This window comes from Camelus dromedarius, chromosome 19, assembly GCF_036321535.1.
Source record: "Camelus dromedarius isolate mCamDro1 chromosome 19, mCamDro1.pat, whole genome shotgun sequence".
Taxonomy (NCBI): Eukaryota; Metazoa; Chordata; class Mammalia; order Artiodactyla; family Camelidae; genus Camelus; species Camelus dromedarius.
The window spans coordinates 19,780,689-19,902,501 of record NC_087454.1 but is presented as its reverse complement, the minus strand read 5'-3'; the positions used below and the strand labels follow the sequence as shown (position 1 = coordinate 19,902,501).

The 121,813-nt window shown below is 48.5% G+C and overlaps 6 protein-coding genes across 15 annotated transcripts; 1 reads left to right on the top strand and 5 right to left on the bottom strand.

Annotated features, from left to right (window-relative positions):
* Nucleotides 1-24,505: 24,505 nt before the first annotated feature.
* On the bottom strand, nt 24,506-32,004 carry MUC21 (mucin 21, cell surface associated). Its single transcript, XM_064476625.1, is given in 3 exon segments — nt 24,506-24,658; nt 25,005-25,714; nt 31,902-32,004. Coding segments are annotated over 3 exon segments (966 nt in total).
* A 7,082-nt stretch (nt 32,005-39,086) lies between these two features.
* LOC135318652 (mucin-like protein 3) lies at nt 39,087-52,316 on the bottom strand. The gene is made up of 4 exons (XM_064476624.1): nt 52,265-52,316; nt 50,093-50,196; nt 39,732-40,880; nt 39,087-39,227 (listed from the first exon to the last, which is right to left on the bottom strand). The coding sequence occupies exons 1-4, from the start codon at nt 52,314-52,316 to the stop codon at nt 39,087-39,089; spliced, it is 1,446 nt and encodes a 481-aa protein (XP_064332694.1).
* A 1,767-nt stretch (nt 52,317-54,083) lies between these two features.
* SFTA2 (surfactant associated 2) lies at nt 54,084-55,400 on the top strand. Its single transcript, XM_010978159.3, has 3 exons — nt 54,084-54,505; nt 54,737-54,819; nt 54,947-55,400. Exons 1-3 carry the CDS (start codon nt 54,445-54,447, stop codon nt 55,031-55,033), a joined length of 231 nt encoding a protein of 76 aa, XP_010976461.3. The 5' UTR covers nt 54,084-54,444; the 3' UTR covers nt 55,034-55,400.
* A 2,418-nt stretch (nt 55,401-57,818) lies between these two features.
* VARS2 (valyl-tRNA synthetase 2, mitochondrial) lies at nt 57,819-69,536 on the bottom strand. 2 transcript variants are annotated; one of them, XM_064476289.1, is made up of 31 exons: nt 69,398-69,536; nt 69,050-69,149; nt 68,690-68,914; nt 68,488-68,569; nt 68,272-68,372; nt 67,832-67,953; nt 67,652-67,718; nt 67,326-67,423; nt 66,650-66,731; nt 66,363-66,482; nt 65,816-65,927; nt 64,912-65,000; nt 64,314-64,404; nt 63,971-64,098; nt 63,750-63,853; nt 63,435-63,516; nt 63,096-63,172; nt 62,937-63,012; nt 62,547-62,652; nt 62,255-62,325; nt 62,000-62,125; nt 61,676-61,780; nt 61,442-61,510; nt 61,239-61,317; nt 60,992-61,119; nt 60,699-60,851; nt 59,690-59,896; nt 58,859-58,970; nt 58,553-58,728; nt 58,270-58,398; nt 57,819-58,177 (listed from the first exon to the last, which is right to left on the bottom strand). In XM_064476289.1, the coding sequence occupies exons 2-31, from the start codon at nt 69,074-69,076 to the stop codon at nt 58,082-58,084; spliced, it is 3,240 nt and encodes a 1,079-aa protein (XP_064332359.1). In that variant the 5' UTR covers nt 69,077-69,149; nt 69,398-69,536; the 3' UTR covers nt 57,819-58,081. The 2 variants fall into 2 exon arrangements, with proteins under 2 accessions (XP_064332359.1, XP_010976463.1); XM_010978161.3 differs by lacking the exon at nt 69,050-69,149.
* A 121-nt stretch (nt 69,537-69,657) lies between these two features.
* On the bottom strand, nt 69,658-75,319 carry GTF2H4 (general transcription factor IIH subunit 4). Of its 3 annotated transcripts, none has more exons than XM_064476290.1 (14): nt 75,097-75,318; nt 74,326-74,468; nt 73,957-74,061; nt 73,480-73,611; nt 73,113-73,209; nt 72,929-73,017; nt 72,604-72,715; nt 72,389-72,457; nt 72,118-72,201; nt 71,731-71,863; nt 71,318-71,520; nt 70,678-70,725; nt 70,449-70,527; nt 69,658-69,981 (listed from the first exon to the last, which is right to left on the bottom strand). In XM_064476290.1, the coding sequence occupies exons 2-14, from the start codon at nt 74,463-74,465 to the stop codon at nt 69,809-69,811; spliced, it is 1,464 nt and encodes a 487-aa protein (XP_064332360.1). In that variant the 5' UTR covers nt 74,466-74,468; nt 75,097-75,318; the 3' UTR covers nt 69,658-69,808. The 3 variants fall into 3 exon arrangements, with proteins under 3 accessions (XP_064332360.1, XP_010976464.1, XP_064332361.1); XM_010978162.3 differs by having other exon boundaries at nt 71,390-71,520; nt 75,097-75,317; XM_064476291.1 differs by lacking the exon at nt 72,118-72,201 and having other exon boundaries at nt 75,097-75,319.
* A 4,258-nt stretch (nt 75,320-79,577) lies between these two features.
* DDR1 (discoidin domain receptor tyrosine kinase 1) lies at nt 79,578-96,683 on the bottom strand. Of its 7 annotated transcripts, none has more exons than XM_031435355.2 (19): nt 96,552-96,633; nt 93,055-93,223; nt 90,179-90,311; nt 89,994-90,096; nt 89,552-89,780; nt 87,986-88,133; nt 87,656-87,764; nt 87,056-87,242; nt 86,729-86,975; nt 86,110-86,205; nt 85,840-85,991; nt 84,856-85,021; nt 84,077-84,187; nt 82,840-83,084; nt 82,547-82,674; nt 82,116-82,331; nt 81,393-81,627; nt 80,670-80,819; nt 79,578-80,555 (listed from the first exon to the last, which is right to left on the bottom strand). In XM_031435355.2, exons 3-19 carry the CDS (start codon nt 90,267-90,269, stop codon nt 80,415-80,417), a joined length of 2,754 nt encoding a protein of 917 aa, XP_031291215.1. In that variant the 5' UTR covers nt 90,270-90,311; nt 93,055-93,223; nt 96,552-96,633; the 3' UTR covers nt 79,578-80,414. The 7 variants fall into 7 exon arrangements, with proteins under 7 accessions (XP_031291215.1, XP_064332356.1, XP_031291214.1 ...); XM_064476286.1 differs by lacking the exon at nt 96,552-96,633 and adding an exon at nt 96,302-96,318; XM_031435354.2 differs by lacking the exon at nt 96,552-96,633 and adding an exon at nt 94,748-94,876.
* Nucleotides 96,684-121,813: the final 25,130 nt, after the last annotated feature.

The window sequence follows — 121,813 nt, the reverse complement described above, 5'->3', positions numbered from 1 at the left end:
TATCCTACGTGTCCTTATGCCTCTATCTTATGTACAACCCCAGGATCTTTGGAGAGCAGCAAAAAGGACTAAGATTGAATTGCCCTCTAGTCCAACAGGAACAGAAATTATTTTAAGTGAAAGAAAATAAAATGCTTCAATAGGTCTTGCATGCTAAGGTTTCCAGGCTGAGTCATGCAAGCTATGCTACTTACAGAGATTTCACCCTCTCTGCAATTGCTCAGTTATCCTTGAGGCGCGGAAACAATACGCAGACTCCCTCAGCTAGAACTTGTGGCTCTAGTGATTCCTATGACATTGCACAAACCAAGACTGCATAGGTGCTGCCCCCTTGAAGGCCAAGGCAGATTCTGGAATTCTTTCCGCTTGCCAGTGCTCTTTAGTGAATGCTCAGCCCCAAATCCCAGCCTGGACTGGGAGAGTTTTATGGTGAAGATCAGACTTTTTTTTTTAAGTGTTTGGTAACTAAGAGACCATGATCTCATGCACCACGAAGAAAAACACAGTTAATTAAATTATGATATGCCATTGACTGTAAGATGTATTCCCATATGAGAGGTGTTGAATGTGAAAATTATTATATATCTTACATTTATGAAATATGATAAATGACTTCTGGTGAGTCACTTAACATTTCTGGGGCTTTGTTTCCTTATGAAATAAACAGATATACCGTTCATTCATTCACCCAATCACTCTTCTTTCCTGGTATAAACTGATACCCTTGCTACAGAGAGTTTCTTGAATCACAAACTTCCTTTTCCATCGCTGCCTCCATGGGAGGTCATTTTATTATTATTCTTCCACTCCCTACTTGTGCATAGGTTACGTGTTCTCAAACTCTTAGCACTAGAAAGGACCTACTGTAGTGTTTCCCTAGATGGAGTCTATGGATGTATTCTTGGACGTCCATCATGTCCATACGACATTTTGAAAGACTGTCATGTAAGTTAGGACCCTGTTTGGCTGGGATTACAGAAGGCTGCCTACCTGAGCTGCAGTACACTACTCGTCTCATATGCAAAAGGTTGGGAGTAGCAGCCAGGGTGTAGAAAAACCATCAGGGACCCAGGTGGTTTCTTTCCCCTGCTCCACTGTTAGCATGATGGTCTTCCCCTTCTGGTTTGTCTCCTCGATTTGCCAGACCTCCAGATCTCATACTTACCTTTCAGGCAGGAAGAAAAGCAGAGGGTGAAGGGGTGAAGGACCTTCTCCTGGTGAGCCTCTACCTTTCCACTTCAAGAGGGACACCATCCCCAGAGACTTCTGCCTCCACCCCACTGGCCAGAACCATGTCTCACCACCACACCTGGCTGCTAGGAAGACTGGGAAATTGGGTATTTCCAGTTAGACGCATTGCCACCCTACACAAAACTTGGGTTCTCCAAGTACTAAAGAAGAGGAGAATGGATTTTGGATAGTGACTCGATGTTTCTGCCACACATATTTTCTTTAGATGATAATCTTTAAAATCTCCATAATAAAATCTTTTCCTGGATTTTGTTGATGACCAATCTAAAACCAATATAAAGCTAACAGAAATGATGAGTCTTTATAATTGTCACAGGTTAGCAAGAGTAGAACAAGGACTGTCTTAGAATTTAAATGATGCCTTTGCCTTAATCTGAAGGCCAGATAATCTCACAGCTCAGTGAGAGAATGAAGTCTTGAGAGCTGGCGCAGGGAAAGCCCATGCAAAGGAGATTTGTTTAACTATGCTGTAGGAATTAATACCATGTCAGTGTTGGGAGCAAATAATTCTTTAGCAAAAAAAATCATGCATCATATTAAATTACCACTGTAATCTGTAATTTTAGTGGAACAGTAGACTACAAGTATCAGGAGTTTGTATGTCATTTTCTGGTTTATACATGCTTAGGTAATATAATAACAATCACACTAATTTAAGCCAACACTGGGAGTTCTCAAAAATATTTTTTCTCCTTAAAAGAGTTACCACTTAATTTTGAGAAATACTGGCATTTCTCAAAAATAGTAAGTAATAAATATTTATTTATTAAATAAGGCTTGCTAGTACTTATTTAATCCCATTCTTTCGTTTTAAGGATGGAAAAGAGGCTCTGAGAAGGAAAGGGGTTTGCTCCAAGTGTGCCAAGCTACCTGATAATGAGCCTCAGTCTTTTAGCTTCCAGCAGCCCCAGTGCACCAATGGGTCAAATGCATCACTGGTTGTATCATAAAAATGATCAGCGCACCTGTCTGTCTTGAGCATTATCTGGTAAGCAATTTGAGTCTCATTCAGTTTGTAGTGCCAGTACTTGGATGATGACAGGTGTTATGTAAATTTTGGAAACACTGACTGAAACTGGATTTTAATATTTCCATTTATTATTCTGTGTCTCTGATTCTCTACCATAACACCATAATTCCATTATCAAACAAATGGTGGAGATGCTGATAGCAGTGGCTGGGAGGGCAACCAGTAATCAGCCATCTTCAAAAGTCTTTGCTTTCTGCTTTTAGTCCTGAACACATGGAGCTGTTACACTTAATATTTTGGCCTTGTCTGTGGTCTTAGCCATCTTAAGCATCCTTTGGAAGCCTTTCTGTGAAAGAAATTCCACCCTCAATGACTCACAGGGACAGAGGTGTTCTCCCAGTCAGAGGTCAGATCAGGACCTTGCTTTCCTCATTTCATACCGTGATTGAGATGGGACTCAGCTATTTGCTACGGTGGCTTGTCCCCACAGTAAGTGACTAGTTGGCTACATCCTGTAGACACGGCTTTTTGGCCTGGGTGTTGGGAGGACTTGGGTGTGGTGCTCTCGAGAGAACAGAAGCTGTTATCCTTCAGCTCGACAGACTGCCATGAACAGACAGAAAGGCATGGAATGTATGGCCCATGCTAGGCAGTTAATAATTATTTCATTAAATGAGTGGATTTAGATATGTGACCTAGACAGAAACAGACAAACATTTGCTTTATTTCTTTGATCAGGCTTAATAAATCTCTTTTTTTCCTTCATTTGACTAATTTTTAAATTGAAGTATAGTCGATTTACAGCATTGTGTTAATTTCTGGTATACAGCACAGTGATTCAGTTTATATATATGTGTGTGTGTGTGTGTGTGTATAGAGAGAGAGAGGGAGAGAGAGAGAGGCCTTTTCATATTTTTTTTCACTGTAGGCCATTAAAGGTATTGAATATATTTCCCTGTGCTATACCGCAGGACCTTGTTGTTAAGAATATCTCTTATATTTGAGTTGTGTGTGTCTTCCCCAGATTGTTTTTAATGACTTAACCTGGTAGATAGGAAAAGGCAATTTTCCTGAGGCTGTAACCATGGCCAGACAGAATTAGGTGATACTAAGAGCAGACAGGCATTCTTCTGAGTGTCCCTAATGTGCTTATCCCCAGGGCCAGCTGCCTTCTTCATCTGGTGGTTCCGGGGCTCCAGATGGGGGGTGTGGAGGCCCGAGGACACACACCCTGCTTCATGGTCCCGTGGAGGCCGACAGAAGTCTGGTTTGCTCTAGAACCAGCTGTAGTCACTGCCGGGATCTTCTTCATGGAGTGCTCTGATCCATGACAGGGGGGTGATAAACAGCTCCGGTGGGTGGATTAAATGGATGCAGGAAACAATTTTTCTAGAGTGAAAGAATGCGGTTTGGTTTTAAGACTTGGTTTGTCCTTTATGCTGTACACCAGAAGTTGACACATTGTAATTGACTATACTTCAATTAAAACAATTACCACCACCGAAAAAAAAAAAAAAAAAAAGACTTGGTTTGTCTTTTAACCCTGGTGGTTGTGATTTATCAAGATCCATCCAGTTCATCTCTCTGACTCCTTCCTATTTACCATTTTCTTTAGATCCTGACACTTCCCACAAAAGAGACACAGCTTCCAAAAATGTTGATGTCATGTGGGAAGAATAAAACTATTTTGATCAGTGGAATTGTGGGGAGGAATGGAAATAAAGATAATTCATATTTTAAAAACTTTTTTTGGTCAAATGTTTGAAAGTTTAAAATTTAGCAAGTTCGGGAACACAGACTTTCCCCTTACTTCCTGTACCCTGAGACTTTTGAACCATCTCTTGTTTTTAGTCTCTACAAGGGGTTAAGAAGGTGCCATCGCTAGTGATCACTCAGTGCCACACTTAGAGGCTGGTTTGGAGGGAGGAAAGGACCCACCAGCCTGGAGCAAGAGAATCTGACTTTTCATCGTGATTCACATGATCAAAAGCTCACTTGTTTGTGATTACAATGAAGTCAAGAAGGTCCTCCCTCTACTGATGAATATTGAATGTGACTCATGCGTGTGCCAAGTAGATACTGAAGCTTTCATTTTGTCAGCCGTCCTTCAGAATGCCCTAGTTTCACAGTGTGATTTTGGTGAAATTAAACCATGAACATCTCAACTGAGCAGAGCATTACTTTTGGCTTAATCACACTTATAAACCGATCCCGAGTTGTGGATCTGCCGCTTGGGCCAGAGGTCAGTGCACAATGGCATCAGTGACCCACAAGAATGACTGAGGGTTTTTTTTTTTTTTTGAATGAGGTTTTAATGACCTGTATGAGCTAGCCAATTGTGTAAGCTGCCCCTTGCTAAGATTCCACTGTAGGATGACACCAAAGGACCAGTCCTTCCCCATTCAGCAGAGGCCAGAAGTTGAAGGCTTGGATTTTAATACTTGTTCTTCTTCTTCTTTTTTAAATGGAGGTACTGGGGACTGAACCCAAGACTTCGTGCATGAGGCATGAGCTCTACCACTGAGCTATAGCTTCCCCCCAAGGCTTGGATTTTAGACCAAAAGTCAGCAAGAGGAAGTCACAGGCTGGCACAGAGTCCTTTTATCTCCTTTTGTAGAAACAATTCCCCTCAGAGACATTAAAAGACCCAGAACTCCCCACTGAGAGCTGTCACGCATTGTCTCTCCAGGAAAGAGTAGCTGTGCTCATTAAAACCTACCCAGTCCTGGTTTTAATGATCTTTTGCAGAATTTCAGAGTGAGTGGTATTAATACAAAACAGCACAATTTCTGTCACAAGTGGCCATCTAAAATGTTTCCATTTTCTCCTGTTACCCCTCAATTTCTCATCTCTGAAAAGTTCCAAACATCTATCTTTAACCTTATAGTTTAATCCTTGCTCAAGCTCTCACCATGTCTCACTATATTTGTGTTTTTGTGGTCCTCTTTCTGTCCATTTTATCTCTCTGCATACTCTCTCCCCTTCCCTCTTCCTCTCCTTTCTCCCTCTGCCTCTTCCACCTTCCTCCCTCCCTCAGTTCTGCCCTCAATTTTTATGCTTCCCTTTCTTTCTCTCCATCTCTGTCTCTCTGTGTCTTTGCAAAGCTCTATGCAGGTGTCCTCATGCCTGATGATTTCACACGCCTCAGTTCCCAATGCCCACCTCATCCTCCTCAGATGCCCTGTTCCCATAATGCCCTTAATATTTCAGGGCCAAATACTCACCACAAGAAAGCCAAATCCAACAAAGAGTGCAACAGTGACAGCAGTGGCAGCCAGGGAAATGAGGATGATTCTGATGGGTGTCTGGAGCCCAGGGGGTTTCACTGCCGTCACTGAATCTGTTTCCTCTGGGTGAGTGTCTGGGTGTTTAGTGGTGTAATTTTCTGTGTCTTCAGTCCCTGGTTCTGAAGTGGTGTAGTCCTCCATGGTCCCCAGGCCTGCTGTGGTGTAATCCTTTGTGGTCCCCGGGTCTGCTGTGGTGTGGTCCTCTGTGGTCCCCGGGTCTGCTGTGGTGTGATCCTCTCTGGTCCCTGGATCTGTGGTGGTGTGGTCCTCTGTGGTCCCCGGGTCTGCTGTGGTGTGGTCCTCTGTGGTCCCCGGGTCTGCTGTGATGTAGTCCTCTGTGGTCCCCGGGTCTGTGGTGGTGTAGTCCTCCATGGTCCATAGGTCTGCTGTGTTGTCCTCCGTGGTCCCCGGGTCTGCTGTGGTGTAGTCCTCTGTGATCCCTGGGTCTTCAGTGGTGTGATCCTCCCTGGTTCCTGAATTCAAGGTGGTGTAGTCTGCACAGGCTCCTGTGTCTGTAGTGAAAGTCTTTTTTAATGTGGATCATTGATGCCCATCATCATCTGTTCTGCTTAATATTTTTCATAACTTTCTTGCCCATTCAAATGCTCTCTCTCCCCATATAATGTGGTTGGACTTATTTGAGTTAAGGATCATCTGATATTTTAGATTTAATTCTGATTAAACATATTCCACAAGATGCCCTACAATATGGAGTATCCAGAACTAATTCATGTCCTTAGACAGTCTTCTCATCCAGCCTTTGATTCTCCCTTTGTGGTTCTGGTCTCTTTGTAGACCTCACTCTCCCCTGCATTGGTATGTCAGCAATCCAGCCATTCTGACTCCACATTTGTATGTGTTGCCTCTCATCCAGGTATGCCTGGGTCTCTGGTAGACAAGTGAGGCAGGAGCTATGACTTTTATTAGAGATTAAATTCAGGTCATGGGTTGGTATGTGGTTTAGAATGAGGCATCTCCTGGGTTGGATCTGGGGCAGAAGTGGCAAGATCGAAGGCAGGCAATAGTCAAGGTGGTCTGAGGGTAGGAGTCATAAGGGGTGGTGAGTGTGGTCTGGCTGGGGTTGACAGCAGCACTGAGTTGGGTATAAGTAGAAGGAAGAAATTAATCTTTTCCCCTCCCACCACCCCCACCTGCAGGGCATCAGGACTGAGAGTATTTACTCTCATGAATAAATGCAGCCTAAATGGCATAAATTTTAGAGTCTTGGGTTCCTTTGCCCCAGAGAGTTCATCCTACCTGCTGCTGATTCCCCCAAATTCCTCAAATAGGGCTCAAATCTTTCATTTCTTAAGGAAAGTTGAAATACAGGAACTTAAAGTCTAAACAATCAAAATCAGAGAATTTCCTTAAGAGAAGATGCTGGAAAGAGATGAACAGGAACCCTAGGAACACTGCTTCCCTGTGATAGGGAGTTTGGGGCAGGTCACTGGGTCCAGAGATCCCCAAGGTCCTCTCACCTATCCTGTTACCTTCACTCAAGACTGATCCTGCCTGAGTCCTAAGAGGACCTTCTCCAAGGATCCCGACCCCCACATCTCCAGACCCTGGGGAACCTTTGTGCCCTACTCTCCAAAAAATAGTTCACTCACCCAGTTCTAAACACCCGAATAGAAGCAGCAGCAGAAGAGATGTGGCAGGGCATTTTCTTGTTTTCATCTCAAGAGAATCTACATGGGCTGGAAGCCAGGATGTCTCTTCCTCCCTCCTCTCTACTTTTTCTGTCTTCCCTTCTCCTTAAGTGCACAGTGGCTGTGACATTTATATGAGCTGCTACTAAAGGAATTCAGGAAGCCTGGGTCTTCTTTCCTTCTTTCAGGGAGGAACAACCACTCCTCTACTCTCTGTCAATCAAGGGAAGAAAAATCTGTTAGAGAGGAGTGACAGGGCGGAAGAGAGATGTCACAGATTCAAGAAGAGGATCTTGGCTCTGGCCCAGGGCCCAGAGTTGAGCAGTAACAGGGGATCAAACTTGTCATCATGGGTGGCATCACTTTCAGATGCAGAGCCCTAGACAAAAGCTGTCCGCCACACCATGTCTCAGTGCTCGGAGAAGGGCTTGAACTTCCTTTTCTGCAGGTGGGCGTGGGAAGGTTGGGGTGACTAAGGAGGGTACATGCCAGGTCTGCCTGGGGGACAGTGTGTGGTAAGAGGAGAACTAGATGTCAGAGGGCATAGAGCATCTTAGTCCTTAACAGGAAGAAGCATTGATGAGGAAGGTGGAAACACTCAATCTCTTTATCTTAAAACCACCCTCTTCTCTCAGTCATCCACCAAAGTCTTTTTCAGTGGCTCATCTCCCACCTGCAGTTTTACCTCCTTGCTCCTATTACTTGATTGCCCTCACCCCACTAAGCTTCCCTCGGTGACTAGATGAAATTAGTTCACCTCCAAGGGCCCCATTGGGCTTGGAATGAGAAAACCCATGCTCCTTCCTTTTCTGACACCCATCCCGGCCTCATTCAACATTGTCCAGAAAATTATAGCAGCTTGTTTTCATTCAGAGGCAGGAAGTTTCCTGCCCTTTGGAGGGCATCTCTTTCCCAGTGTCATCCTAAATGGAATAGGAACTAGGGATTACAGGAAGGCTGGGACAATGTTCCCGTCTCTGATGGCAGCTGATTTTATGAAAGCCAATTTAATGAATGGCCAGTATACCAAACTTAATTGATTACTTCAACTACTAACTTTATTTGAATGGATTAAATATTTTTGAGAAAAATATTATTTAGATAAATTAAGAAGGTATTTGTTGGGGGGGAGGGTATAGCTCAGTGGTAGATTACGTGCTGAGCATGCATGAGGTCCTCGTTCAACCCCCAGTACCTCCATTAAAAAATCATAAATATACTTAATTACCTCCCCCACCAAAAAAAAAAAAGAAAAGAAGATATTTGTATATAGTTAATATAACTGATGAATATATTTTAAAGGATTATCTAAGGAAAAGATACTATTTTTTAAGGCAAGAGCTCAATTTGCATATAGTAAAATTCACTTTTGTTCATGTAGAGATCTATGAAGCATTTTTTGTTTTGCTTTGTTTTAAAATTTTTTATTTTGAGATAATTTTAGATTATAGGAGAGTTGTAGACATAGTACAGAGAAATCACATAATTTATACAATTACAGAAACTAAGAAATTAACATTGGTATAACACTACTCACTAAACTACAGAATTTATTGAGATTTCACATGTTTTTCCACTGATGTCCTTTTTCTACTCCAGGATCCAATCCAGGATTCCATGTGGCATTTACTCATAGGTCTTCTTGGTCTCCTCCAACCTGTGACAGTTCCTCTGTCTTCGTCTTTCCTAATATTGACGCATTTGAAGAGTATCGACATTTTGTAGAATGTCGCAAAACTTTGGTTTGTTTGATTTCTTGTAACTAACTTGATTTATGATTTAATCAAGGTCATGGATTATTGGGAAGGGTACCACAGAGATGATGTGCCTTCTCAGTGTTCTGCATCAGGGAGCTGATGGGATCAATGAGCCTTATTCCTCATGATGTTAATCTTGATCACTCAGTGAAGGTGACATCTGAAAGAATTCTCCACTGTAAACTTACTATTTGTCCCTTTGTAATTACTAAATATTTGGTGGGGGGAAGATATTTTGAGACTCTACAAATATCCTATTTTTGCTTAAACTTTCACTCACTGCCTTTGGGGCATCTTGCCTGCAGCAGTTATTATTGTGGGTTGGTAGTGGTGTCCCTCCTTCCTTCTATATTTGGGAATTGGAATTCTTCTGTAACGAAAGTTGTACCCTCTCCCAATTTTTTTATTTGGTTATTTATATTAGTATGGACTCATAGGCCTTTACTGTGTTCTGTGAGTTGTGATCCAGTACTACCGCTATTTATTTTGTTGCTCAAATCTTGGCTATTGGGAGCTCTTTCAGTTTGGCTCCAGTGCCTTTTTAATGTTCCGCATCCTCTTTTTAAAGTACTTTCTTCCATTTTGACATCAGAAGATGCTCTATGCTCATTTTGAATTTTCTCTGCCCAGGCCTTGGAATCAACCATTTCTTCACACATCTCTGATTTTTTTTTTATCAGAGAATAGTATTTAGAAACAAGATCTGGGCACTAGGTGTGCTCATTGCTGATGACGTGTTGCTGCTTTTTGTCCCCCACAGAAATTAGAGCTAGGAAATATATGTTAAGTATACTAACTCATGCATAAACACATCCCTGTATTTATTTCTGTAATTATCTATCTGTATGTGTGTATTAAACAAATCATGAGTGCATTTTGATACCTTCAACTCCAGTCCAGCAACACGGTTCATTCTAGCTTCTCCCTTTCCCTTATTTGTAACTTCTTCCTCTGACATATCTCCTAATATCTATAATATTTCCACTTATTTGTTCACCCCTAGTAAACCCATAGTGGCTTCAGAATTGCTAATCCATACCTGTGTGAGAAACAAAGTTACCAACTAGACTACAGTGTTTGTGCACATGCTTTCTGTCTTTAGTCTTACAGTCAAAACACTGGTTTTCAAAGCTACTTAGGATGGCATCTTCTTCCCCATCCCCTTCAGGGTGATTATGTGATTCATTGTCAGCTCTGCATTCCACCTCTGCCCCTACATCTCTGTTGATTTGCTAAATTTCCATACAGTAAAATTCACTCTCTGTAGTTTACAGTTCTCTGGATTTTGATAAACCATGTACTCACCACACGGAATCTGCATCATCTCCCAAAGCCTTCTTGTGCTGTCCCTTTATAGCCCGCTCTTCCCTTGAACCCCAGATCCTGGCAAAACAGATCTGGTCTCTGCCCCTGTAATTTTACTGTCTCCAGTATGTCATCTGAATGGAATTATACAGTCTGTAGCCTTATTGTTTTGAAGATAATCTATGTATTATTCATAGATGATATCAGTAATTATTCATCAGTCAAGAATAAACTTTTTCTTGTATATATTCTTGAATATATTCTTTCATATGGAAATTTTAATAAATATATTTTTAAATATGTTCTTGATTATAAAACATATCATAATCAAGAAGATATTCCCAGTCTCCCCTCTGCCTGTCCCCCAGTCTCTAGCTGCAGCAGGAGGGAGACAAATTGATTATTATTTAAAGAAAATAAGATAATTAAAAAAAAAAGAATTCAGAGAATTCATTTTAAAAGAATTGTTTTGAGTTTTTAGATGGGGACCTTCTTAAAATGAACTTTAAATAAAAATCATCATGGATTCTGGAGATGAAGTTTTTTTTTAACTGCTGGGCAAAAGCCTGTTGAAATCCACTTTTCTTCTTGATTCCTATTTCCATGTTTTTGTGGTCTTGGATTTGTTTGTTTGTTTGTTTGCTGAGACATTACAAAGGCCTCTGGATTCCCATCCTTATGAGATTCCAGCCTCTACTTTCTACCCAGGTGATCAGAGTGTTCTCCCTTGGAAAAAAATTTGTCCTGCAACATTGTAAAATGAACTGTTGGCTTCCTGTTGTCTCAGGTTCTTGCCTCTTTGGTATGGCACTCAAGGACACACAGGTCACCCTCTAGTCACATCTCCCTGTGCCATCCCATCAAGTCCCACAACTCTTTTGACTATTCCTGTCCATGTCACACCTTGTTGTGCACAAAGTTTTCTCTTGCCTGGCATTTCCCCTTCTCCTCCTTGTCAATGCCTGCTAAGTCTGTAATCCCCATCAAAGTCATCTTCTGTGTGAGTCAGCCCCTCTTCCCCTTGGTCAAGTTACATGCTTCCTCCTTGGGCACTTCAGTTTGTGCTGCTTGATGCATTGGCCTAAACTTATTTGTCTACAAATCTGTTTCCTCTACCAAACTGTGACCCATGCATTCATCCTTGTTACCCCAACTTCTCAGGACCTGGTGCCAAGCAGGTCAGTGCTCTGGAATTATGGTGAATGGATGAATGAAGAAATGAGTGAGAAAGGTGATCATTGTTTTAAGATAAAGGACTAGAGACTATTAAAGCTGAAGGGGAGATAACTGATAGACTAGTCAATGCCTTCAAGAATAAAACCATATATATATAAAAAAAAAGACAAAACCCTTTTTTTATGATTTAAATGTACAGTTTAATGAATTGTTCTAAAATAAAAATCCATGTAACCACAACCCAGGCCAACAAACAAAAACTGGTAAGTGCCCTATAAACCTTTATGTGCCCCTTCAATTACGCGCCTCTCCATCCCTGCTAAAGGTAACCGTTGTCCTGACTTTTATAGTAATCGCTACATCAATGTTCTTCGTACTAATGGTACCTAGCTTCACATTCCTGAACACTCCAGTTTAATTTTGCCTGGTTTTGAGGTTTCTATTTATAAAGTGAAAATTTTTTGACCTCTTATATCTGACTTCTTTTTAGCTTAAAAATTAGCTTTGAAGCATTTATCCATATTGTTGTGTAACAAAAAAAAAACCCTATTAAATATAACTAAAAACATTTTTTTCTGAAGTAAACTTAGAAACAGTGAAATGCACAGATCTTAGGTATTCAGTTAGATAAGTTTTTTACCTGAGAGCTTGTTTGGAGGTTCTAGCGGGAGAGCGCAGCTACTCGTATACCCTTGACCGAGGAGAACAGTCCTCCTCTATCGGGGATGGTCGTCCTCTTTGATCAACCGAGTGCTCAGCTTGGGGAGGGACGCACATGAAGCAGCGAGGGAGGAAGGGGACACCCACCTAGCCAGCCAGATAAGTCGAATCAACCCTGGCGATCAATGGAATAACAGATGTTGCAGCCTGATTGCCCTCACATCCTAGGTAAGTTTTTAAAAATTTTTTAGCAGATAAGGCTTTTTTTTTTTAAAGCCCAGTATTTTATCCTCGTTTTCTTTGGAGGTGGGGAAGGGAAGTTAGGTTTATTTACATTATTATTGTTGTTGTTGTTGTTATTTTAATGGAAGTACGGGAGATTGAACTCAGGACCTCACACATGCTAAACACGCATTGTACCAGCTATACCCTCCCTGCCAGATAAGCTTTGACAGATGTCTATTTACCTGTGTAACCAGCAGCCCAGCCAACATATAAGACATTTCTATCATCCAGAAAGTTCCCCCTTCCTAAAAATTCTCATCTCAGTGTTCTGCTCTCTGTCACTGTAGACGAGGTTTGTCTTTTCTTGAATTTCATAACAAATAGAATCATACGCTAGGTCCTCTTTTGTGTTTAGCTTCTATACAGCTCTTTAAAACTGTTTTGTTAATAGTATTGCAAAATGTACGTAAACAGCCTTGGTCCTGTTAAGAAGGCTCTGGCAAAGGCCCAGCCTAAGAGAACCATAGCAAGTGCCAAGTTGTGGAAACAAAGAGGAGTGATTCATTTGCAGTGAGGGAGAATCAGAATCAGCAGAATGCATGTCATGAACACGTTGCATCAGACCCTTGACAAGGCCGTGGCTTTCAGCAAGAGCATGGCGCTGACACACAGGCTTTGTGTCCCTGTTCTGAGTGTGGTTTTGCAGGGGCTGCTGAGAGTCTGGATGCTGGTAGGGCAGGCCTGGCTAGCCTGTGCAGAAACTGGGAGCATGTTCTTCCTGCCCAGGAGGGCTGCTGGGGCTGTGAGCCCACAGGAGAGAAAGGTGGTGATTTACACCTGACTTCCCAGTGAGGAGCCGAGCCCAGACTAGACCTGAGCAGCCAAGGAATGTGGCCACTCCTGGGGGAAGCCCCAGAAGCCCCATTAGCAAGACATTCTTTACTTCACATCTGGGTTATGGCTCCCCTGAGCCCTCTTCATTATGTAACATGTACCTGTTAAGTCCAGCACCTGCCTTCTCCTATCTTCCCTGATTCCATTCTTCCATCAGCCTGGAGGCCTCCAGGGAATGAGGACAGAATGAGGAGGAAACTGGGACAGATATAAAGTCTCTGGACTTCACTCTAGGGATATAAGAGTTGGAAGAACAGAAGGAAGAGGGGTCTTTTTTTTTTTTTTTAAGTTATTTTCTCTTTTTTGTTGATGGAGGTGCTGGGGATTGAACCTAAGACTTCCTGTATGCGAAGCATGTGCTCTACCACTGAACTTTACCCACCACCCCCTGGAAGAGGGGTCTTAATGATATAAGGAACCTCTATTCACAGTGATATACAAACACATTCACAATCTGGCGCTCACGTATATTAGACACAATTATTTAATAATTTATTCACAGCTGCAGCCTCCTTTTCCTGGTTTGGAAAAACCAAACGGGAAGGCAGACAGTCAGAGACTGAAGGAGAGCTGGGAGAAGCAGCCCTAGAGGCAGGACGGGGTGACACTCAGGTCCCCAGTCCCTCAGGCCAGCTCCCCACACCCACTGGATGGTGATGCTTCTGCCTTCAGGGATGCTCAGGACCACTCGTGTCTCCCAGTCAGCTCCACGGCTGCAGGAAGAAACAGGTCTCCTCTGAAATCAGTTACAGTTGCCCTCGACCCTTCTGGGACTTCATAAGAGCCATGAGGGTATGGCCATGGTGGTGGTGCGAGATCTACGCTGAAGAGGTTTCTTAGGCTCAGAGAGTTTCTCTAGAAAACAAAAGGCTGAATAGTTTCAGAGCTTTGCCCCTTCTTCCAGTGCTCTCCAGTCTCAAGCACCCTCTTCCTGCCAGCTCTCCCCACCTCGTTACTTCTTTTGACCCCTTTTTCCCCCTCAGCAGTTCCCTCTGAATATGTCTTGGCTTTTCTGACCCTCTGTCTTGCTGGCTGTAACATGGGGTTTCTGTGTCTTCCCTGATTTTTCATCCCTGTTACTCCCACAGTGACCCTGCTCTCTCTAGCCTAATTCCTTCCTCACTTCCCTGCTCTCTTTCCCTTAGAAAAAGGGTTTCCTATACATCGGGCACTCACAAAATGGAAGAGGAGTCCAGTGAGGAGAGTCACCGCCATTGCAACCGAGGCCAGAGTGACCAGGACGACTTCCCCAGGCCTCAGGTATCCTTTAGCGTATTCCTCTTTCCTTGGTGGGGCAGGACTTGTGCTGGTGTCATTGGAGGTTGTAGCTGTTGTGTTAGTTCCACGGGGTGGTGTGGTTGGTCCAGGGGAGGTGACTGTGGTGGTCCTGCTGGATGGTGTGGTTGATTCAAGAGAGACGGCTGTAGTGCTAGCATTAGAAGTGACAGCTTATTAAGAAAGGATGGCTGGTTAGTTCCATTAGAAATTGTGTTTGGTTCTGCAACTACCACTCCTGCTGTCAACAACAATAATAGCTATCACTTATTGAATGCTGATGATGTTCCAGGCGTTGTGCTAAGTGCCACAGAAGACTTAGTACTTCAAATACTCATAATACCTCCATGAGATAGGAACTGCTATTACCCCCATTTTACAGATAGGGAAATTGAGGTTTAGAGAAGTTAAACAACTTAGACAGCTAGCAGGACACAGAACAGGGATTTAAACCAAGGCAGCCGGACGCTAGAGGCAGCCCTTAACTCATATTCTGGTCTGTAGCCTAGGTCACAGAACCTGGGGAGTCACATGACCTGGGGTCACAGGTGTTATTCCTTCTCTATTTGTGATGCTTTCCAGATGAAGAATATAAAAGAGATGGTTACAGGGTCCATGTGTATATATTGAGCTCCTCTCCAAATGAACTGTACCCTTCTTCTAGGGGAGACATAATCAAGTGGAAGTGTGGGAAGGGGAATAATGCCATTTTTACTACTATCAGGTAATTATTATGCACACAAAAGTTTGGGACCCCACGCAGCCTTGGCCCCTGTCCTGGCAGAGAACTAGCCACATGAGCTGGAAGAGATGAGATCTCCCAGGGTTCCTGGAAGGGACCCAACCTCCTTGGTTAGTGAGTTAGAGTTAAGGTGAGGCCCGTGCTTTTCCCGTCTGCCTCATGCCTATTTTCTACCCTGTTCTGATTTTCCATCCCAGTAACAACCCAGCTCTTGGCCTCCCAGGTGCCTAAATACCCTCACGTCATCCATGGCCCTGTTCTTCTGCTGGGATATGGGTTTTCTTCCCCTTACTCTATGCATGTGTTCCTTTCTTAGTGTTGTCTGGACTGACATAAAGATTGCAAGTTTAGATTTAGGGGAAGAATCCAAATACTTCCAACGATTGCCTCTGATTAGGGTTAGGGTCAGGGTCAAGAGGGAAACTAAGTGAGATGAGAAACTGGCCTGTGGAGAGGGGATGGATTTGTTGTGTGTTGTTCAGGGGCATAAAACAAAGGAGTCAAAGCCATGTGGGGCAAATTCTGGAAAGAATTAAAGTTATTCAAGGATAGAACAGCACATCCCCTGACAATTTTAGTTAGAGGCTAGGTGACCGCCGTCAGAGATGCTGGAAATGGACCCCTGCCTACTGTGGGTGGTCAGACATTAACTTTAAGGTTCCTTTCAACTCGAATGCATCTCAATCGGGGACTGATTTATTACAAAGGAAATAGGCCAGACTTCCAGGTAGAAGAGTTGTTATTGGGACCAGAATGAAGAACAAATGCTAGGTTGGATTGAAGAGAGTAGAGCAAAATATTGGTCCTTGCTCTTTGATGAGAATGAGTGCTAACAGGACAGAGTGTGCAACCCAGGACTGTCAACATTTCTCCCACACTCTCCTCAAATTTCAAGACTATCCTCTTTGAAACAAAAACACTCACCATTTCCTAAAAGTAGTAGAAGGTGAAACCACAGCCAACAAGCAAGGAAAGATGTTTTTCTTTTCATCTTGAGATACTCTGCCTGCCAAGCCTGGAAGGGAGTCCCAGATGTGACTAAGGCCTAGAAAGGAAAGAAAAAAAAAAGGTCTTGAGAAAGAAGAGTCTCAAGGTGGAGATCTGAGGCCAGAGGGCTAGGAGTTTGGGTCTCCAAAGAATGGGTCTTTCACCTGAAGAACACCAGGAGAGGGTCCGGGTGCTGCAGACTGGGAAGGCTGGATGCCTGGTCCCTTGGGATCCCTGCACAGAATGACACCTTGTTCTTTCTCTTTCAAAGAAGGCCTTTATAGCGTCATCTGGGCTGGGCAGGGGCTGGACATGTGACCTGTCATTCTTCCAGCTGTGGGCAGGTAACAGAATACCTGAACTCAGAGAGGAGGGGTACAGAGGCCGGGAGGTACAGAAGAGTGCAGAATGACGTGGTCCCATTAGGCACGGCCTGGGGAGGAGCAGGAAGTAGGACAGGTCAAGGGGATCAAGTTGTCAAAGTGAAGGGGACTCACCCTCTGAGGCAGAGATGGGGCTAAAAACCTGTTCTAGCTCAAGACTTTGTTTCCTGGAAGGGAAATCCTGAGTAACCGGGATACTGGGCAGGTGCAGGGCGGGTGAGAAGGAAGCCCCAATACACAGAGCTTAGTGGGAAGGACACATAAAGTGAGACTCAGTATGAATGGGAACTGGGGGCCGGACCTCTGAGCGCTGGTGAGCATGCGTAGGTACACATCTTGAATGAGGGGGGAAGAGAGGCTCAGGGACAGACTCTGGGATCTCTGGGGCATAGGAGGTGGGGGTGGGGAGAGTGGGGCTTGGGCTGTTGAGATGAGACCAGTGGTGTACTGGTGTCAATGTGTGTCTATTTGCAAGGAGTCCAAGTTGTTCAATTTTCAGGATTTTTTGCAACACAGCCATCATTAAAAATTAAATTTAATTAAAATAAACAAGCTACAAGGATATATGGTACAACACAGGGAATATAGCCAATATTTTATAATAACTATAAATGGAGTATAATCTTTTAAAATTATAAATCACTATGTTGTACACCTGCAGCTTATATAATATTGTACATCAACTATACCACAATAAAAATTAAATTATATCATCTTACAGTGAACTAAATTATATTAAAAACAAAGGTAAAAATACTCAAAACTCATCACTTCCTGATAACTGTAATCTATGCTCATGAAGTTATGTGCATCTACTGTGTCTGTCCGGAGGAAATAGTAATATAATGGTGTGTAATATAATAGTGTGTTGCACATCTCTTTCCAACTTCGTGTTTAGTGAAGTCTACTTAATCTCCACTGGTATCTCATTGACTTGCTACAAGCTGGACCTGCTGAAATACCCTATACCTAGAATGGAACACACACCATTAAAAGAGGGGAGAAGGTGGGGGTCCTGGTCTGGGATATTCCACCTTCAATCCGTCTCCTCATGCCTGGCTGCCTCCCCCAGCCAACATGTGTGGTGTGCACACCAGGTCACATTCCTAAAGCCTCCAGCCTCCCTCTCCTAAAAGTCAGATAGGCGTGTTCTGTCTTCCACTGGGACAATAATTTGGCCACCATCTTTTTCTCTTCATTGGCCTGGAGGACATTATAGTGCACAGAGAAGCCTTTACTAAATTCACCCATCTAACCTTAAACGATAGCTAGCAAAGGCTGCCTTTGCTGAACTCTGAAGCGTCTCTAATGAGAAAAGCTGTTCTCCAAAATAGAACGGCCATTATTCAAACAGAATGTTAAGTGTTCATACCTGATAAGTCTGCTAACGTGTCATCTGTATTAAATTACATGAGAACACAAGTGAACGCCCTGAGTGATCCAACCCCCAGCCTAGGGAACTTCACAAATCAGTGGTTCAGATCATGGGTCTCTTGGTGGAAAAAGTTGTCCTCAATTTTGGGGATCATTATCTTAATCTATGTTTTCTCTTGCATATGCCTAGATTGTTCCTGTGACTTCTGCCTCCAATGCAGCCAGATACCTCCCAAACGAGCCACCTCCATGCTAGTGAAACCCCTTGCTGATCACTTAGGACACACTGCAGAAGCAAGGTGGTTGGTGCATAAGATTATAAGAGCTGGCCATGAGGTGGGGAGATGTCAGAGGAGGTCATCAAGGAGATGTGACCTGGGTTTGACTCACGAGCTGGCCCTGGGTAATTGGAGGCTCCTCCTGCCCTCCCCTGTCCTTGCGATGGTTGAGCGACTCCTACACATTGGACAACCAAGAAAGTACCCACCTAAAAACAGATAGGAAAGGCTGAGACAACACTCACTGTATAACCCCCCGTCCCAGCACAGTACCTTACAGTTGGGAGGGAACACCCAGCTCCCAGCTTCTCCTTGAGGAGTAAAGAGTTTAGCCCACACATCCAGTGCCCCAACTTTTAAGGCTGCCACCAGAAGGATGGGCCTCCAGATCGCTTAGCTCTGAAAGCCAATGGGGCTTCCATTCAAGAATCCCACAAGACTAGCAAACAAGGGAGCAGCTGTTAAATGGATGTGCAAGCACTTCCTACACCTGTTCTTCCAGGCTCAGGGCAGTGGGAGCAGGCGCAAATACCTATCTCCCGCTTACTGCCTGGAAGGAGTTTGTCTCCCAGCTTCTGCTTGAGGATACAGCTTCCTTATTTATTTATTTGGCAGAGGAGTTAATTAGGTTTACTTATTTATTTCTTGATTGGAGTTACCGAGGATTGAACCCAGGACGTTGGGCATGCTAAGCAGGCTCTCTACAACTGAGCTATACCGGCCCCCCCCCCCCCACTTGGGGATACAGCTTCTAATCAGCCTACATATGGGAACTGACTGGGATCCTCCAAGGAGCCTGCTCTCATCCCAGCTGGTCACTAGGAACCTATGTTGGCATCCAACAACCCCAAGACAAAGGCTACTACTGTCCCCATTTTATAAATGAGGAACCTGAGTCATGGAGAAGTCGGGTAACTTGGCCAAACTCACAAAGCTAGTAAGTGATAGAGTCAGGAATAAACAGGACAGCTTCAGAGCCTGTGCCCTTCGCTGTTAGAGTTGTTGTCATGCAAATAGGGCTTCAAGTCTGGCTGGCCCCCTTCCTAGCTTCTTCCAACCATATTGGCTCTGCCCAACCCATCTTATGTAGAAATTCCAGAGCCATCACTGCTGGAAAGTACCTAGAATATAAGATTGCAGAAGCTCAGCCACGTGGAGTTTAAAAAACAAATGAAATAGTCATCAGAAGGCACTGATTAGGGGAGTTTATGAATTAGGAGCAGGTTGCCTGAGTGAATTGATGGGTCAGAGGTCATTTTTTGAGTGCCTGTTTGGAGAGTCAGTTCTGGTGATTGAAGGAAAGAGCACATGAGGGGCTGAAGTCTTAGCGCTTTTGTTCGTTTTAGAGGGTAAGAAAGATTAGTTTATCACAGGGTAAAGAATTTCAGGAGCCAAGCACTCAGGGAAAGTAGACAATTTGTAAACATTCAGCATAGATTTGAAATTCATCCTGCTGAAAGTTTTATTTGGGCAGTGCCTGAGTTCCAGCTTCTCACTGCCGTGTCCTGACTCAGATCTTTAACCTGCCTGGACAGGAGATCTGCTTTCTCTTTCTGCTTTTAGTTTATTCTCAATTCAAGTGGACTTCTCGTCATTACAAGGAACCTCAAAACTACCTCCCTATAAGGCATATGGTTTATCAGAAAATAAATAAGACTAAAAGAAACAATATTTTCTGTGAAATACAGACCTATATGGTCTATGCTTATGACCCATCTTCCTATAAGCTGCTCACACCGCCCCTCCCAGTAGTCATCCTTGGATGTGGGGCTAGAGCTCTCTCATGAAATTGCTTAGACGTCATCAAATATCTTTTTTTTAAATTGTTTTTATTGGAGTATAGTTGGTTTATAGTTGTGTTAATTTCTGGTGTTCAGCATAGTGACTCAGTTATACATATGTATACATTCCTTTTCATATTCTTTTTCATTATAGGCTATTACAAGTTATTGAATATAGTTCCCTGTGCTATACAATAGGACTTTGCTATTTATCTATTATATATAACAGTCAGTATCTGCAAATCCCAAACTCCCATTTATCCCTCCAACACCCCTCCTTCCTCCTGGTAACTACAAGTTTTTGTGTGTGTGTGTGTGTCTGTGAGTTTGTTTCTGTTTGTAAATAAGTTCATTTGTGTCATTTTTCAAGATTCCACATGTAAGTGATATCATATGGTATTTTTCTTTCCCATTCTGGCTTATTTCACTTAGTATGACAATCTCCAGTTCCATCCATGTTGCTGCAAATGGCATTATTTTATTCTTTTTATGGCTGAGTAGTATTCCACTGTATATACGCACCACAAGTTCTTTACCCAATCATCTGTTGATGGACATTTAAGTTGCTTCCATGTCTTGGCTATTGTAAATAGTGCAGCTATGAGTGTTGGGTGCATGTATCTTTTCGAATGAGAGTTTCATCTGGATATAACCCAGGAGTGGGATTGCTGAATCATATGGTAAGTCTATTTTTAGTTTTTTGAGGAATCTCCATACTGTTCTCCATAGTGGCTGCATCATCAAATATCTTGAACCACCATTTGTGTAGAAATGTCTTTATGTGCTTGAGCAATGGTCTTCAATTTTTCCTCTCATATCCTCTGAAAAAGAATTTTGAAAAACCATATTCCCTCATCTGCTTATGTTTAATCTAATGTTTAAACCAAAAAGTTGATAATTGCAAAGAATGCACTATCTACTGTCTTGAATATATAAACATTGAAATAAAATAGTTTTACTACTCTTTAAAATGTTTTAACTAGACTCTAAGCACTGCAGCACCTAAATATTCACCATTATCCTTTTAAATAACACAATAAGCAAGTTCTTCTTCAACAATCCAGGGTTTTTCATAGTTCCTTCAGCTCTGTGAACATTTTCCTTCCCCCACATTATTCTACTGTAATATTTTTTGCTTGCATGATTCTTGCTGATCACCCTACTATGCCTTCCTGTACCAAAAGATATGTTTACAAACTTAAACTTTTTCCTGTGTCTTGTCAGACTCTAAGTGTTAAGTTTCTCAGTCCTCAATAACCTTTTGGTGAAAAGTAAATGAAAATTTTTTCCTATGCAATGTTTTTCTCCATCCCCTGCAACTCTGCAATGTTTTCCTCTGTTTTCAAGAAAATATGAAACATCAACCTACCCAATATAAAAAATAAAAACAAAATTTATAGCATGCTACCAAATGCAGGACTATTCTAAGGGCTTCCCAGCAACCTCGTGAAGTGGGTACTGTTATTGCCTTCATTTTTACAGATGAACACACTGAGACCCAGGAGAGTTAAGGAATTTGTGCAAGGTCACACTGAGCTTAGATTTGAAACCAGAAATTCTGATTCTTCAATCTGTGCTCTTAGCTGACATGTTGTATAGTTTCTCTATCTTCCTTTCACCTTAAGAGGTAGCATTAATCAGCTGGAAGTAAACATGGAACGCATAGCATCTTTCTCCTTGAAATCATGCAAACTATCCAACTGTACTCTAGACAAAGAAACTCTTGAATGGAACACTCTTTCTTCTTATGGAGAATGGTATACAAGCCAGGGAAGTGGGCTTCAGAGTAAGTTGCTGTTTCCCAGCAAATCTTTACAAATCCTGAATATCCTGGAACAGGCAGACAGATGAGGTGGGTTGCCCTGCTGTAGGGTTTCACCATGGTTAAATAAAGCACTGCCACCCTTATTACTTCTCACTGATGCTGTGTTTGCTCTCCTTTCATGAAATGCTACCTCAGGAGGGATGCATTCTTTGACAGGGGATGGAAGAGAAGAAATTGTCAAACAGAAATCTGTATTACTCCTGCTACTTCACTCTATGATATAGCTGAACAAATAACATCTTAACATGTACCAAAATTCCCAGTTTGTTACACTTCATTTAGCCCCTAACAGGATTTATGTGAGGCAAAGGAAAACATGAAGCCCTACTCTGGTATACGATGCCTAAATTAGAAGAGATTTTGAGTTATTTCTTTACTTGCACCCTGGAATTTTCTGCACCCTGGGGAAGTGCACCATAATAATATAGGAGCTAGAAAGTAAAAGGTGGGTGGCTATAGAAGGAAACCTAAAAAATTACAACTAGCTGATGCTCTGCAGGAAAAGAAATATACATGGAAGTTGAAGACCTGGAAAATGATACCTGTAAGGCATCCCATACCTGCATAATACTCTTTAAAATGTCTTCCTGTACCTCCAAGAGTTAGGGCAGATTCCATTTAAAGGTTTAGACCAATAGTGCAAAGGCACTTAACTCTGTCCAATTCCTAGACTTCTGCTTGGGTCAAATATGCTTGGTGGGCTGGGGCTTTGCTGGGTTAAAACATGCTTTGTCCAAGTAAGCGGATCTCATGACGAAAGTTGAGTAATGATGCTTCCTAACTCTGCATACACGCTCTAGTTGCTGGGAGCAGCGAGATGTTTACAGCGTAACCATGTGAATTAACCATAAGCTGAATTGCTCACCATGGTTTCCTCCCTTTTCATCTCCCTCTATCTCAAAGTGCCATTGCTTTGAGTCATTTGCTGTTTACCTTTGGAAATCAAACTTTTTATTTACACAATATACCTAGTAATAATATTTTTACAACTTACTGAGATATTTATATACCATATAGTTCACCTGTTTAAAATAGATAAGTTAACAGGTTTTAGTATATTTACAGAGCTCTCATTAGTGAGTGCTTGCAATTTGCAGACAAAATCTTTCTTCTCTTCTGTCCTTTTACTTTCTCTGGCCCATCTCTTCCTTGTTTCTGCTTTGAACCTTACTACTTGCATGTTCGTCCTCCTGAATCTATCCTTCAAGTGTCTTCTATTGTCTGGGCGATTTTCATCTCTGATTTGTTGTATCTAATTGAGCAACTTTCCCCACTTGCTCTTCCAGATTACTAATTTTATTTTCAACCAGCCTCTTTGAATTTGTCTATTACAGTTTTAACCTTGAAAAAATGCATGTTTTACAATTTTTAATTATCTAAATGGATTCCCTTGCCTGATGTCATTCATTTTCACCTTTTTCACATTATGCTTTCCACAGTTCACACCAGTGGGAGGCAACATTCTAGGGGGTTCAACTCAACTTATTCTGGTTGCTGGACCCTTTAGGTAAGCTGATGGTGGTGGTGATGGTGGGCCTGCATATGGCTCAGCCTGGCCTCACTGATTGGGATCAATCGTCTGGTTTGCTGACATTTGAGAAGCTCAATGAGTGGTAGAAGGCAGAGCAGTTTCCATTGCTGTGGGTTGGGATGAACACACCAACAAAGTGCTAATTCTCTCCTGAGGGCTCCATCCCAGGTGGGAGCCCTCTCTCTGCCTCTTGGATTCAGAGCAGCCCAGCCTTTCAAAGCAGCTCCCCTCTGTCCTCCAAGACCTGTAGGATCAGGGAGGCTTCTAGCCTAGACCATGAAAGGAGTATGTGCAGCCCTTCCAGGAGAGAAATTCATGAGCAGTTCAGGCTTTACCCCAGGTGTCTCTGCCATGAGCCTCTGGAAAATTAGATCTTAGCAAGCCAGGAAGTCTTTCCCTTGATAAAAGAGGAAGTGCTTTCTCTCTGCTTCCGAGAGAAAACTATCAACTAGCACCTTTATTCTGACAAGTAGCCCAGGTCTGGAGCTTTTGTAGATGCCCTGGAAGCTGTGACTGTGAGTGACCATGCCCCGCCCCACAGCACACCTCCACCTGTCATGCTCTGGGTTCTCTGTGTGCTACCACGTGATCTCTTTGTTCCATAGGCCTATTCCATGAGCCCCGTTGGGATCCTGGCACCTGCCCTCCCTTCTCATCTCTCCCAATTCAATTCTCTTGTCTGTCTGGGTGAGTCTTGGGGACACCAGGTTCCTGCTTGGGACAAGAAGGATTAGAAAAAGGGGACAGATATAAATGACATCTCTCGGGTTTACTGTGGAGATTCTGAATGACAGGTGGACTCCAGCATGAGGTTCTCTTATACCACTGGGAAATTCAGCTCGGCGCTGCAGACACCCACTCGTGTGCACACACAGGTGTTCTCTGGGATATAATTTGTATGTGTTTATTTCTTAATTGTTGTTAAATGACCAACAGAGTCTCCTCTTTCCAGTGTCTGGTAAAAGCAAGAGAGAGGGAGGAAGTGTCTTCCCCAAGGCTGGAAGAGACCCAAACAAAGCTGCAAAGGGGACTCCTGGGGACAAATGAAAGGACACTCAGATCTCTGGTTCCCCAGGTCAACTTTCTCTGTAAAGAATGTGGCCCTCTGGCTCCTGCAGCCACTCAGAACCCATTGTAGCTCTCTCATCTCAAAGACTACTGAGGAACTGGTCTTCTTCAGTACCAGTTAGGGGTCCGCCTAGGGCTATGGTGGACTCTGTGATTCCCTCCAGGGCCCGGGCCAAGGTTGGGACCATGGGGGCGGTAGACAGCTGTATCAAAGACATTTCTCAGGGACAAGGAGTTTCTCTAGAAAAAGAAGAGAGAATCATTTCAGAATTGTATCCCCTCCTCCAAGCCTTCACCATGGACTCCTTCAGGAATCTTCTTCCCCTTTAAACCATCTCCCTCAGTCACTGGTCATTCTTCCAGCCTTTATTCCTTCTTTTGTCCCCCGTTCCCACAAGTCAATAGTTACCTCTGCACATTGATTGGCTCCTCTGGTTCTAACTTGCTATTTCTCTTTAGTAACTTTCTCTTGATCTTTCTTTCCTCCCTATCTACCCCTAACTTGGTGGCCCTACTTTCATACCCCATTTCCTTATGTTCCTGCTGCTCCTTCCCCCAGGAACTTTCCTATATATTAGGCACTCACCACACAGAAGAAGAGCCCAACAAAGAATCCCACGACCACTACAACTGAGACCAGAGTGATGAGGAAGATTTCCCATGGCTTCAGGGACCCACTGGGCTTCACGTCATTCACTGGAGTACTAGCACTTGTGCTAATTCTATTGGAAGTTGTGGGTGTTCCATTTGGAGAAGGTGTACCAGAGCCTCCTATGGTTGCACTGGATCCAGTGTTGAAGGCTGTGCTGGTCCCACTGGAGGTTATGCTGGTCTCACTGGAGGTCATACTGGAACCAGTATTGGCAGGTGTGCTGATCTCACCAGAAGTTGTGCCGGACCCAGTGCTGGAGACGTTATTGGCCCCACCAGAGGTTGTGCTAGATGCAGTGTTGACAGATGTGCCAGTCCCTCCAGGGGTCACACTGGATCCAATGTTGGAGGTTGTAGTGGAATTTCTGGGGGTCATGCTGGATCCGGAATTAGAGGTTATGCTGTAACTACTAGGGGTCATGCTGGATCCAGTGTTGACAGGTGTGCTGGACCCTCCAGAGGTCACGCTGGATCCAGTGTTGGCAGGTGTGCTGGTCTCTCCAGAGGTTGTGCTGGATTTAGTATTGGAGGTTGTGCTGGTCCCATCAGAAGTTGCAGTGAATCCAGTGTTGGCTATGGTGTGCTCACTGGAAGTTGTGTTGGATCCAGGGTTGGCAGGTGTGCCAGCATCAGTGGAGGTTACGCCTGATGATAATCATAAATGATAACAAGTATAGTTTCTGCTCAATGCTTGGTTAAATTCATTATGTGGATAATTCTATTTAATGCTTACTACAGCCCTATGAAATACATACCATCAACAGCTAAGATGAAAAAGCTGAGGCTTAGAAATGTTGACATTTGCCCAAGTTTATACAGCTAATGAGTAGTGGAACAGGAATTTGAACCCAGGCCATTGAATCTGCGCTTTTAGCGACCATGCTAATTCATCCTCCCCACCCATCCCCAATGCCAGGGTCACAGGGCCTGATTTCACTGGTAGTAGGCTTATTCCATCTTCTGCTGTACGATAGCCAATACAGAGGGAAAATATTATAAAGGATTATAAAACCCAGGTGAAGCTCGTATATATTGATTAATTCATTATTAAAGTAGGGTTGCTTTTTTCTTGGAAAATATTGCTGAGTGTTATTCAGAAAACACCTATATCAGAATTATCTGAGGAGCCTGTTGAACATAAAGATTTCTAGGCAAAACACTCCAGACTAAATGAATCAGAGTTTGTGATGACCCTAGGTATCTGGGTGGTTATATATGCATTGAGGTTCCAGGGGCTCCTGATCACAAGGCAAAGGCTGAAGAAGAACAAGTTATAGGTAGCTTAAATGTATAAGATCTCCCAGGATTAAGGGCTACAAATTAAGAATCTACAGGTATAGAAAAGTATTTCCACCTTCTTGAAGGCTCAGCTGGAGTTACCTCACTACTTTGAAGGAAGAAGATGCTCAACCACCTCAGATAAACAAAATTTATCTCATTTGTGGCTCATTTTACTACTAACTGGGACATAAGTGCCTATCATCTCACCCCACACTTATTTGAACTCACATAGGAGTAGAGTTCAGCTCTTTGGGGAAGGTTCCCAAACTCAGCAATGGGGTACAAATTGGAATTAACGTCAGAATCATGAGTAAAACTAAGTAAGAAAGCGAGATGAACAACAGTGGGGTTGACATGTGAAAGAGGGAGTGGATTTGATCTGAGAAGTTTTGGAGGACAGAATAGATGAGTCAAAATCATATGAGGGCTAATTTTGATTCAAATGATAAATTCTCTAAGAGGTCTTGCTTTCTAGTTGCATGACAGGAGATGGCCCAAGGAGTGTTTGTTTAATTGAGGGTCAGAAGTGTGGAAACAGAGTGTGAGTTGGTTTTGACTCTTGAATCCTTTTCTCTTTGGTCTGAGGTTAACTTAGGCTAATTGTGAAATTGGAGTTAAGGACAGGAGAAAAATTAAGTTTGTAGAATATAGAAGAGTGATATTTTAAAACAGCATTCAACTCTTCTTGTTCTTAATATTTAAACCCCCAGCCAAGTTTGAGATATACAAATGTTAGCCACTATATATAAAAATAGATTTAAAAAAGAGTTTCTGTATAGCACAGGGAGCTAAGTTCAATATCTTGTAATAACCTTTAATGAAAAAAATATGAAACCGAATATATGTATGTACATGACTGGGACATTGTGTGCTGTACACCAGAAATTGACTGTACTTCAACTAAAAATAAATAAAATAAAATAACCCCCCAGCCATATCTCGCCGGTTATTACCATTTTATAGATGCAGAAACTGAGGCACAGAGAAGTTACTCACCCAAAGTGCACAGATAACAGATGGAGCCATGATTCAAACGTAGGCAGTTGGAGACCAGAGTCCACAGTTTGAACCACTGTGCTCTGACTGCCTCCCAGGAGGTACTTTATTAAATTGAAGTGACTGGAGTGAAATGATGACCCTCACTCTATGGAGGAGAACCAGTGCTATTCCTAGTAGTGGTCATCATCTCCCAGAATCCCTCAAAAGTTCTCAGATCACCAACGTTTAAAGAAAAGCACTCACCATATTCTAAAAGTAGGAGATGTAATAGTAACCAATACATAAGGGCAATGTTTCTTTTCTGCATCCTGAACTGCGTCTCTGTGGCTGGAAAACAAGATGCCTGGATCCCAGATGTGGCCGAGACCTAGAAGGCAAAGAATAGTATTCTTGAGAAAGGAGAGTTCAAGGTGAAAAGATAAAGGCTGGAGCTTCCAGGAACGTGGGTCTCATAAGTATGTGTTCTTGAAAAGAATCTTGAGCTTGGAGGGTGGGAAACTGGATGCCGGGCTCTTTAAGCTTCCTCCATGCGATGTTGTTGCCTCTTTCTTTGTCATGAAAGAGCTACAGGAGCCTTTATAGCTTCATCTGGGTCAGGGAGGGGTTGGAAATTTGACTTGTTTTTCTGCCAACTGTGAGCAGGTAACAAAACAAAACTGAGTCTGGGAAGGAATAGACTGGGGGTCAAGAGGAAGGTGAGAAAGGAGAATGACATGATCACACTAGGCAGGGCACTGGGCTGGGTTTGAGGAGGAAGTAGAACTGAATAAGGAGATCAAGGTTGTCAGAGTGGAAGGGACCCACCCCTGAGGCAGGGATGGGACCAGAAACCTGTTATAGTTCAAAACTTTTTTTCCTGGGCAGGAAGTCCTGTGTGCCTGCTTTAGCATGGAAGAAGCCCTAACAGACCTAACTGAGGGGGCAGGACCCCACATTTCTGAGTCAAAGAAAAATACAAGATGTCAAAGAGAGCAATAACTAGGGAGCTGGGGTCCTGGGATCCGGGCAGAAGAAGACAGACAGTGCATTGCTGAGCATGTAGTAGGCACTCAACAATGCACGTTGACTAAACAGGGAAAGAGATCCATGGGTAATGTGCCATCTTTGGGGTCTTTGGGGCATAGAGCTGAGGGTGGGGGAGAGTGTTGAATATGTGGGAACAAGCCACCTGCTACACTCACAGCAGCTAAAGGGGTGGTATAGGGACCTCTTCTGATTCTCAACCATAGGGGTTCCCCTCTTGTTTCTTTTCAGAGGAATGCATGGGAGCTTTTCCTCCCTGGGATCCTTCAGATGTTCCTTCTCATCAGCCTTAATGCAGCATCTCTCTGTAGGCTATCCCATGGGCACCACATTAGGAGATTTCAAGTCTGTTGGGAGAGGGAGATACATAGTCCAGGTCCTCTGGGAACTTGGGTCTGGACACAGATATAGCAGCAGAAAGGACACACAGTCAGCTAAATGAGCGTGACTGAACAGACCCAAATGAGTGGAGAGTTTGGGGAGTTAACAGAAAAGCCTTCTTGGAACCAGGGTGAGGGGCGTAGGATTGATGGGAGTTCCAGTGACAGTCTGTATGACCAAAGGCAGCTGTCTCCATTCCCTGTCAACAAAGAGAAACTTCGTGGAAGAGGCAACATCTCAGGTAATTTATTTATAGGTGAACGGGCATCCCCATTATGTAAGACCTGCTAGAAAGAAACTGGCAAGCAGAAGGTGGCTAGAGACATGAAGGAGCTTGGAATAAGTGAATCTGAGAATCAGGAGGGATGGGGTGTGCTGGGAAAGGCTACATGCTGATGTGCCTAGCGTCTGTGATCGGCAGCTCCTGAGGCTGAGATGTGAGGGGGCAGTGACAGGTGGCAGCCTGGACTCCCAGCAACCCTATTCTGTGGCTGTAAAGCCAACAGCACTCTAAGAAAGAAAACTTTTCTTCCCTCTAAAATTATTTGGAGGCAGAGGTCCTGAATTCAAATCAAGATTTTACCTTTTAGAGTTATCCTAAAAATTTTTACGTGTATACTTATCAGTCTGAATGTAATTAATATCTTTACCCTCCTTCAAAACAATACAAGGACTTTGGAACACTTTTCATTCTGATTATCTGTCTCCCAACTGATACCCTAACATTACTGAGTATATTAATTCTATCTTTTTTTTTAACTTCATGAGAGATCATTGCCGTCCGCTCACACACCGTTAAGAACATAGTCATACGGCTGCAAGAGAAATACAGTCCCTTGCTGGGCGGACGTGCTCAACTAAAACTTGGGAATTCCATTGTTAAAGATGGAGAAGAGATACTAGTAGACAATCACAAAGCTACGACAATACCTAGTATTTTTTTGTGGATCTGATCTTGCTGTCTGTTCTGTTTTGTTTTGTTTCTTACTAGCTTTCACTCATGGTGCCTCATTTGTGATTTGAGATTTATGACTATAAATTTATTTTTCTTGGATTATTATCTGTATAAGTCTTTTGAAACCTGAGATGAAGGTCTGATCTTCCACAGAGAATTTGTGTGTTTTTACTAAGCATATGGAGGCAATCCCATTTGAGGATTATTTTAAATTAAATTATAAGCTTGGAGTCTTTTGAATTACCTAGATTGCATGATTTGGGGCTGCAAACTCTGTACAGTACTGTGGTTACAAGTTATTTCTCAAGATGTACTTCCTCCTTTCTTCCTTCCCATGCACGGAGTTTAGAGACAGGCAGTTTGCTTGCATTTCCTTGGAGGGATAGGTTTGTTTTTAGTTTACACTCTCCCTGAACGTTTCAGATTTATGTGAAGGTCTGTTACAAGAGTCCTCACCTGGGCTGGTCCAACTGAGGCTGTGCTTCCTAAAACTTAAGTTCACTGGTTTGACAAAAGTTGGCTTGAGTACTACACTTACCTCCTTGGGTTCCTACCTTAACTTAGTCTTTCCTTTCAGCATTCCTTATTTTCTTGTCAAATCATTGACACATTTAAGAAGAATTGAGAAAAAAAAAAGCCTGGTTTTTCTCACTTCACCTTTAAAGGGTTTTAAATTGTTTCATATCTGGTCAAGTTGAGATTTTTAAGAACTTTATTTTTAATTTGTAATAAAAGTTTACAGCTTGTTTTTTCTTAAAGTCAGCAATCTGCAAGCACCTGTTAATAAAGGTCTTAAATAATGAAAAAGAAGAATTTTTAGTTTTTCAATATATTTTAAGTCAATACACCTAGAGCCAGAAATTTAAGTTCTCATTAGATTGCTTTGAGAAATAAATGATGGTGTATTTACAGGCACAGCACAGTGGCACATAAAAACATGCCATAATAAATGACAAAGCAAAAGCATAAATATACAGATGCCAAGTGTGTTTTGAGATTTTAACAGTAGCACATCCCAGTGGCTTTCTCCTTACTTGTCATATAGCATTTGGAAAAGACCAAGAAGTAGGGAGGAAGAATCTTCCCAAAGATGAAGGAGACCTGGAGGGCACTGAGTAAGTCAAAGATGGCTTTCTATCTACCTAGTTTGTATGATTTGAACCTACGGACCCAAATGAAGAATGTCATGCAAATTCTCAGGGAGGTTTTTTTTTTAACACCCCCCTCCATTCAGTGTCAAGTTTAGAGCCAGACATTTGTCTCAGTCACCAATGTGCATGGTGGGCAATACAATTTTATTCTAGTTTAACCATACACTGAAGCGTTAACCCTTTTAGATTTCAGCTTTCTTTAGAGTCTCCTGTTAGACTCCACCCCTTATGCAGATCCTGGAATTTGTCTCCTATACCCTAAGTGCTAAGAAGCTGTGAGAAGATAAGCTTAAATTCACCAGATTTGGCAAATACCCTCTTTATGAAGGTTGGATCAGATTTCTCCTTCAACCTCTCAGTCTCTGCCTTCTCTTGACTATTGATCTAAGTGTTACTTACTATCTACCCAGCTGACTGATACAGGTACAAAGATTTTTTTCAGTATTTTATCCAGCAATTTTTGTTCCTTTCAATAAGAGGGGTGGTTAGTGTATCCTTTCCACTATATTGCCAGAAAAGTGGAAGTTCTCAAAAGATTGTTTTGAAGTTACAAATTTCAGAATTGTTAAATGGTAGTGCATTTAAAGTTACCTAGTACAATGCTTAGCACCTAGTAAACACTCAGTACCAAAGAGAAAAAGGAGGGAAAAGAATGCCCAAACAGATAAACAAGGAAACAAGTCATCTTGCTACCACAAATAGTATGAGTTGTTTTGGGTTTTTTTGTGTTTGGGGGATTTTTTTGTTTGTTAAGCTCTAATAATATCATCTTTCCTCCTACTGGTCTTGGTGTGTCCTGAGGAAATAAAAAAGAATTCCCAAGTGAAAAGGGCACAGGTTATTATTACTTGCACATTAGGAGAGCAAAGAGGAATTGTTCTGGTCACTGTGACTTCCTAAGAGGTAAGCTCAGGGAGTATCTTTACTTGAGCTATCCCAACCTGATGAGGCTACAGGTCTCCTCCAGAAACACTCTTTGTTTTTCTGGCTGCCCTGTTAGTCAAACCCTCTGTGACCTCTGTTCTCTGGTTCTTTTCTTGACCTTGCTGATGATCATTTCTCATGGCCAATCCCTTGAGGAGCTCTTGGAAGCCCATCTTGACCCATTTTATGATCACTGCCTTCTCCTCCATGATCCCCTTCATCGTCAATGTTTTCGTTTTTATTTTTTATTTTTCCAGAGGACCCTTCATTATCCAGTCTGTGCCCACACTCTCCATTCTTCCTTGGTGGCCTCTGCTGTGATCTACTTCACAGCTCTTGTTTTGGCCTCCTCCACATCCATGACTCCTGCCATGATTCACGCCATAACTACCCCCTTGGCTGTGGCTTAATTCATGGTGCACTCCATGGCCTACTTGGAGTCCAAAACCTCTCCATATGCCTCTCCATGAACCAGTTCATTTAGGAACATGCCAGAGCCTAATCCTGAGTCCAGGTCCAGACCAATTCTGTGGTCATGGAGTTTATCAGTGCCTCTATTTATCAGGGAAAAAGAAAAGCCCTTCTAAAAGAGAGGGGAAAAAAACCATATTATTAGTGTTAAATCCTCTTCTTTTGGATCATTAAAACTTGGATTGTCAAAAATCACAAATTTTCACTTTTCATCCATTCTGTATGTGTGTGTGTGTGTGTTTGTGTGTGAGAGAGATATTGTTGGCTTTCTACTCTGTACTTTGGCAAATCTCTCTGAGAGTTGAATCTCCCAGAAACAGGGAGTCTTTCATTGTGTTAGTCAGCTGAGAAAGTTGTGTATCTATGATGACAGGTAAAAATAAATAAAAGTTCATAAAACGGAAGTCAGAATAATAGTTACCTTTGGTTGGGCTGGTACTGACAGGGAGGGGACACACAGGAAACTACTCAGGTGATAGAAATGTTCAATATTTTGAACTGGGTGTGGTTATTTGGGTGTGTACACATTTTTAACTTAATCAAGCTGTACACTTGAGATTTGTGTACTTCTTGTAAATTACACTTCAAAATGTTTTTAAAAGGTAAAGGAAGGCCCATAAAGAACTAAGGCTTGGAGAACCAGCTTTAAACACTGTGGCTAGGAGCACAGGCTCTCCTGTGAATCAGACTTGGATTAGAGTTCCAGCTCTGTCACCACTTTGCCCTGTGATCTTCAGCAAATTACTTCAGCCTCTGACTCCAGTGTCCTCACCTGTTAAATGGGATAGTAAGAGTACTGCCCCAGAGGTGGTTACACAGAGTTAAGGAAAGACAATGCTCCCTTGCACTTTTAGTTCTGCACTTCACACCTAGTAAGCAGTTAATAAAATGCTCGTTATTATTATTACATCTGTATCTTAAACAATTAGAGGATTGTCCATGGCTGGTGACTCACATTTTGTTCTCACCATAGGGAGGGATCAGAGGATCTGGAATAAGAAACTCAAGTGAAAAAATAAGAAAGTTGAGTAAGTTGGTTGTAAATCATTTGTGTCTTCACACACCATTTGTGGCTGGTGTGTGAATTTTTTCATTTACTTAATTTACTTAATGTGTAACTCTGGCTTATCCTACACATGCTGAAGACTACTTACAGGAATACATACTGCCGAAATGGGAAAGTAGAAATATCTTTTTCAAAAAGAGAACAAAAAAAAGATATATTAGAATAGAAAATTAAGATCAGAATGGGGAATAGAATGCAGAAGTGTAGTCCGCTGCTGGCACATGGCTGTCACACCCACCTCAGGGAACTGTAGTGGGTTTCAGGCCTTGAAATAGGTCAGCTCTCAGTGGCTCAGAAGCCTTCCCTACTACATGTCTCTGGGGCTTCTGTCCTTGCTAAGGTTACGTTCTTGTTGTTGGCCCTTAGTAGGTAGTCAGGTATCTTGAATTTCCAGCTTATTTGAGCTGTGCTAACAGGTATCTATCAAAGTGATTTTCTTTTCACTTGGATACAGTCGTAAAAGGAGGGGAAAAGAGGCCTTCACTCTCACCCTGGGAAGTTGCACATGGTAATGTCTATAAAGATCATGGAAAATCTGTTGGGGGTGCAAAAGTTCATCACTTTCTAGAAATCCTTTTTATTGTGCTAAGTTCCAGCTATTTGATAAAAGATGTGCTTTCCTTCATGCTTGTCTCATCAACACCACATAGACAGATGCTCTTATCTCTCTCTTGGGGCACCCTTCAGCTTTTTTCTCTATTTTTTCTATTTCTCACTACATCTATGATTGATATTTTTAAAAATATATTTTTATTGAAGTATAGTCAGTTTACAATGTTATGTCAATTTCTGTTGTACAGCACAATACTTCAGTCATATAGGAGCATATTCTTTTTAACCATAAGTTACTACAAGATATTGAATATAGTCCCTTGTGCTATATGATATAAACTTGTTGTTTATCTATTTTATATATAGTAGTTATGATTAATATTTTGATTGACATTTTCTGTTTTTTGTCCTCTCTGGTCTTTGTATTACCATATGTGAAAAAGTAAACATCAGACTGAGAAAGTAACAGTCTACCCTGCCGTTAACAATGCAGATAAAGCCAGCTGCAGAGTTCACTGGAAAGAATATTTTCCCCTTTACAGCTGTAAAGCATCAAAACAACCCCTTTCTCTGAGGGACCTACTCATTTTCAGTGATTGAGCTGATGAAAAATTCAGTTCTCTAAAATCATAGGCTATCACAAATTTGCTGTTTGAAGATACATCAGTAAGAAGGAAATATCCCATTCTTGTCTCAAGAAGCTGTTACTTTGACTCAGAGAAGCATCCTGGATTTGTTACCCCAGGGCAGATTACAGTTTCTGTGTACAATGTTCCACGTCTCTTGTAACTTTGTAGTTTCCAAGAAAACTGGGTCCACTTCACGGTCTAGAACTGCTGTGGACCCTTGTACACAACAGCCCTGTTTTGTTTTGAGAGAACTAAAACTCTGCTGCATTTAACTTTCACCCAAACGCCACACTTCCCTCAATACTATAATTCTTCTCCTTAGTTGGTAAGAAGCTCCTTACTCTACTCCCTCTAGCATACAGTCTTCTCTGGTGCAACGAGCCAAGAAAGCTGAACTTGTGAGACTGTGAGTTCTCTCCTGCTGCCCTTAGGGTGACTGGGTTAGGATACAAGTGACTCTCCGCACACTGCTTTCTCTCTCTGAATATCTTAGTGGTCCTATTCCCATTCTCCTATTCCCACTCATGATCCATATTCTAGGTGGGTTCCCCCGTCTTCATGCACAGTAACTCACCAGGCAAAAATTCAGTCCTACCAACAGTCCATCAACAACCACGACCGCAGCCAAAGGGATGAGGATGATGCCCCAGAGCTGTAAATATCCACTTGGTTTAATCACATGTGTTGGCATGTGGCTCACGCTAACTCTGTTTGTGCCCATGGTGACTGGGCTTATTTTTGGGGAGTGGTGGTTGGGAAGACCCTGTCCTGGTGGTCCTGGTATCTGGGACTGAGGTGGTCAATGACGCTCCAATAGTGGATGTGCCCAGGCCAGTGGTATTCTGCACTGTCCCAAGGACTGTACTGCTGGTAACAGGCACTGTGGAGTCCATTCCGGGAGCTCAGAGATGGGGGTAGTTGTTCTAGTTCCAGTGGTCCTAGTGCCTGGGAACTAAGTCACACAATATGACGCATTTGTAGTAGAGATACTTAACAGGGAGACAGGGGTACTTAGAGCAGAGGGGTTGAATCTAACACACCTGGGGTGCTACAGGTTTGAAGAGAGGTTTTGCAGTGGGAGGAGAGATGGTAGGAAGTGATTCGTCTGAGGCCATGGTTCCCTGAATAGAAGTGGATATCTTAGAAGGAAGAGGTAACATATATGCATGGACAGTGCCACTGATGGTGGAGTCAGAAGATTAAGGAAGTGTGACCATGATTGATGCAGAAGTGGGAGAACTATTCACTCAGGGAGGTAGCCACCCACAGAGAAGAGAGTGGGCTGGGATAAAGGGAATAGAGTTTGATGCCTTGTGATGTAGTCACTGGATGTAAGGATGATGTCAGAGGAAGAGATGATAGAATCAGGTTTATTCATGGGTGAGACAGTGATCGTGACTTGGAGCAGAGGTGACAGAACTGAACACAATCATAGTGGTCAACAAAGACGAGCTGAGTGTGCTCAGAACAGATGTAGAAGAACCTGACCCACGTGGAGGAGACAGGCCCCCAAGGACAGGAGAGGGTAAACTCAGACAAGGTGGGAGGACCTAATATAGAAGAGGTGGTGGAGGTGGTTGTGTTTAGACCAGAAGTGGCTACACTGAAACTAGAACAGCGCCAATCACTGGAATAGCAGCGGGAGGCTCAGAGCAAAGTGGGTAGACACAGTTCCAACAAGAGTGCAGAGGGCAAGTGCAGAAGTGGTCTTAATCAGAGCAAGCGCCGGAGTATGAAAAAAATTAGTTTTGGTCTTAGATTAGAGCAAGGGTTGGCGAACTTTTCCTGTAAAGGGTCAGATGATAAATTTTTAAGCTATCTGATCACAGTCTCTGTCATAATTATGCAAAGTAGCTGGAAAGCAGCTGTAGATGTGCACAAGTAGGTGTGGCTGTGCTCCAATAAGACTTTATTTGGAAAAAGAGATAGCAGACAAGACTTAGCTTATGAAGTATAGTTTGCAACCCCTGGACCAGCGGTCAGTATATTGAAGATGAAGTGGTGATGTCAGAGGTGGCCTTGTGGGGGTTGGGGGTGGGGTCCCCATTTACCTGCATCTAGGACATGAAGAACCTTCCCCACTCCCCCAAACACACACCCTTTGAGCTCCAGTGCTCCATTTTGATCCTTGAGGCCTTGGTTGGGTTGGATATTTTGCTTTATTTTGTTTTGGTTTTTATTTATGTATGTATGTATTTTTATTGAAGGGTAGTAGGTTTACAACATTGTGTTAATTTCTGTTGTACAGCGTAGTGTTTCCGTTATGTATATAAGTATATATATTCCTTTTCATATTATTTGTCATTACTGGTTATTATAAGATATTGAATATAGTTCCCTGTGCTATACAGTAGAACCTGGTTATTTTGGTTTGGTTTGGTTATTTTTAAATTAAGGTTTTTAAATTAGGGTTCAGGCTGGGGAAATTCAATGGTTAGAGGCTGGGGTTGGGGGTTATCTGCTTTCTGTCCAGGGCGAGTGACACTCCTGTCCTGGCAACTGCCTCATGCTGAGTCCCATCTGCCCAGATAACTAAAAACTGGGCGGCCTCCTCCTTTTTCCTATGGCACTCCAGTGCTCTTCCGGAACCCAGGTGTCCCTCTCTGCCTCAAGGCTTTCTCTCCAGGGATATAAATCTGAGGTCCCACTGGCACCTGTGTGCCTCCTTTCTGGGCAGAGTAGATCTCTAGTAGGAGATTCAGAGACTCTTGGTCTGAGGGCCCTCCTGGCAGATAATTCAGTGACAAGAGTGTCCAGATTAGGATTATTGTCCAGTATGGGCCTCCAGCTTTCCCACAGATGGAGATGTCAAAAGTAGCAGATAGCTACCTGCAGCCCTGCTAGTTGCTTCTGGCTGGAGTTAAGGTTGGAAGGCCTGTGGAAAACTAGGGTGCCTTCCCGATTAGTGAAGACGCTGATGCCACCCTCCTCTGGTCAGAGTGACAGCTGAGGCTACGTGGATGATCGGCAGTGGTCCTGCTGAGACTGACACCTGGGCCCTGAAGCAGGGCTGGTGTCCTACCGTGAAATGTGATATGGCAGATGCCCGTAGATATTGGGCTTAATTCTTTAGAGTCTGGTTTTATACTATGTGGTACTGCCTTGTGAAAACTCTTACTGAATTATTTAATTCTCCTGTCTCTGTGTCTCAGATGGGAGCTATGTCTTATCCTCCTCAACAAAATATATAAAAGGTGCTTAGAAATTAACACATTTCCTCCTCATTGGGTCACCATGCAAATGAGCCCAGCATGAACTCAGGCTGGCTCTTCTAATGATGCTTTACTTTGTAAATAGTGTATACTTTATTATAAAAAGACCAATAGATAGAAAGAAGCTATCTGTCATCAGTTGATTCTCCCTTTTCCCTCTACCCAACCAGTAGTAGGTGAAAGGGCTTTAATAAATTGGAGAGAAAATCCAGAAAACGTACAGATGAAATGTCTCCGGGGAAAAAAATCAGAATCTGGGATGAAGGCATGAGGAGAGAGGACAGGGGCAGTAGAGAAGACTCCTACAGGAAAAAGCCAAGACTTTGGGGCTTTGGAGGAAGAGACAGGAAAATAAATGATGCGTGGGAAGTAACCCTCAGGGAAGGTCTGGGATGGGGATCTATGCATGAGACTGCAGGCCAACAAAAATCCCTCCCTGCGTGCCCACCCACCACCCACAAGTCAAACCCACAGGAAGCCCACGGTAGACATTTAGAAAAACTAAGGGATTCAGGAGGAAGAGGGAAGAGCCATCTGGGTGAGAGATATTTATGATCTTTTCTGGAATTCTCCTGGGATTGGAGAGGGTGGAAAGGAAAATAAATCTTTTCTCCTTGGATCCTATTTAAAAAAAAAAAAAAGTCACTAAAGGGGATAGGAAGGGATAAATTGGGGGTTCGAAATTTGCACCTCTTGGGGAGTGATGGAAATTTTAGGTATCTTGATTGTGGCGGTGGTTTCATAGGTGTATACATCTATCAAAAGTCATCAAATTGTACATTTGAAATATATGTAGTTTATTGTACAGGAATTATAGCACAATAAAATTGCTTTAAAAAAACAGAAAAAAAAAAAAGTAAGGGGCACTGGAAACTCAGAGATAAGCCTGTTTACACACAAACTCTAAGTGATGGTAGATGGAGATAATATAGGTTGGTCCTGAAACCCAGGGGCTCTGTCTTCCATCTCCCCCTGCCCATAATCCTGATTCAGTCAGGCCTGGGGCATTGCTTTCTAAGGCTCCCCAAATTCCCTTCACTGCACCACCCCTCACAGGACTCAGAGTCCTGTATTTGTCCCCACCTCATGTATCTATCAGACATCTTTTCATTTTCAGATCATCATCTTCTACAGAGAATACTTGCTTGTATTACTCATTCTTTCTTTTTTTATACTCCAAACACACATACTTTTTGCTTATCCCTTCATCCCTTGACCAGTTTCAATAAGAACACAGCAGTTGAAGGGTTAATGTGTTAACTGTCAGTACTTTGCCCTTCCTGGAGTCAAGGAAATAGGAATTGTGGGTCTAATCTTCCATCTAGGAAAGAGATAGGGCATGGAAGAGCTGAGGGTGGGCGATTTCTGAAGGATCATCGTGGGGAAGGGGTCTTTCCAAGAGTCTGCTGCTCCATCAAGTGGACTGGGTAGGAATTGTGGCCGCCATAATACTCTGGGTCATTGTCCTTAGTGTTCTGGATCTGTGCATTGTGTGTTCCCCTCAAAGAGCAGAACTGTGGGAGGAGAAAAGAGGAATGAGTACCATCTGCCATGCTGTTTGCTTTCCTCAACACCCATCTCAGGTCCTTTGATTCTCTTCTCCCTGACCCTGGGAACTTTGGCTTGCTGCTTCCCCAAGATTCCATCCAAACCTTGATCCTTATTCCAGCCCCAGATCCAATACACTGAGTCCCAAACTTTATCTGCAATTTCTTCTTCTGTCTTATTTTCCTTATCCTAATATCCCCTATTCTCACACCCTAGACTCTATCTCTAACCTTCAAATTTTCCCTACTTTATACCTTTTTCTCTCAGCTACAACTTGCTTCCTAATTGCACTTTTCATGTCCCACACATCTATTTTCTCCCCTAATAGTTTCCACCACCACAGCCCCTCTATTACCATCCCACAAACCATATGTCTTTTCCTAGACTCATTATTCCCTCTAGTGCTGGTCCATAACTTTTCAACTCCCTATCCCATGGGTTCACTCCCCTGGGGCATAACTCTCCCTTACCAAGAAGATCAGGCCAATGAATACCAGGAGGAGAATCACACTCAACAGGACCACAACAACTATGGCCCATGCAGGGAAGGAATCATTCTCCCTCGTCTCTCCAGGATAGTGATCTTGTGAGCCATTCTGGTGTGGTTGGCTCTTGCTGCTAGGGGCTTCTGATGTGATGGAAGGGGCTCCTGTGGTCCTCTTGTGGCCTGATGTGTTATTTCCTCCATGTTCCGTGGGTTCTGCCAAGGCACCTGTGGTCCTCTCGTGGCCTGGTGTGGTCTTTCCTCCGTGTCCCGTGGGCTCTGCCGAGGCGTCTTTGGTCCTCTCGTGGCCTGGTGTGGTCTTTCCTCCGTGTCCCGTGGGCTCTGCCGAGGCGTCTGTGGTCCTCTCGTGGCCTGGCGTGGTCTTTCCTCCGTGTCCCGTGGGCTCTGCCGAGGCGTCTGTGGTCCTCTCGTGGCCTGGCGTGGTCTTTCCTCCGTGTCCCGTGGGCTCTGCCGAGGCGCCTGTGGTCCTCTTGTGGCCTGGCGTGGTCTTTCCTCCGTGTCCCGTGGGCTCTGCCGAGGCGCCTGTGGTCCTCTCGTGGCCTGGCGTGGTCTTTCCTCCGTGTCCCGTGGATTCTGCCGAGGCGCCTGTGGTCCTCTCGTGGCCTGGCGTGGTCTTTCCTCCGTGTCCCGTGGGTTCTGCCGAGGCGCCTGTGGTCCTCTCGTGGCCTGGCGTGGTCTTTCCTCCGTGTCCCGTGGGTTCTGCCGAGGCGTCTGTGGTCCTCTCGTGGCCTGGCGTGGTCTTTCCTCCGTGTCCCTTGGGTTCTGCCGAGGCGCCTGTGGTCCTCTCGTGGCCTGGTGTGGTCTTTCCTCCGTGTCCCGTGGGCTCTGCCGAGGCGCCTGTGGTCCTCTTGTGGCCTGATGTGGTCTTTTCTCCATGTCCCGTGGGCTCTGTTGAGTACTTGTTACTTGTTTCTCCTCTGATTGTTGTGCGCTTACGACAAGTTGTCTTGCTGTTGCGTGTTGTGGCTGCCAGTTTTTCAACAGATCTCGTACCTGTGCTAGTGATTGTGCGTTCATTCCAGTTACTTAGGCCTCCTTCTTGATTGCTGGCATTTTGTTCAGAAGTCAGAGGTGCTTCAGGATGAGTTACAGAGTTTATGGAGTTATCTTTAGCCTGGCGATGGGGTGTGGTATTGCATTGGTGTTTTGGCTTACTGGATTGTGTAGCTTTAGGGAGTTCTGGAGAGCTGGTTCCTGAAGATATTCCGTCAGAATAGCCTGGAGTTGGAAGGAACAAATGAATGGATGGTGGTAATTCAGGAGTTTGCCGAGATGTTTGAAGTGCGATAACACTTGTGAAGGGAGAGAAGCGAATAAGAAACTTTCTCCATCCTCTTCCCTACTTCCCTTCTCACTTCATCTCTAGGGGTCCCTTATTACCCAAGGTGTGTCTCCCCAGCCAGTCTGTTCAGAATACTGTGATATCTAATCCCCATTCTCACCTCCAGTCCCTGGACCTTTGTTCAGGCTGTGCTTTCAGCAAGAATGCCACCCCTCTCCTCTCCATCTCTACTCTTCAGTTCTCAATTTCAGATCTTTCTACCTTTATGGCATCTTTCCTGATCTTTCCAAGCTGATAAGATCCAGCTTCATCTCAGTGCTCAAAAAAAATTCTTTGTTAGTTACTCTTTCCTGCTACCTTCAACTTGACCTTACAGTTGTTTGTGTGCTTGTCAACTTCTACCTCCTGTCCGGCTTACCACATTGTAAGATTTTTTTTTAATTGAAGTATCATCGATTTACAATGCTGTGTTCGTTTCTGGTGTACAGCATAGTAATTCAGACCAAATTGTAGGATTTGAATAGTACACATTGACTGGCATTTTGCTTTGCAAGTGCTCCCTTAGGGTTTATATACTTATGGAATGGAGTTGCCTTTTCCATGGCAGAGCTGAGAGGCAAGGGAATAAATATGAGAATCTCCATCTTTCCATAATATTCCAGCTCCATCCCAGATGTAACTGTGTGAGAGACTGAGGTTAAGACCTCTGGCAACACTTCCCACTGGGATTAGTAAGTAGGCACAGGGAACCAGTGAGAGGATATGAGGAGGGGTGGAGGAGGGGATGGGAAACTTTCATTTTGGTGATTAAAGTTGGTCCGGATTCAGGGAAGCAGATGAGATGATTCAGCCCTTATGGTTCCCCACTGGCTCCCCCTCTTCACGCACCCGAAGCCGTCCGGGATAGAAGAAGGTGGCCTTTCTGAAAGAAAGATATCTACCTGGGAGTCCTGGGAGGCGTGAGTGGGGAAGCTGCATTATGGGAGGGACTGGCTGTGTTTAAGGACAGGGTGTGAGGGGAACACTCCTATCGATGAACAGATATTGGCTGTAAGTCCATGGAAGAACAACCAGTGGGGACAGAGGAGGTGTCTCTGATATCTAGCCCAGAGAGTGCAAGCCAGGAGATCACCGGAGAGTGAGAGAGAGACAGTGGGGTTATAGGACTGAGATTTCCAGTCTCTGTTAGCTCAAGGTGGCAACCAGCACCCGAACACACTCCCAATCCCAGGAAACCATGATATGCCCACTTCCCTGCTGACAGGGAGGGTTGAGGGTTGTGGAACTCAGTCCTTGAAAGAAACACAAGTGGGATGAGAAGAGGGTGAGGGTGGGAGAGAAGCCCAAGTCTCTCATGGGATTCGAGGTTGGGGAGAAAGAGGAGGGCTGAACTGCCAGGTCCTCACTTCATCGGGCCAGTTCCATTCTCTGATTCCCTTGGCAGCAGTACCGACAAGGGCCATCACTTCTTGGGCCCCTTCTCTGGGTCAGATGCTAGACTGGGTTGCCCCACAGTTTTCCTCTTTCTGGATTGTCCTCTCGGGGTACTGACTTCCCAGCTCCCCGTGAGGTACTTTAGAAGCTGTCAACTTCCCTATTTTATAGCCAAGAAACTTGAGTTTCATGGAGAAATGGTGACTTGCACACAATCCCACAGCCACAACCATGGCTGACCTTTCTGGAACACTCACTGTGAGATAAACAGGTCCTCAGGAGGAGGATGTGTATTAACTCATTTACTTTTCACAACACCCCTTTGAGGTTGAGAACTATTTGTTAGTCTCCCCTTTTTATAGACGAGGAAACAAGGTTCAGAGAGGTTACATAATCTCCCCAAAGACACTCAGCAAGTAAGAGGTTGAGCCAGAATTTGGAACACACATTCCGGGCTCCCAGGGCCAGGTTTTTACTGGTTAAGACCACACTATACATTCTATAGGTCAAGTGTGTTTTATTCATCGCTATGTCTCCAGTGCAGAATGTCTGGTCCATAGGAGCCACTTCATAAATATTTGTTGAATGGATGAATGAGAGAGAATATTTTAAGACTGGTGAAAACTCTTCAGAAGCCATGCCAACAACTTTTTGTTATGTACATTAAGTAAAATCAAACATAACTGTGACCACCAAAGATTGGAAGACCAAGGGGTAACTTCTGCTGTGTTAAGTAATTGAGTCCCTGAGATGAAAAGAAGTTGGAAGAAGGTTTCTAACCCACCGGTTTTGGGCTATTGGTTGTTATTTAACCATAGGAGTCACACAGTCAATAATTAGACTCAGATAACTAGATCTTGGAATTCTAGATCTGCATCACATGGTTGTGGATCCATCAATTAGAAAATCTGGAGTCAAAACTCAAGGAGTCCTTGGCCCTGAGCTATGAAGCAAGTCAGTGACTAAACTCCCAGGATGAGAGGACCATCTCTCTCCCCAGGAGACCTACTATTGGTAGCAACTTTATTTTCCTAGGAAATTCTCACCATGAGCTGTTCATTCCCCTAACTACAACAACGGTCTGAAAAAAACCTTTTTGGTCACTTTTTGGCAGAGAAGAAAATCTGGTTTTAGCATAAGACACTGGAGGTGGATGCCTAGCCTGGATAAAAGAATGGAAACAAACCTCACAACATCGAAACTATATACAATTCCAAAGGCCTGTTCAATCTGCTTTATTCACTCATTTGAAAAGAAGATGGACATCCTGCTAAGTGACTTGTGCCTTGGGGTCTCTGTCAGAGCAGTCTCACTTTAAAAGAGCATTTCTGGTGTTTCTCGGTGTCCTGCCCTTCAAAAATGGCTTACTCCATTTGCAATAATGCGGGTAAATGCTTGCTAAAATGTCCATACAGTGTAAGTTCAATATGTGACCTAAAACACAGACAGAGTCAAAAGACTAAAAAGAAATATACTCAAATGGTTGCCTGATTAGGAGAGCTGATTAGGAGCTCTGATTAGGAGAGATTTGATTTTTCTTTCTAATTTTTTTTCTATTTTCCAGTTTCTGGAATGAGCATGTATTATTTTTGTGGTAGAAATTATGACAGAACTGTAGGCAAATGTCCTTTTCAGATTCTCTTCAGGACCCCAGCCCCAACTGTGCTTTCCTCAGCGATGATTTAATCTAGGTTCTGCTCCTATGGTTCCGTGGCTGTGTGATGCAGCCCCTGGGGTTCTAGGGTCTCATGATCTGCATCTGGGGTTGGCTGACCCTATGGACAAATGGCAGGACATACCCCAGAACTGTGAGCTAAAGGTCTCCATCCATTCTGCTCGTCACTCTTCCCTCTCTGCCCTGACCTCACTCTCTGCTGGACACGGTCATCGCCCAGCCCTGATTCACACTCCAGTTCCACCCTGTGCCCATCCCAACCCCACCTCAGCCTCAAACCCTCCTCACCCATCACCTTTTTGCTCTTCTCTGTAAGATCTGAGCAAGACCAGAGGCTCTTGCCCTCCCTACCTGTCCCCTCCATCCCGGCTAGCCAAGCTCTAGCGTGCCATCTCCCAGACCACACCCACAGAGCCTAGAGTGTCCTGCACTCGAATTCAGATTTCAAGTCCACCCTGTGCCTGTCACGTACCCTAGAATAAATCGCCCTCAAAAGTGAATGTGAGAAGAAAAAGGACGGGGGAAATGTGTGTGAGTTGATTTAGGACGCATTCCCTTCTGCCCCCTACAGGTTCTGCGTCCTGGGCAGCAGCACCAACAGGAGGGGGTGGAGAGCAACAGGTGGGACAATCAGCCTGGCCAGTAGAGGAAGAGAAGTTGGGTGAGACTGGAGAGTGGGTGGCTGAGAACGGCTCTGGTGCCTCTGTCCCCAGACCTCCAGGTGGGAGGAAGAGCATCAAATCAAGGCACTGCTGAGACCCAGCGGAGACAGCTCAGAGCTTCCTCAGCCCTGTCCCTGCTGTCTGCCGTCTGCCCAGGCCACCCACCCAGTTCCCCCTGAGCTCAGGGGAGGAGAAATCCTGTAACATCACCCTTGGTCAAACACTATGGGAAGGAAAAGCTGCCACCTGCCCCACCCCCAATACTGCCTGGAGCATTCAGATTCACAACTTTCCCAGCCCTGGTTTGGGGTCATCAGTGCCATTACCATGGATAAGCCCATGCAGTACTCAGAGAGACTCTCTGAATCTACTTTTGCCAAGCATCTCCCTTGTGAAGACCCTCCTCCGATTCGCCCAGGCCCCTCCAAACTGCCCCTGTGTTTGGGCACCTCCACTCCCTGGGCTCAGCCGCAGAAATGTCTCTTCACTAAGTGAACTAATTTGGCAATTTCACTTTATCTTGGAGGGTCTGTTTTGCTCATTAAACTTTTCCATATTTACTTTCTCACCTAAGCCCTGGCATGTTTCCCAACTGTAAAATGGGGACAAACCACACACACCTTATCAAGTAACTGTGAGGATTAAATAAGCAAACATGGAACAATGCCTGGTGCGTAGTAAACACTTAGGAAGCTGCAACCGTTGGCGTCAGCCAGGCAGCATCCTTCCCGTTTTGCAGAAGCCCAGACGAGTTACGTGGGTTAGCACCCACAGTCAGCACGGAATAGGGCTCTTGGGAAAGAAATGCACCCTATGCCTCTGAGGGCGGTGGCGGGGATGGTGTGGCAGAATCCCTGTTTGCCACCGTGACTTTGGACAAGCCCCTTTACATCTCTGACTCTCACTCTCCTCTTTGAAGATGGGATTATTATTAACCACCCCAGGGGATTTGAGGACATGACGTGAAATGAAGTATCTCAAGCATCTGTGAATTCCTTGCACATAGCAGGTGCTCTGGGAGTGTCAGGTCCTTGCTGCTGCCCACCCCAGACTACTAGCCCAAACGGTGTCTATATCCAGACTAGCAGAAGCCCCTTCTTTGGTGGCTGCAGCCTTGCAGGCCATGTCTTCAGGAGCAGAGCATAGGCTGTATTTCACCTCTGACATGCCCCTTAGCCAGCAAACTTGAGCAGTGAACACCCTAGACAACCAAACGCGGCAGCTCCGTACCCACCCCACTTCCCACCACACATTCACCTGCTGTTCATTTCTATGATTGGCCATCAACCCCATGAGTGATAAGATACAACTCCCCTCTGCCTTCTATCCCCCTGTGTGATAGTGACCCCTTCGCCTCTGAGAGCATCTTACCTGCCTCCAGAAAGAGAAAAAGGAGAAAGCAGCACTGGAGGACAAAGATGGAACGGAGACAGTGGGCGAGCTGGGCCATGATGGAGCTGGATGGCTGCTTGAGGCTGTGGGCTGGGGTCCCCTCAGCTTATATAGGCCCAGGTTTGACGTCATGGGGCTGGGGCCCCTCTGGCCTGAATCTTAAACAAATGGAACCACCCCATCCCGCAGGGGTGCCCTGATAACACGAGACCGAGGCTGCTTCGTCACGGAGTGAGGAGCGTGGGTGCCTACTGAAGGGGTGGGGTCTGGGGGCAGGGAAAGAAAACTGGGAGGGGGCAGGCTCCTTCCCCAGCCCCAGTGGAGGGAGTGGGGTTGGGTGAGGGGCTCTGGGTAGGTTGCTGGCAGATGACGGGTTCTAGAAGGACTGAGTTCTGGCTGGAGTTGGGTGGTGGGGGGACGGTTGGAAGCTGGGTTCTGGGAGGAGACTCAAATTCTGGTTCCTCTCCAGCTGCACACCTCGCCTGTCTTACATCAGCACAGCTCTCCACACCCCTTACTCACACATGGTCACTCTTTTTGCCCTGGGTGGAGCTATCTGTCAGTATCAGGTGAAAGAGTATAGGAGCAGAGAAGGGGGAAAGCCCTCCCTTGACACCGGTGGAAAGCCCTCACTTGGCTCACTGCTGCAGACGGGTGCTTCCAGATGTCCAGAGACGACCCAACAAGAAGTGGGGACAGTGGGGCAACGGCAGAGATGAGACAAGGCAGATGCAGAACCCCAGAGATTGACATCACCTGCCTCACCAGGGATGCAGGCAGGTCCAGGTTACCCAGAGGCAATGAAGCTGAGATCTTTGGCAGAGATGCTCAGCTGACAGGGGCTCTGCCTCCCCTCCCCACTTTCCCTCCTCATCTCAGCCCAGTGCTATCTCTTTGTCTCCAAGCCCCATCCACCCCCAAACAGAAATGCAGACATCTCATTTCCAGGATCTTCCTGGAGTCTCCACTGTCCCCTTCTTCCTGATTCCTTGCCCAAAGCAAGCATTTGCTCAGAGATTGTCAAAATTTATACACTGGGCTGCTGAGTGATAGTGCCTGGAGCTGGAGTAGGAGGGAGGACAAACTACCAGGGGCTGTAAGGAGAGAGACAGCTGTGGGTCCAGGGGTCTAAGTCACCACCCCCATCACTCACTTAATTTGTTCCCTTTGGGTCTCCTGTACTGGAATGTAAGCATCCCTCAGGGGAAGTCTTTGCCTTGATTACTGCCGTGTCTCCAGCACCTGGGATGGGGCCTGGCTCCCAGGAGACATCAGTAATGTTGACTTGGCTGAAAGGAGTGGAAGCCAGGGCTGGCTTCTGCCTCTTTGGGGGAAGTGGAGCCAGCAGAGGGGGTGGAGAGGGCTGGACCTAGAGGGCAGGAGGCCAGGACCTCGGGGCTGCGGGGTTCCACGGGAGGACAAGAGGACTGAATTTGTGAATTCCTCTCATTACTTGATGTGACTGGTCCCTAAGCCTGAGGCAGAGTTGGAATGGGTAGGAAGAGGAGAGGCCAACTGCTCATTAATGCCATTAATGAGAGATTAATGAGGCTTCCTGGAGTCAGGCCAAAGAGCGACTACTCAGAAACAGGCAGCCTGCCTCCAGAGCCATGCATCCTGCAGGATGGGGAAACTGAGGCAGAGGCCGGCCCTCCCCTGCCACTCCGTCTGGACTCAGAAGTAACTGACTACCCCCTTTTCCACTAATCTGCTACCCCACCATTTCCCCCAGGGATGCAGGCCTCTAGAAGAGTGGTTCTCAATAGGGAGGGGCAACTTAGCCCCCCAGGGGACATTTAGCAAAGTCCAGAGACATTCTTGTCACAACTGGGGGAGGGGGTTTGTCCTGGCACCTAGTGGGTAGAGGCCAGAGGTGCTGCTGGCCATCCCATAATGCACAGGACAGCCCCACAACAAAGAACTCTCCAGCCCAACATGCCACCGGTACCAGAGGCTGAGAATCTCTGTTTTTGTTGTGTAGATAAACGTCTCCTTCTCTTTTAGGCACAGCTTCCTCCGGAGGACACAGGCATCTTGGGTGGAGGAACCTGGAGGTAGGTGGAAGCTCACATGGACCTCTTAGTGTCAGTAGAGCTTGCTGTGTCTGAGCTAGAGGCTGAGGGGCCGGTCACAAAACAACCCTTCCCGCTACTGCTGTGTCAGCTGTTCCAGCTACTGCAGCATGCTGAGCACCGTACCTATGAGGCTGTAACCTACGAGGTTAGCAACATCAGCCTCACTTTACAGATAAGAACAAACAGTCTCAGTTCAGGGAAGTGACTTGTCCAGGGTCACACATCTTGTAAGCAGCAGAGACTAGACCTGGCTGGTACCTGCCTGACAGCAAAGTCCACGCACTTGGACAAATTAAAAAGTGGCTGGGAGACCAGTGGAGGGGGTGCTGTTTTATTTAGCAAGAGTTGTGTCCACCACCCACCTGGAGTGGGCATCAAAGAACAGGGTTCCTCACCTGTTCGAGATGAGAGAATTGGGGGTCTTGAAAGGGTCAGAAGCCAGCCCAAGGGGGCTCCATATAGAAGGAGGTGGTAAGTGGGACCCTGGTCCTGTGCCCTGGGGGGGGGCCCAAAGTATCCTCAGCCAAGGAGCTTCTCTGATAGGCGGGGAAGAGGATGGGAACAGGAAGAAAGGGTGAGGGAGGAAGGTTCCAATTGCCCAGACTCTGTGAGCCCTGGGAGAGCCCTGGAGATCATCCAGCCCCGGTGCTTCCTTCTACAGAAGAGAAAACTGCATCTGAGTGGTTAGGTACCAGACAGCAGGCTGGCGGCAGGGCCAGGACTGGTATCTCAGCCTCTCACTCAGCGGCTGACAGTGGTCTTCCCCTTACACTGTTGGTGGAAGAGACCCGGGGTGCCAGTGGCCCCAGAAATCCACCCACAGGAAATGTCTCCAGTTAGTGTGAGTACGAAGGCTGAGTCCTGAATGAGTCTATTCAGGAGAGGAAGGAGGGAGGCCAAAGGCAGAGGGGCATGTGGCTATCCTGGCCCCACCCTTTCACTTGACAGAGTAGCACTGGCTGGTGGCCTCATGGTGGCAGCTGTAGAGGTCACAGAGCCACAGCCTCATCCCACACTCATCTCCTTCCGGAACTGGCAGCCCTGTGAAATGAGAGATGGAGAGGATGGGTTAACTGAGGGCCCCAGGAACCTGCTGGCCAGCCCTCAGCTCTCCCCACGGACTGCTGCCTCCCTCAATAACTCAGGTTCTCAGAGTGCCTCTTCCAGCAAAAACAATCATAATAATGAATTGGACTAATTTACTGAGCACTTACTATGTGCCAGGCACCTAAGTGCTTTACATGCATAAACTCATTTAATCTTCCAACAGCCCTGAGATGAATACTATCCTTCTCATTTTATCCAAGACTCAATTACCTCATTGGTAGAATGAGAGGAATAATATTACCTATATCACAGGGCTGCTGTGAACTAAAATGCGGCACTTGGCATATAATAAGTGCTGTTCAAGTGTTAGTTATTATTATTATTCATGAGGCATCTGGAGCACAGAGAGGTTGAGTAACTTGAACAAAATCACACAGTTATAATGGCAGAGCCAGGATTCAAAACCCAGGTTCTGTAACTTCATGGAGTTGATTCTTCACTGCCTAGAGCTGAATTTAGTGCCTCCAGGGGCTGGTCAGCCTGCAGTGCTCCCCGGCCTCTCCTTCAGTGGCCGCATCCCTGCCTGGTCAATGCTTCTCAGCCACCCAGACTGGGGTTCCGTTTTCCCCTTGTCCCTCCCTAAGTGTGGCAGGCTGTCATCTTTTCCCAAAGCCCCTGTTCATCTTGAAGTTCTGGGGCACTAGGTCCCAGCCCCGCTGGCCTCAGAGACCCACATATTTGGACCATAGCTTCACTCACCTTCTTAATACCATACAGTAGGCTGAAGACTGCTGTCACCACAGTGAGAGTGATCAACACGATGGCCCAGTCTGGGACAGAGCCCCTTCTCTGAGGCTTCAGGCCTGAGGAACAGAGAGGGACAGTGACCAAGGCCAGTGGGACCCCAATGCCCCCAACCTCCACTGCCCTCCATGACCTCCCATCTTTCCTTCTGTGATGCTGATGTCTGTGCAATTCTAAGACCACGTTTCTCTGTGGAGTTCTGTCTTGTCATCTTGGGAACAGAATCTCACCAGAGGGGTTTTAAAGGGCATCAATCCAAGCCCCAGCCACTCTTCCCTGACACCCGTGGGCATGTCCTTCAGTCTCTAAACTCCTCACTGACATCCACATCTCTCCATTTTTCTGAACCCTCCTCCATATTGCAGGCTCTACTGTCCGTGTCTCTCTCCATCTGTGATGTCTGCTCTGCGAGGGTCCCCAGGTGGGCCTCTCTCCTTCTTCTGAGGCCCTGTCCTCCCCACTGCCCCACCCTAACTCTGGTCACTAAGAGGAGCCAGAGCTTGTTGTCCGGTTTTCTCTCCACTCATTTCTTGCCTTCAGACTGTCGGGAGAAGGTGAGAGGGGTAGACTAGGATTGAAGGGGCAGGGAGAAGGGGACAGAGGGAGGAAGGAGGACAGGATCTCTGGAAGGGATGCTTGTCGCCCTGGATAGGCAGATCGGGCCACAGGGAAAGGAGTCAAAAACCAGGTAACAATCAGGTAACAGACATCTGGCTGCTGGTCTGACCAGAGGCTTTGAGAGGGCACTGAAACCCTTTTAAGAATTGGAGACATCCTCAGACATACTCAGAACACAGTTGAAAGCAGGCACTAATGCCTGTCCCTACACTCATCTCCAGGAGCCAAGGTGCCTGCAGGTCAATGACCCAGTGCAAGTAAGAGTGCCTTACTGGTCAGGATGCTGAGCCCTGGGGATGTAGTGGCTGTGCTAGCCGTGGTGGTCATGGAGCCTCCTGACACAGCCCCACTGGGTGTGGAGGTCCCAGGTACAGTTGAAGCAGTTCCAGGGGCTGTCGTGGGGAAACAGATCCTAGAAGGGCAGAGGGGAAAAACGGCTGGAAGAGATCTGAGCGAGAGCAGAAGCAGAAATTATGTCCAGTGTCCTCTCCATTGAAATCCTGGGAAAGATTTTGGTAGAAATTGATCAACTGAGTCAATAAAAATGAAAGGATTGAGAATAGCTAGGACAATCTTAAAGAAAAACAAAAGTGGAAGACTTACACTACCAGATCTCCAGACTTGCTGCAAAGCTGCAGTCAGTAAGTACGGCAGCCCTGGAGTAAGAATAGACAGAAGAGAGTCCAGAAACAACTCAACATGTACCTGGTGACTTCATTTTTGATAGATTCACACAATTCTATGGTGGAGAAAGAAGGGGGGTCTTTGGAATAAATAGTCCTGGAGCAACTGGTTATCTGTAAGGGGAAAAAAGGAAACTTGACCCCTACCTCACTCCATACACAGAAATTAAGCTGAGATACACCATAGGCTTACGTTTGAAAGCTAAAGGAATAAAGCTTCCGGAAGAAAGAATAGGAGAATATTTTCATGACCTCAAAGTAGGCAAAAAAAAAAAAAAAATGTCAGGCAGGATACAAAAGACACTATAAGAGAAAAAGTTGACAAGTTGAAAAGCAGAAAGAGGGCCTTTGTATAGCCACCAAGGCCAGTGCACTGCTTCAGTGAGTTTCCAGGGAACTCATATCTTACTCGTGGCAGAGAACCGGAAGCCCCCCACCCAGAGCTATGGGCCAAGCTAAGGAGTCCTTCAGAGACAGATTGAGCAACAGAAATATCACTTGGCAACATTGACACTGCTCCTGAAGTGCTCCCAGGAACTGTCGGAGATAAAGTCTGAGGACTACTGGGCAGCACCCCAGAGGCTGGAGAAACTGTTGGGAAACTCGCTGAGATGGTGGGGAGATCTGCAGAGATGGTGGGGAGACCTACAGAGATATCCCCAGAGGCAGGGGGTATGCCTTCAGCTACAGTAGAGATCCCCAATGGGGTCAGCTGAGCTGTTGGAAGAAGAACATGATAAGATGGTGTCAGAAGAGCTGGCCATCTCTCTGGGTCCAGTGTCCACATCTTGACCACAAGGCCTCAAGTCAGAGCTCCAGTGCTCACCGTATCCAGCCAAAGCCTGCAGGCCCAAGAGCAGCACCAGTGTGGTGTCCATGGTGTCAGCTGGTGTGTGTTTCCAGGACTGTCTCCCTGGCTCTTTAAAGGCTTTGAGGCCTTATTACAAGTCTCGAGAGAGTCAGGTGTGCCTTGGCCTCCATCAACACCAGGATCTCCATCCCCAGGGAGAGGTCACCAAGCTGTCCCAGAGGATTGATCTGTTCCAGTCTGATCCCAGGAAGCACTGGGCAAGGGGAAGAGTGAGTAAGAGCCTGAGGATTCCCCTACTGGGCTCTCAGGCTGTTTCCAGATTAGGGATCTCTCCCCCAGACCCGAGTTGGTCCCCAGCCCAGACTCCCATCTAAGGGAAGAGATCCAGGCATCCTATCCCCAAATCCTCCCCTTGTTTCTAAAAGTACAACCACTGGGGGTGAGAATACATAGGTCCCTCGGGGAAGCAGGAATTGGGAGCTGGGTGGGGGTGGAGAGCGTCACCGCCTGGGGACTGCATCAGACCCTTAGGAGAACCCAGGGCAGGGGAGGAGGGTGAACACCTGGGCCATTTCTCGTCCAGATGGCTGCAGCCCACAGAGCTTTCCATTCCTTTGGCAGAGGAGGAGTGACAGGAGAAGAGGGTCACCAGGCATGACAAGCATCGTGTTCAGGGACAGTGCAGTGAAGAAGGTCAGAACCCAGCTCTGAATCCACCACTTCCAAGCAGTGGGGTCTTGGGCAAGTCACGTGGCCTAAGTCCTTGTTTCTTCACCCCTAAAACTGGGGTAACGCATCTACTTCAGAGGCCATAATTAAAGCATTAAAGGAAATAATGTTTCTAATGTGCCTGGCATGGGACAGCCTCAGCTCTGATTATATGGAAAGAGGGCGCCAGTTGGGAAAGATATAGGGATGCTCCCACCCTCCTCCTATGCAGACTCAGATGCCGGAAAGCAGCTGTCTTCCCACTTTCTACCCTCTGCTCGTATCTGCTAGGTCTGCTGATCTTTTTGTCCATCAATTCTTCCCGCTCTGGTCTTCCTGCTCTCCAGTGCGAGTCTGGGAGTCCCTGGATTGCACTTTATTTATATTTATGTTATCGACAGTGTCTCCCTCCGCCTCTCCATTTCCCTGGTCTTGCTTTTGCCTTTTCTCCCTGACTCTGCCTTCTCTGCTTCCATCCCTCTGTGCTGGGGCCCACTGGGTTTTTTAGGAGTGGGTTGTAGATACTTAGGGAGGCAGTTAATAAGATAAGAGGCATGTGTCTTTGTATGCTCTAGAGGGTTTACGTGACTGGTGCTTCAGTCTGCTGTGCTTATTCTGTGTCTGGCATCATGACGGATGGGTTCTAACCTCTCTGCTCCTGACTTGCTGTGTGACTTTAATAAGTCAATAAGTCTCTCTGGGCCTTCGTTTCCTAGCTTTTAAAGAAAGAGGGTAAACACAATGGGTTCCAAGCTCCCTCTACACATCTGTCCTCGTGTTTGCCATTCCAATGCCTGTGTGAAAGGGTGTTGGCTGAGGGGATCCCTTTTGCGTGAGTGCACAAGGCGGGGTGGATGGGAGGATGTTTGAGGAAACTCGTGTCTCCACCTAAATAGCTAGGATGTTTCAGAGCAACTAAAACAAAACATTCAAAATGAAAGTTCCCTGTCACCCAGATTTCTCACCGAGAAAGTCAGCTGTGGCTGGGGGGACAGAGCGCCTGGGTTTGGGAAGAGCTTAATGTATTCCACCCCTCCCTTTTGGGTGCACATTCCTGAGCCCTTTGGTGGCATGATGATAGAAATTAATTGCAGTTAATAATTAATCCCTCAAGGGCAATGACAGGCCCAGGCTTGGGTGGGGCCCAGACACCCGCAGGAGGGACACCTCCTCAACTTCCCTCCCTGCGGGACTGGGTACCCACTGCCTCAAGCCTCGAGACCTGGGGAGGTGGGGCATGGGATTGAGGAAACGGGGCCACCTTCTATTTGCCCCCCAGCCCAGTGGATGGCCCTTTCGTGGGTCCTCAAAGAACACTTCTTGAGAGAACTGGAAAAGCCAGTTACCAGCGTCCCCCTCTCATCTCCCACACGCACCTGTGCTAAGGACGGAGTGGGGCACAGAAGGGAGGGCCAGGTAAGGAGAGGCTAGCGGAGCTTCCAACATTTCTTCCGTCCGCCTGAGAAGCAAACAACCAGGTAGCCGCGATGGGGGCTGGACTGTCCCTCTTCCTCTTCCTGACTCTCCTTGGCAGCTCACAGGGAACAGGTGAGATCTGGAGGGCTAGCCACCTGGGTCCTCGTGGCAAGAAGAGGCTGAGAAGGGGAGTAAGAGAGATGGAGGCACCATAGGCCTGAGCTCCCAGGTGTTCAGGGTGGAACCCCTACACGGAGAGGTCTGGAAGGGGAACTCGGGTGGGGATGAAGTGGGAGGAGTGCCCGCATCTCTGAGGGAATCCAGCCCTGCCAGCTGGGTCCTAAGCTGTACTTTTGGGGCCAGGAATGACTTTGCAACTGAAGCTGAAGGACTCCTTTCTGGCAAATTCCTCCTATGATTCCAGCTTCCTGAAACTGCTTGAGAAGGTAGTCTTTTAGGAGGGAAAAGGATGGGGCGGTGTGGGCTTGGAGTGGGTTTCTGAGTCCACTGTGGGCCTCTGGCTGTCCCCAGGGAGGGAACGAGAGCCACCTTACACCCTTTTCTCTCCCTCAGCTCTGCCTCCTCCTCCATCTCCCATCAGGGACCAGCGTCACCCTCCATCACTCAGGATCCCTGCATCACGTCATCTGCAAAGTCTGAGAGCAATCCAGGCTGGTTCCCCTCTTGGTTAGGGCATTTGGTCCCTGGGGAGCAGGGACAATGCCCTGACCCTGTCTTCCAGCAGGCTCTCACCCTGCTGAGTGGCAGTAAATACACTGAATTCAATGACTTGATTTTGTGGGCTCGTGAGCAGAGGGCCGGCAGGAAAAGGACGCCCAAGTCTCTGACTCTCCCTTGTTAAGCAGAGGGTTTCCAGGGTGGACAGATAGCCTGAATACCAGTGTCAAAGGCGCATCTGGGAAATTAACTGCTGGAATACACACATGTACCTCACACACATGTATGTGAATACCACTTCAAGCTGAGATCTTCAGAACTCCTGGGAATAAAGGAAAGGAATATTTGACTTCCTGCTTTATTCCAGGCATGAGGCTTTTCCACTTCAGTGCTTACAGGATTCTTGCATGTAGCATAACAGGTCTCATCTGATTTTCCAGATGAGGAAATTGAGGCTTAGAGAGGTAAGTCACTCACCTAAGGTCCATTAGCAGTGGAGAGGTTTGACACCAGACAAATGCCTTAGCTTAAGCCAGATTTTAATTTCCTATCCCTTAGCTTCAGCTCTGGGGTTGAGGGCTCAAGAATCCCAGAAAGGGGTATAGGTAGGACACCCCCCGGACATGGGCCCCCTGACCCAGAGATCCACACAGGTTGGTCAGGGTAGGAGTCGGGGGAGGTGCTCAGGTGAGAGATGAGGGGTCCAGCTTGTGAGACAATGGCCAGGCTGGAGGAAGTGGTGGGGAGAAAAGGGTGGGTGCCAGTAGAGGGTGCACTGGCTAACTACGTTAGTCACACAGGCCCACACCTACATCCTAGATTAGTTTCTTAGTCTCTTAGGGCCTCCACTTCTTTAATGTAAAATGGGGAGAACGAAAGTACCTGCTTCCTAGGATTGTTCTGAGGATTACGTGGATAAGTTACCCAGGGTACGTGCCATGGTACCTGTTAGATAAGTGGGCCTGGGTGGTAGGGATTATTATTATAGTAGAAACCTGGTCCACGTAAGTCCTGGTCCCCTTGAGGGTCCAGGGTCCTCCTTCTGCTTTTCATGAGGCAGTCACTTATCTGACTCCACACTCAAGGGTACCTTGACTTCTCATCAGCTGTCTCAAAATGCAAGCTTGCAGCCCAGACTTGATCATTTGGCGGGTGTTGGTATGACTGCTTCCTGTTCTCCACAGTACCTATCTTCCCATTGCCCCCACCCCCTGCCCCTATCACCACCGTATGACATTAAAGGCTGACTCCTTTGGAGGGAGGGGAAGGCCACAGTTCCATATGGAGTGCCCTGAAGATGAGAAATCATAACCAAATTCCTCTAGTTTCCTTGACAACTGTCCTGGGAAAATTAGCTCAGAGGAGAAATAGCCGGGGGTCCCAAAGGGCCCCAGTATTTCATGACTGGCCCCTGGCCTGCACCAGTGGGCAGGTGACATCCATGGGTCAGGTGTGTAGGCCCCAAACAAGCTGGGGAGTCAATGTCTGTATCTCCAAATGGCTGGAGGAGCAGACAGCTAAATGCTCCTCAACCTGGTTCCTGGGTCTCAGGACTTGGGATCACTGGGCTGTGATTCCTAGATTCTTTTCTCAAAGAATTCTCTTCCCAGATTTAAGACAGAGCAGTGCAGTGAAAAAGAATGCTTTGGGATCCACCAGACCTGGGGGTGGCAGAGGCTGCTAACTGTTCCCCTAATAGTCATTCTCCTGGGAGAGTCACGCAAATGTTAGCTGAGCACATGGCTTATTTCCACTTAGCTAAGCAAGTGGCTCATTATGTGACATTTTCCAGCCTCCCTTGCAGCTAGCAATGGTCATGTGATTAGGTTCTATCCAACAGGATACAAGCAGAAAGGAAATATGCAACTTTCTGGTAATGTCCATCCATTACAGGAAAGGAAGCTCCTTTCTCCCAGAGGGAAGAACAGTCTTTACAAAGGCCTACAAGGTCTTAGACCAGCACTTTCCAACAGAACTTTTCATGATGATGGAAAAATGTTATAACCTGCACTGACCAATTTGGTAGCCACGCTCCACAAGTGGCTAGCAAATACTTGAAACATGGCTAGTGTGGCTGAAAAACTGAATATTTAGTTTTATTTAAATTAACTGAGACAGCCAAGAGGCTACCTTTTTGGACAGCACAGCTGTAGATGATCACCTAGCCACCCCCCCATCCCTTGCCTTCCTGACTTCACCTCCCACTCCCCCACTCCACTCACTCTGCATCCCGCCCCTCCCCACAGGCCTCCTTGCTACTCTTTGAGCTCTCCAGGTCTCCCATCTCAGTGTTGTGCTCTGGCTCTTCCTGCTGCCTGGAACACTCATCTCCCAGACATCCACTTGGCTAATTCCTGCAGCTCCCAGAAGTCTTTGCTTAATTCTCACCTTTACAATGAGTTCTGCCCTGACCCATTTCATATGGGTCACCCCCCAACCTGCCTTCCCACCATCACACATGCAGCTGAGCCCCCTTACCTTGATCTACCTTTCCCCCTTAGCATTTATGACCTTCAGACACACTAGTTTATTTAGTTACATGTGTTATTCCTGACTCTCACTGCTAGAATGAAAGTAGAGGACCCACTAGAAAGGTCCTCTTCCCTCCAGTGAGGCAGGCCCTGCACAGCACCTGCACTCCCACTGTGGCCCAGAGCCCAGCGCTGAGAGGCAGCCCTCCTCTTTCCCATGTCAAAGTCCCAGGGAACAACTGAGAGGCGGGGAAGTCACCACAAGAGGCAAGAAGGATCAAAGGACCACAAGCAGACAGGTTTGGGATTTGAGTTTATCTGAACTTCCTCATTCTTGAACTTCCATGTGTGACTGCATAGGAGGGAGACTGGGCCAAAAGCGTGAGTATCTCAAGGACACCCAGTCACTCTGACCAAGCCAATCTATCTCCTCATTGACAAAAAGAGGGAGCCAGACCACGTGGTCTCTGAGGCCCCATCACACCCTGACAGCTGCCCGATCTTTCCTCAAAGGCAGGTCTGAGAAGGGAGAAAGGTGCCAGGGATGGTGAGTGAGAGCTCAGAGCTCCCCTGGGCCAGGAGACGCATCCATCAGCTGCTGGAGGTGAGAGGCCGCCTTGTCCAGTTTTGACAATTCCAACTGGAGGGAAGAAAGCTGGACAAGGAGGGAAGCCGGTGAGGATTGATGCCTGGGGCCCACATCCCCTCAGGGAGTCAGGCGTCCTGAGTGGCCTCCCCCAGCCTCACCCTCTGCTGCCTCTGAGTCTCTGCCTCTCCCTCTGATGGGGTCCGGGCTATGAGGCCATCAAGCTGCTTCTGCAACCTGTGTCTTCGGGCAGCTAGCAGAGGCAGGTGGGTCTGGGGGTCCACTAGGCCCTGCAGAGAGAGAAGGCTCAGACGTCAGCAGCCCACCCAGCACTCCCTTCTCCCCACTCTAAGATCCCTCCTCACTTTCATAGACCCTGTCCCTTGCCCTCCTCCCAACATCCTTTTCAACCCCTCCCCTCCCCCTCCAATCTCCTCTGCTCACCTGCAGCTCCATGTAGACCTGAACAGTGTTACTGAGTGAGGCCTGGGCCCAGCCGGAGGGAGCGGCTGCACCTGGGGGTAGAAGGCCCATGGCCCCACACTGGCCCAGGGTGCCCAGGGGCTCCAGGAAGGCCTTAAAGAGGTCCTGCTCTCCCGGCTCTGAGCTCTGCAGCAGCACTGGGGAGGAAAGGAAATTGTCAGGGACAAGGGACCAGCTCCTTCTCATCTGGCACCGCCTGACTCTGGGCTCTGCCCTCTGCCAGCCCCTCCTGTCTGCAGAGACTCCAGACCCCAGGGCCCACCTCACCTCGGGGCCGGGCCTTGGTGAGCTGGTACGTGGCACGGAGAGCTCTCAGTGCCTGCACGGCCTCCTGGACCCGGGAGAAGCGCCGTTCCAGCTCGGGCTGGTGCCAGTGCTCCTGGAGGCAGGCACCCAGAGTCGATAAGCGGGCACCTTGGAGACTCAGTGTCAGCTCTCCTGGCTCTAACCTCCACCCCCACACCCCCATCTCCTGAGAGCAAGGATCTGTCCTCTCCATTACACACATAATTCGCCATCTCAAGGAATGTAACACGGCCAAAACCGGGGCATCATCTAAGGTCTTAGGTGATCAGTGGTTGATGTCTATTTAATTGCTCTTATTGAAGATGACAACCAACCAAAAATCAGTTAGAATTTAAAAAGTATTATTCAAAACTCACAAAACCGTAAGTAAAAAAGAAATTTGGTTAAACTTTAAAATGGTCTTTTGAGTGAGTTTATAGCATTTAACCCTCTCGAGTTATTAAAGCTTAAAACTGCACAGAGATCTTGGGAGATTTGGGGATATCCTATCACTAACGTCTCATCCTCATCACGACCATGACATGTACTATTACTGTCCCCGGTTTAAAGATGGAGGAAACAGAGGCATGGTCACAGCTAGTGTTAGTCTGCATAGCATCCTACTCTAACCACTTGTGAATACTGCCCCGAACACCCTAGAGTTATCCCAGCCCTGCAGGAACAATCCATCCTCCCAAAGACTCCACAGCAAAATACAAACCACTACTGTCAATGACCTCACAGCAGCAAGCCCTTCTAGAAGATGGCTTCACCAGTAGTCCCATTCGGAGATGCCATGGATGGGGGACTCACCAAGCTGCGGGCACTGGGATAGGGGGCAACACAGATGCTGGGGGCAGGGGGACTGCCTGGTCTGGGGGGCAGCCTCTGCCAGAGCTCTTCGGCCAGGAAGGGCATCAGCGGGGAGAGGAGGCGGAGACCGACATCAGCGCAGGAGAACAGGACCTGAGGAGGCCCTGGGGGGCGGGGCAAGTGCGACAGTGCCGGCTTCACCACCTCCTGGGGAGGAAGCCAGCAGGTCAGGGGACAGGCCACGGCCACGGCCACGTCCTCCCTCCACACACCTGCCGCCCCACCCGCTGTGGGTAAACATGGGCAGGAGCACCAAGCATCTCAGCCCAGTCACAGTCTGGAGCATGTGACAAGGAGACTTCTAGAGCAGGGATTCTCACAGAGGGGTGGGGAATAAAATTGTCACGGAGGTTTGTGTTGTTTAGAATGGAAAGCATTGAGTTTTTTATTTATCAAAAAAGAGACAAGTTTTTTAAAAGGTTGAGAAACAGAGATCTAAGGCAGGGGTCCCGAGCCAGCAGCGTCAGCATCGCGTAACTGGGACAAGAAGTGGAAAATTCTCACCACCAACCCCCCAACCTGCTGAATGAGCCACCTTTGGGGGCAGAGGGCACTCGATGGTCAACAAGCCCTCCCTGCAGTCGTGGTGCAGGGTCAGAGCAAGCAAGAGCCCCTGGTCTGAAGACCACTACTCTTCCTCCCGGTCCACTCCCAGCCCCCAGCCGGCCTAGGGTCCAACTCAGCAATCACAGGGGGAGGAAAAAACCTCCATCCGCCTCCCGATCCTGCTTTGTCTTCTAGAAGTACCCCCTCCTCCTCCTCCTCCCTCCCCAGAAGACAGGCAGGAACAGCACCCCGGGGCCAGCCCCAGGGAAGAGGGGAATTGGGGTTCCCCATCTCGGCTCTCTTCCTGTCCTAACTGAGGGAACAATTAGGAACCTAGTTCACAGCTTTCTGCCAGGAACAGGAAGCAGGGGGAATGCCAACCCTCACCCACCGCCTCACTCACCAAGTAGACGTCACAGAGGTTGTGGAGCCAGAAGTGGTGCAGGGCGTGAGTGACCAGTGCAAGCTCACAGGTGAGGAAGCCCCGCTCACACTCCTGAGCGGTGCGGGCCAGGCAGCTCAGGATCCAGGCGTCCATGGGGGAGGCAAGGGACAGCTGCAGGCAGAAGGGGGCTTCTGGGTGAAACAGCTGGACTCCCACTCCGCTGTCTCCTTTCCTTCCAGACACCACCTCCAACTCTCAGAAGTCAGACTGCATCCATCTCTGCTCCCAACCATCTCTTCTTTCTCTCTTACCTCTTCTGCAGGCAGGGGTGTGAATTTCTCCCCCAGGGCGTTCAGGATAAAGCGCAGGGCATTCCAGATCTTGTTGCAGAAATGTCGGAAGCCCAGGACCTCAGAGACAGACAGATGCAAGTCGCCCCCTGGGAGGGAGAGCAAGGAGGGAGTGTGCACTGGGGGACTTCAGCCACACAGGGAGTCCTCAGCCCTGCCCCGCCCCTCTGCACAGGTGCCACGCCCGCTGCCCTCACCCCAGGCTTACCCAGCGCCCCATGGGAGCACAAGGCGAATCTCAGGGCATCTGTCCCACACTCGGGGAGTCCATGAGGGAAGTCCTTTCTCTGCAACCAGAGGAAGAAGAGGGGTGGCAGCTGCCTATGAGGCTGTAGGGCCGGAAGCTGGGTTGCAGAGGAAACTGGTGACCTTGAACTAGAGACTGGGATGGGTCAGACACTGGCGACTCACCTGTGCTGCGGCTGCGATCGCCAGCTCTGCAGGGTCCAAGTTCCCATCCCTCAGCTTTTCCTGCAGCACCTAGGGTGGGTGAATAATTTTCTGTTATCTGGTAAAAGACCCTGCCCCTATAAGGGTGCCGCCTACTGGCCCTCCCAGCTGCATCCCTCCTGGCTGGCCCCTCCCCTCAGGCTCCCTTCCTCTCTCCCGAATACCACATCCCTCACCCAGACCCTTCATCCTGACCTGCAGCTCTACCCCACTGATGATGTCCCGTGGGTCCAGCACATTCCCCAGGGACTTGCTCATCTTCCGGCCCTGCCTGTCCCGAACCATAGAGTGAAGCAGCACCTGGGGGCACGGAGCAGGTCAGCAGAGGGGTACTTGGAGAACCTTCCCCTGGAGGGTCCCTTGAGATCTCTGTCCTCCAAGCTTTAGGTATGAGGCTTGGAAGTGAATCAGGACAAAGGAATCGGGAACATGGAAAACACATTAGAGGTTAGAACAGAGAACAAGTTTTAGGGAAAACTGGGGAGTTGCAGAGAGGGGCCGGGCACCAAAGGGTTGTACCTTGTTGAAAGGGAGCTGCCCTGTGAGCTGGGTCCCCAACATGACCATGCGGCCCACCCAGAAGAGCAGGAGGTCACTGCCCGTTTCCAAAAGTGACAGTGGGTAGAAATGAGCCAGGTCTGGGGTCTAGGAGGAAAGAGATGAGCAATAAGAACCTCAAGCCTGGGGCCGCCAGCTCTTCCTGGACTCTCTGGGGGGTCCTGGCATCCACTTCTTCATCCCCACCTTCACTCTCTTCTTCTCAACCCGCCTTACCTCTCGGGGCCAGCCCAGAGCAGAAAAGGGGAAAAGAGCCGAGGAGAACCACGTGTCCAGGACATCTGGGTCTTGGAAACAGAATGGGGAATGGGGACAGCTGGAACCTCAGCATCAGGACCTCAGTCCACTGCTGCCCAACTTCTAGCACAACTCCTACCCACAGAGACCCAGGTTCGGGCCCTCTGCCCCACTCCTAGCTTTCCCAGCCCCACCTTCTCCATCTTGGTACCTACTCCCTCAAACACGCAGATGCCCCCTACCCACCACCCTCCATGGCTCAGGTATTCACCCCTCTCCAGGGTCAGCTCTGCCCCTGGTCTCCCTGTCAGTTCTGCAGCTACTTCTCTGGCCTCCGCCTCTGTCCGTCCGACCACCCAACAGTCCTCCTTGTCGCCCTGCAGAAGTAAGGGGTGGGGGAGTAAGGAAGAGCAGCACCTGACAGGTGTGATACACCACTTGAGTTTTCAGGTTCTCAAGCGGTCTGAGTGGCCGGCGCCCTCTGGCTGTGAGATGAAGAAACGCCGGCTCAGGAGCTGTGATCACACAGTAGATGTTTATGTGACTTAAGGCCAGAAGCACAGCACAGGCAGGGAGGTGGGATTGGCCCTGTTGTCCTCTGACCCCTGTGCTAAGGCTCTTTCGGCCACGCCCAGCCTCCCTTCTCCTTCCTCCTACCAACCTTTGCATGCTCCTCTACAACCAGGTAGGCTGGAATCCGATGGCCCCACCACAGCTGCCGGGAGACACACCAGTCCCTGCCAAGAGGACATGAGTGATTTCTTAGCATAATCAGGGGATTTCCCCCTCCCCATCTCCTGAAAGCTCGCGTCTTCCTTACCCAATGTGGGAAAACCAGTGCTGCCAGTTCTTCTGGTGGAAAGAGGGACTGAGCTCCAGGGCCCCCGACTTTACAGCCTGGAGGGAAAGGACCTTTAGATGGTGCTCCCTACCTGCCCCCCCACCAGTTCCCCATGGATGGGACAAGTGGCCTCTGAGGTGGTTCTAAAACTCACAAAGGACCTCCCAAGCCTCCTAAGAAGATTCTGGGCCTGAGTGAGGACATAAGCCAGCTCTTTCTGGGCACCCTGCCTCCAGCCCCACAGCTCTCCTCTCAATGAGCACAGCTAGAGAGGTCTGCGGGGCAGGAGGCCCTGCACTCCCCGCACGGCGGCCTCACCTTGGCAGCTTGGTCCCCCATTTCCCGACAGCGGACAAACCACTGGCTCTTCAGTAGGTATTCTACCACGTCCCCGGAACGGCTGAAAGGGACACAGCGTGAGTCTAGCGCTCCTGCAGCCCTGTGCCTTTCCCCCGGGGGCACGGGACCCTGCTACATGCCAGGCCCTCAGTACTGACGATACAGCAGCAGATGAAACGGACACACAGCTCGTATCCTAGGGTAAGGGGTGCACCGCCCATCCCGTGGTCATTCTTCAGCTTCATTACTCCCTTGCGGGGGTGGTCCTGAGGGAAGGAGTGAAAATGGGGTTACCTGCAAATGGGCAGCACCATGGGGTGGTTCTGGAGGCCCCGGAACAGGCCCTGCTCCCTCAGTGCTGACATAATCTTTTCCCGGGCCACAAATCGGTGAAGACCCTGGGGAAAAGCGGCGATAGTAAAGCTTAAAGGCTGCTAGGAAAACAAGAAGGTGGGAGAGGGGAGGAGGGGCAGAGGGTGCCCCCAGAGAATGGGGTATCACTGAGCTGGTACCACCTGCAGCCAGTCCCCACAGAGGGAAGTCATGGTCCCATCCTCTGCAATGACACTCAGGGGGCTCAAGCCATGTCGGGCCCCCAGCTCCGCATCGGCAGGGCTGTGAGCTGGAGTCACCTTCACTGCCCCTGGGGGAGCAGAACCACTGTGAGCACTGAACCCTGACCTCGGCTTTTGCTTTTCCAGATTTTCTAGATGTACTGTCATCGCCCACACTGTCCCACCCACTGTCTCATCCCCCACTCTCCAGTGAGACGACCTCCCCTACTTTCTGCCTCCTCCTGGTTCCCTCCCTTTCCCTCCAGAATCTCTGACTTCCTTTCTCTCCCCTGCCCTCACTCACCCGTGCCCAGGTGTGGCTGAACAGTGGAGTCTGTGATGACGGGGAGAAGCTGCCCAGTCAAGGGGTGACGAAGCTGTCGGCCATGTAGATGCTGAAGGGAAGGGAGAGGGATCAAGGGCAGGCACGTGTGCGGGGTGGACAGGTCTGGGCTGGGCGTGAGAACCCTGGGAATACGATAGGGAAAACCTGCCACAGCAGGGCTCAGCGGACCTTTTCTTAAGGGGCCAGAGTATAAATATTTTAAGCTTTACAGACCAGGAGGCAAATTCAGTCTCTGCACAATAACTCCACTCTACTGCCATAGTACAGTTAGGTAATTCATGATCATAACTGTGGATGACACACAGGGAATAAGCATGGCTCATACAAAAACAGGCAGTGGGTGGATCTGGCCCTCGGGCCATAGTTGTCAGCTCCTGAGCTGAAGAGTAACAGAGGAAGAGAGGGGAGTAGACTCAGAGCCACTGGAGAGCTGAGATAAGGGAAATCTTAGGAAAAGGAAAAGGAAGCAGAGAGAAGGCGCTGTCATCCTAAAAGGAAAGGAAGAGAAGGTGAGGTGGTGGGAAGCCCAGGTGGCAGGGAGCGCCCTGTGTATTACTGTGTATCGGGAGTCGTCAGGATGGACGGCCACAGCCACATCCCCAGGCAGCGTCTCTGGCCTCGTGGTTCCGACCACAACCTCTGCATCTGAAGACAAAATTCAAGCACTTAAAGCTGGTCCTCACCCTCACCCTGCACTTCCGACACAGCTAAAGCCAGGAGAACTGGCACAGGGAGGGGACAGGGATGGTCAAGGTGGAGCAGGTCCCCAGGTGTAACTAGAAAAAATTAGGACCAGCATCTATAGGAGCCTGGGGTTTCTGCTAAGCTAATGACCAGAGGCTGAGAGGGTCTCTGATGCTACAGAATTCCTCAATAACTTGCATGAGAAACACAGTTAATCTAGTTAATAAATCAATCTAGTTAATAAACGCAACTGGAATCCTTGCATGGAGCCCAGAGGGCCCTTGGGGTTCTCGGTGGGTGGGGGGCTGATCACAAATGCTATGCATTCTCTGGGGTGAGCACCAGCCCCTCCTACAAGAAACTTCCTATGTACATTTTTATTTGTCAACCATATCTCAATAAAGCTGAAAAAATTTTTAATGTTAAAAAAAAAAAGAAACTTCCTGAGTATTCCAGCTCATCTGTCTTCCCTTCTTTGAACTCTGGGGAACACTTATTGTTCAAACCACCCTGCAGAACTGATCTTCTGTCTCTTTTGGGGGTGGGAGCCTCCTGCAGAATTACACTAAGCTCCCTCAGGAGAGGGATCACACACCCTTCTTGCATGGCCTAAGGACCCAGGTAAGTGCCTACGAGGATGCAAACACTACCAAAGTTCCCTATGTCCCTCCCATCAGGTCACGTGGGAAACAGGCTGGTGAGTTCCCTCACATCAGCCCCACATGGGCTCAAGAAAACAGAGGTAAGTGGGTGACCCTTCCAAGGACTTCCCTCACCAGGCTCTCCATCCACGGGGAAGGCCACAGAAAAGAGGAGGCCGAAAGACACGGAGGTGGGGCAGCCAGGCAACCGAAGCTCTGTGCGGCCAGGCAGGGGCCGGCTCTCCACCTGGAGGTGTCGAAGAAGTAGGGTCAGAGAGCAGACTTTCTGCAGGCTTCCCACCTCCCAACACCCACCAGCCCCGGCCTCCCTGCAACCCATCCAAATCACTCAGAGGATTCGGGAGCCACTGCCCTCCCCTCACCTAATCCTTTTACAGTTACAGAAAAATATTCACCGAGCACTTAAACCATGGATGGGTATGGTGCTGAGCACCTTCTGGGAGTTTTAATTTTCCCAATACCCCCACGATGCAGGCATTTCCATCACCCCTAATTTACAGATTGGGAAACTGAGGCCGACAAAGGCTAACAGCCTGGCCAGAAGTCACACAGCTGGGAGGTGGCCGGACTGAGATGTGAATCCAGGCAATCTGGCTCCAGAGTCCGAGCTTTCCCATCACCTCTGGGCTCCCACAAATTCTCTTCTCTTTTTCTGTCTCACCTCAACATCCGAGATGGCGGATTGCAGAGTGCATGACCAGTTGACAAGCTGCCGGCTCCGGTACAACAACCCTGCCTTGTAGAGTCGCACGAAAGCTTCCGTCACAGCCGCTGAGGAGCCCTAGGACGACCTGAGTGTCCCGATGTGACAGCCCTTTCTTGGCCCATCACCCCACTCTGGGACCCGAGCATCCCCTGGCACAACCCCAACACACACCGCAACACATCTCCCTGCACAGATCTCTAAACACCTCCCGACACCCTCAGGGACCGAGGCGTGGCACTCACAGCATCCATGGTAAAACGTTCTCGGTCCCAGTCCAGGGAGGCCCCCAGCGCTCGGAGCTGCTCACAGATCTCTCCACCTTTCCTGTGCCCAGAGAGATTCTGGTCAGCAAACATGTCCCAAACACCAACTATGCAGCAGGCCCAGTAAAACCACAGGTGCTGGAGTGAGTACGGCATTGATCGAATCTCTAGAAGCTAATGGAGACAGAAAAACCCGGTATGGATCCTTCTGTGACAGGAAAGAAGCTTAAGGTTCTACCATAACGGGAAGAGGCAGTCGATTTGTGGGAAACCCAAAGATGCTTTAGAGAAGATGGTGTGTGATAATAGACCTGGAAGAAAGGGAAATTTCAAGTGGATGGAAGGTGGGAGTGGGTGAGAAGAGATGATGAAATCTAGGCAAGGGAAATGGGATAAATGGAGAAAAAAACACATGCATACACACATGCATGTGTACACACATATATATATATAATTTTAATATAATATATAACATCTCACACCCATACAAAGCTTGCAGACCCCACCAAATGCTAAGGGGCTCCAGAGCCTACATCTCCACTCAAAGTTAGGGCTGAATAAGAAGAACCTCAGCTACAAGTTAGGGGAGAGGCGCTGGGAAGCCAGAACCCAAACCTGCCACCTCGGCTCCTTCAGCCCTGCCCATCATACTCACTCCTCCTTCCACTTCCACACCTCCCCAAGGAAGTCTTCTCGGCTCAGCTCATGTCTCCTCACACCTCGCTCCTTCCACAGCTGTTTCTCCACCACAGCCTACAGTAAGATGAGGGGGCAGGCAGAGAATCAGGTCACTTTGGGGGAAGAAATCTCTTTCACCGAAGAAAAGGAAAAAGTGGCAAAAGACATACTTGAGGGTGGGGGTATAGCTCAGTGGTAGAGCACATGCTTAGCATGCACAAAGTCCTGGGTTCAATCCCAAGTACCTACATTTTTCAAAAAATAACAAATAAATAAAGTCAAGTTAAAAAAAAAAAGACATACCTGAGTAGCAATTCCTGCATGATCCGAACCAGGGACCCACAGCACTCGATCCCCACGCATCCGGTGCCTGCAGAAGAAATACCCTCACGTGAATGCCCTGGCCTTGCATATTTACTCACCCTTACTCCTTCTCACACTTTCTCCTTCCCCTCCAAGAACTCAAGCCCCTTCCCCTCTCACCAGCGCACAAGAGCATCCTGTATGGCCACCGTCAGCGCATGCCCAATGTGCAGGGAGCCGGTGACATTGGGAGGTGGGATACACATTGAAAAGGTCTCCCCTGTGGCCTGGGGCAGTCTGGCCTAGAATGAAGGAGAAATGTCAAAGGGCAAGAGAGGACTGGATGTCACCTGGGAAAACAGCACCCTCTGGTGTCTCCAAAGCAGAAAGGACTGCAGGAAGACCCTTTGGGCAAATTAACAGAGGATGGGAAAACCTGCAGAGAACACTCTGGAGACACGAAGGGGAGAAGACAAGTTCTCCCTGCTTTGTGGCAGGCTCTGCAATGTGGCTGACTGCGAGCTCTAGACTCTGAGGCTCAGTTGTCCCCACCAACCTCTGGGGCCATTCTGCCCTGAGGACCGTTTAGCAAAACCCCCCCAACCCCGCCAGGTACTGACCTGATATTCTGGTTTGAAGAAGCCCTCTCGCACCCACCAAGGGTACCAGGCAGCCTCAACGTATTGGGGGCTGTATGCAGGAGGCAGGGGCCGGGAGACATCTATGGAGGCAGAGGAGAGCTCACTAACTCCTGAATTTTGTTCCCAGGTTGCATTTCAGTAAAACAAATGGGCCATCGAAATGTGAGAGAAAAGGCCTTCAAGTTTCCTAGTTACCTTTCTTTTCACCGTGTTCCGTGGGGATTTCATACAACACTATCTCCTTAGGACTCCAGGCCTTACTGGATTCCACAGGTGACTGGCAGGAGAAAGGATCAGAAAAGGTAATGCAATTCCAGTATATCCCAGGCATCTGGAATCCAGCCAGTCCCCTCCAGCTCCCTCCCAAGATCTCTCAGAGAACCAAGGGACCCCTAACCTTGTTCTGGGATATCCCTGCCTCCAGCGCCGCCTGCTTCTCTCGCAGGCGCTTCTGTTTGGCTTCACGGTTCCTCCGGGAGACGGATGATCCATGGGGCTCTGACTGGGTGGAAAGGGGATGAGACCTGGGGAGGCCCCGTGAGGGCCTCAGCCCCCAAAGCGGTGGTCGAAAAGTAGCCAGAAGCAAATGAGGCATCGGGAGTTCTTGGAAAAGGGCCAAGACCTGTTCCAGATAGAGCACATTAGGAGGGTATGGGGGTGAGGGAGGGTCACATCTTCCAAAGTCACACTCTCTTCCTTATTCACTGTCTCCTTCCAGCACTGGTCGGTTATTTTAAGTATCTATCCCACCCCGCACCTTTCCTCCGCGAGGACTAGAGTGCATGGTGTCGACAGGGTCCTGGAGTCACAGAGATCGGGGCTCTTCTGGGACAGGATCGGGGTCTCAGGGCCTCAACCTATTTATCCGTGACGTGAGGATAACCACGGACACAGAGGAGGGGAAAGGACTCAGGGAAATGATGGCCATCACCGCTCCCGAGAGCCAGGAAGGAGTCTCGCCAGGCTCACTGAGATCCCCGCCTGCCCAGAGGCCGTCATTGTCCCCAGCCCAGAGCGCTGCTCCGCCTTCCCGCCCGTCCCATGGCGTGGGACTTGGCCCCACAGTGCCTCCCACTCCCCGGAGGCTGCTCCGGCGCGCGCTCACCCGGTGAGCCCGCCGCTATCCCAGGGCGCCCTGCGGCAGAGGCGGGGGCTTCATGGACTTGGGGACCAGCGAAACCGCCCCCCGGAACTAGAGTCGCGATCCACGCCGCACAATGAGGCGGAGCTCTGTCAGGGCGCATGCGCAGTAGCAGGCCTCGTTCCCTCCGCCTCCCCTTCCGGGTCCAATAGCGGTCCACGCGGGTAGGAGCGCGCCTGCCGAGCAAAGATGGGTAGCCTCCTGGGGAGGCGTGCGGGGCCTCTTGGTTCGTTTTCACAACTTTATTAAACAATAAGAGTCCCGACGTGTGAATAAAAAAAACACCTGAGTTCCGAGGCCGCGCGTGCCTCCACGCGGCCCGCCCTGCCCGGTCCCGCCCCGCCCGGGTCCAGTCCCAGTCCCAGGCCGGCACTCTCAGGAGCTGTGCTTCTGCCGCTTCCAGAAGCGCTTGACGTCGCTGTGCCCGGCCGGGGTCACCACCATGAGCCGCTTGGCCGAGTTCTCGAACACTAGGACGCCCAGCTCCCGCGCGTGGGCCAACAGCAGCTCAAAGTCCACTTGCGACAGGAACTGGTTATACAGGACGCCTGGGGTCCGCAGGTCAGGGGCAGAGGGGAGAGAGAGGGGAGAACGTGAGGCGAGGTGCCCTTTGGTGGCAGCCTCAGGCCAGCGGTCAGGGCTTGCCACCCACATTTAATATTAATCCTTAATGTTTGCCTCTTCCAGGGCCCATCCTAACCCTAGTGTGATCCAGCCATGTTCAGGAAGGCAATATAATACAATAAGAAAACCCATCAATGCTTACCAAAACCAGAGAAATTATGAATTAGCGCGCCCCTCCCCCCACCATTTCCCTCTTCTGGCTAAATCCAAATTGCACCTATTTGAGGCAATTCATTTACTGCTACCGACTCACCCCAAAATAAAAAGTTCATGGGTTTACCAGCCCATGCAGTAAACACAAATAAAATGCATGAATAGCTTTTTCAGCTCATCAAGACAATTGTCCTACCTCTGGCCAATGATGAAGAATCAACCACCAGAAGCCACTCACCCTCAGTGAACCGGAGTCTGTCCCTTTCCAGCTCCCACAGCCGAATCTGGTCCGTGATGGTGGGAGGCAGCACAGGTGTCTGCAGAGGTAAGGGATAGCTAGAAGATTCCGGAACACCGCCCCAGAAAACCCCAGCCCTCCACTCATTCCCAGATTTAGATGCCCCTTTCTCTTTTCCATCAGTTCATTGCCAGGTGCCAAGGGCTGTCAGCCTCCAGCAGCTTGGTACCTGTTTAAGCATCACCGGGTGAGCCCTTGTCCTTAGGAAATGGATGATCTAGGAAAACAGACAAGAATTGGGATCAAGAGCTTAAGTTAAGAAGGCAGGAAAGCTACATAAGCTGTCACCTAATGTTACTGAACATCAGCTGACTAAAAACTCTTAGGCACATGCCTGTCATCAATTCAACCCATGTCAGCTCAGCTGTTGTCCCAGAGGTGCTGTTCCCACTGGTGATGTCTGCTGCTCCTTCTCTGACAGTTGCCCTTTCCATAGTCTTGTTTTGTTTTTCTTTCTTTAAAATGACAGCAGCTATTATTTTCTGAACACTTACAGCACAGCAGGCTCTGAGTTAAATGCTTTACTTCTATTTCATTGAATCCTCCCAACAACTGTATGAGGTGAGGACTGTCATTATTTCCATTTTCCAGATGGGGAAACAGGCTCAGAGAAGTGAAACAACTAGGGCGTTTATGCAGCTAGGAAGTGGTGGTGCAGAGACACAAATCCAGAGCTATTGCTCCTCCCTCTGTGCTTTTTCCCCTCGAGGATATACTTATTCCCTCACTTAGAGCCTTGATTTCTCCTGTGTCTGATGCTCAAATGCAGACAACTTACCACCACCTATTATAATACACCAGGTACTAACCTTCCATAAGGTGACTGCCTTGTACCCTGCAGCCCAAGTGCAGCCTGTCTTCCTGGCCCCTAGTGGGAATACCTGTTGGGCTGTGATGCCACTGGCAATGGCCTGCTGCACACTCTCACGGGTCACCTGTGCCACCACCATGTTGGGGAAGCGATAGAGCATCTCGGAGAAGAGGGCAATGAGGGCGATCTGCAGCTCTGACTCTGAGCCGGGAACAAGAAGAGGGGATTAGGAGGGTCCCCCCACAACACCCAGACTCCCTCAAGCCTCAGAGAGGTCTGTAAACCGTCAAGTTTACATGAACCACCAAGTTACAAATTTACATGAATAGAAACTGCATTCCCTCCTGTTTCTTTCCCTTCCGCACTCCCCTCCCCTACCGGCTCTCCCAGGGGCCCTCTGTCCTGCCTCACCCGTGTAGGCATACAGTCGGTAATTGGTTTCCACGACAATGAAGCCTGGCTGATGTGCGGTGCCCCCGGCCCCAGAAACACCTGACGAGAGATTGATGGCCAGGCGTGTGGGGTAGTAACGCCGAGATTTCCTCTAGAAAGGAGACAAGGCAATATGCTGTCTCTGTCACTGTCACTGTCCTAAATCTTCCTCCAGAGACATCAGATCCCTCCTGGTGCACAGAAACTCAGCTCCCGACTGCTCTCCCCCTCCTCCAAGGGACCCAGTTATTTCGTCCTGGCAATTGCTTCCTGTTACTGACCCCAGAGACCCCACTCCTTTTTAAAGGCCAAGGCAACATACCACCCTGCCTCTTCCCTAGAAGCCACATATCTGGATGCTCATACCTTCCTCTGGAAAACAAGCCCAAACTCACGCAGATGTTGCAGGAAGTTCAACAGAGAATCACTCATACCTTCTACAGAGTAATCCTGATGAAGAGAGGTGGCCAGCTGGGGTCCAAGGTACATCCCATGCCTCCTTTTCCAGCCCCATACACTCACTCCCTCTTTGCTCATTCTTATCTTTCACTCTGTTGCCCCATAACCTCATTTCCCTTCCCATCTCTCTGCCCTTAAGCTCACTTACCCAAGCCCCCAGCCCCGGTCCCTGGCTTACCTTGCCCAGAGTAGAGAAGCTGAGCTGGAAGAGGAAGGAGAGAATCTCCACTAGGTCCATGCCCCGACTCTAGAGAGGAATGGGCAGAGACAGAGAGGAGCGGGAGGGTGAAAATGAGAAGACAGAAAATCAGGGAACAGAGTCTGTGGGCAGCCATCTCTCAGGGGGTCCTGGGAAGAGCATAGCGTGCCAGCTGGCAGCCCCAGCCTCCTCACCTGGGCTGTCTGCAGGTACTGCAACATAAAGTACCAGAGCTGGGCGGGGGTGTCCAGCAACAGGAACTGGAAGCCGGCAGAGGTAATGCAGGGCGGCTCTCCAGGTTCGGCACTGGAGACAGAGAGGGACCGTGGCAGGGGTGTGCGGAGAAAGGTCACCATCCCACCTGTCCACTCACATGTTTTTCTTGGTTTATCTCTGACCCTACTCTGCTCAGCTGTCCTTTTGCGGTCAACCCCCTCCAATCCTGACCCGATCTGGACACTCAGTTTAGTAGGGACTCGAGGGGGCACAACAGAGCTGTCCTACCTCTGGCTTCCTCACCTCTTCATGAGCCCCGCCTGGCTGAGGAGCTGGGCCAAGTCCTGGCTGACGGCTGCACTGGGGGAGCCCACCATGAAGTGCAGGACCACCTGAGGAACAGAAGACAACAGAGAGGCAAATGCCTCTAAGGGCCATGGGAAGGAGGATTGCGAGCAGAGACGCACACAGAGTCCCAAGTCCTCACCTCCCATCGCTCCTCGGCGTACTTGTCAAGTGAGGGGACATCCCGGGCATGCTTGTCTGGTCCCAGCTGACTTGTGTCATCAGACCAGGCCTTGCCCCTATGCCAGGACGGCCAAGAATAAAGAAACTTGCCTGTGTTTCCTGCCCACCCCTTTGCCCCCTTTCCACTCTTGTCCCCCAAGCCATGAGTGAGAGACATTTCCTACACCATGTACCTATGTCTGGTCTAACATTCCTGAAGGAGTTCCTGAAGGTGGAGCCCACAAGGTTCCAGAGAGGCCCCTCAGGAGCTCCCCATCCAGCAGCTTACTTAACAATTTAATCACTAGTTCCCCTGCCTCGCTTAGGAAAAGACAGAAGTGACATACCCACCCAGAAGGGCTATGCGGAGGTTTTGGCGGAAGATGGGGTTGAGGATGAGACCCTGGAGACCACCAGGAAGCAGCTGGGTGTGCCAGATACGGAGGCCACTCAGCAGCCCTGTGCTTTCCTCCTGAGCTCTGGAACAGAAGCAGAGAGGTGAGGGGGTGTCTGGAGAACAAAAAGGAGGCCCATAAAGGCTTCCATTTCTGCCTTCTCTAAACTGGTGGTTCTTGGAACACTTCTACAGAGTGAAGTCAGTGTCTTCTTAAGGCAAATTTCTTTACTGCAACACCTACCAGAGCTTTGTTATAGATATCACAACTCTCCAAGAATTGAAATACAGTATGCAGAGTTTCCCAAACTTGTTTAATAAGTTTTGTGGTGTTCCCATTAATATTTCCTGGAAGTGTTCCAAGAACAGCAGTTTGGAAAGCCTGGCTGTTGAGAATTTGTATCTGGCTGAGAATGCAGCAGAGACTCACTTGCTGAATTCCTTCTTCACCCACAGGGCTACAGCAGCTTGCGGCAAAGGCTGCTCCAGAAAGAGCATCCGCATCACCCAGTTCTTAGCCAAAGATGGGAGCTCCCTGTAAGGGGGCGTAGGGAAAATGTTAATATCAGAAACGGCCTTAGATCTGCATCTCTGTCCCCATAGCCTCTCAAACATCTCACCTCACCCCCGACACTTTTACTGGTCTTGCTGACCACCACAACCCCCATCCATTTTGGCCTGACATACTTTAATCTTCAAGCCCCGCCAGGGCTAAGCTTCTATCCATGATAATCTATTTCTGTCTGCAGACTCCATTACATTTCCCCACTACAGCCCCTGCCATGAAGAGAGTCCTCACCTGAAGACAGCCAGACAGGTGGCAGGATGCCCATATAATCGATCCAATACCCCAGGGCTCAGGCTTCCTAGGAATTCCTGCAGATTCCTGCATTGTAGGTGTACTCGATTCAGTCCACCCCTTGAAGGGGTGCTCTCCATCACCTGAGAGACACAAGTGTTAGCATCCATATGCCAGTGTCACCCCCTCACCTTTCTCATTCTTACTCTGATTCCAGATCCACTGGCCCCCACAAAAACTCATCTTTTCTATGGTTTCCTTTTCCATGTCACTCATCTCCTCTTGTCTCCTAAACCTGACCAAACTCCCCTCCTTTCCTGCCTCCTCACCCGACTTATGTCCTCAACTCCAGTCTTCTGTCAATTTCTAAGTGACAGAACTGCCAATCGTCCCATATTTGCAAAAAACGTTTTGTATTTCAGTGACTTAATGTCACCTTTAACTAAGCAGTGACAAAGGAAACTTGTTTGAGCCCAATCCTCTCTCCTTTCCACTTCTCCTGGTCAGGTCAGCCTATAAGCTCCAAATCTGTCCGTGCTTCCCATCTATTTCTTGGCCCTACTTCTCTTGCTGCGCACGGCAATAATCCATGTCTCCCAAATCCAGTTCTACTTCTTTCCTCTCCCCGCCTCCAAGACTACTTCACTCCATTCACTTTGATCCACATCATACGATCTCCGAACTTCTCCCCTACTTTCCTCAGAGTCCTCGCCTGTCACTCAACTCTCTCCCCCTATATCTCGACCACCTCCTCTCTCCCAGCCCCCTTACCACTCTGTGACGATCTCCCCTCGTGCACTCCGAGTTTTAAGCCGTCGCTTAATCTGAGCAAATGTCTCGCATTGGCTCCCGAGAACAGAGGAGAGGATGGCGGAAAATGAGACAGAAAGATGGGGAGAGAGACGAAGGATTTCACCGACAGGAGTCCAGAGCGGAGGATTCAGAAGAAAAGGGAAGGAAGGGAAGGAGTGGAGAAGTAGGGAGGATAAGAATCGGTGCTGCACTCGCCTGCCGCAAGGCATATTGGGAATTGGAGTCTTGTGTTTCCCTACCCGGGAGCAGGGTAAAGCGCGTCTGACTACAACTCCCAAAAGGCACCGCTGGGAAGCTTAGCGAAGAGAGGCTGGCCTTTAAGCGAGAGAGTCGGAAGCAGCGGCAGTTGGGCTGCTTCGTTCCGCGTCGCTCTACACCCACTCGGCTAACGGCGAGTCTAACTGACCTGAGCTAGTGTGGGGATCCTGGGGGAAGTGCCCTGAAAGCTTCCTAGCGGAGGCGGGGAAATGGCTCGGTGATGAGACATAGAGACTCACGAAACTGGGTTCCTTGAGCTCCCCGTAAAATTGGAATAATGCACTTTCCAGAACTTTTCCTCAAATTTGAAGTTAACTCGATCCGGTGCGCCTTCCTCGGCACGTAAGTACTCAATAAATCTTAATTGTCACTTCCTCCATGCTTCCACCCACCTCCCAACCCCCGTTTAGAGATCCTAGTAAGTACAATCTTTAAAATAAATCAATTGTTTGGTCTGATTTAACTTACGAAATTATTGCGGGGTAAGGGCAGGGAAGCCAAGCCAGAGCTGCGCGTTTCCACAAATTCCTATACGGCAAGTTTTATTATTACTATTTTTACTGTTATTATGATTATTGTTGTTGTTGTTGTTATTGTTATTATTATTCACTAGAAGGCGGAAGCACAATGAGATTAAGAAATTTGCCCAAGATCAGACAGCTAGAAAGTGCCGAAACTGGGATTTGAAGTACATTTGCGAGTGACCAGGAATCAAAATGCTAAAAACTAAGACTTTGTTTTACTTGTAGCCTGCCCATGCTTGTTTTGTTACATCTCTTTAGCAATGTTTAAAATCCACAAAGAACGACACAAAACTGAGAAAGCTTCTTTATGGAAAACGTTAAATAAGGTTAAGAGACAATTCACAGTCTGGGAAGAAATATTTGACAAAATAGACAAAATACAAAGAGCTCTTATATAGCAATAAGAAAAAGAAATAACACAATAGAAATATTAAGAAATAACAGGGAATAAACAGAAGAAATGCAAGTGCCTTGAAACCAAATGAAGAAACTCTTCACTGGTAATTAAGGAAAAATAAAGAAAGAAACAATAAAATATCCAATTAGAAAAAATTTAAGGATTGACAATCTCAATATTGGCCTCAGTGTACATGAGCATACTCATATACTTTTGTGGAAGGTTGACATAAGCACACCTTTCTAAGGGTGGTTTGGCAGTATGTACCAACAATTTTAATGTGATTGCCCTTTGACCTGGCGACTCCACCGTTAAGAACATAGCATACTGAAATTGTCCTAGATGGGTACAGAGATATACATGCAGAGATGTTATGAAATGTTTGTTGTAGTAGTATGAAGACAATGGAAACAGTCCAAATGTCTGTCATTGGGAGTTGGTGAGATAAAATGTGGCTCAGTGGAATGTAGAATCCTGGGCAGCATTTGGAGAGGAGGTCAGTACACATACTGGCTTGCCTATATACCATCTATCATGAGGGGGAGGAAAGCAGATTACAAAGTGGGATACATAGTCCAATGCCGTCTTTATAAGTAAGAGGTTTTCTGTGTGTGTAAAACTGAAATAGGCCATATGCTTCATTTTGACTGGAGCCAGCAAGGGGGAGCTGGGTAGACCTGGTCACGTTCCCTACAGTGTAGGGAAAACTAAGGCTACGCTGTCTAGAACAGGAGCTGCTAGTCACCTGTGGCTATTTCAATTTAAATTTAATTAACTAAAATAAAATTTTATACTCAATTGCTTGGTCACATTAGTCCTATTTCAAATAATTAATAGCCACATGTGGCTCATGGCTACCTTTTGGATGGTGCAGATGGAGACCATTTCCATGATCGCAGAGTTCCCTTGGAGAGCCCTGCTTTAAGGGATGCAAGGTATCTGATGTGAGAAAGAGAATCAGTCTGGGCTCCTAGGAGCTGAGAGTGTGGAAAGAGCTCCCTGATACAGGGCTATCCAGGTTGTGCTTGAAAACTTCCTGTGAGGGTAATGGTAATACCTCTTCCCTTCATGTAGCATCCTGGAGAGAAAGAACAGAGAGCCAGGAGCTGACAGGCCTGGTTTCCATCAGCTTCTCCATGTCCTGGCTGTGCTGCCTTGGGCACATTGCTGACCTAACAGAGAGGTTTTCATCTCTGTGAAATGACAATAATGTTCGCTACTTCATATGTTGTACTAAATAAGATACGGTACCTGGCACATTGAGGGTGCTTAGTAAATATGATCATCATTATTCTCTTAAAAAAACAAACAGACATGTAAATCACACCTGTAGTAAGTGCTACAAAGAAGAGAGTCATGTGCTCTGAGAGCGTCAAGAGGGGATTTGACTTGATCGGGCAAGTCAGGGAGGACTGCTGAAGGACAAGTAAGATAAGAGTTAACGAGGCAGATAGCAGGGAACTGGGTTCCAGGTAGAGGAACAGAAAGCTACGAAGGCCATGTGGCAGAGAGGACTGTGGCCCCTTAGAGGAACAAGAAGAGGGCCGACGTACACACCGCTGGGAAGGGAGGCAAACTTGGACAAGAAGACTTTGTTCTTTATTCTAAGGTCAATGGGAAGCCAGTAAAGGGTTTGAAATAAAGGAGTGGGCTCAGATTTGTGTTTTAAATATCATGCTGGCTGCAGGGCTGAAAACAAACCAGAGAGGAACAGAAAACACTCCTAGGGAACTACTATGGTGGTCCAGGCAAGATGGAGGTAGCATGTGCCCGGATGGCGATAGAGACAGAAGTGATGAATTTTAGGGGAATTTGGGAAGTAAAGTCCACAGAACTTCGTGATAGACTGGACTTGGGAGGTAAGAGTAAGGGAGGAATATCAAGGATGATCCCCAGGTTTCTGGCTTGTTCAGCTGAGCTGAGGTTCACTGAGTAAGAGAACCAGGGAGGAGCCGCCAGTTTGAACGTGCTGAGACTGAAATTCAGATGATCCTTAGGTGGTTGTGTAGGTCTAGAGCTTAAGTTTCTGAGCTCAGAGATTTGAGAGTTCTCAGCTCACCACCATGGCTTCTTTTGCTCACCATTCTGGGTTCTGGCCTCAGTGCTTGTCTTAAATCGTCAGTCACAGTGGTCTGACCTATGTAGGTTCCAACAGGACTCAGATGTGTGAGCTGGAACCTCAAGGGCCTATTAATACAACCTTAGATTAAGTTATCATTATTGTCATCCTCATTATCCAGTTGGCTCATTTTGTGAATGTCATCAACCAAGACCCCAGGGGCTTTATTTCACATGAACTGCCATCAAGATGGGTCTGCCTTTTCCAATACTGGCAACTGATTTTTTTTTTTTTTTTCTTTCCAACCAAATTTGAACTCTGTTAAATGTTCTCTTGGTGGTTGTGGCTCATCCTTCCAAGCCTCTGAGACGGCTCCCAAACAGTTCACACCTACTGTGTTACTTGCATATTTGATCAGCCTAATCCAGGGATTCTCAACTTGGGACTTGCAGAGCCTGGGACATAGGAAGGGGGTTCCTAGAATTTTGGCAAGAATTAAAAATTACACCTCTATTTTTATTAACCTCTAACTGAAATTTAGCATTTCCTCCAAGTATGAATGTGGGCAAAACCCCCAATAGTATTACTAACACCTGTGACTTGTCACTAATAGACACCACAGCTATTTTTCTATCCCACTACAGTTGTAGAAATCTCAGAATGTCATTTATGCTCATTGCTATTTGAAAATGTCAGTAATTATTACATCTGCTGCTAGGTCTTGTTATTAAATATATTTAAAAGAAGCACATGTTAGTATATCATAATTTTTTAACATTTTGGTAAACTCTTTTCATTTGCTTTCCTGTTATATATGTATTCATAATTATACATTTTACACACATATAACTTTTTTGATGGGTTTTAAAACATAATTCCGAGGAAGAATCAGTAGACCTCTCCAGACTGCCAAAGGGGTCCATGGGTCAGACGAGGTTGACCCGTGGCCTAACCCACCTCCCTTCAGGCCTCCTGCAGTGTTTCTGTTCAGGTTGACAAAAGTTCACACATTTATGGGGACCTTAGGTCCCACAGGCAAGGGCCTGCCTTATGGAGAAACAGAACACTATGCTGGGCAAAACACATGGTAGGAAATGGAATGGGGAGAATTAAAAAGAGGAAAAGGAAGAAAGGGGATAGACTTGGCGGGGAAGGGGCAGGAGGCAGGTTTCACCAAAACCCCAAGAAACCCACTCACAGCTGTGGAAAACTCAACCTTTATTATTACCTGCCTAGTGCAGGGGATTAAAATAGCATTGAGCTAGATCCATATATTAGTGTAAAAATCTGTGTCTCTCCCCCCAGAAATGTACAAACCCCAAGTGATTATAGAAAAACCAATGTGGCAGCTACGATAGAGATGTCCAACCCCAGGGCCACAGGCCATTCCTCTCTTTCCCTCTAATCCCAATATTTATTCCACAGAAACATACAGGCTTAGAGCAGTTCTAGCTATAGCATGGCAGGTGGGAAGTGGGGAGGCTGGGGGCGGGGCGGGGATCACCCCCACGTCCAGTGCTTCAGAGGATGGAGGGAGAGGCCAAAGCTGAAGGCAATTCCAGGATGAGGCACAAGGGAACCTCTTTCTCCCTTTCTTGTCCTCCTCACTCCCCACATTCTCAGCCAGTAGGGTCCAGTGTGTGACGGAGAGAGAGCAGCTGGAGGCCACAGCCTTCTCTCCAGGAACCAGTGTTGTCCAGGGGGGCCCAGGTGCTCCAGTGGGTCAGGTCCAGTGTCTGCCCTGTATTTGCCCCCACCCTCCCCCAAGGGACAGTGAGAGGAGGTCAGAGAGGAGCCCATCCACAGGGCCAGCTGGGTGGGCGGCAGGAGAGGAGCAGGAAGGGGGCATGAGAGCGTGTCCGGGGAAGGGAGGGCAGCAGCTCCCTGGCAGGCCCAGCCCACCTGCGGCCACACTGCCTCTCTCAGAAGTGACGGGTGGTCAGGAGGGAATGGAGTGTGGTGCCATTAGCTCCTCTTGTTTAGTGCTGTTGGCCTCCCCTGAATCCTCCCTGAGGGAGGGATGGCCAGGTGTCGTGATTCACACTGTGTTGAGCGCATCTTCTGCCAGGAACCGATGCAGCTGGGAAAAGGGTGGTCGCTGCTCAGCCTCCCGGCTCCAGCACCGAAGCATCAGCTCATACAGGCCCAGCGGGCAGGCTGGGGGCCGGGACAGGTACACCTACATTGTGGCAGTGTGGACGAAAGGCAGGAAACAAATGTTCTTCAGTCCCCAAAATGACATTGTGGTCATCCTGAACCCCCCAGCCCCATGTTCCCTCCCCTCTGCTCTGACCTGCCGGCCCTGGTCCCGGAAGAACTCTCCTGCATTCTCGATGACTTGCTCATCGGTGAGCTGCCCAAAGGGCTGGGCCCTGCAGAGCATCAGCACCTCCCACAGGGTCACCCCGAAGGCCCACACATCACTTGCGGTCGTGAACTTCCCCTGGTGCATGGATAAGGCAACAGAGGCCAAGAAAGACATAACGCAACAGAGACCCTCCTCCACTCCCCACCGGGGCCCCACATTCACTCAGCATCACCTCCACCCACAGCCCCCTGACTCCCTCCCAACCCCTGGGGCTCCACCCTCCTTAGCTGGCCCTCTTTCTCACTAAGCCTGTTCCTCTCCTCCGGCTCTGCCTCCTTTCCCCTGCTTTAGTCCTCTCCCTTACGTCTTCCCGTTTCTACCCATCCTTCCCCCCTTTTTCTGGTCCTGACTCTCCCAGCTCATCGCCTTCCATCTCTAGCCTCCTTATCTCTCTTGTTTTCTGCTACCCTGACTCCATCTCTCATACCCACTCCTGGCTCCTGGACCCTCTCCCATCACACCATACCTCCTTGTTTTCTCCAGTCCCTGAGCCAGAGGGAACCTCATAAAGCACTGGTCCAAACCCTCCCTTTATAGGTGAGGAAACTGCAGTCCAGGGAATCAAGTGACTGAACGAGATCCCAGAGCTTCAAGTGGCAGCCAGTGTTCCCAACCTCCCCTCTCTGCCCGCCTCTCGGGGCCTCTCACCATGAGGATGCACTCCCAGGCCATCCACCGGATGGGCAGCACCGCCCGGCCTTGCACACGGTAATAGTCCCCGGCATAGAGGTTCCGGCTCATGCCAAAGTCAGCGATTTTGATGGTGAAGTTTTCCCCAACCAGGCAGTTCCTCGTAGCCAGGTCCCGATGCACAAAATTGAGTGTGGCCAGATAGCGCATGCCCGAGGCAATCTGGGCTGCCACGTGCAGCAACATCGGGTAGCTGAGTACAAGAGCCAAAAACAGAGGGCCACAGGGGTCATCCCCACATCACAGATTTCCCAGGAGACGAAGGGGCACCCTCTCCCCAGGACTGGGTTACCCCTCCTCCTGTGCAGAGATGGAAAGCCCAGGTGGAGGCCCTTGGGAAGATGCCCACTCAACCTTTCTTGAGCTCATCTAACAGCAGGGAATTAACTGATCTCATTATGCTCCCCAAACTGGCCTCAGGCAGAGAGGGTGAGAGGGCACAGGGAACTTCCTGACAAAGTCCACATCCCTCCACCACCCTCACTGTCGTCATCTCTGGCCTTTCTGCCCCTCGGGTTCTGGATGAACACAGCCACCTGTCTCACCCCAGGCCCCCTCCTGGAACCTCTACCTGCCTGCCCACCCCATGCTCCCCCTTTTCCCTCTAAGCTGGAGTGAGGGGAGAGCAGGAGACCCCCTTGGGGAACTCTCAAGGAAGGGTCAGCCTAGACAAGTGGGTACCTGATGGTGGGCCCCTGGGCAGTCTCCCCATCCCCAGCCCCCTCTGCCGCCTTGTCCTCTAGCTGGTGGGCGCTGAGGAACTGGTTGAGGTCACCGTTCTCCATGTAATCTGTGATCATGCAGAGGGGGTCGTCCTGCACACACACGCCCAGGAGCCGGATGATGTTTGGGTCCTTTAGCCTGGACATGATCTTCACCTCCTTCAGGAAATCATTCCTGAAGAAGCAGGGAGAAGGTGGCAGGGAGCCAAGGGGCTGACCTGCACCATCCCCCCCAGCTCCTGCGGTCCAGTGCCCCACCCCACATGGGCACCAACCCTCTAGTCCCAGGACGCTCCCCCTCTGTTGGCCTCCACCAGGTTTCTCTCTGAATCGCTCCCCACTCTTCACCGCCTCTGCTCCCTTCTTCTGGACGCCATCTCTGGTCCTTACCTGGCATTCTTGGTGGCATCTGGCCGTAGGATCTTGACAGCTACCAGCAACGGGTGTCCCTTGCGCACATTGAGGGGGAAATCAAGACTGACCAGGTCTTGAGGGCTATCTATCTCACACAGGTGGACCTGAAGAAAGGAGGTGATGTGCCAGGGGGTCACAAGGTCCACCAAGGTGACAGGGTCACCTGGGACAACAGTCATAGGTGACAGGTTCCTGGCCAAGGGGTTGTGTGGGCACGGCATCAGAGCCCCAGACAGGCAGACACTGACGGCTGGCAGGGCCCTTCTTACCTCCCCAAACTGGCCCTCGCCAAGCTTCTCCTTGAACCGGAGCCGCGACCGAGGGAAATCCACTCTGGGGGGCCCATCCCCAGCCGCCCCTGGGGGCAGCGCAGGCACAGCATAGGTGTTGCCCCCGGTGACGCCCTGCAGGGTGACAATGTCAGCCTCGGCATAATGGGGGACGCTGTTCTGGGGAGGTGGGGGCAGAAGCGGGGCACCCGGCTTCTCAGGCTCCATATAGTCCCCACTGCAGGCTGGAGGGGTGAGGGGAAAGAAGACAGGACGAGGCATCAGGGACAGCCCCTGAGAGCCACGGTTCTCCACGCTCGTGCCTCCCAGAAGCCCCCCCATCTCCCAGTTGGGTGAGAGACTGGGTCTACCCTCCATCCTCCTGGTATTCCACCCACCAGCCTCCAGCCAGAGAAGGCGCTGCTGGATAAGAGTTAGCTGTGACAGAGCTTTCAAAGCAGTGGAAATGGCTGAGCAAAGAATGTTGTAAAGTCTTCTCTAGGGATCCCAGCACAGCCCAAGACTGTGGGGAGTCTCGGCTAGAAGTGGAATTCCTCTGCCCATCATCGGAAGAGGGATGGTCGCAGCCATCTGGTTACCCTCCACTTTCCGAACCCTTGTCCCCCTCCCGTTCACATAGCTGTTCGGCCCTCCCATGGCTACCCAAACCCTCCCTGACCCAACACGCCAAGCTCAAAGACAGGCACAGACACGGGCACACAGAGACAGGGAGGGGAACACTTCCTCATGGCCCGCACAACAGGGAGTCTACAGACAGGAGAGGAAGCAGAGCTGTCCCCTCAGCAACAAAAGAAGGCAACATGGAGGAGAAGGGGAGCAGACAGGAAGGGCAGGGTGCGGGCAAGGAGAGGACACAATGGGGGAGAGGGCAAGCACCCAGGGTGAGGCCCTCCTCAAAGCTCTAGAGAGAGGGCAGGGTGAAGGAGGGGTCACCTCCTCTGGCTCTGGAGAGCTGAAGCAATGGGAGAGGAGGAGGGGGACAGAGCTGAGAACCACGGAGCTTTCTACTCCTCAGCTCAAGGTGGGGAGGGGCAGGGCCTTAAAAAGGAGCAAGCAGCAGCAGAGGAGAGCTAAGGGCACAAGAGCTTCCTCCTTGGGAGCTCAGGAGAGCAGAAGAGGCCATAGTGGGGAGAGGAGGGAGTGCAAAGTGTGAGGACTTTTCCCTGCTCCAGTAGAGGTACAGGAGCCTGGCGGAGCCCGGGGCAGAGGGGCTTACCCTGGGTGTTGGTGGGTTTGGCCCAGGCGGGTGTGGGGGGGCCCGGGCCTCGAGAGGGGCGGGCGTAAGTGGCCAGAAGGAGGCGGTAGGCCGGATTGGAGAGCAGCAACGCTGTCGGGAGAAGGAAGGGGGGAACACGGGGAAGGGATGAGACTCAAGGCTAGACAGACAGGGAGACCCAGAATAGGGCGAGACTAGGGCTGATGAGAACGAATGTACTAAGAGACAGAGACAGGACAGAACAAGGATCTGGAGTGCTGGATAACTGGATGGATAGGTGATGGATGGATGGATAAAGGGAAAATGGATGGATGGATAACAGATGGACAAATGGATGGATGAATATATATGGATGGATAGATGGACAAACGGATGAATGAGGAATGGATAAATGGATATATATATAGATGGATGGATGGATGAGTGGATGGATGGATACTGGATGAGTTGATGGAGGGCAGAATGAATATGGTAGTGTAGGAGAAAGGACAGGAGCCAGGAAGACACAATGAGAGGGCACAACAGAGAAGACAGAGGGATGTGTATGAGACACAGAGACAGAATGAGACCACTGGCGGTTATGGGTGATATGTGGGAAATTCCCAAGGGATTATGTGGGAGGGACATGGAGTAATATAGAAGGTGGTGACCAGGGACCAAATAAGAAAAATAAGTTGAAACTAGGGAAGACAGGAAAAGCAGGGAACGGTAAAGGAGAGGGATACACTAAGAAGACGGCAGAGAGGATGGAGGTGGCACTGGAACAAGGCAGGTCTTACCAGAGCCGTTAGGGACACTGGGAGCAGAGTGGGGCGGATTCCCACGAGGTCGGGGCTCCTGGTAAGGGGGTGGCTCTCGAGGACCTGGGCGGTTGTTGATGAGGATGGTGTCCCCAGGGACAGAGAGGTGAACCGTCAGCTCCTCTTCTAATACCCGCCGCTCAGCCTTGTCGTGGGGAATGGGAAACATCAGTGGCGGCTACTACTTAGTGCACACTTCCCAGCTCTTTGTTAAGTGCTATACCTATGTTCCCTTCTTCCGTCCTCACAACGTTCCTACAGTTGCATCTACTATTAATTCCACCTCACAGGTGAAGAAACAGAGGCTCAAGAGCATTTAAATGAGTTCCAGCCATGAAATCCTACCAGTCCATAAACTTCGACACGTATCACCACCACTGGACTCCCGCCTGAAGTCATGGGCTTGGGATGCACCAGACTTCTGGTCACTCCTCTAGCTCTGCTCGCGGCCTTTTCCCACCCAGCTGTGGCCCCAAGAGGCTGACCAGTGTGGACCGCACCAATGGCCAGAGAGGAGCCCCAGCAGGAGTTTGGAGGGCAGGCAGGAAGTGAGGTCAGGGTGTCTATTCTCCCAGCCCCTCCCCGAGGGATGGACCCAGGCCAGCTGCATGACTGAACCAAAGCCCGCCGCCCCTCTCAGGCGCCGTCTCCATGCTCGTTCCTCCTGGGTTCTGGTAATGGCCACCTCCTCTCAACCCCCGGGGCCCAGGGATGGAAGCAGCTCTGCGGTGACCAGGCCTAGGGAACTGCACTGCTTCTTGAGATTTCCACACACCCCGCCCACACCTTTGTACAAGGTCTCTTTATTAATGATGATTTTTATTCTGACCAGACTGTGCTCTGTGGTCCCTGCTGGGCCCTAATGAACACAGGAGTCCAACGCACACTGGCCTCATCCCACATCCGTCCCTCCCCAGGAGGCCCCACTCCTGGCGGCCCCAAGCCCCATCCCAGTCCACCCACCTTGCTGAGGAGCCTGCGCCAGTGTAGCCGCCACAGCATGAGGGCGATGATCAGCAGCAGCAGCAGGATGATAGCCACCAGGCAGCCGATGAGGATGGCAGTTGGGCTCCCCTCGGCCTTGGCCACGGGCTGCTGGCCCCTGGGCTCCAGCTCTGGTGGAGGCAGAAGGGTCAGGACCACAGAAGGCTTCCTGCCTAAGCTGAGGGGGACCCAGAGAGAACTAGGGGCACAGGACCCACAGGCCCCGGAGGAGGCCCCAGGGTGGCTCACCCAAGCTGCTGAAGTTGGTGGGAGGTGGGCCGGGTGGCCACCAGGGGGCGGGTGGGAAAGTGCCCCCCAGAGCCAGGGAGGAGTCATTCACAACATCTGGAGAAAAGAAAAAGGAGAGGTCAGGTAGGGAGGAGGTGACCCAAGGGAGGCACACCTGCACAAGACCGAGGGTTGAGGAAGAGCAGCAGGGCTGATCTCAGTATATGTACCAACCAGCCAGGATGGTAGGAACAGGATCCTGGAGGGGCATGGCTGTGCTGGATGTTTACCTTTTAGGTACTGGATTGTGGGGAGAAGCAGGACTCCTGGGGAGAGCCCAGGGTGGGGACCCCGGGTATCAGGAAGCTTAAGAGAAGAGCCTGTTTCTCAGCCAGCGCAGAATATTTCAGTATTTTAACAACCACACAGTCTTACTGTTCAATGTCAGTCATGAGTGAGGGGCTCATAAAGAAAAAGCCAAGATAGGTGGGGAGAAAGGGGGGGGTTAAGTTATTTGGGATACCCCTGCTTGGGAAGTTTCATGGGTAATGGGCAGATATGGTACCAGGAGTAGATACCTGGGGGCACTATGGGTTGGCAGTCCCAGAGATTGGGGACTGGGCACAGACCAGCGGCTTACCAGAGATGAAGGAGATCTCGCTGAAGAGTAACCACGGCCCAGCAAACAGGAAGCGGCATTGCAGAAAGCGGCCCACGCGGCCGCCCAGGGGTACTGACACGGCCCGGGCTCTGGGGTCCCCCAGGCTGCCCCCTAGGGCATGCCGCATGGGTTCCCCCTCCCAGGCCATGGCAGGGCCCCGCTTGAAGCGACACTCCACCCCACCAGGCAGGCGGGCTCCCAGCGTGTGCATGTTGTTGCAGTGGACCTGGTGGGAGGGAGGAAGGACACAGGGTCAGGGCCAGGCGAGCCCGCCGGGGCACCCACCCGGGAACTGGCTGCACTTACCTGCATGGCCTGGAAGGCCCTCAGCCGGTCAAACTCAAACTCCATCTCCACATAGCCACCGGGGAAACTGTGATTGCTCCATCCCACGTAGTCATAGCCAGGCCAGACCCGCAACTCCTGGCTCTTCCTGAAGTCATCCAGCCCCACCACGCCATCTGCCAGCTGGCCCAGACCCCCGTACTGCAGCCTGGAGAGGGGGTGGAAGAAGAGGAGGTTGGAAGAGAAGAAAGTGTCACCTATCCGGGTGTTCTACACACCCCCCACCCACCGCCAGGACTCTCCAGGGCAGTTTGCATCTCCTACTGCAGAAAGGCACCACCTCTAAGGGGCACCACTCAGCCTATGATGTGTGTGTATTTACTGGGACAATTTGCAATGGCTGTAAGTGTCTTAGCAAGGGAGGGCCTTTTCTAATTCACATGAAGCATCATATGAGCTAGTGGTCATCTTGCTACCCCTCAATCCTGGTCATGCCCCTTGAGGCCCCACCTAAATCATCTCTCTCTGCGGTTCTTCTCACTGTGCAGACTACATACCAGCCTCCCCACCCTCCATCCTCCCACCCCAGGCTCCGTATCCCGCAGGGCTCGCTTCTTTTACCCGCCAACCGTGTGTGTGGTGTGGCCATCGTAGGTGGAGTCGTTGAGATACACGGCCTCAGATAAGTACATCGTCTGCCCCACAGGGGCTGTGTAAGACAGGAGTCCATCTGGGGCGGGGGGAGGAGGGGTGTTAGGGGCATGTGGGGCCTGGGTGGGTTTCAGGCCCCTTTCTCATATCCCTCCACGGCCCACTGGCACGGAGGAGGCAATGCTGGCCAGTCCCCTCCTCACTCAAGAGTAACAGCTCCCCAAGAGAAAGAGGATCCTGGATGCCCCTCTCCCCAGCCCCCAGGACAGGAACAAATTCTCAGGGGTCTGAACGACTCACCCTTCCAGAGGCAGCCATAGAGCTCCACCCGCAGACAGACGCTCATCACCCGGTCTGCCCGGGGGTAGAAGCGAACCAGTCGGGCCACCATGGGGGGCCCAAGGTCCTTCAGCACCACTCCCCCAGGATCCTCGTTACCTAAGATCACCTGCGGGCCAGATGTGGGGGATGTGTGGGAAAGGCTCCAGGTGGGGTCTAACTTTCACATCACCAGCTGCTCCCCGGCCCCGCCCACAGATAGACCCATGAAGGCTGGCACTGAGCACCCAGGGTCAGGGGTTACAGCCAGGCATTTGCAAGACAAGGGCCTACAGCAGTGACCTCTGATGCCTCTTGGTCTAATAGTCTGTCCTCAACTTCCAGTGTCAGCCCCCCACCACCCCTCACCTGGCTCCAGTCATTTGTCTCTAAGCCGCTCATCCCCTTGTTTCCAGATTTTATGAGTCCCTCTCAACTCTGCACCCTGCTCTGGCCCCCCTCTTCCTTCACCCCACTCCCTCTGTTCACTTAGCAGAGGCTGGCTCAGCACTCACTCTGCGCCAGCCAGGCAAATTGTAGGTGGTGAGCAGCAGTCCCTCCCCAGTAGGACTGGGAGTCCACTGGGAGAGACAAGAGGCAGCATGTGGGGCTGGGGCAGGGGGAGGTGGGATAGTAGGGAGTCAGAAAAGGCTCTCTGAGGAGGTGACATCTGGGGGGAGAATTGAATGGAGGGAGGAGAGCCTGTTGGCAGCTGTGGTGAGGAGCTTCCCAGGCAAAGAGAACAGCAAGTGAAGGGAGATGTACTGAGGCTGGAGGATGAGCCCTAGCTTGTTCCAGGAATGGCAAGAACATCAGCGCAGCCCAGGTGGAGTGAGACTGGGGGAGAGGAGCAAGGGATGTGGATGAGAGCCAGCACAGGCTGAGCCTCTGCACCCAGGACACAGCTCAGCTTTTGTTCTGGCAGCGAGGAAAGCCAGCGGAGGGCTGTGAGCCAGTGTGCGGCATTTGCTTTGCATTTTCTCCGGTACCCTGGATGTAGTCTCCAGGCGGAGATCTGACTTCAGGGAAGAAGCCGGGAGAACAGTTTGGAGACATTTGCACTCATTTAAGCCGGGACAGTGGGGGCCTGGCCTAGGGCGGTAGACGTGGAGGTGGTGCATGATGAGAAGTGGTCAGATTCAGGAAATATCACAGGGGCGGGGTGGGGGGGTGGAGGAGAGACTGGCCTTGCCGATGCTTTTGGAAGGAGGTGGTAAGAGGAAAAGAGGATCAGGGATATCATCTTAGCTTATGGCCTGAGCAACTGGGCCCATGGTGGTACCATTTACTGAGCTGGAGAATTCAGAGAGGAGGAGCAGGGTTGGGGGGGACCCAGGTTCAGCTTGAGAAGTTGATGGTAAGTTTGAGATGCCCATTAGACATCTAGGTGGAAAGCGGTCAGGTTTGCAACACTAGATGGAGCTCAGGGGAGCTGCTTGGGCTGGAGAGGGTATACACTGCAGAGTCATCAGCAGATGGGCGGTACAGCTGGAGGAGGGAGGAGAGAGGAGAGCAACCTTCCCTGGGCGCTACCCCTGCCAGCCTCACCTCCTGGCCCCAGCGGTCCCTCCAGTCCATCCAGCGGTGGCCATCCCGGGAGTAACGCAGCCGGTAGCTGGGAGAGAACTCCTTGCCCAGGCCCCCTGCATGCCGCCCCTGGGTGCCCACCAGTGCCACCAGGTGCAGCCGCCGCAGGTCCACCTGCAGGTACTCCTCCTCCTTGGGAAACACCGGCCCTGCAGGGCACCATGCCCCATCTCCATCACTGCTCTCCAGCCTGAGAAGGGGTGGGAGGTCACAGGGAATATCTGGCCCCAGGTTTGCCTCTGTCTCCAGTATTTAAACCCCACCCTCCTGACCCCAGCCCAGTACTATGGGCGTTTCATCAGCATTGGCCCTCTCAGAAGCCTCTTGGCTTGGGCAGAGGTTTGGAAGGGCAAGTAGAAGCCCCAGGAGTTCCCTCCAGTGCAGCCCCAGGTGTGGCAGGTACCTGCTGTGGCGAGCAGCAGTGGAATCTGACCAAGAGCTGGAGGCAGAGATGTCACCATCCGGGATGGTCCGGTCCTGCATGCCCAGGGCATAGCGGCACTTGGCTGGGTGAAGACAGGCATATGGAAGGTCAAAGCCCCTGACTCGATCTCCCAAGCCCCATCCCTCAGGAGCCAGTCTCCTCACCAGGATCAAAATGTCCCTTCATGTCAGATTCTCCAGGTCCCGCCAAGAGCAGCAGCAGCAGCAGTAGAGATGAGAGGGCCCCTGGCCCCATAGCTCCGGATCCCTCAGGCCTAAGGAGGAGGGGGCAGCATCTCTGCAAGGGACATAATGGGTGGAGGTGGGGGGGAGTAAGTTAAAGGGCGATCAGGGAGATTGGTCCCAGCCAACAACAATAGAGAGACAGAATGGGCTGCTTTGGGTATAATGGCAGTAAAAGGACAACAGTCATTGTTTAACAGCATTGGCTATACTTTTAGAATGATTCCCAGGTACCAGACACTGGGCTAAACTCTGTTCCCCTCCCCACCTACAAGCCCAGAATTCTAAGAGAAGTGGGGGACTCCAGCACCTTCTAATCTCAGTGTCCTCTATAGCCCTGATGGTTCCTGTCCCAGCAACTTTGGCAACACCTGAGAGCTTGGGAGAAATGCAGAATCTCAGGTCTCACCCAAAACTGGCTGAATCAGAATCTGCATTTTAACACAATCCCCAGGCTATCTGTGCCTATTGAGAATTCCTCACCGGGGCCCAGGCAGCTTGCCTCCCAAAAAAACATTTCAACTACAACTCCTTATGGACCCAGGTATCCACTATCCCAGCCCCAGCACCAGGAAAAGTGATCCTGACCTGTCCTCTTCCCAGCAGAGGTCTGCACTGAGTTTTCCAGGCCCTGGGATCCTTTGGGGCCCTGGTGCCACTCCTCAACCCTGACCCCCTCTGCCATCAGGTCCAAAGTGTTCCATCCCCACTCCCTGCTCGGCCTTCCCAAGACCCCAACATCCTATCCGTTCAGTTCCCAAATTCTGAAGGGGGCTTTCTCAGAAGGAAGAGCGCAGGGCTGAGGAAAAGGCTGAGTTGCCTTGGAGATGAGGGCGGGTCTAAAGACACGGAAGCCAGGTCACCCCAGGAGGTAGGAGGAGTGGGGGGATACTCCCCCATCCCTTTGTCCTCCTCCAGTTGCTCCCACAATGCTCTAGGGCAGGAATGTAAGAGGCAGCTGAGACCCCGCAGCTCCCAGCAGCAGCTGAGGGGGCTGATGAGTTGTGGGGGGACCTGGGTATCAAAGGAGAGTTAGAACCAGGAATATTACACCTAGCCTCTTGGGGGTCCAGAAGCTGGCACAGGGGAGCAAGCTGCTGGACCCCCAGGCAGCCAGCCTGGAATTCCTGGGTGCTCCTCTCCACCCCCACCTCTCTCGGGAACAGCGGGGCCCTTGTTCCCCTGAGTAACCTTCATGCCTATCCCAGATGAGTCATCGGAGCCAGACAGAGCAAGAGGAGCCCAGGGCAGAGATACAAAGACAGGCAGAGGATAGAAGGCAGGGGGAGACAGGGCGAGAAACACAAAGCAAGAGGTAAACAGAGCAGGCTTCGGAGTGCGGGGCACAAAGCCAAGCAGAGAAACACAGAGAGATGTATGGGGCAATCTGTTCTCTGACACCCAGTCACCCCATTTCTCTCCACTGGGTCAGAAACACCAAGGACAGGCCCAGAAGATCTACACCAACTCCGCCCCACTACGACCAATTACAAGCCAGGGGCTGTGACACTGCCTCAAGCTCTTCACCGGCCTCTCCCAACCCCCAACCCCTACCCTAGACAACACACACACAGCTCAGACACACACACACACACACACACACACACACACACACACACACACGGTCAGACATGTGAACTTACAAAGCTGTAAACAGTGGGGCTAGATGTAATGTGTGCATACACGCCTGCGTGAACATGTGCGCACACACACACACAACTGACAGACAGCTCCCTCACAGACTTTCAGACAGACACTCACATGTGATATCCTGATAAATCTGTTACACACGTAGACCCCCAGCCAGGGCAAACACAGACACTCATACCCACATCAACTCCATCCACACCTCGACATTCTTTCCAAGTTCAATCCCATCACTTAGTGAATAGCCCTCTCCAGACACCTGTGACCATGAAATGATAGACACCATGTGCTCCTACGATCAGAGGACAGTGTGAGACACACACACTCAGGTTCTCAGGCACAGGCTCCCAACAGACTGGAGCCCACTACCTAATAACCAAGGTGACCGAGCAAGAAGGAAGTCAATAGAGTGGGGAACGGAAGGAAACTTGGGTGGCTGGAATGACTTCACCTGTCTCCACTGTACCGCTCAATTCTGGACACACCAGGGTGCCCCCAGCAACAGTGGGTCTGAGCACCAGACTCTGGCTGGGGGTGGAGGTGCTGGAAAGCAATGTCCAGCCAGCAGAGGACCTTTGTGGTAAAGGATGGAGGCCGGGGAGGATGGTGCTTACTGGACAATGACAGTATCTCATGGTGGTAACAAATGGACTATCCAACGTGGATGAGTGACTGTCACTGGCAGGTTAGGTTGTCAAGCCCTCTCTCTGCTGGGCTGAGGCCAGGCTGCCCAACTGGGAGGTGGCCAGGTGGAGGCTTAACAGTTAATAGATGCCCACAGGGACTGGCTAGGTGGGAGGACAGGCCCACTTCTCCAGGAAGTCGAGATGATTCAGTGGGTCCACATAAGAGCACCTGTCTTCCTGGGGTTCAATTCCTCCATACTGAGTAAAAGGGGTCCTTCCTCAAGGCTGGAACACTTTCTCGGAGGTCAGGGGTCCCCCTCACCATTTTCAGATAGTAAGCCAGAGAACTGGGGAGGCGGGCAGGGACAGACTGAGCGGCGCTGGGCAACCCAGCCAAGCCCGGGAACGTCCTGCCTCCCGGCCAGGCCCTCATCCTTCGGCCGCCGGCTGCCGCGCGTCTCCGGAGCCCCAGGCCGCCGCCCTCGCCCCTCGGCCCCGCAAGGGTCCTCCCGCCGTTCTCCCTACCTTTCATCGCTCTTCGCGGTAGACCCCGGCGTCCGACCCCGGAGCGGGGCCTCCTTGGCGGTGGCGGGGCGCGGGGAGGGGGAGGCGGAGGGAGCCAGGAGTCGGGAGCGGGAGGCGCCGGCGGGGCTCGGGTGTCGGGAGGCGGCTCCCGAGAGCAGCTGTCGGGGGCCTGTTCCGGGGAGAGGAGCCAGGGCTGGGGCGGCTCGGGTCCAGGCGCCGCCTCCCCCTCCCCGCTCACCCCTCCTCACTCCCCCCTCCGCGCTCGCCGCGCGCCCGGGCCACTGCCCTCCCTTCCCCCTCCCGGGCCGAGCAGTCCCCGCCGCTCCCACGCCCGGCGCCGAGCTCCTGGCCCCGCGCTCCTCTGCGTCCCGCCACGCCCACCGCGCATTCCCCCGCGCGCCCCAGCCTCCCCCAGGTAACCGCGCCGCAGTCCTGGCCGCAAGTTCGGCGCTGCGTGCCCATCCCCCTCCACCCACCCACGGCCCACCTCCCTGGATCCCCACAAAGGAGATCCGAAGCTGAGGCCCCAGGGGCCAGCTGCGGACCAGCTCAGGGCCTCCGACACTCCCAGGTGCCACGAGGGGATGCCCCCCTCCTACTTCTTTTCTGGGCTCAGTTCCTGCAGAGGGAGGTGAAGGGGAGCAGCCCCAGGGCACAGGGAAGGAGCAGGTTCCCACAGGCCCGGTGCCCGGTCCAGCAGCAGCAGAAGTTTGAATGGGGGAAGGGAGCAGGGTTCACCTGTCCACCCAGGCCTCCTAGACCGTCTTTTCACACCACCAACCTTGCTTCTCTCTGGCACCCTCTGAGCCTCTGGTCCTCTACACCCCAACCCAGCCCCAGCCCCTCTCCCTCAGCCCCTTCCTCTAAGTTCCTCCTTCAACTCTCCAGGGCCCACCCCGTCCTCTCAATGACCCTAGAGTCCAGACTCCAAGGCCCTGGTTCCCCTGGGCTCCCTGCTCAAAGCCCAGAAGTCCCCCTCAGGGCAGGTCTCCCTCAGGCCCAGCCAGCTCTGGCCATGGTGGGGTTGGAGGGTCTGACCACTGGCAAGGATAGGCCTGGACAAGGTGAGTGGTGGGGAGGAGGAGGAGGATAGGGAGGTAAAGAGAAAAGCACACACAGCCAAAAAGGAATAGTACCAGAGACCCCGGACAAGATGGGTGCAGAGACTGAGTAAACAGATCCAATGAGAGAGAGCGAGCACGCGCTCTCCCCGGCTACTGGCTGAGGTGGGCAGGACAGAGAGTTGTGGGAGGGATTCCAGTCCCCACACCCCCACACCCCCGACCCCCCACCCCCTCTCAGCACCACCTCTACCTCGGGCCCCACCACCTCTCTCCACACCCCATTTGCCAATCACCTGCAGAGTAAGGTCTCACCCCATAGCAGATATGGGCCCCACTGCACCTCACAGCAGATACGTATAAACTCACCCTACGTGCAGTTCCAGACAACACTCCCAAGAAAGAAACACGAAGTCCCAGACAAGTACACAAAAGCACTACCAGGAAGAGGCTGGCCCCTGGGAGAGGCCAAGGCACATATGGGTACGAACTCCAACCTACAGGTCAACACATAAACCCTAGGACGCCCCAACTGCTAAGGGACTCAATAGACAGCCCCATGGCCACTCTGAGATTTGCCTCTTTCCATCGTCCCCTCCTACCAAACCCCCGGGATTCCCCGGCGCACCTACCCCTCCGGAGACGGCCGCTGGGGAACCTGGGCCGTGGGTGGAGCCACGCTGGGGGGGTGGAGCCAAGGTTTCCCAAGTAACCTTACCAGGGCGGACTCTCAGCCCCTCCTTCCAGGGGCTGTGCTCCCGGGAAGCCCCGGGCAAGCGGCCGGGCTGAGCTGCAGCCAGACCCCTCAGGGAAGAAGCAGCAGTCCCTCACACCCCAGTGGGACATATCACACCCCAAGCCCACGCTGACCCCAGCCAGGTGGCATGGCGGTGCCAGACAGAGGAGTCCACTGCGGAAAGTAGAAGAAACCATAGGATCCTGAAACCCTTGTTCCCTCTTCTCCCTCAGGAGAAATTCCTAGTCGGTGATGCCCACCTCGCCCCAGCCCCAAGCTAGAGGAGTGGGAGGGATGCAGGGCTGGGGCCCAGCGGAGTCAAGTGACAGCAGAAAGGGGGCTGGAGCCGGCTGGAATGCGGGGCTCTGAGCCGAGACTTTCAGGGGCCAGAGAGGGAAATCCCAGCCATCCAGGGACCCCTAGAGCAGCGCCAAAGACCGAGCGCATCCATCTACCTACCCATCCGTGGTCCCCAGAGCCCATCCCACATCTCCTGCATCACTCACAACTCCAGAGGCCCCACATCCTCCTGAGCCCCCAAAGGACCCTCTACCGCTCCCCCATCTATGTCCTCCTATTCAGGGCTCCCCTCCCTTTCAAGCCAATAGCCTCCTGCAGTCCAGGAAGAAGAGGAAAAGCTGAAAAAATGTGAGGAGAGGCACGTAGGAGAGAGTAGATTCAGGCAGGCAGATCCCCAGACCACCACAGGGAAGCCTGGCAGGACCAGTGAGAGAGAGGATGGGCCAGATGCCCGACCCCCCACCCCAACAAGCTGCTGTTCCCTTCCTGAGAGATGCAGCTGCCTCTGGGGCAAGGAGGCTGGGTCGGCAGCTGGGGAGAGTGAAAATTCACTGGAGGGGGGAGCAAGGGTGAGGGGTGGACAAAGCCCTGGGTGGGAGTCAGGCGTTGATACCACCAAGTCCACAGTGGAAACTGAGGCCCAGGAGCGGGAGGAGGAGAGAGAGATGATGTAGCACAGGGAAAAAGATGAGACCAGTCTCAGCTGTTGGCAGCCTAGGGGATGAAGAGAGAGGGGGCCGTGGGGATGGAACGGGACACAAACAGGCCGAGGCAGAGGGGAACTGGGGGTCGGAGAGAGGAAACGGAGGATGGAGACAGGGGGCACATAGCAGAAGGTGGGAAGACTGGGGTTTGGGGAGAAAAGGACTGGGCCAGCGAGTGAACTGGAGTGGAGATGGGGAAAGGGTGAGGGGGACACTCAGAGAGGAGGGCAGGAAAGTGAGGAGCCTCTGAGAGATGAGCAGATGCCAAACAAGGACAAAGAGGAGAAAAAGGGGTTGGAATAAACCCAGAGACGGGAGACGAAGACAGATGCACAGGTACTGAAACGAAGGGATGTGAGGAGATCAGTAAGGGGCTGAGAAGGGAAGGGATAACTGAAGGACTGACCGAGGAGACAGAGGCCCCAATTCCAAAGACTGAAGCAAACCTGCTACTGGGTGGCAGGACACAGAGGCCCCAGACCTCCCCTTGGAAACCTCGTAGCCCTCGGCCCATCTGCCGCTCCGCCGCCCCCAACTCTATTCCCCATCCTTCCCCTCCTCCCCGCCGCGCCCGGCCGCGCTCCCCTCCTCCCACCACACCTCCAGCCAGCACCGCCCGGTCACTCCCCACGAGGGGAGGGCCCAACTCCAGTCCCCACTCCTGCCCTCCCTGGGCTCCAGCTTTCTCTCTCTCACCTCCAGCTCAGGGTTCTCCTGGGTCCCAGTCCCCCGTAGTCTCAGGGCTTTGGGGTTCCGGCTCTGGGACTGCCAAGGCCGCCCGGCTTTGTCCGCCCATCCGGGACCCGGGAGCAGCTGCCCGGGCCAGCTGCGGCCAGCTTCGACGTGACCATGGCAACCCAGCCCGCTCCCCTCGCCGAGCCTCCCGGCCCCCGCAGAGAGGGAGGGAGCAGACTGGCCGGGGAGAAAGGGAGGGGAGACAGAGGACTGGGAACAACAGGGAGATCGCAGACAAAGACCCCAGACAAAAGGAGGCGAAGGGAGGCAGCTAGGAAGAAAGCAGCGACGGGCTGTGGCTGAGAGCTTAGGCAGCCGGCATTTTGGTCCCGCTGAGGCCAGGAATCCAGGAAAGAGGGACAGACAGACAGGAGGTGGGAGAAGAGATCAGTGGTCCTTTGGAGGCCTCCTCTGGGTCCCTAACAATTCACTTCCTTCCCTCAGGGTTTTGCAGTCTGGGGAGAACCAGAATACCAGTTTCCTAGTTGGCTGCCGCCAAAATATTATATGGTGAGCTCCTCCGTCCCTGCTTGTACCAGAGCATAGGAAGTACCCAAGGCCAAAAGGTACCCTATGTTTTCAAGAACAATCCCAATTTCAAACATATTCTGACCTGTCCCTTCTGACATCTCCTCTGAATTACAAATATCATTGTCAGACAATGTACTCCAATTCTTGATTTGGAAAATATGCTCCCCAAAGCCAAAGGGGACTGATTAGGCTATGGGGGGTGGGGCCAGGAGGGAGCACTAAGAGGTTACTCACAGCATGTGAGAGGAAACAGTACCAAATGGGGAGGAGAGAAAGCAAGGCTTTGCCTCTGGGAGGCCAGGATTGAAACGACCCCTCGCCAGCTAGCTCCTGCTGCTGAGTCCTACATCATCCCTGTCCCCTCATCAGTAAGATTGAGATAATAGTACCTGCCCACCCCGGGGTCTGTTGGGATGATAATGTGAGGTGGCATCTGTAAAGTACCAGCCGCATTGATGGAAGCAACCATTCTAACTCCACTAACATGATCTCCCTCTTTCTCATGTGTCACTTGGGTCCCTGAGTTCCAACCCTTCCCTGACCCCCCACCCCCTACCCCCAATTTATTCTACAGTTATTAGGGTTTTCACAGGGCAGGATTCTGACAGTAAGAGCTATGAAAGACATTCAGGAACATAACCCACTCTCCATTCTCTTTGCATTTACAGTCTAGAGGGGGAGCCAGGCATGGACATGTATGTGCATGTATATGTATATATTTCTAATCACAGAAGACATCAAGACCCATGTTATGGTCAGAGCTGGAAGGGGCTGTGGGAACCCAGGGGAAGGACAGGCCAGGTCCTCCTGAGACCAGGGATAACCTCATGGAAAAGTTGGAGCTTAAACTGGAACTTAAGCCAGACAAAGATTTGCAGAAATGAGGCAAGGCCATCCTGGCTGAAGAAGGTGAGGGACTGATAGCTGGGAGGCATGAACATGGTTATTTGAATGCAGCTGTGACTGGAAGGCAGAGTCAGTCTGTCCAGGTGAGTAAGCCCAGAAGGGCAGATTGAGGTGGGGTAATCTTATTAGTAGTTTCATTTAGTCTGAAGGTGAGGAAGAAGGGCCTTGGGCTTTTGAGCTGGGAAATGGCATGATTAGTTGTGTGTTATTTTCTTCAAGTTTTAAGACTTTTTTTAAAATGGAGATACTGGGGATTGAATTGAGGACCTCATGAATGCTAATCATGCGCTCTACCACTGAGCTATACCCGCCCCGAGATGAGATGTACATTATTTTAACAGTGGTTTCTAGCATTAGCATATTGGATGCACAGTGCAGAGCTGTGGCTGAGGGGGAAGGAGTTAATTCCACCTTTTTCTTGTCCACATCCGCCTGGGGTTCCCCCTAGCCAGGAATGCTACAAGGAAATGGTGAGATGCTACAGGAAAGCAGGTGGATGGGGCAGGGTTCTTCATAAAAAGGGAACCTGGATGGAGAGGTTGTAACTTGCCTTGGATTTGTGGCAAGTTGCTGCTTCCCACCTAGGACTTCAAGATTCCTCCGCTTCACTCTTCCAAAAGCGGGTGGGGACTAAGAGGAAGATCCAGAATGGCTCCCTGTGGGGCCGGACTAGGCAAAGTCTTGAGCCTGCCCTCCCTGGAAACCCCACCCTTCATCAGTCTTTTGTGGGCCCCACGGTCCCTGCAATGAACAGGAAGGCCACTGGGAGGCGCTCGCTGCACAGGTGACCAACGCTACGGGAATTACCGGGAAAAGTGAAAGCCAGGAGGGAAGGAGCTTCAAACCTGGGCGTGGCCCGGAGGAAGCAGCGCTGGAGGGGCTGCCGAGGAGGGAGAACAGAGAAAGGCTGAGAGGAAGTTTAGGGTAGCTGCAGGGCTCATTACGGTGAAATATCCTGACAGTAGTATAGTAGAAATCTTATTTATAGACAGAATCGTAGATTCTTCACTTTCTCTTTTCTATCATCCTTTGCCAAAGCCTGGCCCATTCTCAGCAACCGTTAACCTCTTCCTGATAAGTGCTGTTAGTGACTGAGCCATGCTCTGCCCTCAGCACTTGCCCGAGTCATCTCATCTGTTCCTCACCGCAGCTCTGTGATGGGACATTTTGAGATATGCCCACTTTTACAGGGGCAGAGCCTGAGGGTTAGAGAAGTCAAGTAACTTGTCCACAGTTATATACACAGCAAGCAGAATTCCAGGCTGGACTGTAAGGTCTTAGCTATCATTCATTGTTTGTCCAACTCTAAGGGTCCATCATAAATTCTCACCCCTTCCTTTATAGTCCTTGAGGATCTTGGGACATCGTTAACTCCTCTTTCTTTATCTCCCAAGAGTACTAGTGGTCCAAATTATTCTTGTTTGTGCACGAACAATATACAGAGATCCAACAATAGCAAACGATTTGCTCAAGGTCACACTGGAAATCAAGGTCGATGCTAGGATAGTGTTTCTCACACTGAAGTCCCTGGATTCCTGAGGACCCATGAATGCTCTGTGAAAATTATTAAATTGTATGTTTTTGTTTCATTGGTAATTTTTAAAAAGTATTTTAAGCATGTTCAGGATCGTACATAACTGATTCTTCATGGCGTCCCTTGCATGTGGGTACCTGCCTTTGTGTTGTGTGTTTACCTACTTAGGGTCAAGTTAGCACTTCTTTGCCTGTGAAGTACCAAGTGAAGCCCAGGGGACATGTGCTGACAAAATTTCTTAGTTATTTGAACAGACACAAGTAGGGGGAGAACTGAGTCATCCGGGTCAATTTCAACAGAACCTGTTAGGCAGTAGCAGTTCATGTTGCCAGCAGCAACTTCATTTCAAAAAAACAACACTATTCATCACATCAAATTACTTTTAGTTTAAATTGTCTTTCTGCTTTTGTTTGTATACATTGCTACTTTGTTTTGTTTATTATTGCTTAACTACTGAAGCCTGAATAGTTCACAGTAAGCTGTGTTGCCACCCATGGTTTGCCCACATTTAAGTTATAAAAATAATTTAAGTCAAATCCATGAGAATTGTGTTTCCTCCCAAAGGGTCCATATGTTATTCAAGTTCTAACCCTCAGAGCAGGGCTTAAGTTAACCTGGGCTTTCAGAAGTCTCCAAAGGAAACCTGTAGTGTTGGAATCCCTGTTAAATTCCCCAAGTCTCCCCACCAACAAGATCTAGTGCTAGGAAGTTAGAGCCTGGGACTTCTGGGCTACTGAGACTGAGAGAGGGGAGGAGGGGGTCACAAAGTGAGGAGGTCATAGGGCAGCCCCTGGGGAGAACTCCAAGAACTTCTGTGACAGAACTGAGAACTGAGGTGAGAATCTGCAGAGTGTGAGAGAGACCACCACAGGCTTTAAGTAAAAGGAAAGAAAAGGTGGATTGTAAAAGATGGTATTGGGCAGGTTTATCAGAGAGAATGCTTGTGACTGCAAGTATCAGGAACGGCTTAAACAAAAACTAAAAATAAGAACAAAACAAACAAACAAACAAACAAAAGGTTCTGGGGTTCCAGGTTAAAAGGCTCCTGGGAAAAAGAGGTTCCAGGTTAATTCCCTGGCTTACTGATGCCGTCATGGACCCAGCTTCTTTCCATCTTTCTGCTCTCCCATCCTCAGTGTGCTGGGATTCATTCTCATAGATATCCATTGGCTGCCTCAGCTGCAGACACCACATATTCAACAATCATGTCCAGAGGCAGAAAGATTTTCCCATAAATCTTCCTGTTTGCTTCAGCTGACTCCCCATCACCACCCCCCACGTCTCACTGGTCCCAGAGCCCCACTCCTAAATCCATCATAGCGAAAGGCTGGCTTAGACCCATCAAGGTAATATATCGCTTTGGGATGTGAAGGGACCTCCTCTGAATATGTGGGAGGGCAGCACTGAAACAATAAAGAAAGAAAATTTGTAAAAGCTTTGCCAGCATGGAAGTTGGGATGGCCGTTTTGTGAACACCAAAAGTGTCCTCTACAAAAGGCTTTCACGAGATCGGACAGGCTTTCTTGAAGGGACTTGCCTGCCATGCCAAGGGCTTTGGCTCCTATCCAGTGGATTCCAAAAAACCTTTTTAAAAATTGAATCTGGGCATGATGAGATTTGCACAATGCTATAAGGGATGATATGATGGTGAAGTAGGATTAGAGGCAGAGGCATGGTAATTAAGCTATTTTTTATGGGATTCTAATTCTAGATCACATACATACCAGGAAACCAGAACGGGCAGATAGATGGATGACTTATCCTGCCTGCTGGATCACAGGGGCAGCAAAAACTGCCTCTCTTGGAGATCTTCCACTATGAACCTCACAGCACTTCAGCCATGGGTGGAGCTCACCTAAGTACAAACTGCAGACTCTTAGTGCCTGACTAGGATCCAGAGCCACCCTGGGTGTGTGTGTGTGTTTTGGGGCGGGGAGGGTTGGTGGGGTTCCTAAAGGATCAGAGGTCGGAGTGGGAGGGCTGATAATGTTTTAATCAAAGGAGACTCACCCACGTACTAAATTCTGCCACTATGCTCCCCACTTAGACTACTGTGTCTCATTCAGGGTGCCAAAGGTGACAACCTGAGACTCTTCATTGCCTAATTTTAAGCATCCTGCCAGAAATTATACTCCCATCTATGACACATTTGGGGGGGAGGGGCAGTGCCCAAGGGACATCTCATGTGTCTCTTGCCTAGACTCCAGGGAACCCACTGACAAGGGCTTCACAATGACCTGCTCCCTGACCTGGGGGCAATATTGACACAGACAGAGCAGCCCAGGTCTGCCTCTGCACTGAGTCCCTCTGTACATCAAAGACATAATCTCCCGCCTGCCACACAACCACGTGATTGTCAACGGAGGCTTGAAGTTCACATCCTGTCTCTGGAAAATAGCATTCAAACTTCGCCTGTCTGCTTGCCACTGCCCATAACCAGGGGCCAGATACAGTGTATTAGTCACTTTCTGGAGTCTTTCCTCAGCCTCAGCAGGGCTCCCACCTGGAGGGAGCCTTTACCTTTGACTCTGTGAAAACCCTGGTCTGCGCGAGTCGGGGTTGGAGGTGGGAGGTGAAGGAAGAAACTTTTCTGCAGAGCTGTATCCTCACCATCATGGGATCAGCCTTTTAAGTGATTGAACTGACTTTATAGCATCAGTTCCAGAACAATCTACTTCAAAATTATGAAAGATAAAAGACTCACATGATCCCACTAAGTAGCGTCTTCTCTTCATGTTTTCATGGTGTGTTTTCACATCAACAGACACTTAAACAGAGGGAGGGACTGAAAGTTTCTGCATTCCAAGCTACAGAACCAATTAGAGAGTAAGCGAATGAAAAGGAAATCTGAAATTCTGCTGGTTAAAAATAATAATAACAATTTATAGATCTGGTTTTCCTAGACAGGAAGCTAAAATTCCAGGCTGATATTCAACTCCAGATGACCTTCAGAGCTGGAGGCTCCGCTGGGTGTCTGTGGGCTGCACAGCTGAGGCGGGTGTGCAGTGGGGGCCCCAGGACAGGGTGAGAGCGGGCAGGGGACTGGCTCTTACCATTTGTTCCTTGCCTCACCTGTAACACGTGGGGCAAGAACACATCTCCTGGAGGTGCCGTTTGGAAGCTGAGGAGACTTCTCACCTTCACAGAAAACCCCAAGAGAGGTTGGTTCTAAAGGCTTTTCAAGGCCAGAATGCAAACTGTACAGTCCCTGGGGAGGCACCGACCGCCCAGGCCTGGGGGCTCTCTCTGTTCTAAGTGAGAGTGATAGTTGATATGGGTTACTCCCCATCAAGGTACAGACAAATCCCTTTCTTAACCTTAAAATTCCTAAGATGGGCCTCCTGACCCTTGCCTTCCCTGCCTGTGTGTGTATAGAGAGCCCCCAGGAGTAAGAATTGGAAGTAAGTGGATGAAGAGCGATGAGGAATTAGTGCTAATATTAACATCACTGGACTAAAACATGTATCCCACTCTGTGAAGAGAGGGGCTGGCTGTCCCGTGGGGGTCTGAGGACAAGTAGACTTGGTCCCTAGTATTAGCCTGTCCCTTTTAGTTGCATCTGGCATCTGGTTGATCTGATTTGGCGCTTGCAGGGTTTGAGTCCAAGCTAAGGGGTACCCAAGGGTCAGCTGTGGGTCTTTGAGGCCGAGGAGGTGGGAGGAGGAGGCATGAGACCAGTTATGACAAGAGGGAACTGAGAAAAGTGAAAACACTCGGTGCTTGTTTTGTGCTTCTGTACATTCTGAGCCCGGGGAATTTTAAAGGACTTTTCCTAATATTTATCTTCGATGGATGGAGCCCTTCATTCAGTAAATATCCCAGGCACTGTGTAGGGGTTGGGGATAAACAGTAAAGGAAGCAGAGTTCCAGCCCTCAAGGAGCTTTCTAAGTTCATTTTTCAGCCCCACAGGGACAAGATGGAAATCCCAGGAGCAGTGCTTTGACCGAGGCCCCAGGGACACCCAGTGCCCAGATGTGTGGACGGAGACACAGCTCCCAGGGAAAGCAGAGTTCCTTTAAAACTCCGTTGACCACAACGAATAAATCAGAATGGCAGACCTGCAGGATAATATCCTGGCTCATTTCTTATGCAAAGGAAAACATTGAGGGGAATAAGCGAGGAGGGAGCAGCATAGTGGGAACCACGTTGCAAAACTGTAAATTGCTCCCTGGTGATTGCCAAGATCTTGATGATCAGAGAAAATGGTGTATGAGGCAGAGCAAACACACCCCTGTGATAAAGCCAGAAATTTCATCCCCAGGGAAAGATGCTGCCAGAGGCAGTGCCGCAGGGGTTGGGGAGGGTCAAGATTGTTACTTTTTTAATATATTACATATTCCTACTGATAATTGGAAAGTCTAAGCTCGTCCTACTTGCCGCACAATAAATCGAGAAAAGAGTACTTGGGGTAAGGAATAGCACCTTTATTCAGAGAGCCAGCAGACTGAGAAGATGGTGGACAGATGTCCCAGAGAGCCATGTTAGCCGAGTTAGAATTCAGGCTTCTTTTATACTAAAAGGGGACGGGGAAAGGCCTGGTTCTGGCCAGACTCTGGGGGGTTGTAGTAAGTTCTTCCTGCTTGCAGCCATTCCCAGGTGGGCCTGCTCAGGATGTTTCCTCTGAGCTAAACAAAGGTATTTTAGCTTCAAGTTCATTACCTGGGAGGCAGGGTTCCCAGAGATGGCCATTATGTATAATGTAAGCTTATAGGCAACATCCCTTTAGTGATTAAGTTGTAATAAAAAACAAAAGTTCTTCCCTATTACAAGACTGGTGTCTGGAATAATAGTTGAGAGGCTATTGAACTTTCTCAATGAGAGGTGATGAGCGTTTGAATGAAGACAGCTGCCAAGGGGAAGTGGGGGCAGATGGGAGACAGATTTCTAGGCAGGAAGGACCCATATGAAGACAAGGGAGAGGAAGATGACTCTGGAGAGAATAGCTAGGCCCCACAGTGTGCTTTCCTCCCACACCATGCTGCCTTGTCCTGTAATGAGGACCCCACTTGAGTCCAACTCTTCCACTTTACAGCAAAAGGAAGAAATTGAAGCCCAGGAAATGGAAACCCTCATCTATGGCCGAACTGCAAGTTGGTGGAGGAGCCCGAGCAGAAGCCAAGTCTTCCTTCCCTGATCCCACCCCTTCCACAGGTGCACCTTCCAAACACTCAGGCCTGGGCCACACCCCTCCAGCCAATCAGAATCCCAGGGCCAGGACCAGCAGCTATTCCAGGACTGTGCACAAGCTCCTCTTCCTGCCGTGACCTTGACCGCACACTCTGTCTAGACCACACTTCCCTTTTCTCTGTTTCATAACTGCACTACATAATTACCGTATGTTACATATCCCTACTGATAACTGGAAAGACACTGAGTGTTTAGATGGAGACCTATGTGGAAACAAAGACCAGAATCCTTCTTCAGGGGCCCACTAGTAGTAATAAACTAGAACTGATTTGCAAACACTTTATTGAAACTGCAGGAGAGGGAGGCCTTCGGAGGCTGCTCTCCAGTAAGAGAGGGCTGATGGACAATCATTGTTCAGTCAGCAGTTACTTTGGTAAAATTGATCATCTCTTTATGAGTTTATTTTAGTAAAAGCAAACAATATTTTTGAACATAAAAAATGAAATCTTAAAAAAATTTTTATTTAATTGTGGTAAAATAAGGGAGAGTTGGTGTAGCTCAGTGGTAGAGGGCATGCTTAGCATGCACGAGATCCTGGGTTCAATCTCCAGTACCTTCGTTAAAAACAAACAAACCAACCTAATTACCTCCCTACAGGAAAAAAAAAGCCAAAAAATAATTAAACTTGTAAAATACACAGAACATGAAATTTACCATCTTTTCTGTTTTGGGCGGTACAGTGCAGTAGTGTTAAGGACATTCACACTGTGGTGCAGTCACCACCTCCCTCCATTCCAGAACTCCTTTCATCTTGCATGACTGAAACTCTGTACTCATTAAACAACAAATCCCCTGTCCCCACTTCCCCTCGCCCCTGGCAGCCACCATCCTACTTTCTGTCTCTATGAATTTGTCTACTCCATGTACGTGGAATCTTGTATTTGTCTTTTTGTGGCAGGCTTATTTTAGCTAGCATATTCTCAAGGCTCATCCGTGTTGTAGCACATGTTAGAATTTTCTTTCTTTTTAAGGCTGAATAATACTCCATTGTATGTATAGACCACATGCTCTTCTGTTCATCCATGACTGGACACTTGAGTTGCTTCCATCTTTGGCTATTGTGAATAATGCTGCTATGAACACGGGTGTATAAATATCTCTTTGAAACTCTGCTGTCAATTATTTTGGGTATATCCCCAGAGTGGAACTGCTGGATCATATGGTAATTCTATTTTGAATTTCTTAAGGAACCACCACACTGTTTTCCATAGTGGCTCCACTATTTTACATTCCCAGCATCAGCGCACCAGGGTTCTAATGTCTTCGCATCCTCACCAACACCTGTTATTTTCTGTTTTGATAGTAGCCATCCTAATGGGCGTGAGGTGGCATAAAACCCTTTTAGAACATGGGTTTTCTAATGGTTTTGATCTCCCCAGCCCCTAACTTTGCATAGAGCCTTAAGTTCCTTAATCACAGTGTTTTTGTCCAAGGAGATTTTTAGGACCATGACCCCCATGATTAGAGAAGGAATACTCTGTTGTCATTTTGACAATCTTTACCAACAAGAAAAATAAACATTTTAATTTATTTTAATTGTGTTTCATTATTAGTGAAGTGGAACTTTTCGCTATAATGTTAACTATGGTTTCTTTGCTGTGAGTTGTGTCTGAATTCCTCACATGGTACAATATAAAGTAGAAATAGCTGCTGAGTACTCTGTGTGCTCGTTACTGTTCTAAGGGCTTTACATGTAGTAACTTGGTTAATCCTGACCCACCGCGAGGCAGGTGCAATTATTACTGTCATTTGATGGAGGAAACAGAGGCACAGAGAGGTCAGTGAACTTGCCCACAGCCCTACCCAGGATGCCTGGATTCAGAGCCTGTGCCCCAACTACAAAATAGACAATATTTTCCTATTTTATGTGTTTGATTTTTTTCTATTAACTATAAAAATGAAAAAAAAAATATGTGGTTAAATTTATCAGTCTACTTCTTTCTTTTGTTGACCCATTTTTTTCTTTCAACCATCCTAGAACATCCTCTCCTTTTCAGAGAATAAAAAATATTGGATATTTTTATATATTAAATGTTTTACATGTGTATGTATTTTCCCAAATAATTGATCATTTCTCCCAAACCATTTATTGAATGATATTTTTTGTTCCACTATTTTGTGATGCCACCTTTCTGTTGCTTTTTGTTTCCTAATTGCTTACTTTTATTTTTTTTTAATGAACATTATATGTTCAATCATCTCTCTGAGGATACTGAAGTCTCCTTCTGGTTTTTATATTCTTTTCACTTCATCCAGCATGAGTCTGTCTCTGGAGTGTTGGTGTTGCTGGCTGCCTTCCTCAGTGTTAGTTTTTGCGTGTTTGGAAATTTTAGTTTCTGGATCATTTCCAGGTTTCTCTCTCTCCCTTCTCTGGTTCCCTAGACCAATAAAGGACAGGCCTCCATGACCACCTTCAGTCCCTCCCAGACCTCCTTCTTCGATTTGCCTCCTCTCCCTCCACAAATCCTCCTTCCCTTCCCCCTTTCACAGAACTTCTCACCTCCCCACGTCTGGTCTGTGCTGGCCTGAACCCTCTTATATCAGCAGATCTCTGGCCTCCTCCAGTAGTTTTGAAGTTATCACAGTGGCCTGGCTAGTCTCTTAAACATCCAGTTTTACTGCAGGGACTGGAGACTTTGGGGACCATGGTGTGTAATGGGGGAGGAAGAAAATTCTTGGGGAGATACCATTTGTGTTTTCCTTTGGTTGTCACTGAGTCAAAAAATAAAATCAGACACTTGCAGCACAGCAAGGGTTAACCTCCTGCCCTGGGCCCCACTGTTGCAGGGGGCTGAGGAAGGAGGTGCTGTGCTAGGAAAGGCAGGCTGTCAGCGTCTATTTGCCTGACGGTTGACAGGCTTCATGCACAAAACTCACCCAAGCAGAAGCAGCAGCCAAGTACAATGAACTTGACCCAATAACAACAAAATTTTGAACATTAAATTGTTAAGTGCTTTTTCTGGTTTGTATATGTGTGTGTGTGTGTGTGTGTGTTTGGTTTTTGGTCTTGCATCAAGCTGTAAACTCCTTGGTTTGCAGAAACCACATTTATCTTGTTCACCATGTGACTAGCATGGAAGAGGAATTCAGGAAATGTCTGTTGACTGAAAGAGTAAGTGGATGTTGTTTGTCACCACCCCTTGTCCAGTCCTGCCTCCATCCCAGGCAAGAAGAAGGCTGAATATCAACCCAGATGCTGTGGTTCTAAAAGGTCTGGGAGACTCTGGTGAGAGAGGTGATGAGGCAGGCTTACTGACCCTGGCAGGTTAACAACAAGGGAAAGAAAGTGCCAGCTGTTAAAAAAACAGGTTGTTTTTCTTACCCTACAGCTGGCTCCTTGGTTCCAAGGACATACCATAGAAGACATTTTACGTTCCACAACTGCTGCATCAATCCCAAGGACATACCCCAGTATCTCTTTTTGTTCTCTCCCCACCCACCCCGAAGTTTCTGTTTTAGGTCTAAGCTCCAGAAGAGGAAAGAACCAGTACTAGAAGGTGATTGGCACCACTGGAACGAAGATAACCATGGCAGAGCCTTCCAGTAAGAGACCCTGTGGTCCATTCGGGGGCTGAAACCATCTCAACCGGCTACTTAGCTGATGGCTCCCTGCTAAGTTGTTTTCTTTGTTTTGCTTTTTATCCTTCTCTCTCTCTGAGCAATAAAGCACCTCTTTTTTTTTTTTTTTTCCTCACTTTGTCCCTCTGCCTCTACTGAGAATTCTTTCTCAGTTAGCAGGCAAGGACCCACATGTTTGTGGGGGCTTGCCCACCCATTTGGTGGGCTTTCCAATTTCTATCCCCTCACATTGGGCCCCGCAGGCATGGCTTGGGTGTCCCTCTAATGAAGTGGATCACAAAAGAGAGGAAAGGCATCTCCCTGCTGGGCATAGGCACTCCCCACCCCCTGCAGATTTGGTGTCTTAAGGGCTCCAATACAGTGGGAGTGATGTTCAGCAGGAGATAGAGACAGAGTTACAATATACCTGGATGACTGGATTTATTAAAATTTGGGTTATTACCTTAAGATGGCCCCATTTGCATATCCTTGTAGGCTAGTGAGACCCAGGGAAACTCAGGTTATGTTTTTGAACTCAACCTTGAAATCCTACTTGCACCACAGACTAGTTACTACCGCTGGGATGAGAGCCCCTTGTTCTGTCCGGGATAGTGGCAGCTGCAGCAGCACTGGGGGAGTCCTGCTGCAAGGCGGGCTAAAAGTTCAAGCAGAAGGACAATAGAATACAGCTTCAGTAGCACTTCTGGGCATGTTAATTTCTCTGTGATGCCCTGGAAGATATGAGGTAAGTGGGTGGGGCTGGTATTCGGAAAGCAAACAGTGGCTCTGATTTAAGGCAGATGAGCTTCTAAAAGGTTTGAACCTCTTCTTCAATAACAGGGAAATCTTGAGGGAAGGGGCCAGAGCACCTTCAGAGTTCCAAGCCTGGGGATGTCCCCTTACAGGTGGGACCATAGACGGGAGTAGGAAGGGGGAAGCTATTCAGCCTTTTGAGGAAATCTAAGACAGGTGTTTCCTTCCCTTCAAGCCCAGGGAAAGGGGCTTCAGAGGACCCTTCAGAAAGTTTAATGTCTGTTTCCTGCGGCATGGAGGAGAGGGTGAGTGGGTGGCTGGCTCGTCCTAAAAATCAAAAAAACAGGCAGCTAGCTGGCTGCCCTGATGGTGGAACAAGAGAGGTTGCCAGGTTGAAGGGCTGCTCGCCTTCCCAGATTCCAGCTCCGGATTCCTGACGTTTCCTGTGGGCCAGACGTGGGACGAGTGAGAGAGAGCTGATGCAGGATGATGTTAGAACCTGTCTGAGGGCATCCCCTGGAGGGGTTTGGTGAGCCTAATAGAGCCCTGCCAGATTCAGAGACTAAAGAAAGAAATGTAGTTGATCAGCTTAAGAAAGGCATTTGCTGGCATCAAAGATTAGAGAGTGAGAAATCCTAGCTATGTGAAGGAATTGTCCCCCCAAAAGAATCCACAAAAGTGCCTAATTGGGGGCAGAGGGGTATAGCTCAGTAGTAGAACATGTGCTTAACATGTACAAAGGTCCTGGGTTCAATCCCTGGTACCTCCATTAAATAAATAAACAAACCTAATTACCTCCCCTGCCAAGTGTGTGTGTGTGTGTGTGTGTGTGTGTATAATTTAATTAATTTATAAATAATAAATTATAAATATATATTCATTAATTATTTTTAAAAAGTGCCCAACGAAAGGAAGGCTCTGCTACATCTGGAAACCCAAGGAGTACTTATGCCATCTCACAGTAGTTCTAACCAAATAAACCCTGTCCTGGCCCCTTTGGGCCTCTCACTCTCATCACTCCAACCTATGCTGGGATCCAAGGTCAAAGTTTAGTATGATGAGGGAGGAAAGACAGAAGCATGCATAAGGATGACCTGTATGGTTAGTATACAGGTGCAGCTGCTGGAGGGGAAAAAACTGTATGGTTTAAAAACAAACAAAAAAAAATAGAAAAAAGTTAATGTATTTCAAGTGGAATAGTTCCAGCATAAGGACTCTGGGGCTGGATATAGTAACGCCGCCATGTTGGGTTCCCCAGATCCTTCTATCTTGCTGTTTTGCCATTCCCTAGAATGCTGCTCATCCCCACATCCTCTGGGTCCTTACTCCAGCCAGTGGGAAGAGGGAGGGGGAGAGGGGAGCAACACCCCTGCTTTCCAGAGCATCACCAAAAAGTTTTCACTCACTTTACTTAGACCCTGTTGCCTGAAAGTTAGTCACATGGCCACATGTAGCTTCAAAGGATGCTGGGAAATGTAGTCTTTATGCTGGGCGGCCACAAGTCCAGCAAAAAATTGGAAGTCCTATTAATAAGGAGGACAAGGGGAACAGATATTGGGGGACAATAGTTTCTGCTACAAAGTATGAAGTGGAAAGTGAGAGATCACCACACACTTCAAGTCCCACTGAGGGCAGCTGGTCTGTGTGCCACACAAAGGAAGGGAAGAGCTTTGAATTTAAATGAAGTTTGAAGTTTTTATCATTACATAAAACCAAACCATTTAATTACTGAACTTTTTTGAGAATTAGACCAGATGACCTTTGATTACCTACAAATGACTAGAGAGGTCATAGAACCTGCTTTAAATGTCCATCAAAGGGCAGGAGAATGGGTCCCACAAAATGGTTTTAGAGGGACAAAGAGAAATGAAAATAAAATTGCTTCTGGATCCCACCTTCTATGAGTCAGAGTACGCTAGGCTGCAGTAATAAAAACACCTTGGAGTTTCAGACCTTAACATAATACAAATGTATTTCTTACATAACACTCCTGGGCAGGTTTGTACTCCAAGGGCAGCTGTCCTCATGGTCAATTGGACTGAGAGCGGCTCTGCCGTTTTCAACTTAGGGCTTCCAAGGTCACCTTGGGTGTCAAGGTCTCAGTCAGCCAGAAATGAGAGAGAAAGAAGGACTGTGGGACGTTTGTAATAGACCAGCCCTGGAGTTTGGTATGTACACTTCTGCTCACATTCCATTGGAAATGATTGGTTATGTGACCAAACGTGTTTGGAAGGGTGGCTGGGAAATGCAGTCTGTGTACCCCAAGAAGAGAGGATTTTGGTATGTAGCCGATAAGTGGTCTCCACCATTATTCCCCATGATTTTTCTTACTCAGTGTATAGTTGTTAACAATGTGATGGTTTTAATGAGTCACCAAAAATCTAAAACCTTTGGACCAGGAATGATTTCTGGTAGTATTGTGCCAGGTATAGAGAATGAACCATTCAGTATGCTGGCTGGAACTTTCCTCTAAGACACTGGATGATTAACAGAGACATAAAAGGGAGAAAGATAAGGAGGCTGGTACAAAGCCTGTGTGTCCTGCACCAGCAATATCCCTGGCATCAGTGCAGACTGGGCTCTGGGGCAGGATGCTTGGGGTGGTGCCTACACTGGGTTTGGAACTGTGGAGCGCTTCAGAACCAAGCTGTTAAATTTCACAGTAAATGTTCGAATGGAAATGAGAATATCCACATGTAGGTGGTGTTAGAAACCTCTTCACAGAAAAAGGAAAAGAAAGGTTATTTCACATAAAAGAGGACAGTTTGGTTCACCCCATCAAATCAGGAGTGGTCCACACATCTCCCATGATTAGTGACACCAAGGAAGAAAGAACAAAAAAAAGGAAGCCTAAAACATTTGCAAGAACGATCATGGAGGATTGGCCAGGGCTGCAGTGCTCAGTAAGGCTGAGGACCCAACGCCTCAGAGCAGCATCCAGGCAGTGTCTTTAAAGTCTGCTGAAACTAATGGGGAACCAGCCCCACTAGGAGAGCACTTCTGGATCCACTGTCTAATCACTGTTGTAGTCAGGATGGCCTTTTTCTGGCAAAGTGTAACAGTGCACTGAACAATTCCTGGTGACAGAGAAAATATGATCTGCTGAGAGGTGTCTGGAAATAGCCGGCAGCCACTAGCATGAGCCACCAGGATCTTTTTAGGATCAAGCAGCATGACACCTCCAAATTCTAGGGGCAGGGGAAGGTGTAGCCCAACAATATGGTTTTATGAAACAGCCCCCACCACAAGTGCCTAGAATGCTCCAGAGTCTTCCATGGGTGACTCTAAGGGAGCCACAGCCCTGCAGTAGGAGCGTGAATGGGGTTGGCCCTGCCTCTGTAACTCCAAACCAGCTTGTCACCCTCATGAATGATGCTCCCATGGCCTATAGAGATAGTGGCACAAGTCACACACTGTTCAGAGCAACCCTCTCCCATTTTCCATTTTGTTTTCAACCTGCTCCTGTTCCTGGTTGGTCCTGACGGAGCTCCCTCACCTCTCCTACACTTGCCTGGGAACTCAGGCCCCATGGCTAGACACTCAGCTCTCTCCCAGGCCTTGTCTCCGGCCCGGCCCCTCAGCCCTTCCAACTCTCATCCTCTACGGTAAGATACTCTACTCTAGTCAGCCCCTGAGGACTGGTTCAGGTCTAGATGGAACTGAGACAGAGCAGGACCCTGTGGGGTCCTCCCTGGTACAAATCCTCTCCATGTCCTCCGTTTCTTCTTTGTAGGAAATAGGCTTCTTTCAGCCTCCTAGACCTTTCCTGAGTTCCAAAGGGCAGATTCAAACAGTTGCTAAATCTGTGAAGGGAGGAACAGTCAGGAATCAATGGTGCAGCCTTGCAGCCAGGTCCTAGTTCCTCCTCAAGGAATATACATAATAATACATATACACCCATGAAACCATCACCACAATCAAGACAGTGAACATTCCCCAAAGTTTTCTTGTTTTCTTTTGTTCTTTGTAATCCCCTTCCTCCTGTCTCTCCCCACCCCCATTCCTAAGCAACCACTGATCTACTTCCTGTCACTATAAGTTAATTTGCATTTGCTAGACTTTGATAAAAATGAAACCATACAGGTTGTACTTTTTTTTTCTTCCTTTGACCTGGCTTCTTCCACTCTGGCTGTCCATTTTCAAGAGACATCATTCTGATGAAAGACAGTTTAGCTCAGAGAATCCTGCCAAGAGCTCATGCCTGTGCAGTGACGAGGTGTCATGTATTATGGTTGGACTGTATAATTTCTCTATAAGGATGCCAAATCTACTTTCTGCTTAATGGATCTCTTTTAATCAACAAGAATCATTTGCACTCTGAAGTTTTTGCCAGAATATGTAACCTTGAACATCACTCCTTCCTAGCCAATTCTTAATCAAAAATTCAGTTAAGTGAAACAAAGCCTGTGTAGCCTTCCTTGAACAATTGCTCCCAGTCTGTGGATTGTGTAATTACAGACAATCACCGCGCTGTGGATTTAGATTGCATTGTTCTAACCCTTTACAGAATCTCTTATAATGAATTGTGCTTTGACATTATGCTATCAGCTTGCAGGGACTCAATATGAGTTGGGTATAATGCTGAAGAATTTGTAGATAAAATGGTATGTCTAGAATTTGTTTAAAAAGACCTCCAGAGGAAAAAAAATGTGGTATGGGTAATTAAGTGAGTTTGGCCAAATTTTGGCAGTTGTGGAAGCTTTGTGATAGATCCAAGAAGATTCATTGTACTCTTCTCATTGCGCTTGGTGGGTTTGAAAATTATCATCATAAGCAGAGTTTTTTAAAACAGTTGTAAGAAATTCATCATTGTCTTTATTATAGGGATATTGTCTTAAGATTTTGTTTACTTATCACTACAATATACTTTTAAAAATAGTTTTTGTTGTTGTTTTTGTCTTTTGGGGGGTGAGGGGTAATTAGGTTTATTTACTTATTTACTGGAGTAACTGAGGATTGGACCCAGGACCTCATGCATATTAGGCATGCACTCTACCACTAAGCTATACCCTCCCCTCAACTACAGTATACTTTTGATGAAAAACTAAGGGTAATTTTAAGACTTAAATAAAATAATATTTATCTCAATCCAATGTCTAGTATAGAGTAAACACTTAGTAAATAACAGTCTTTTTTTACTGTATGATGATTTCATCAGAATTGATTTGTGGGTATTAGCAGACTGACCTATTTGGAACTTGGAGGTTTCCTTTAATGATGGGCAAAGAACAAAGGGGAAGAAATGTCTTCCTTCTGAGAGACATTGTAGTTTTCTGGGAGCTGACTGGATATATAGAATTTCTGGAAGAAGCTTTAAGATTTTCAGAGTCTTGATCCAGAAGATGAAATTTTAGTATGAAATATTTCAACCCAGAATGCATAACTAGCTTAGTATTTTAAAATATATACAAAGTTATCACATCCATAAGCCAAAATAGATAAATTATATGATCATCTAGATTATCGACATTTACTAAAATTAAACAATTAATCCTGTAAGTATACAAAAAAAGAATTCTGAAAACCTAGGAATAGAAAGATATTTCCTTACCATGCTAAAGAATGTCTATTTCAAGCCTCTTTAGCAAGTGGTGCTGGGAAAGCTGGACAGCCACATGTAAATCAATGAAGTCAGAACACTCCCTCACACCATACACAAAAACTAACTCAAAATGACTTAAAGATTTAAAACAACCCAATTAAAAAAATAGGCAGAAGACCTAAATAAGCAATTCTCCAATGAAGACATACAAATGGCCAATAGGCACATGGGAAAAAAAGAATGCTCAATGTTGCTAACTATTAGAAAAATGCAAATCAAAACTACGAGGTATCATCTCACACCAGTCAAAATCAACATCATTAAAAAGTTCACAAAGAATAAATGCTGGACAGGCTGTGGAGAAAAGGGAACCCTCCTATACTGTTGATGAGAATGTAGTTTGGTGCAACCATTATGGAAAACAGTAAGGTGATTCCTTTAAAAACTGAAAATAGATTTACCCTATGATCCAGCAATCCCACTCCTTGGCATATATCTGGAGGAAACTCTAATTCGAAAAGATACGTGCACCCCAATGTTCATAGCAGCACTATTTATAAGAGCCAAGACATAGAAGTAACTTAAATACCCATCGACAGATGATTGAATAAAGAAGATGACTGGATTGTGGTATATTTATACAATGAAATAGTACTCAGCCATAAAAAAGAATAAAGTAATGCCATTTGTAGCAACATGGATAGAATTGGAGATTGTCATACTAAGTGAAATAAGCCAGAAGGAGAAAGAAAAATACCGTATGAAATCATTTACATGTAGAATATTAAAAAAGACACAAATGAACTTATTTTCAAAACAGAAACAGACCCACTGACATATAAAACAAACTTGTGGTTGCCAGGGGGAAAGGGATGGGGAGGAATAAATTGGGAGTTTGGGATTTGCAGATACTAACTACTATTATATGAAATAGATAAACAGCAAAGTCCTTCTGTACAGCACAGGGAGCTATATACAATACCTTGTGATAGCTTATAATGAAAAAGAATAAATCACTATGCTGTACACCAGAAATTAACACAACATTGTAAATTGACTATACTTCAATTAAAAAACTAATCAGAAACAGCCCAGGTGTCCAGCAATGGGAGACTGGTTAAACACCCAACCCTGGTATATCTACCAATGGAATATTATCAAAAAGGTCTGAGGAAGAGTTTTATGTACTCTGGTATGGAAGGATATCCAGAGTATTTAGTTCAAATTTAAAAAGGAAAGAGCAAGATATATATATACGTATGTATATGTACATATATATAAAATATGCTTTTTCGTGTAAGAAAGGAGAAAATAAAAGTACATTTACATAAAGAAAAATTGGAAAGATAAATAATTCACTATTATAATAAAAATGGTTACATACAGGGGCAAAGTGAGAGAAAACGGAGGGTGGGTAGGGGATGGGAGTGATATTTCTCATGTACCTGTTGATATCATTTTCATTTAAAACTACATAAATGTGATGTCTACTAAAAAGATTGAAATCTTAAAGATCCATACATGATTTATTAAAAGCAAAGAATTCTGAGAGCAAATATTCAGGGAATGCATCAAAAATAGTTGGGTTTAAAAAAAAGTAGTTGGGTTTTATTTTTCTGAGCAAGTCTCTCCTCTGTTTCAATTCCCTTCTTTTTATTAAAAAAAAAAAAATCCAAACCTTGGAGATATTTCACAAAAATCCTGCCAAGGAAAATGCCAAGAATTCAATGGGCACAGGAGCCCACAATGCAATAAAGAGAAAGCCATGGAATGTTCTGCCTGGCTTGAGAAGCATTTTTATCATTTTTGGTTTATAAAATGTACATGAAATATCACATTCCTTATTTTTTTCTCAATCAAATGGAATTTGCTGTGTCCCAAACTGCCAGACTGAGAGGAAATTCAACCCTAGTCATTAGTGGGGCTCCCTCCTCTCTTCATGAGCCTGTAAAATATCAGGGGTGTATGCAGGGCCAGGAAACCCAAGAGCAGGGCCAGGTCCTTAGTAACTAGTAGCAGCTGTCTTAGCTTGTGCTGCTATAACAAAATACCATAGACCAGGTGGCTTAAAGAACACACATTTCCTTCTCACAGGTCTGGAGCCTGGAAGTCCAAGATCAAGGTGCTGGTGGATTCAGTCTGGAATTTTCTTCCTGGTTTGCAGAAGTCCCCCTTCTCACTGTATCCTGACATGGCAGAGATAGAGGGGGGCTTTGGTTTCCTCCTATTCTTATAAGGGCACTAATTCTATCATGGGGGTTCCACCCTCGTGACCTCATCTAATCAAATTACCTCCCAAAGGCCCCACCTCCAAATACCATCACAGTGGGGATTAAGCTTCAATATGTGAATTTTGGAGTGACACAAATATTCAGTCCGCAGCAGCAGCCATTGTTTCTGTTGCTCCCTCTGATTTCAGAGGCTGCTGTCACATCCTGGGGTCCTCTGGGTCAGCACTGGGGTCCCAGCACTGCCCTTTGCAGATGTCCATATCATTGACAGCAGAGTCTCCGGGCGGGAGACCCTGGCTGGGAAAAACCATGCCCATCCTCTCTGGGCATTCTCCAGCAATCTTTCAGCCTGGGTGGGCTCTGGGAAAAATTAGGGGCCTGGGTCTCCACCACTCATTGGGGGAAGGGACCAAATTTCCAGATCCTAGAGAATCTCAACCTCTCTGCTCAGCACACACCCACAGCACACTTCTGTCTCAGCCTAGGTGTTTGCACATAATCCAAATGCCAACAGCCACCCACCCTCTGCCTACCCAAAACAGAAGCTCAGAACTGGGAACAAAAGCTTTATAACTTTCTCAGTATGAGAGAAATGAGGGAAACAGACATAGTATAACAAGAACAAAAAAAAAATAATTCCACAATAAATCATCCTGCCACAAGCCTGGCAGCTAAAAGAATTCTAATGGAATGAAAAGTTGGGAAATTTTGTACCCGCATTGGCAAAGTGAGCTAAGGAGATGGATTCTTATGGAGCCAAGGAGCTGCTCATCATGGATGTGAAGACTCTGGTCCAGGTGAAGATTCAGCTGTTCCTGTTACCTGTCGCTGCATAACTACTCCAAAAAACCATCAACTACTGCCTCATATCTCATGATTTTATCTATTAGTTTAGCAATTCTTCTACTCCTACTGATGTCGACTGAGGTCGCTCAGGGATATCAGTTGGCAGATAGGCTGGTCCAGAGTATTCAAGACAGCCTCCCTCACATTCCTGTCTCCTTGGTGGGGACAACTGGGCTCTGCTGGTGGTTGACCACAGTGCTGGGCATGGCTGCTCCAGCCTGCAGTCTCAGGGACTTTGGACTTCCTGCATGGAGGCTCAGGGCTCCCAGGGTACTGTTCCAAGAGACAGAAAGTGGAAGTTGCCTAGGTCTGGAAATTGACTCGGCCTCACTGCCACTGATTTTTGTTGATCAAAAAGCCATAGAACCCCCCCAGATTCAAGGAGACCCCACTTCTCAATGGGACAAGTAGCAAAGGTTGTGTAGCCACCTTGAATCCCAGCAGTGGATAGAATTAGCCTCCTTCTTTCAGGTGATTCCAGGTGAGTTGAGACCTGCCACTGCAATGGCATCTGTGAAACTTGGTGGCTCTAGAGACAATACAAAGAAGACCTCAGACTTGATCAACAATGTCTGTCTGGTTGACGTGAGCAGCCCACAGGTCTTACCGTTGGATTTACAGATACTAATGCTCATACTCAAGAGTCTGGCCAGTATTTGATGGAGGCAGCAAATTGGGGGCTCTCAATAACACAAACTCATCTAATCCATTTTAGTTTCTGAAGGAGCCGAAAATTGCAGTTCAATTCAGGGCGCCATTAAACAGGTGATCGAAAAGAATATTGATTCACAGCAGATGTCAGGAATGAAAGAGCAGAAAGTCCTTCATAACTTAAATCCTATCCTGCCTCCCCTTCTCTTGATGAAACAAGAGCAAGGATCCCACAAGGAGGGCGCTGAGCAAAGGGGGCACAGATGATAAAAGACATTCCACCGCCTCACTCCATTGTGTCTCATCTTTTGCACTTAAATCTTTTAAAAAATACTTTATACAAATATTCACACAGAAAAGCATATAAATCCAAATGACCTTTCACACACTGAGCATATCCCTGCAACCAGCACCTAGATTAAGGACTAGAACATTCCCGGGGTGGGGGTAGGTTATAGCTCAGTGGTAGAGCACATGCTTAGCATGGACGAAGTCCTGGGTTCAATCCCTGGTACCTCCATTAAAAAGAAAACAAAAAACAAAAAAACATTCCCAGGATGCCAGGGGCCTCCCTCAAGTCCCATTTGAGTCACTCCCTCCACAAAGGGTAGCCTGGACTTGAGCTTTTTAGAAACGGAATCATACACTTAGTGCTCTTTTGCACCAGCTTTTTGCCTGCAGATTCACTGCACTGTCACATGGATGATTTATTCTCTTCACTGAGAAATACCCACCGCATGAATCTGCTACAACTCTCCTCCCCACTGTCCCGTGGAAGGGTGTTGGGGCTGTTTCCAGCTTAGGCTGCAGCATGTTCCCTGGGGGCCTGGGCGCATCTGTGTCCGGAGCAGCTCTCTCCCATCTCTGGCTGAGGCCCAGGGCTCCGCTTTGAGGCCTCTGAGGTCCCGCATGGGGAGGACTACACCGGGACTCAAAGAAGCCAGACAGAGGTCTCCCTCTCAAGCCACAAACCTTTCTGCCATTTCTGCCCCTCCCCCAGGGCTCAGCCCCAAGGACCTCTAGGACCCACAAATGTCCACAGCTGCATCCCTTCCCTCTGCCTTCCAGTCCAAGGAGGTTGCTCTCAGTCTCCAGGAGGTTGCTCTCAGTCTCCATTTCTAAGGGCCGGGCTTATGCTGCAAATCCATTCACTTCCTTCAAGGGTCTAGTGTTTGAAACTTAGGAGCCACAAGAGGATCAGCAGGCCCCCACCTCCTGCCAGCTCTTCCCACTGAAATAGGAGGGAAGGGGACAGGCACAACCATTAAAAGAATATCACAGCAACTGAGGATAGGACATAAACTGGTTAAAACTCGACTAGGCCCAACTTCCAGTAAACCTTGAGGCCCATTTGACTTCCAGTCGACCTTGAGCTTCATTACACACTTATTGTAATACATTAGCATGGTAAATGGCACTCCCAAAGGCGCCATGACAGTGCCAAGGCTGACCATAAAAGGTCAAAAAGTGGGTGGTGGCCCAATTCCTAGGAATCCCCACCCCTTCACCAAAGTAGCTGGAATAATCTGCCCGCTTGTTAGCATAGGAAGTTACTGAGCTCATAGAAACTAAAACCCTGCACCTCACCGCACTCTCTCTTGCCTTCAGAGACGACCCGCATTCTGTCAACGGAGTGTGTATCTCCCTGAAGAAACTTGCTTTCACTCTACTGTGGCTCGCTCTTGAATTCCTTCCTCTTTGAAGCCAAGGATCCTCACTAGGCAGGGCGTGTCCCAGGGGCTTACCTGAGATCTGGGACGGGACCATCCTCTCGCGCCCCACTTCCTGCAACACCACTTCCACTCCTCCTTCCTCCCATCGCTTGCCTGTAACATAGGCAGCACTATGTTGAACGTGGTTCTTTTTCTAGAAAAGCCAGGTATTTTTCTCAGCCTGTACCTGAGAATAAAGCTGCGAAGACCCTGAAATTCCTTCAGACTTACTTGATGGCCTCTAATGGCATCCAGTGTTTGGACCCAAGCAGGAGGCTTGCGGTGCTTTACAAGGAGCCAGAGTTTGGTGGTGTTTGCAGAGTTCAAGCTGGAAAGGTCCCCTTGGACATGTCTTGCCCGGCTCAGACTCTCTGCCAGCCAGCAATCACCCTGCTCTGCGCTCCCTAGTTCCTCTCCTGCGCACCTGAAACCGGGTCAGCCACCACCCTTCCTCAGATACTCTCTCCTGCCCCAGGCAGCATCTTCCCTGAGCCTCCTTAAACCATGCACCACCAGCAGCCCCACCTGTGGTGCCCAGAGCATCCGATGGGAGCAGGAAGTATTTGTCAGCTTCCAGGCCTCTCCATCCTAGTGGAGGTGCCTCCTGGAGGGCAGTGTAGCCAATCTAGATGCTCCCCACACTGACTCCACCCCACATCCCTCTCCACCCACTGCCTGGACCTCCAAAGCTTCGGGACCACTCACGAGCTTTGTTACTCGGTGATGCGGACAGACAGAACCTGAGCCACAGCGGGAGATGAAGTTGACTATGTAAACTGGGAAAATGGAGGCCTGATTCAATACCATAATCATACAGAAACGAGGTCAGGTGTGCACACACACCAAAACCCCGGAGGCTGAACTTCCAAGATGTGGAAAGGGTGCCCCCTGGTGGCATTTCCAGAGGTTCCTCACGAAACTACAAGTCCAGCCCAGGCCAAACATCCTAGCACAGCCATCTGCTCTATCAAGCAGGACTGAAAGACTTCGTTTGCTGCAAGGCCAAGTTATGACGCCTGGCATTCTCTGTCCTGAGGTAACACTCAGTTCCAGGAAGAATTGGTTTCTGGGACAAACTTACACGGGCACCTTGGGAGACAGTCTGGCCGGGCGGGGAGCCCAGTGTGTCTGGTGCTGGGGGAGGCAGCCTGTGTCTGTTCCTCAGTCCCACTGGGCCTGATCACCAGCTATTCCGCGGAAGGGAGCCAGGGCCTCTGGGTGGGGCAGAGGCTGCTTCTCACTGCCCCTTAATTCATAGCCAAGAGGCCACACAAGCTGGAGATCTGGTTCTGTTTATATTGCAAAAGAGGCACTGCTGGGTATGCAGTTCCCTATTTGGTTCACCTTGCCCATGGCACTGAGAAATATCCGGGGGCAGCTGGAGACGGAGGAGTGAGGAACCAGAGAGGGTAGATAGAAAACTTGGAAATGAACCTGGAAACTAAATTTCCAAAATTCACAAAAACTAACACTGAGAAAGCCAGCTAGCAACATCAACACTCCAGAGACAGATTCATGCCAGATGAAGTGAAAAGAACAGAACAACCAGAAAGAGACTTCAAAATCCTCAAAGAGATGATTGAACGTATAATGTTCATTAAAAAAAACAAGGAATTGGAAAATAAAAAGCAACAGAATGGTACCACCACAAAACTGTGGAACAAAAAATATCATTCAATAAATCGACTGGGAGAAATGATTGTTTGAAAAATACATACATATATAAAACATCTAATGCACCAAAAATTTTTTTTCTATTATATGAAAAGGA

Excerpts from the sequence above, each read along its gene's own strand:
- GTF2H4 (XM_064476290.1), bottom strand. The coding sequence starts at position 74,465 with ATGGAGAGCACCCCTTCAAGGGGTGGACTGAATCGAGTACACCTACAA. Across the intron at positions 73,210-73,479 it reads CGCATAGCCCTTCTGGGTGG|GGGCAAGGCCTGGTCTGATG; the intron begins GTATGTCACTTC and ends GTCCTGGCATAG. Across the intron at positions 73,018-73,112 it reads ACGCCGAGGAGCGATGGGAG|GTGGTCCTGCACTTCATGGT; the intron begins GTGAGGACTTGG and ends TCTGTTCCTCAG.
- VARS2 (XM_064476289.1), bottom strand. The coding sequence starts at position 69,076 with ATGCACTCTAGTCCTCGCGGAGGAAAG. Across the intron at positions 64,099-64,313 it reads TCAGCCACACCTGGGCACGG|GGGCAGTGAAGGTGACTCCA; the intron begins GTGAGTGAGGGC and ends CTGCTCCCCCAG. Across the intron at positions 58,178-58,269 it reads AGACTCAGAGGCAGCAGAGG|CTTTCTTCCCTCCAGTTGGA; the intron begins GTGAGGCTGGGG and ends CTCCTTGTCCAG.
- LOC135318652 (XM_064476624.1), bottom strand. The coding sequence starts at position 52,316 with ATGGACACCACACTGGTGCTGCTCTTGGGCCTGCAGGCTTTGGCTGGA. Across the intron at positions 40,881-50,092 it reads TACTGTATGGTATTAAGAAG|GCTAAAGATAACTCCATAAA; the intron begins GTGAGTGAAGCT and ends CCCCATCGCCAG. Across the intron at positions 39,228-39,731 it reads TCATTGGCCTGATCTTCTTG|TTCTGCTCTTTGAGGGGAAC; the intron begins GTAAGGGAGAGT and ends CTCCTCCCACAG.
- SFTA2 (XM_010978159.3), top strand. The coding sequence starts at position 54,445 with ATGGGGGCTGGACTGTCCCTCTTCCTCTTCCTGACTCTCCTTGGCAGC. Across the intron at positions 54,506-54,736 it reads TGGCAGCTCACAGGGAACAG|GAATGACTTTGCAACTGAAG; the intron begins GTGAGATCTGGA and ends TTTTGGGGCCAG. Across the intron at positions 54,820-54,946 it reads TCCTGAAACTGCTTGAGAAG|CTCTGCCTCCTCCTCCATCT; the intron begins GTAGTCTTTTAG and ends TCTCTCCCTCAG.
- DDR1 (XM_064476287.1), bottom strand. The coding sequence starts at position 90,269 with ATGGGGCCAGGGGCCCTCTCATCTCTACTGCTGCTGCTGCTGCTCTTG. Across the intron at positions 89,781-89,993 it reads ACTGCTGCTCGCCACAGCAG|GCTGGAGAGCAGTGATGGAG; the intron begins GTACCTGCCACA and ends ACCCCTTCTCAG. Across the intron at positions 86,206-86,728 it reads CGAGATCTCCTTCATCTCTG|ATGTTGTGAATGACTCCTCC; the intron begins GTAAGCCGCTGG and ends TCTTTTCTCCAG.